The sequence below is a fragment of the Eulemur rufifrons genome, chromosome 7 (assembly GCF_041146395.1).
Source record: "Eulemur rufifrons isolate Redbay chromosome 7, OSU_ERuf_1, whole genome shotgun sequence".
Taxonomy (NCBI): domain Eukaryota; kingdom Metazoa; phylum Chordata; class Mammalia; order Primates; family Lemuridae; genus Eulemur; species Eulemur rufifrons.
In genome coordinates, this window is record NC_090989.1 from 63,974,489 (window position 1) to 64,118,667 (window position 144,179).

The 144,179-nt window shown below is 36.3% G+C and overlaps 2 protein-coding genes and 1 pseudogene across 2 annotated transcripts in view; 1 reads left to right on the top strand and 2 right to left on the bottom strand.

The window, feature by feature from the left end:
• Positions 1-4,825: 4,825 nt before the first annotated feature.
• On the bottom strand, positions 4,826-103,955 carry POLQ (DNA polymerase theta). The gene is made up of 30 exons (XM_069472689.1): positions 103,775-103,955; positions 102,780-102,959; positions 100,815-100,945; positions 99,184-99,340; positions 97,130-97,238; positions 94,246-94,465; positions 91,011-91,158; positions 86,108-86,254; positions 83,363-83,575; positions 77,576-77,718; positions 75,392-75,596; positions 74,906-75,048; positions 65,669-65,862; positions 64,636-64,760; positions 63,151-63,394; positions 53,765-56,877; positions 52,135-52,278; positions 50,618-50,814; positions 48,210-48,450; positions 45,997-46,190; positions 42,762-42,899; positions 41,171-41,345; positions 37,753-37,879; positions 37,027-37,148; positions 22,427-22,611; positions 19,877-19,988; positions 15,117-15,241; positions 8,266-8,419; positions 5,400-5,515; positions 4,826-4,939 (listed from the first exon to the last, which is right to left on the bottom strand). Exons 1-30 carry the CDS (start codon positions 103,953-103,955, stop codon positions 4,826-4,828), a joined length of 7,797 nt encoding a protein of 2,598 aa, XP_069328790.1.
• Positions 103,956-140,856: 36,901 nt separating this feature from the next.
• Positions 140,857-142,968, bottom strand: LOC138385732 (large ribosomal subunit protein eL8-like; annotated as a pseudogene).
• Positions 142,969-143,075: 107 nt separating this feature from the next.
• ARGFX (arginine-fifty homeobox) overlaps positions 143,076-144,179 on the top strand; it is a 3,797-nt gene continuing 2,693 nt past the window's right edge. Inside the window, 1 exon segment of the mRNA XM_069471974.1 lies at positions 143,076-143,079. Coding sequence (XP_069328075.1) covers positions 143,076-143,079 — 4 coding nt within the window.

The following is a 144,179-nucleotide window of genomic DNA, read 5'->3' on the forward strand; positions in this document are numbered from 1 at the left end:
TGGAGGGAAAAGTTCAACAAGAAGACTTAACAATCCTAAACATTTATGCACCCAACACAGGAGCACCCACATACATAAAGCAAATCCTTCTTGAGCTAAACAAAATGATAAACAGCAATGCCATCATAACCATGGACTTCAACACCCCATTGACAAAACTAGACAGGTCCTCCAAACAGAAAACAAGCAAACAAACAATGGACATAAACAGAACTCTAGAATAAATGTGACTAACAGACATCTACAGAACATTCTATGCAAATAACACTGAATATATGTTCTTCTCTTCAGCTCAGGGAACTTTCTCTAAAATTGATCACATCCTAGGACACAAAACAGTACTCAACATATTTTTAAAAAAAACAGAAATTATACCACGTATCTTCTCAGACCAAAGTGGAATAAAATTAGAAACCAATTCCAACAGAAACACTGATCTCTACACAAAGTCATGGAAATTAAACAACCTATTGCTGAATCATTATTGGGTCAAGGAGGACATATAGGTGGAAATCAAAAGATTCTTTGAACTAAATGATAATGGGGACACAAGTTATCAAAATCTATAGGATACAGCAAAAACAGTCCTGAGAGGAAAACTCATAGCCTTAAATGGCAAATCTAAAAGACAGAAAGATGACACGAATCAACAATCTAATGAATCATCTCAAGAAATGGGAAAAGGAAGAGCAAACCAATCCTAAACCCAGCAGAAGAAAAGAAATAAACAAGATCAGAGCAAAACTAAATGAAATTGAGAATAAAAGAATTATACAGAAGATTAATGAAACAAAAAGTTGTTTCTTTGAAAAGATAAGCAAAATTGACAGGGCTCTTGCTAGATTGACCAGAAGCAGAAAGGAAAGGACTTTAATAAGCTCAATTAGAAATGAAAAAGGAGCAGTCACAACTGATATCATGGAAATACAAAACATCATCTTTGAATACTATAAAATCTCTAAGCCCCAAAACTTGAAAATGTGGAAGAAATAGAAAAATTCTTAGAATCACAAAACCTCCCTAGGCTCAATCAGGAAGAAATAGAATTCCTGAACAGACAAATATCAAGCATTGAAATTGAAGCAGCAATAAAAAATTTTCCAACAAAAAAAAGTCCCAGACTAGACGGGTTCACACCCAAATTTTACCAAAGCTATAGAGAAGAACTGGTAAGTATACTGCAGAAATTATTCCACAACATTAAAAAAGATGGAATCCTCCCCAACTCATTTTATGAAGCCAATATCACCTTGACACCAAAGCCAGGAAAATACAACAAAAAAAGAAAACTACAGACAAATATCCCTATGAATATAGACACCAAAATTCTCAATAATATCTTAGTAAACCAAATTCAACTGCACATCAATAAAATAATTCATCACGACCAGGTGGGCTTCATCCCAGAGACACAAGAATGGTTCAACATACACAAATCTATAAGTGTAATTCGTATACATAAAAGCAAAAACTAAGACTATATAATCCTCTCAACAGATGCAGAAAAGGCATTTCACAAAATCTAGCACCCTTTTATGATAAGAACTCTTATAACAAAATAAACATAGATGAGATGTTACCTCAACATTATTAAAGCCATGTATGACAAACCCACAGCCAACATCATACTGAACAGGAAAAAACTGAAATCATTCCCGCTTAGAACTGGAACCAGACAAGGTTGCACACTATCTCCACTTCTATTCAACATAGTACTAGAAGTCCTTACCAGAGCAATCAGACAAGAGAAGGAAAATCAAGGGCATTGAAATGGGGGCAGAAGAGGTCAAACTATTGCTCTCTGCTAACAATATGATCTTATATCTAGAAAACCCCAAACATTAAGCCAAGAAACTCCTGGAATTAATAAATGAATTCAGCAGAGTCTCAGGATATAAAATCAATGCACACAAATCAGTAGCTTTCATATACACCAATAACATTCAAGCTGAGAATCAAATTACAGATGCAATAACTTTCACAATAGTGTTAAAGAAAATAAAATATTTAGGAATATATTTAACTAAGGAGGTGAGAGACCTATATAAGGAGAACTATAAAGCACTGAGAATAGAAATTGCAGAGGATGTAAACAGATGGAAAACCATACCATGTTCATGGATTGGCAGAATCAATATTTTAAAATATCTATACTACCCAAAGTGATCTACAGATTCAATGCAATCCCTACTAAAATACCAACATCATTTTTTGCAGATCTAGAAAAAATAATTCTATGCTTTGTATAGAACCAGAGAAAATCCTGTACAGCCAAAGCAACCTTAAGCAAAAAGACCAAATTGGGAGGCATCAATCTACCAGACTTCAAATTATAGTACAAGGCTATAGTAACAAAAACAGCATGGTTCTGGCACAAGAACAGAGACACAGACCAGTGGAACAGGACTGAAAACCTAGATATAAAACCATCCTCATATTGTCACCTGATCTTTGACAAAACAGACAAGAATATACACTGGGGAAAAGAATCCCATTCAATACATGGTGCTGGGAAAATTGGATAGCCACATGTAGCAGACTGAAACAGGATCTGCAACTCTCACCTCTCTCAAAAAATCAACTCACAATAGCTAACAGACTTAAACCTAAGGCATGAAACTATAAGAATTGTAGAAGAAAATGTTGGAAAAACTCTTATAGACTTCAGCCTAGACAAAGAATTTACGAAGAAGCAAAAGCAATCATAGCAACAATAAAAACAAATAAATGGGACCTGATCAAATTAAAAAGACTTCTGCACAACTAAGGAAACTTTCATTACAGCGAATAGACTACAGAATGGGTGAAAATATTTGCATGTTATACATCCAATAAAGGGTTGATAACAAGTATCTATATAGAACACAGGAAAATCAGCAAGAAAAAAAATCAAATAATCCCATTAAAAAGTGGGCCAAGGACACGAACAGAAACTTCTCAAAAGATGGACTAATGGCCAATAAACATATGAAAAATTGCTCAACATCTCTAATCATCAGGGAAATGCAAATCAAAACTACAATGAGATATCATTTAACTCCAGTGAGATTGGCTTGTTTCAAAAAGTCTCAAAACAGCAAATGTTGGTGTGGATGCAGAGAGATAGGAACACTCATACATTGCAGGTGGGAATACAAATTATAACAACCTCTACAGAAAGTAGTATGGAGATACCTCAAAGAACTAAAAGTAGAACTACCATTTGATCCAGCAATCCCACTACTGGGTATTTACCCAAAGGAAAAAGACATTCTATAAAAAAAGACACCTGCACTTGAATGTTTATAGCAACACAATTCACAATTGCAAAGATGTGGAAACAACCCAAGTGCCATCAATACATGAGTGGATTAATAAAATGTGGTATATGTATACCATGGAGTACTATTCAGCCATAAAAAAATGGTGAATACCTCTTATATTATCCTGAATGGAGCTGGAGCCCATTCCTTGAAGTGAAGTATCATAAGAATGGAAAAACAGTTACCACATGTACTCACTATTAAATTGGTACTAATTAATCAACACTCATGTGCACACATGGAAATAACATTCATCAGTTGTCAGGCAGGAGGGAGAGGGGAGGAGGGATGAGTAAATTCACACCTACTAGTTGTAGTGCACACTGTCTGGGGGATGGGTACACTTGTAGCTTTGACTCATGCAGTGCAAAGGCAATATATGTAACCAAAGCGTTTGTACCTCCGTAATATTCTGAAATAAAAAAAGAAAAAAAAGAATTATAGAGGAGAATCATACCATTGGTATAATATTAAAAGTTATTCCACCAAGGAAAAAAAAAGAATCTAATAAACACTTCCTATGTGCACAGACATTATGAACAAGCTATGGAATAAGTAAATAAGGGACATAGGTTTCTGATAGTTAGACCAAATATAATTTTTTAAAAAACAGAACTGCTGATATAAAGTTTCTCATAAATTCATTTTATTTCAACAGCAAAAATTCAGTTTCACACCACTGACCAGGATTACAAAGTACAATCTTTTCAGCATGAGTATTTGCACCATGCCACAAACAGAAAGGGGCACTAACGGACTGATAAGGGGGTATTTTCTTTTTCTGGCAGTATTATATTTAACTGCAATAAAAACATCTGATCTTACAGAACAAGATACCTCTTAAAGAGGTATAGCTTATTTTATAATACATAAGTATTCCAAATACATTCATTGTATGAATTGGGGAGGGAAAAGGAATAAGAAATAACATTTCCTAGACTCCATCCATACCAAGTCCTTCCACTTTATAGAATTTATAATTTATTAGCTCATGCTATTTTAAAATACCATTTCAGTAGTCTTAAATTAGACAAAAAAAATCACTCATAATACCTAACCCTGGTGATGTATGTGAAACCACATCCTTATCTGCCTGTGGCTCCTGCTGGAGTCTGTGTCCTGAGTGTCTGGATCCTGGACAGGCCTGCAAAAGCCCCTGGGGCAACAGCTCGGTTCTCTTCATGCTCATCCTAGACAGGTAAGGACCCAAAGTGCTAAGTGCATATTTCAAGCATCTGTTCTGAACATGTTTAAAGCCAAGCAAATTATAAAAGCTACTCTTTGAGAGTGAACATAATCATCAAACTTGGTATTTCACTTCCCCCATCCCCCCAAAAAGTTTTTTGACACTACAGAGAACAGACTCTGATGCACATTTTGAAACTCTCACTATAAAATTACTATCCTGAGTCTATCAAAGCTTGAGAGTTTGTTTTCCTGAAGTAGGTGAAAGGGTAATCTCCATTCTTTTCAGGTGACTTTATCTACACCAGGCTTCCCTGGGAGGACTTCATAAGGCACAGTTATACATCAAAGTCCTTCAGCTCCCCCCAGCTGGCACCTATTTTCACTTTCACTTTCAGTTTCACAGAAAGTTTTATGGCATTTTCCATCTCATTCTTGACAATTTGAGCTACCTACAAAAAAAAAAAAAAAAAGAGGTTAACAAACTCTCTGCCCAATCAAAGAATGTTTCCCAACCTACCCACTGAGAAGGTGATAAGCCAGACTAGGGCTCTTCATCCAATGGTACTTAAAATGCTAAATTAGAAAAAATCCAGGTATCTCAAAGTGCTCTTCACTGATGAGCAGGAGCTTCTGACAGTTTTGCTAGAATGCTTGGAGCTTGGATACCTTCAGGCAAGACTCCAAATTCATGTCTAATTTCTCCTGGACAAAAACATCCCTGCATCAAGAATTTCCTTAAGAATGAGTATAAAACAGCACTCTTAGCTCCTGTTCTATCTGTAAGTACTCAACATTTCTGGAGCTAGGATAGGGTACCAAAATCCTCATGCATAGGAGAAAAAAAAGCTGTCAGCCTGACCTACAGCATCTTAGCTTCCCAGAGAGTGAACACAAGCCCTGTAAAGATACCTGAACAACATCCTCTTCTGCCACTTCATATAAGAGTTCATCATGGAGTTGAAGGATGAAGAAACCTCCTCTGATTGGGCAGAACATCCCCTGCAGTTTTCTCTTTGGTAACAATCCTACCCATGAAAAAGTAGCAAAACTGATCAGCATGTCACTGTGCCATAGGAGAATGTTTTTAGAGATTTTGAGAAACTGGGAAATTTTAATTAAGAGATTAAAACACGTAAAGCTTAGAACTATCAGGAAAATAACTATTTGCTGGTTGCTACCTGGCCTACCTATTAGGTAAACTCAAATCCTTATCAACTTCCTCCCAGAAAGGAGTCTAACAGAGAAGTCAGTAAATGGGGTATGAAGAACTCTGCTCCAAACTCTGGTCTAACTTATTTCTCATAACAACCAACATTTCTCTGTCTATGTCTTCCCCTATTACCATCTGAGCAAGAGCACCAGAGTGGCTTGGTGCCTGATTCCTGCCCCAGGAAAGTGAACTAGTATTGTTAGGCAGTGTTTTATATGGGGACACTCCCTGATGTCTTTTTATGGCTAAAAGTGTCACTATGGTAGAACTGGTGTTTCCCCAATTGGACCCGTACACTCTGGACAAGTAATTCTAAACCAAGGGTCCAAATGTGGACCTCAGAGAATGTGTAAATCCCTTGAAGTATATGAAAGAGTCTATGTCTGTGTGTTTTTCTATGGAGATGATCCATACCTTTTAGCAGACTCTCAAAAGAACCCATGACTCCAAAATGTACTAGATTTAGTTACCATTTCCTAACTAGCTGGCCTAGTGGTACAGATTATGTCCCTCTGATCACTAAGATAAGGCGCAGCATGACACCTTTAGAGTAGCTGCCTTTACTTGTTTGTCCCTTCCTCACAGCACTCTTTGCTTTCTGCCATTCAAATTCCCTACTTATCTTTCAGGCCCAGCACAGGTACCATCTCCCTCAATATCTGGTGCTTTCCTCAGAGAGAGGTCTTTAACTGTCACTATCTGCAGCCCACGTCTGCTCAGAGGTGGTCCTCACAGGGTAAGGGAACAAAGGCAGCTGCGGCTGTAGCAAACTGCTTCCGCACTAGACCTCCAAAAGCTGTCCATCTGTCTGCCAGTTCAGCTGAAATCTGATCTGCCCCACTAAAGCCCCACCTTAACTCACATCATCAACTGGACGCTTTAGTTTTTCTGCTTTCCGGTTACCATACTTTGTCCTCTTGGTTTCCCCTGGTTGCCTGGTTCTGACCCAGAATGCTGCGATCCTCTTGCTCCAGGTGGTCTGCATCCTTAGGCTCCCTTGGATCCCACTGACCTACTACCTTTAACCCAGCACGACACCATGAAGTCATGCTCAGTGACATCTCCAGACTGCCTTCTACCCACTCTTGAAGTTGTTATTGTCTATATCCTCATTTTGACACTTACCACTCTGCTTTGAGAAGCTAATGTAAATATTTCAGTCAGGGATATATTTCTCACCTTTCTTAAGTAGATTTTAAATTCAAACATAGGTTAATAACTTTTACTTCTAAATCCCCCAAAGCACACAGCACAGTGTTATTTCCCAAATAAATCTGATTGTACATTCTCTCTATAAATATAAATGTGTGTGTTTGTGTGTCTGTACACACACATATCCCCATATACAAAATGTTGAATGAACAGCCCCAGATATTTTGAGGGAGACTGAAGATAAAAAAATTAATAGTCCTCATTTAATGAGAAAATAAACTTTTGTATCTATGTATTTTTGTATGTAAGTCAACAACTTTGTGTAACTAGCTTTATTATTCTCTAAAATCTACATGTATATCTCTCCTAGGAATAGCAACTCCCATCCTCAACAGCTGATCTCTACCTTTCTGCCCCAACTCCAGGAGCTTGTTCTTCCTGTGTGTGCCCCAAGCTTTCTTAGTTTCTTCCCAGGGAAATTTAAAATATGGCTGTCGTCGTGGTTTGACAATCTCAGCAACAGTGAAATGGTATTTAAAGTAGAAGTATGGACATGTGACAGAAGAGAAGAAGGGAAAGTTCTCTATACTCGTTAGAACAAAAAATAGTTTATCCAAGCAATAAAGAGATAAGGAAAATATTTTAAAAATAAGAAAAAATGGCAATATCAGCAAAGGAACATATGAGATAAGGTGAAATCAGAATATATTCCCAGACCAGAGAACAATGATAGTAATAAATAGGAAAATCAACATGTTCTTAAAGCATAGTCAGAGGATCATCAAATCTGCAAAGTCAAAATTACTTTCACAACAACAGTATGAGGTTATTTGCCTTTTCCAGCCTCATTCTCATAAGTGTACAGCAAGGCATCCAACTGTCTGGTTTTAGAACTGAAATTCCCACATCCTGGGAAACCTATCAGTCTCCTACAAACTGGGACATGTATCATCCTAGACTGTACAAAGGGTTTTCCAGAGCTTACAGGACATGTGGTATTGTAACAGATTGAATGCAGAAGCAGATAAGAGAATCCGGCTGTTTTCTCTTTAAGAGATTTGCAGAAATGTAAAATAAAGTCACCTATCACTAATTTTCTTTTGTCCTGAAAAGACATAGATGTTTTCATAAAAATGTTATTCATGTTAAATATAGTAGGTTTATTGTTATTTTAAATGTTAATAAATGTTGTAAAATTCCCTGTTTTAATTTCTAACATAGTAAATACAGTAGATATAACCCACACAAACAAAAGCTCTTTGGGATCCTTAATAATTTCTAAGAGTATAAAGACATCATGAGACCAAAACATTTGAGAACGGCTGAGAAATAAAATATAAAATACTTTGCCTTTTCTTTTCTGAAACAATTATCCTCACCATGTTATAGTAGGGGCTTCACCTATGAACAAACCTGTTCTGTCACTTTGGAGCATGCCTTCTCGATGACCGTGGGATTTGAAGGTTGAGTGGAGGGCCTCTAATTGGTTCTGAATGTTAACTGTGGCTATTTTGACAATATCAGCCGCCGATCCCTGGACTGTTGTATTGATAGCCTGACGCTCGGCCTATAAAAATCAAGAACAGGAGCTCCATCAGATTTGCGAACGTGGATCAGTGCTCACGTTTGCAGCCAGACTGGAAATCTGGACTGAGATGTGACCCAGGACATCAACTATTAGGCTGCATCCTAAGAATAACAACTATAATGATCCAGGGCTCTAGATTCTAGGCTATTTACACGAGGATAACTAAATATAAGGTCACATTGCTTTAGTTTAGAAGTCTTCAATATTCATTAGGACACAAAAACTGCATTGCACTTAGAGTGTATTTGGTAGCTCAAAACTATTTTATTTTACAAACATACATCATCAGCATTCTAGTTGTTCTAAATATCACTCTAAAGGATGTATTTCTCAAAATACCCTTAATCCTAAACTGATATAAGTAGAATATCATTCATTGTGATGTGGGTTGGAATGTCTTAAGCACATCCTCCATACCAATGGCCTCTTGTTCCTAAGTAGAGTTTGGCCCCAGCAGGTTTGGTGCCCTCTGTATCAGAGCTTGTCATGAGCTGCTGAGGCTAATCATTAGCTGCTAGTGATAGTGAAGGTCTGAGATCCCTGGGTATTAAGGTAGAAATTCCCTGAAACAACTGCTGCCAAGTGCTTCTTGGCCAGCAACCATGCCTGCTAAAGATAATCATCTTGGGAGGGTAGAAGAGGGGGTCTGGGTTAATACTGAGAGGTAATCTATCCATGATATCACTCGTGGCACCTCAAAATGTCTCAGGATGTAGGAAGGGTCTACTCAAGGGAGAGGAGTCGACATAACTTGAGGGCTCTTCTCTGAACTACATCCAAGTTCTTATATATTAATATCTTTTAAAGAGATGGACATTTTTTTAAAAAGTAACTTTTTTGTCAAATGCTGATGAGTCTATTATAAAGACACTAAGTTGTCACCGCTTAAAGAGTGACTGAATTTCAATGACTGAAATTTAGCACTGATTCCTCTTCCTTCTTGACAGTGCACGCCTCTGTGTAGTAGATTGTATAATTGTTGCTATTGCTTGCTGCTTTTTTCTGTAACATTACACAGCCCCACCGACTGCCATGTGATTTGAGGTGTTGCTCCATGTAAAAGGATAGCCTTGACTTGTTTTGGACAATGAAATGTGAGTAAGACTGACATATAGAACATCTAAGAAGTTTTAAGAACTATCCAACACTGCCACAAAAAAAGGGCATATACCAGATAAGAACTTTTCTTTCATTATAAACTCCAGAATGAAGAAAATATGGAGCAGAGCCACAGTCAACCGGAGCCAAACTGTAATATTAATGAGAGATAAAGTTTCTTGTTATAAGCTACTGAAATTTGGGGGCTGATTTTACTGTAACATAAGCAAGCAAATATATGACTAATATATACTTCACTCTCATGATTTTGTACTTCTCTGATGTTCTTCCAAATTAGGAAAACTTGGCAGTCTTGGTTTTGTGTTTCACAAAGCTCAGGTCCTTCTTCACCAGGCCTATTCATCTACATGAAAAATATAGGCTTCTGGTAATGGAAGATTAGGCCTTTAGGAGAAACCCTCCCACTGATAATATCTCAACTGGAAAAGCTGGATGGAAAATGCCTCTTTGAATAAATCAGACAGCTAAAAAGGAAATGAAAAATTATAGAAATTAGAGATCTAGGAAAGAAAGGAGACCAGGAAGTGATCCTGGCATTGAAGGCCACCATTTTGCCCTAGGGAATCAACAGATTCCAGAAGGGACAGCTGAGAGACTAAAAAGCTGAGCAGATCTTCTGAAAGGCTTAAGGGGTTTGGGGAGTAAACATCTGGGTTCAGGGCCCAACAAGTAGATGGGAGCCTGGCAAACCATCAAGTTGCAACCCAAAACTAACACCTTAGGAAAAAAGATAACCTGGAAATAGTCTGGCTCTAATGGTCTTGCTTCAAATCATCTCTACCTCTGAAGTAGGATCAAAGTAATCCTATGATGTTAGTCACTGTAGTTTTCTGCAAGAAGCAAAGGTAAATTCTCTCTGAATAAAAGTAGCATCATCATACAAGCTTCAAATTATTTCCATAATCTTTCATATACAAAGTTTGACACTCAGAAAAAAAATAACCAGAACAAAGAATTGAGACAACATAACCATTTTTATAGAAAACTAAGAAAAACTAAAGGCAAAAAGAACAGACTACAGGGATACAAGAAGGAGACTTATCAGATGATAGACTATCATCGAACCTAGACTTAAATAATCATGCTGCATATAGTTAAGAAAATAGAAGACAAAACTGAATATATTAGCAGAGAACCAGATATCATAAAATAAAACAAAATGGAAACTCTAGAAGTGAAGAATAAGAATAATAGAACTTAAACACTCATGGGTTAAAACAGCAAATTTTGAAAGGCAAATCAATAAATTGGAAAATAAGTCAAAAGAAATATTCAGACTAAAGCATGATGAAACATAAATATGAAAAATATAGAAGATATAAAACATGAGGGATTAAAGAAACACCCTTAAAGTTTACAATAGGAGTTCCAGAAAGAGAGGGAAGAATATGATGAAGCAATAACTAAAGAAGTAACAGCTAAGAATTTTCCAAAATCAACAAAAGATATCAAGCCACAGATTCAGGAAGTTCTAGTATCTTCAAGAAGGATCAATTTAATATACCCTCACACACAGGCACATCAATTAGAAAAACACACACACTTAGACACATCACAGAAAATCTGCTAGAAACCAGACAGAAAGAAAAATATTGTATTAAAAACAACTAGAGAAAAGAGGCAGATTGCAATTAATGAAGCAACAATTAGACCAGAGGTTGGCAAACTACAGCCTGCAGGCCAAATCTGGCCCACTTCCTGTTTCTGTAAAATAAAATTTTATTGTTAAACACCACATTCACTCGTTCATGAATTGTCATGACTGCTTTTGCACTACAACTGTTGAGTGGAATAGTTGTAACAGAGACTCTGTGGCCTACAAGCACTTCCTTTATCTGATATAGACACTATTAAAAACCTAAAGGAAAATTCTACTTATTGATTAAATGTTTAAAATTTTCCTTCTGAGATCTGAAAAGACGCAAAGCTGCCTCTTTTCAACATTGTCCTACTTCTAGTCAGTGTTGTCCTAGCAAATAAATCAAACAAAAGTAATGAAAGAAATAGGTTTAGAAAGGCAGTTATAAAACTATACTTTCATGTAGATAACTGTGTAGGTAGAATACTTAAAAGCATCTAGAGGCTGGGTGTGGTGTCTCACACCTGTAATCCTAGCACTCTGGGAGGCCGAGGTGGAGGATTGCTTGAGGTCAGGCATTCGAGACCAGCCTGAGCAAGAGTGAGACCCCATCTCTACAAAATTGGGAAAAATTTGCTGGCCATGGTGGTGTGCATCTGTAGTCCCAGCTACTCAGGAGGCTGAGGCAGGAGGATTGCTTGAGTCTAGGAGTAAGAGGTTGCAGTGAGCTATGACACCACTGTGCTCTAGCCTAGGCCACAGAACAAGACTCTGTCTCAAAAAAAAAAAAAAAAAAAAAAGAAAGCATCTATAGATCAATTACTGCAATTAGTAAATATTACTTGCAAGGTTTCTAGACAAAAGAACAACAATGAAAACAATTGTATTTCCATGTAACAGCAGCAAATGGTTAGAAAATGTAAAAAAAAAATTTTTAAACACACCATTTACAATAGCATCAAAACTTTTCAAATACATAACTACAAATATATATATAAAAAAAAGCATAAGATCATAGTTTCCCCAGAGCTATTCAAGGTTATTGAGAGAACTTAAGACCTAAAGACCTAACTAAATGGACAAATACATCATGTTCATGGATTAGAAAACTCAAATTTGTAAATATGTCCACTAATCCTATCTTGATCTATAAACTCTAGGTAATTTGAATTAAAAATCCCATCAGAATTTTGTGTTTGTGTAGAAATTGACAAGCTGATTCTACATTTTATATGGAAATGCAAAGAACTAAGAATAGCCAAATATTCAAAACAAAAAGAGAAAGAAAACAACAAGGTAGGAAAACTTACTCTACTATATCAAGACTTCTTACAAAGCTGCCTAACTAAGGCAGTATGGTACTATCATGGATCTAAATTTGAACAAAAAGCCAGACCCAAGAGTACATATGGTATGACTGTATTTAAATAAAATTCAAGTTCATACAAAACTAACCTATAGTTTTGTGTGTGTGCACACAGTGGGGACACTACTGATTTGGGGGGAGCAGAGAGAAGCCCGTGGGGTGCTGGAGAAGTTCTGTATCATCTTAACGGTGGTTATATGGGTACATACACATGTAAAACTTCAAACTTTGTACTTAAGATTTGTACCCTTTACTGCATGTATATTACTGCTCAATAAAAATTTCGAGAATATACAAAATTAATAAATACTCTTTCCTCAAAACCCAGACACAATGTGGGAGAGAATATTTTCCACACAAGTAACCAGTAACAGCCTTCTATAAATCAATAAGAAAAAGGTAGACAACAGAAAAATGAACAAGAAAACTTGAATAGGCATTTTCCAATGCAAAAATAAATGGCTAATACACATTTGTAAGGTTGCTCTACCTCACTAATATTCAAGGAAATGCAAATTAAAACTTCAGGATACTACTTTATACCCACCAACATAGCTAAAATATTAGCTTAATAGCAAGTATTGGCAAGAATACAGAGCAATGAGAACTCATACACCCTTCTAATGGGAGAACAAACTGCTACAACTACAACAAAAAACAATTTGGCTTTATCTACTAAAGTTGAAAATATGCAGCAATCCTACGACTTTGTCTTTACCAAATATAAATGCAAGCACATGTGCAAGAATGGACAAGAATGTTCAACTCAACAAGATGCACAATAGCTTCAAACTGGAAACCCAAATGTCCATCAGTAGAAAAATAGATAAATTATGGCATATTCGTATAATAGAGTACTATATAGCTTGAAGGACTTGCCTACATACTTTTGAATAAAAGAAGCTACATACAAAAGAATATCCATATATGATGTATATAGAGCTCAAACATATGCACAAGAAAACTATAGGGTTAGAAGTCATGACAGTGGTTATTTCTGGGAAGGCAGGGAGTGGTGGTTAGGAGGCTTTTGGGGCACTGACAATATTTCTATTTCTTAACCTGGGTGGCAATTACACAGGTGTAGCTCTATGATAATTTACATGTTTTCTGTGCTTTCTCTAGATGCGTGTTTTTCAATACCACAAAAGTTTAAATGAAAACCAAAAAATAATCTGGCTGCGTTTACTCCCAATTCAGAGGAATAGAATATTTATTTCTCAGCAACATATTTAATCAGACAGAAATTTTATTCCTAAGTATTTGGCATGAAAAAGCCTTACTTTCACAGCTTTAGGTACAAAAATATTAGTTTTCATGAACTTACATGATTCATTTACATTAATAACTCTATGCTCCATTTTTCATCATGTAAATCCCAAGAAACATAATCAATTCCTGTTAGATCAAGTGCAAATTTCTAAGCCTGCCATTAGAAGCCTTCTAGCTTTTACCTGGCTCCATCTATCCAGTAGAAAATTATCTACCCCTAAGTGACAACTCAAACTCTCCATACCTATCAGGTTGGCTTCTAGCACTCCTCACTCAGTTATCCTTCTGTGATTGTCTTTTTTCTCATTCCCAACAATCTATATTTTAAATAGCCTTCAAGAATCTGTTCAAGTCCTACCTCATCCCTAAAGCTTAATAACTGAGTATATAAATGATGTTTTTATATATTTTCTGTTTGTGTTATCTTTTCCAGGACTTAAAACTTATGTTTCCTAGTGCATCAACTGCAGTGCTTAGTTCACTTAGAGATATGGTAAAAGCCTGAGGAATATCTGATGACTGCTTGTTGCTACGTGGGAGGCTAGAGAGTGAAGAAGCCAATTATTCCTCCATGGTCCCTAAAAGCACTAGTGCTCTGAAGGTTTAGAGCTTCAGACAGAAGTTTAGCTGTGTATTTTCACTGAATACAATGTGTAGTGAGCACCAACAAAAAATTATGGGGGAAAGGCAAAATAAAATCAGTTAAAATAGGAATATTTGGACTATAATAGAAGCTTAAATACTCAGATACACAAGAATACCTTTATGAATCCCAATGATTTTAGAAAGAAATTTTAATCATAATTTGAGCAAATATCAATAAATCTTTAAAATGTTAAAAATAGCCTATTTCAATATTTTGGGTATACTAATAACCTCTGCTGAGACAGTGCTTTTAAAATAATTAAGTAGAAGGAAGCAAAAAATATCACAATTTAGTGACTAGATAATTTCTGAGTAGCATTAGCAATCTGGTATGATATGATGAATTAGTATATGGTATCTGAAACAAAGAACAATTAGCAAACATTGGGATTAAGTTTATTTACAACTTATTAGTAAAGCTAATAAATAATTGGCTTACTGAAAACAGAACATCTTTAATTGAAGCATTAAGTGAACCCACGTTTAGATTCGTCTCCCAAAGACTGTGTTCAGCAAATATTGGCATGTGCCATCACTTCTTCCTTAATGAAACTGACAGTTGACCTTGTACATACAGAAGATCCAATTAATATACTAGTGATCCTTAAAAGGGATATTAGTAGTGTTCAGTCTTTGTTGAAAAAGTACATGTCATTAAAATGTTAAGTTAAAAATCCAGAGAAACTTCAACATACATGAGCTTTTTGATAAGGGTTGTTGTCTTTGATTCCCGGCAAATATCTACGCCTTCCCAAAATGGTCTGAACAAACCCATCTCTTTTACAATTCTTCACTGTCTCTTTCATGAAATGATTAATCCCTATAAAGAAAATATAGAAATATTTAATTACAACCAAATTCTATCCTTCATTTCATTCATTGGTTTCAATACAGTGAAATATACCAAAACTCCACCATGATTCTTAACACTAATATATCATCAAAATTATGCATACAAACTTTCATTCACTTTTCTTAGATTCAAAAAGTTACAGACAAAGGGGACTTCAGAAATGACATAATCTAACCCTGTTTTTGAGCAACAACAATAACACCACAACCAAAATATGAAATTAAATTCCAGAACAGAGCAGGTAACAAGCGGTTTTTAATCTAAGACATTAAGATTATTGCATACCACATTTATTTCTGTTCTTTGACTATGTAATTCCTCTTTTACTCCTTGATCTTATTAACATTTCCAAGCTTAAAATATCCCGATAGGTCCTTGTTACCAGTTATGCTATGACCCAAAGCAGGACCTTACTGAAATCAGTGCATGAGTTATAATATAATAAACATTTTAGTAGGAACATATGTGACCCACTTCTTAAAATTCAGGAGACTACGTATAGTGCAGTATTCAAACACATTTCAATTTCCTAGACCAACAGTCCTTTGCAACCTAGAACAGACAGTTATTATGTCTTATGGATCTCCAGGATGAATTTCTTGCTGTTGGTGATATCTGACCCCTAGCATAGGAATTTCAGAAAGCAATCAGGCTCTCATCTTTTTCCCTTTAAAAATTGCTGTGATACTGTTGGGTGAAGAACAAAGAAAAGGATGAAATATAAGAGGCTGCACCTCTACAAATTCTTTTACCTAACTCCTATAGGAGGTCTCCAAATATTGAAATTGTAAGACCTTTAAAAAATAATCAGTTTGAAGGTATAATGTACATACAACAAAAGGCATCCACTTCAAGTGAACAGTCTGATGTACTTTACCAAATGTACATACCTTTACAACTACTGCTGCAAGATACAAAACACTTTCATCTCCGTTTATAGTAAGCCCCTATTATTAGACTCACTCACTGATCTGCTTTATGACAATATATCTTAGTTTTTCATGTTCTTGAATTTCATACTAATTATACTGTGTATTCTCATTTTTGTCAGCCTTCTTTTACTAAGAAAAATATTTAAGAATCAATATAGTACTGAGTATCAATATTTAATTCCTTTTCCTTGATCTATATAGTATTCCATTGTAAAAATATACCAAAATTTATTTATCTATTTTCCTGTTGATAGACATTTGACCTGTTTTCAATACTTGGCTGTTATGAATAAAGCTGCTATAACATTCATGTAAAAGTTTTTCTTTGGATATATGTTTTCACTTTTCTTGGGCAAATATCTCATAGTAGAATTGCAGGGTCAATGTTTAGCTTCATATGAAAGAGCCATATTGTTTTCCAAAGTGGTTTCACCATTCTACAATTCTACCAGCAAAGTAAAACAGATAATGTTTTTAATTTTACTCATTCTGCTGTTTTTGTAAAGGCAGCTCCTTGTAGTTTTAATTTGTGTTTCCTAACAGATAGTAATGACAACATTTAATGTAGTCATTCATATATTTAGTAAAGTATCTGTTTAAGTCATTTGATTTTTATTTTATTGGACTGCTTGCCTTCTGGGCACTGAGTTATAAAGGTTCTTTATATATTCTTGATGCAAGTCCATTGTTAGATAATAACTAATACAAATATTTTCTCCCAGTCTGTTTGCTTTTATATTTTCTTAATGGTATCTTTTAAAAATTCTTTTTATGGTTAATTCAATATTATTATCACCTAAGAAATCTTTGCTAACCTCAATATCACAGAGATTTTTCTCATTTTCTTTTGGAAGATTTACAGTTTTAGCCATATACTTTTTCAAAAAAAAATTCAGAATATTATGTAGGTACAAACACTTAGGTTACATAAATTGCCTTTGCACCGCCCAAGTCAGAGCTACAAGTGTACCCATCCCCCAGACAGTGCAAACCTCATCCATTAGGTGTGAAATTACCCCTCCCCTCCTCTTCCCCCACCTACCCGATACCCTATATTATGTCCCACATGTGCACATAAGTGTTGATCAATTAGTACAAGCTTAATGGTGAGTACATGTGGTGTTTGTTTTTCCATTCTTGTGATATTTCACTTTGAAGAATGGTCTCCAGCTACATCCAGGATAACACAAGAGGTATTCACTATTTTTTTATGCCTCAGTACCATGGTATACATATACCACATTTCATTAATCTACTCATGTATTGATGGGCACCTGAGTTGTTTCCACATTGTTGTAATTGTGAATTGTGCTGCTATGAACATTTGAGTGCAGGTATCCTTTTTATGGAATGTCTTTTTTCCCTTTGGGTAGATGCCCAGTAATGGAATTGCTAGATCAAGTAATATAGTTTTAGCTATTTTAGGTATCTCCATATTACTTTCCACAGAGGATATACTAGTTTGCAGTCCCACAAGCAGTGTATGAGTGTTCCTATCTCTCTCGCATCAACACCAATTATTATTTTGCGACTTTTTGAAACAAGCCATTCTCACTGGAGTTAAACGATATCTCATTGTGGTTTTGATTTGCATTTTCCTGATGATTAGAGATGTTGAGCATTTTTTTCATAGGTTTATCGGCCATTAGTCTATCTTCTTTTCAAAAGTTTCTGTTCATGTCCTTTGCCCACTTTTTAATGGGGTGGTTTGATTTTTTTCTTGCTGATTTTCGTGAGTTTTGTATAGATTCTAGTTATCAACCCTTTATTGGATGTGTAGTGTGCAAATATTTTCTCCCATTCTGTAGGTTGCCTATTCGCTCTAATGATAGTTTCCTTGGCTGTGCAGAAGCTTTTTCATTTGATCAGGTCCCATTTATTTTACTGCTGCTGTGATTGCTTTGGGGATCTTCTTCATAAATTCCTTGCCTAGGCCAATGTCTGTAAGAGTTTTTCCAAGCCCCTCAGGACTTAATCCCCACCAGTGCCTTTCTCCTCTCAGTTCTGCTCCACAACCTCTTCCCATGGAGTCTCCTGTTCAGGCACCCTTCCTTCAGATCCCCATCTGATCTATGTTTCTCTGTCTGTTTGGATTTTCTCTTTCATCTAAAACGTCTCCTTCTTGTAGAGACACTCTGGCTGTCGGTGTCTTTGGTCCTCCATCTTGCTCCTCACCCAGGTGTGGTAATTTTTCTACCTATATATTTTTAAAGTCTATGTTTCACATCATAGGTGTGAGATAAAAGTTGAGGTTCATTTTTTCCCATGCTGGTATCCATTTGTTCTAGCACCAATTTCTGAAAGACCATCCTTGCATCCACTGAATAAGCATGCCAACTTTGGTGAAAATCAATTAACCATAGATGCCTAGGCCTATTTCTGGGCCTTCTATTTGTTCCATTGTTCTCTCTGTCTACCCTTAATCTTGATTATTGTTGTTTTATAATAAGTTTTGAAATCAGGGAGTATAAATCCTCAACATTGCACATTTCCCAAAAACATTATTCTCATTATTCCAGGTCCTTTGGGTTTCCATGTAAATTTAATCAGCTCATCAAATTCTATACAAAAGTCTAATATAATTTTGATTGGAATCACACTGAATCTATAAAATAATTTATAGAGAATTGTCATCATAACAATGTTGTGCCTTCCAATAAATTAACATGGCATATGCCACATTTATTTAAGTATTCATCAATTTCTCTCAGACTGCTTTGGCATTTTCAATATATATAAGTCTTGCACATATTCTTAAATTTATGCCAAGTATTTCATATTTTTTGATGTTATAAATGATATAAAAATATTTATTTTAGACTTCATTTACTAATTATTTGTTGCTAGTACATAGAAATGCAATTGGTTTTTACAGATAGACATTGTATGGTGGAATCTTGCTAAATTTAGTTATTTTTCTAGTTGTTTTTGTAGAATTCATGTGATTTTCTATGTACAAGATCATGCCATGTGTGAATAAAAAGTTTTCTTTTTCCTTCCAAATCTGTATACTTTTTTCCCCTTGCAGTATTGCATTGGTTGCTTTAGGACCAGTGGGCATAAGGGACAGGGTTGATTACAAAAGGTCATGAGAGAACTGTTGGGGGTATTGGAGTACTGGTTCCGTACTTTGTGGTGTAGATTATATGACCAGATGCATCTGTCAAAATTCATGGAACTATACACCTTTTGCAGGGTGAATTTTATTGTTTGTAAATATTACCTCAAAAAACTGCCAAAAGAGGAGATAATTTAAGATGATGATACTCAAACTGCTCTATAACAGCAATTCTTACAGCTGCTGCTGGCACATTTAATTAATGGTTTACTGTTTCAAACTAAAGCTACCTAAACTCAAAGCACAAATCAATTGCCAGATTCTCTGGGATATTCACAATGACACGGTAGCATGTATTAATACATCAACTGCACTTTGTTATTCTGTTTCTACTTTTATGAAAAAAAGTTATTTTTTTTTCAAAAGATATCAAGTAAGATTATACTTTAGTAAATAATCATAGGTAAGGTTAATATTATTTGCCATTAATAACGCCTGATGAAAACTTATCATTAACAGATATTTCAATGGAAAATTCCATAACACAAATTTTTGGAAATTAATGTAATATGGTAAGATGGTTAAAAAGAAAAGTATCTGAAATAGAATTACCTGTGTATCGGGATTTGAAGGAGTCAATATAGCAAGCAGCATCATTTTCGTTAATGCCCATCTGCTCTCCCAAAGCCTTAGCTCCCATTCCATAAATGATTCCATAGCAAATCTGAAAAGGAGTCATCATACTCAGCAAATAAATTAAAGGTCATAACCACATAAAATGCAAATATAAAGACTTCTTTAGGGTTGAAATTTTAGCAAACTTTTTACTTCACAGTAAGTCAGAAATGATTAGATCTGATTTTGGTGGGTTAGATCCCCGGCAAACACCTTTTCTGCCTTTTAGTATTACTTTTTGAGAGAGACAGAGAGAAAGAAGAAGAAAGGGAGGGAGGGAGAGAATATTAATGAATATAACGGTGCATGTGTGTGTTTTAAGAAAATAACCCCAGTGATCTAAAAGGAAACGTTTATTTCTGACTATTGGTCCTTTATCTAGCAGTTGTTAGAGTAGCTTCTTACTTCTTGTAGTACTTCACTAATTTCCACTTAAAGAAGTACCAAGAGTCAGGCAAGAGAAGCATTATAAACATTCCTCTCCTCGCCCTTGTATAGGACTAAAGAGTAGGAAAAGTAGGCTTTGTCATTGAATAATAGGAAAAAAGAGTTCACAGAAAATAAATATCTTCTTCACTGCACAGCCACCTGAAATCCCACATCTGCAGAATTCATTTCACTTAAATACAAACAAAAACTCTGGAAGAAATTCTGGGAACAGCAGAGGGAAATGGTATAAATAGGCTACTAAAGAAACTGATTTAATTATACGTATTCCCTGGGTTCAAAGCTTTGTTCTACCATTCCCAAGATGTCTGACATTATACAAGATACCTAACCTCTTTGTATCTTAATTTCTTCATTCATAAAATGAGGATAGTAGTATCTATGTCATGGGATTATTAGGATTACATGAGTTATTAATTCTTTAGGAAACTTCCTGACATAATGTTGTTAAATAAAATATAAAAAGATATCTTGCATAAGATGATTATCAGAATTACAAAAAACTTTTAATGTGATAAACTAAGTAGAGAGGATCCCTCCCCTTTTTAATACATTAAGAGGGGGATTTCCTCCTTTTTTCTTTCCTTTGGTTTTTTATGTTTTACTTTCTTGTGGCTCCTACTGTTGTTTTTTAAACTCATATTACTTAGTGTTGTCTGAGATCTCAGCAAGACTCAGAGATTAGGTGCTCCCGTGCATGGTGTAACAAGGGACAAACTGGTATAGCATAAACACTATTAAATTATGCAAGAACTTATTAAATAGAGGCAGCTATCACCAGTGGATAAATGTGTAGGTTAGGGAGTCAGAGTGCCCAAGTTCTGGCATTCTGAACTTATCCTAGCTACACTATTTATAGGTGTATGTACAACTTTAAGGAAATTATTAACTTTCTGTGCCACAGTTTCCTCCTCTATAAAATGGGAAAAGTAATAATCATACTTATCTCATGGTTTGTTTATGAGAATTAAACATGAGCATATTATCTATTTTACCTAGGGTCTGATTCTTGCTAAATGCAGGACCCCAGAGAAGATTAAATAAACAGAAAGGACAGAGCTGGCTTGCTTTCTACATACTAGGAGAAACAAGTGTTGGTGCTAAAGAGGCAGTGGTGAGAGGAAATGTTTCACGCTCAGTGAGCCAGTCAAGAATTAGAGCTGTGAGTAACTAGAATGGCAGACTAATAAAGCAAGATCTCAGGGTGGGGTGATGTGCCTTTACCTCAGCCAACAATCCTGCTCTCTTGCAAATGGCATAGATTTCCCACAGGTCATGTGGTAAGGAAGTATCACTGTTAATCCAGGACAGGAAACGGTATAAATGTGGCCTTTGGCCTTCTCTGTGCCTAATACTCATCCAGGAGTAGGAACTAATAACATGGATCCATTTCAAAGGTACAAGGGCAGCATGAAGCTTTCACAGGTTGATTAACTAATCAATAGCCTCAGAAGCTAAAAAGCTATCAGTTATTAACCATAATCCACAGCTCTGCAATATTTTTTCAACAAACATTTAGAGCACACCTTCTATACAAAGTACTGTGGCTTGATGCTGTGGGAAAATATAAAAAGGAAAATATGGAACTTTACCTCAGGACACTTAGAGACTAAAAAGAGACTTTAAATATATATATATATATATATATATATACACACACACACATAATATATATATATACACATATATATATGTACACACACACACACACACAATGACCTCCACTACAACAATGACATCTACCATTTTTAAATAATTATCTACTGAGTACCAGGCACTGTGACTAGTCATATTATGGTTTTAAATGCATATGGCTTTCCTGGCACTAAGTGTCCTCAGATTTCAGTTTTTCTGGTTCTTTCTATTGCCTCCACAAAAGTAAGTATAATGAATACCATGAGGTAGGCTCAGATGAAATGTGGTTTGAAAGATCCAAAGACAAAGAAATTGTTCCTTACCTACAAACAACTGAGATAATTTTTAACTTTTTCTAATCATTCAATTCTTCTCATTTATATTAAGCATGTTCACTAAGATCACCTGCTTTGCTTGTCGCCTCAGATCATCCCCAACAGAATCTGGTTCAATCATCTTCCATTCTGCTGCAATACTCCTAAAAACATCAGCTCCGGTGTTTAATACTTGAATGAGACGACGATCACAGGATAAATGAGCCAAGATCCTCAGTTCAAGCTGAGAGTAATCAGCAGCCAATATTAAACCACCTGAAATAAAAATGATTTTAGAAAAGCTAGTACAAAGTTCTATATAATATAATCCAAGTTCTATATAATTGAGCAGGATGACAGCAATTTAGTTCTAATTTAGATATGTTCAAATGTTAAAACCTTGCTCTTAATATGATGCAATTTAGTTCTGTATCTTAGATCATTTTTTTTTCCATTTAGTTTCTAAGTACATGTAATATGGGTAAAGCCACCCTGACCTCTTCCCCTAACACTGTGGAGTGCTTCCCCTCGGTGTACCCACAGCACCTGGCACATAATCTAAAATGGTTCTTTCAAGCCTCTCCAATGTGGCACTGAGTCCTTTGGGATAGGAGACCATTTTCCTTTTCTTTCCACAGAAAGCCTTACACAATCTTGGTACAAAACAGGCTCTTAACAAATAGTTGTTGAATTAATAAATTAATTAAAGGAGAGACTGGTGTCTAATGTCTGCACATGTTAAATGGGCTGGAGAGAAACATGTGCTTTGCTTCAACAATAATAAAGACATTTAATGAAAAAAATCAAGTGGTAAACAAGTGAGAGTTATTAAGAGAATTAAGATAATTTAGCTATAGATTAGAAATGAGTGGATTAGATATGCATGGCAAAAACAAAATATTTTGAAAATAAAAGTGAGGTCATAGAAAAAGTAAAAAAAAATCTGCAAATGATCAAAAAGGACCAGCAATTAGACACTATAGAAGAAAAGATTAGTGCACATTAAAACAGTCAATAGAAATTATCCATTAAAACACAAAGCAAAAAGTTCTAGGACTTTAACAGAATACTTCCTATAAGATTTCTGGATAAAATGCAGTAACATATAAAAATATATTTTACATATATATATATATATATATACACACACACACACACACACACACAAAACTCCTTCAAAAGGAAATACCTAGGCACCAGAACAAAAGACGGACCTCAAAAACTCAAAATTAGTCCAATATGTGTATGAGATGATATCAAAGACGACCATGGGGCACTGTATTCAGACATAGGTCCTAGTGGCCATAGACTGGTTTTCTTTTTTAATTATTATGGGTACATAATAGTTTTATATCTTCAAAATGTTAGACAAAAAGCCAATTCAAGCGATTTTCTTATTTGAGTACAAAATGGGTCGTAAAGCAGCAGAGACAACTGGCAACATCAACAACAATGCATTTGGCCCGGGAACTGCTAACAAATGTACAGTGCAGGGACAGTTCAAGAAGTTTTGCAAAGGAAAGGGAGAGCCTTGAAGATGAGGAGCACAGTGGCTGGCCATTGGAAGTTGACAACAACCAATTGAGGTAATCATTGAAGCTGATCCTCTTACAACTACATAAGAAGTTGCCAAAGAACTCAACGTTGACCATTCTATGGCATTTGAAGCAAGTTGGAAAGGTGAAAAAGCTCGATAAGTGGGTGCCTCATGAGCTGACCAAAAATCAAAAAAATCGTTTTGAAGTGTCATTTTCTCTTATTGTACACAACAAAAAACGATTTCTCAGATTGTGATGTGCAACGAAAAGTGGATTGTATATGACAACTGGCGATGACCAGCTCAGTGGTTGCACTAGGAAGCTCCAAAGCACTTCCCAAAGCCAAACGCGCACCAAAAAAAGGTCATGGGCACTGTTTGGTGGTCTGCTGCCAGTCTGATGTACTATAGCTTTCTGAATCCCGGCGAAACCATGACATCTGAGAAGTATGCTCAGCAAATTGATGAGATGCACCGAAAACTGCAATGCCTGGTCAACAGAAAGGGCCCAATTCTTATCCAGAACAACACCTGACCACATGTCATACAACCAACACTTCAAAAGTTGAAAGAGTTGGGCTACAAAGTTTTGCCTCATCTGCCATATTCACCTGACTTCTCGCCAACTGACTACCACTTCCTTCAAGCATCTTGACAACTTTTTGCAGGGAAAACATTTCCACAACCCGCAGGATGCAGAAAATGCTTTCCAACAGTTTGGAACTGAAGTTTCCAACTGAAGCACAGTTACGTCACAGGAATAAACAAACTTACTTCTCACTGGCAAAAATGTGTTGATTGTAACGGTTCCTATGTTTGAGCTTAGTTATAATGATTTAAAATTCACAGTCCAAAACCACAATTACTTTTGTACCAGCCTTAACATTTAGCTCCAACATATGAGTGAGAACATGCAAGATTTATCTTTCTGTGCTTGGCTTATTTCACTTAACATAATGTTCTCCAGTTCTATCCATGTTGTTGCAAATGGCAGGATTTCATTCTTTTGTGTGGCTAAATTATATTGCATTGTGTATATGTATCACAATTTCTTTATCCATTCATCTGTTCATAGACACTTACGTTGCTTCCAAATCATGGCTACTGTGAATAGTGCTACAGTAAACATGGGAGTGCAGACATATTTTGCATATATTGATTTCCCCTCCTTTGCATATATGTTCCCAGCAGTGAGACTCCTGGGTCATATGGTTGTTCTATTTTCAGTTTTCTTGAGGAACCTCCATACTGTTCTCCATAGTGGTTGCACTAATTTACATTCCCACCAACTGTGTACAAGAGTTCTCCTTTCTCTGCATCCTTACCAGTATTTGTTATTGCCTGTCTTTTTGATGAAAGCCATTTAACTAAGCCAAGATAGCTCATTGTAGTTTTGATTTGCATTTCTCTAATGACTAATGATGTGCATTTTTTCATATACCTGTTGGCCATTTGTATGTCTTCTTTCAAGAAATGTCTATTCAGATCCTTTGCCCATTTTTTGCTCAAATTATTTTATTTTTTTCCTATAGAGTTTTGGAACTCTTTATATATTCCAGTTATTAATCCCTTGTCAGGAAGTTTGCAAATATTTTCTCCCATCTCTCTCTTCCCTTTGTTGATTATTTCCTTTGCTGTGCAGAAGCTTTTTAGCTTGATGTTACCCCATTTGTTCAATTTGCTTTGGTTCCCTGTGCTTTGGGGTATGACTCAAGAATTCCTTGCCCAGACCAAGGTACTGAAGAGACATTGTTTTCTTTTAGTAGTTTCAGATCTTATATTTAAGCATTTAATGCATTGTGATTTGATTTTTATATATGGTAAGAGAGAAGGGTCTAGTTTCATTCATCTGCATATGGATATCCAGTTTTCCCAGCATCATTTATTGAAGAGACTGTCCTTTCCCCACTGTATGGTCTTGGCACCTTTGTCAAAGTAAGTTTACTGTAGATGTGTGGATTTATTTCTGGATACTCTATTTTGTTCCATTGCTCTATGTGTCTGTTTCTATGCCAGTACCATGCTGATTTTGTAACTACAGCTCTGTAGTATAATTTGAAGTTAGGTAAAATGATTCCTCCAGTTTTGTTCTTTTTGCTCAGGATGGCTTTGGCTCCTCTGGGTCTTTCATGGTTCCATCTAAATTTTAGATTTTTTTTTTTTTTTCTGAAGAACGTCATTGTATTTTAATGGGAATTGCATTAAATCTGTAGATTGTTTTGGGTAATATGGACACTTAACAAAACTGAATCTTCCAATCTACAGGCATGGAATACGTTTCCATTTTTTCGTGTCCTCTTCAATTTCTTTCATCAATGTTTTACAGTTTTCATTACATAGATCTTTCACTTCTTTGGTAAAGTTTATTCCTAGGTATTTTATTTTATTTGTAGCTACTGTATATTGGATTACTTTCTTGGTTTCTTTTTCAGATTGTTTACTCTTGGCATATAGGAATGTTACTAGTTTTTGCATATTGATTTTGTATCCTGCAACTTTACTGAATTTGTTTATCATTTCTAATACTTTTGTTGTTGCTTTTGTTTTTTGGTGAGGTCTTGAGGTTTCTCTAGATATAAGATCATATTGTCTGCAGATAAGGATAATTTGACTTCTTCCTTTCCAATTTGGATGCCCTTTATTTCTTTCTCTTCTGTTCTTTCTAGAACTTCCAGTACTATGTTGATAACAGTAGTGAAAGTGGGCATCCTTGTCTTGTTCCAGAACTTAGAAGAAAGGCTTTCAGTCTTTCCTCATTTGGTATGATACTTGCTGTAAGTCTGTTATATATGGCTTTTGTCAGGTTGAGGAGGTTCCTTCTATACCTAGTTTTTAGAGAGTTTTTATCGTGAAGGGATGTTGATTTTTATCAAATACCTTTTCAGCATTAATTGAAATGGTCATATGGTTTTTGTCCTTTGTTCTATTAATATGATGTATCACATTGATTTGCATATGTTGAACCATCGTTGCATCCCTGGAATGAATCCTGCTTGATCACGATGAATAATTTTTTTAATATGTTGGTGAATTTGGTTTGCTAGCATTTTGTTGAGGATTTTCACATCTATATTTATCAGAGATATTGGTCTGTAGATTTCTTATTTTGTTGTGTCTTTTCTGATTTGGGTATCATGGTTCTACAGGCCTCATATAATGGGTTTGGGAGTATTCCTTCCTCCTTGCTTTTTTGGAATAGTTTAAGTAGGATTGGTATTAATTCTTCTTTGAATTATTGGTAGAATCCAGCAGTGAAGTCACTGTGTCCTGGGCTTTTATCTGATGGGAGGCTTTTTATTACTGTTTCTAGCTCATTAGTTGTTATTGGTTTATTCAGGTTTTGGACTTCTTCCTGGTTCAATCTTGATAAGTTGTATGTGTCAGGAATTTACCCATTTCTTCTAGGTTTTCCAATTTGCTGGCATATAGTTGTTCATAGCAGTATCTATCAATCCTTTGGATTTCTATAGTATCAGTTGTAATGTCCCCTTTTTCATCTCTTATTTTATTTATTTGGGTCTTCTCTCTTATTTCCTTAGTCTGGCTAAAGGTGTGTCGATTTTATCTTTTCAAAAAAACAACTTGTGTTTTGTTGATCTTTTGTATTTTTTCGTTTCAATTTCATTTATTTCTGTACTGATCTTTATTATTTCCTTTCTTCTAATTCTGGATTTGGTTTGCTCTTATTTTTCTAATTCTTTGAGATGCATCATTAGGTTATTTTGAAGGTTTTTCTACTATTTTGATGTAGGCACTTATAGCTATAAACTTTTATTACTGCTTTTCCTATATCCCATAGGTTTTGATATATTGTGCTTTCATTCTTATTTGTTTCACGAAATTTTTCTTTATTTTTATTTTTTTTTATTTTGGCTTATTATGGGGGTACAAAAGTTCAGGCTACATACATTGCCCATGTCCCGCCCATCCCCCCAAGTCAGAGCTTCAAGAGTGTCCATTCCCCAGACAGTGCGCATCACACTCATCATGTAGGTATACTCCATCCCCTCCCCCCACCCCCATCCCTCCAAGACAGAACATTCAAGCGTGTCCATTCCCCAGGCAGTGTGCAACACACTCATCATGTAGGTATACACCTATCCTTTCCCCTCAGCCCCCAACTCAGTCCGAAACCCAATTGGTATTATTCCCAAATGTGCACTTAGGTGATGATCAGGGAAACCAATTTGCTGGTGAGTACATGTGGTGCTTATTTTTCCATTCTTGAGATGCTTCACTTAATAGAATGGGTTCCAACTCTCTCCAGGAGAACAAAAGGGATTCCATATCACCGTTATTTCTCATAGCTGAGTAATACTCCATAGCATACATATACCACATTTTACTAATCCACTCATGAATTGATGGGCATTTGGGTTGTTTCCACATCTTTGCAATTGTGAATTGTGCTGCTATAAACGTTCGGGTACAGGTGTCTTTTTCATAGAATGACTTTTGTTCTTTTGGGTAGAGGCCCAATAATGGGATTGCTGGATCAAATGGTAGGTCTACTTGAATCTGTTTAAGGTATCTCCATAATGCTTTCCACAGCAGTTGCACTAGTTTGCAGTCCCATCAGCAGTGTATGAGTGTTCCTGTCTCTCTGCATCCACGCGAACATGTATTGTTTTGGGACTTTTTGATAAAGGCCATTCTCACTGGAGTGAAGTGATATCTTATTGGGGTTTTGATTTGCATTTCCTGATGATTTGAGATGTTGAGCATTTTTTCATATGTTTGTTAGCCATTCTTATATCTTCTTCTGAAAATTTTCTATTCATGTCCTTTGCCCACTTTTTGATAGGGTTGTTCGATTTTTTCTTACTGATTTTCCTGAGTTCTAAATAGATTCTTATCAGTCCTTTATCTGATGTGTAGTATGCAAAAATTTTTTCTCATTCTGTAGGTTGTTTGTTTATTCTTGAAGCAATTTTAAGCAATAAAAACAAAATGAGAGGTATTAATTTTCCAGACTTCAAACTATACTACAAGGCTGTGGTTACTAAAACTGGTTGGTATTGGCACAAGTGCAGGGACACAGACCAGTGGAACAGAGCAGAAAATCCAAATATAAAACCATCCTCATATAGCCATCTAATCTTTGACAAAGCAGACAAAAACATACTCTGGGGAAAAGAATCCTTATTCAATAAATGGTGCTGAGAAAATTGGATAGCCACATGTAGAAGACTGAAACAGGACCCACAGCTTTCACCTCTCACAAAAATCAAATCACGGTGGATAACAGACTTAAACCTTAGGTGCGAAACTATTAGAATTCTAGAAGAAAATGTAGGAAAGACCCTTACAGACATTGGCCTAGGCAAAGAATTTATGAAGAAGACCTCTAAGGCAACAACAAAAGCAACCTCTAAAGCAACAACAAAAATAAATGAATGGGACCTGATTAAATTAAAAAGCTTCTGAACAGCCAAGAAATTTTTTAATTTGTCTTAATCTTTTCATTGACCCACTGGCCATTCTGGAGCATATTGTTTAATTTCCATGTGTTTTATATTTTTCCAATGCTCTTCTTGCTATTGATTTCTAGTTTTATTCCATTGTGGTCAGAGAAAATACCTGGTATGATTTCAATGCTTTTGAATTTTTAAAGACTTGTTTTGTGTCATAACGTTGGAAATCTATCTTTGAGAATGATCCATGAGCTGAAGAGAAGGAGAAGAAAGTGTATTCTATAACTGTTGGATGCAACATTCTGTAATTATCTATTAGGTACATTTTTTTCTATAGTACAGGTTAAGTCCAATATTTGTTTCTTTGTTGATTTTCTGTCTAGATCATCTGTCTAATGCTGAAGGGGAGTGTTGAGGTCTCCAACCCTTATCGTATTGGGGTCCATTTCTCTCTTTTGCTCTGATGATCTTTACTTTATATACCTGTGTGTTCTGGCATTGGGAGCATATATACTTAGAATTATTATATCCTCTTGCTGATTTGACCCTTGTATCATTATATAATGACCTTCTTTGTCTCTTTTTACAGTTTTTGTCTTGAAATTTATTTTATCTGATATAAACATAGCTATTCCTGCTCTTTTTCAGTTTCCATGTGCATGGAATATTTTTTCCATCCCTTTGTTTTCAGTCTAAGTGTGCCTTCATAGGTGAAGTGTGTTCTCTTGCAAACAACATATGGTGGGCTCATTTTTTTTTTCTTGGTTTTGTTTTATTTTGTTTTTATCCATTCAGCCACTCTGTCTTTTGATTGGAGAGTTTAGTGCATTCACATTCAATATTATTACTGATAGGTAAGTACTTACTACTGCCATATTATTATTTGATTTCTGGTTGTTTTGTGGTCTTCTCTTTTTTCTTTCCTCCTGTCACCCTTAGTTAAAAGTAATTTTCTCTGGTAGTGTGTTTTAATTTCTTGCTTTTTATTTTGTGTGTGTCTATTGTAAGTTTTTTGATTTGAGGTAACCAAGAGGCTTGCTAAAAACATTTTATAAGCAACTATTTTAAGCATATGACACAACTCTGCTTACAAAGAGAAATCTAACAGAAATTCTATCCTTTAACTCCTATCCTCACTTTTTAACTTTTTGTTGTTTCCATCTATATTTTTTAATACTATCTATTTTTCAAAAAGTTGTAGTAATTTTTGATAGGTTTGTCTTTTAGACTTCCCACTGAAGACATAAGTGGTTTATACACTGCAATTATAGGAATGGAGTGTTCTGTTTTTGTGCAGTTACTGTTACCTCTTAGTTGTATACCTTCAAATGATTTATTATTGTTCAGTAATGTCCTGTTCAGTAATGTCCTTTTCTTTCTGAAGAATTTCTTTTAGCATTTCTTATAGGACAGGTCTGGTGTTGATGACATTCCTCAGCTTTTGTTTGTCTGGGAAAGTCTTTATTTCTCCTTCATGTTTGCAGGGTATAATATTCTAGAGTTAAGATTTTGTGCCTTTAGCACTTTCAATATGTCACAGTACTCTCTCCTGACCTGTACAGTTTCCACTGAGAAGTCTGCTGCCAGACGTATCAAAGCTCTTGTGTTTTTTTATTTTATCCTTTCTTTTTTTTTTCTTGCTTCCCTTATGATCTTTTCTTTATCAGTGATCTTTGGGAGCTTGATTATTAAATGCCTTGAGGTAGTCTTGTTTGGGTTAAATCTGCTTGGTACTCTATGATCTTCTTATACCTGAATCCTGATATCTTCTTCTAGGTTTGCAAAGTTCTCTGTATTCTTTTAATAAACTTTCTACCCCAATCTCTTTCGCTACTTCCTCTTTAAGGTCAATAAGATCTGCCCCTTTGAGGTTATTTTCTAGATCTTGTAGGCATGATTCATTCTTTTTTTCCTTTTTTCTCTTCTGACTTCACATTTTCAAACAGCCTGTCTTCAACCCACTAATTCTTTGTTCTGCTTGGTCAGTTCTGCTGTTTAGAGACTCTGATACATTTCTCAGTGTGTCAATTGAATTCTTAAGCTGCAGAATTTCTGCTTGATTTTTTCTATTGTTTCAATCTCATTGTTAAATTTCTATGATAGGCTTCTGAATTGCTTCTCTGTGTTTTCTTGAAGTTCACTGAGCTTCTTCAGGACACCTATTTTGAATTTTTTTGTTTGGTCACATATCTCCATTGCTCCAGGATTAGTCACTGGTACTTTATTTAGTTCACTTGGGAAGGTCATGTTTTCCTGGGTGTTCTTGATGCTTGTGGATGCACATTTGATGTCTGAGCACTGAAGAGTTAAGAGTGACATTAGCACTCCCCTCATGGCCACTAGCACCACATCACCCCTGAAGCCAGCCCAGTCGCACTCAAAGCCAGTGGAAACTGTTGCCTGGCTACCTCTGATGATTATTCAAAGGACTCCTTCGTCAGCAGATGGTGAATCCTGCCAGGAAGCTCCAAGAAAGGGAAAAATTTATTTGTGACCTAGCTAGGCAGGTATGAGAATTTATTTGGAAATGGAAACTTTTCATAAAACAAATCAATAATAATTATCTTACACATTTTTCAAACATGATCAATATGCAGTAGAGTTTAATCGTAATCAATGCGTTATTTAAGCTACAAATGTAAAAAAATTCTGAAGAATGATCTGATATGGATAAACTTAAAGGTGCTTTTAAGTAATAGTCATTTCAATTTGTTATAATACAGGTTGAGTATCCCTAATCTGAAAATTCGAAATTCAAAATGCTCCAAAATCTGAAACTTTTTGAGTGCCAACATGATGCCACAAGTGAAAATTTTCACATCTAACTTCATGTAACAGGTCAAAGTCAAAACTTTGTTTCATACACAAATTAAAAATGTTATATGAAATTACCTTCAGGCTATGTGTATAAGGTATATATAAAACATAAATAAATTTCATGTTCAGACTTGGGTCCCATCCCCAAAATATCTCACTCATGATGTGTATGTAAATATTTCAAAATCTGAAGAAATACAAAATCCAAAATACTTTTGGTCCCAAGGATTTCAGATAAGGGTCACTCTGTAATAATGAGTTAGCATAAGAGTTAGTGAATTTACTTAAATTGGATATAGTTCTGAAATGGATGTTTTTGCTTCTAAATTAAATCAATACTTCTAAAAAAAATGAACTAGTCAGACAAGACCATAGGAGAAAAAATAAATAAATAAACCACCTTTGTCAATGCAGATGTGGATAATTTTTTTTTAATGAGTCTTTGATACTCAGTTTAGTTACTGGAAAATTTCAAAGTATATTTGAAACAATTTTGGCATGTGAACCTACTTTTTCAGCTACAATTTTTTTTTTTTTTTTTTTTTTTGAGACAGAGTCTCACTCTATTGCCCAGGCTAAAGTGCCATGGCATCTACCTGGCTCACAGCAACCTCAAACTCCTGGGCTTAAGCTATCCTCCTGCCTCAGCATCCTGAGTAGCTGGGACTATAGGCATGCACCACCATGCCTGGCTAATTTTTTCTGTTTTTAGTCACTTGGCTAATTTTTTTTTTTTTCCTATTTTCAGTAGGGATGGAGTCTCACTTTTGCTCAGATTAGTCTCAAACTCCTGACCTCAATGAATCCTCCCTCCTCGGCCTCCCAGAGTGCTAGGATTACAGGTGTGAGCCACCGTGCCCGGCCCTCAACTATAAATTTTATAAAATATGGGTATACCTCATTTTATTGTGTATTCTTTTATTGCACTTGGCAGATATTGCATGTGTTTTAACAAACTGAAGATTTGTGGCAACCCTGCATTGAACAAGTCTGTTGGTGCCATTTTTCCAACAGCATGTGCTCACTTTGAGTCTCTGTGTCACATTTTGGTAATTCTTGCATTATTTCAAACTTTTTCATTATTATTATACCCGTTATGGTCATCTGTAATCAGTGATCTTTGATATTACCATTGTCATGGTGTATACTATGAACCACACCCATAGAAGATGGTGAACTCAACAGATCAATGTTTCAACTGTTCCACCAACTGAGCATTTCCCCATCTCTCTCCCTCTCCTCAGGCCTCCCTGTTTCCTGAGACATAATGACATTGAAATTAAGCCAATTAATAATTCTACAATGGCCACTAAGTGTTCAAGTGAAAGTAAGAGTAGCATGTCTCTCACATTAAATCAAAAATTAGAAATGACTAAGCTTAGTGAGGAAGGCATGTGGATAGATAGGTCAGAAGCTAGGCCTCTTGCAAGTTAGCCAAGTTGTGAATGTAAAGGAAAAGTTCTTGAAGGAAATTAAAACTGCTGCTCCAGTGAACACATGAATGATAAGAAAGGGAAACAGCCTTATGGTTGATATGGAGAAAGCTTGAGTGGTCTAGATAGAAGATCGAACCAGCTACACATCATTCCTTTAGGCCAAAGACTAATCCAGACCAAGGCCCTAATTCTCTTCAATTCTATGAAGGCCAAGAGATGTGATGAAGTTGCAGAAAAAAGTTTGCAGGTAGCAGAGGTTGGCTTATTAGGTTTAAGGAAAGAAGCCATCTCCATAAAACAAAAGTATAAGGTGAAGTAGTAAGTGCTAATGGAGAAGCTGCAACAAGTTATCCAGAAGATCTAGCTAAGATCACTGATGAAGGTGGCTACACTAAACAACACATTTTCAGTAGAGATAAAATAGTCTTATATTGAAAGAATATGCCATCTAGGACTTTCATCATAGTTTGAGAGAACTCAATGTCTGGCTTGAAAGCTTCAAAGGATAGGCTGACTCTCATTAAGGGCTAAGGTGACTGGTCACTCTAAGTGGAAGCCAATGCTTATTTACCATTCCTAAAATCCTAGGGCCCTTAAGAATTATGCTAAATTTACTCTGCCTGTGCTCTATAAATGGAACAGCAAAGCCTGGATGAGAGCACATCTGTTTACAACATGGTTTACTGAATATTTTAAGCCCACTGTTGAGACCTACTGCTCAGAAAAAAGATTCTTTTCAAAATATTACTGCTCATTGACAATGCACCTGATCACCCAAGAACTCTGATGGAGATGTCCAGGAAGATAAATGTTATATTCATGCCTGTCTGTGCAACATTCATTCTGTAACCTATGGATCAACGAGTAATTTCAACTTTCAAGTCCTATTTAAGAAATACATTTTGTAAGGCTAACTGCCATAGACAGTGATTCCTCTGATGGGTCTGGGCAAAGTCAATTGAAAATCTTCTGGAAAAGGTTCACCATTCTAGATGCCATTAAGAACATTCATGATTCATGGGAGATCAAAATATCAACATTAACAGGAATTTAGAAGAAGTTGATTCCCACCCTCTAGGATGACTTTGAGGGGTTCAAGATTTCCGTGGAGGAAGTAACTGTAGATGTGGTGGAAAAAGCAAGAGAACCAGAAGTGAAGCCTCAAGATGTGACTGAATTGCTGCAATCTCAAGATCAAACTTGAGCAAATGAAGAGTCACTTATTGTGAATGAGCAAAGAAACTGGTTTCTTGAGATGGAAACTACTTCTGATAAAGATGCTGTGAATATTGCTGAAATGACAAGACAAGACTTAGGATATTACATAAACTTAGTTAATAAAGCAGCAGCAGGGTTTGAGAAGATCGACTCCAATTTTGAAAGAAGTTCTACTGTGGGTAAAATGCTGTCAAATAGTAACACCTGCTACAGAGAAGTCTTTCGTGAAGGAAGAGTCAATGCTGCAAACATCACGGTTGTCTTATTTTAAGAAATTGTCACAGCCACTCCAACCTTCAGCAAGCACCACCACCCTGATCAGTCAGCAGCCAACAATACTGAGGCAAGATTTACCACCAACAAAAAGATTATGACTCACTGAAGGCTCAAATGAACGTTAGCACTTCTTAGCAATAAAGTATTTTTTAATTAAGGTATATACATTTTTTTAGACATAATGCTATACACTTAACAGACTATAGTATAGTGTAAACATAACTTTTATATGCACTGGGAAAACAAAAAATTTGTGTGACTCACTTTATTGAGATATGCACTTTATTGTGATGGTCTGGGACCAAGCCTGTACTATCTCTGAGGTATGCCTATATAAATACAGATCAAATATTTATAATAAAAATTTAGTGCCTAAACTGAGATAACTGTAAAATAGACACCAGATTTAGAAGACTTAAAATTAAAAAGAAGTTAAATGTCTCATGAATAATTCTTATACAAATTACATGGTGAAGTGGTAATATTTTGGATATTTATGGATTAAATTTTAAAAAGTATTACAATTAATTTCAACCTTTCTCCCCCTATTTTAATGTATTTAGAAGATACAGAAGATAGGTGAACTAGAAAAGTTCTATGTACATCTCTAGGGACACCAGGACATCCAGTTTTTGACTCTTGGCCAAAATTAGGGCAGTGGGATTAATGATAAATTAAGATCTGAAATTACCCCTGCTAACCCACAGGTTTAGTTTCTTTACTGATAGTTTGCCACTGACCTAACCAATTAAGTCAGCCTGGCTTGATTATACAGCCAGAGAGGAATAAGAGTCCCACTGGGAACTCCTGCTTTGAGCTCTCTCTCCTTACGCCTAGATTTCTCTTACAGATCTTGGCAGTTCAAGCCAGAGATAAAGTGTGGTCCCTCTGTGTGAATAAAGACCTCTGGGAGCTTGTGTGTGGAATGTCTCTTGGACCCCAATACTTATCTACACTCTCTTTCTTTTGTTGCACCATATCCTTTGCTTCTAAATAAAAGCCCCAAGTGAGTATGCTCTGTGGAAACTGGTGAGACCTTTCAAATATTGAACTGAGGAAATCTTTACAATGTGGCTACTAGAAAATTTAAAATTACAAATGTGCCTCACATTAAATTCCTATTGAATAACATGGCTTTTAAATTCAGCCATGCTTCTTCCCTTACGACACAAAAGGAGAAACCCAGGATTGCATAACCTCCATTAAATTACCATACACCACACAGATCTTCCGGAGACTCCCTTGTATAACTCTGACTGAATTTTGTGTGCTGATAGTTCACACTTATAAAGCAAAACTGAAAATTGTCAAGCAGGTCACGTTATCATAGGCCCAAATTCACCCTTGGAATAGGTTTCCGATGGAACTTAATTCAGATGGTTAATTGCACTCACCTGGACTTACCAGCTGGCCAAAGATAAAGGAGCAAATGTGCATACTAGTAGTAGGGATGATCTGGGATCACGACTTCCAAATGTTTTGATGACAATAAGGTTTATGATTAGAGTACTGAGGAGAGATCAGGCAGAGGATAACCTTAGGTTAGCAAAGGGAAGCAGCAGTGTGGAAAAAGGAAGAAGAAACACAAGAGCAAAGCAAGTCAGAAAGAGAGACAAATCGTGCCCTTAGTGGTCAAGGGAGGAGAGAAACTGAGGAAGGAGAAAGTTGATGAACAGTGACAAATACTGCAGAGAAGTCAAAGAGGATGAGGACTGACAAAATCCATAAGATTTTGCAGAGAGCTTTACAATGACCTCAGAAAACATGGTTTCAGCAAACTGCTGCTGATGAGCACACAGCACAGAAGATCATGAAGACAATGATGGTGGCTGTAGACCTGGCACAGCAAAGGGGAGAGACAGGCTCCACTGCAGAGAAGAAAGACAGAGGGACCACTGCATGTTTCTGGGTCTCACCATACTTCAGACTTTATCAGTGTTTTAAAAAACATTCCCACAGCAATGAGAAATTCAAAAACTATCAGCCACCTTACCTGGGAAAGGCACAAAGGCATGTCGCATGCTAACCGAAAATGGCATTCCTCTATCTGCAGCTCTCTCTTCCATCTGTGCCCGGTGCCCAGGGTTCAGGCTACAACCCTTCTTATTTTGTCTTCTGCGGTGCAAACATCATCAAATGGACATGAAGCAGTTTCAAACATATGAAAAAGATCTGACTTCTGGTAAAGTCAATATTTCCATCTAAGAAACTTAACAACCTCATCTGAAACTCACTTGGAAGCTTAACAAAGATACTAGATGACTTCTCATAGCAAACATTGAATTAAACATCAAGACGTTTCTGTAATAGCCTTTCCCACAAACTGTTTTTGAGATAATTCACAACATTTACCTTAAGTCAACAAATCCCTTTGACCATATCTAATATAAATATCTGTGCTTTTCCTTCCTTTTATGTGTATATGGGAGGGCAGGAGGGGGGATGTCACTGACATTGCTAAAGTCTTCCCTTTAGTATTTCACTTAAATTAAGCATATAGTGCTGTTGATTTAATTAATGGCCCATGTTTTCAGCCTTTCACCATCAATTAGCTTCTTTATAGACAGACTACAGATTTGAAATGAATAATGCCTAGAACAGAAATGGGTATGTCTGGAACACAAAATTAAACTAATTTCATTATTTTGTCTAATAAACTATTTTTGAGCTATTCATACTCACAAAAGTATATTAATACAGATACAGAGAAACAGTCTACCTGCCCATGGGAAGCAGGCCTTTGCCTATGGCTTGGGAAGGTGGGCTTTCCCCTACCAGCGTTGGCATTTTGATCTCAAAATCTCTTGGCACATTCTGAATATTTGGTTCTGTAAAGGTTATTCGTCCTAAAATCAAGCAAAATAAAATATAAAATTAGAAAACAAAGTCTGATATTTATCTTACAGTATTTGTATTTCTGAATTATCTTAAAAATTCATGCTCTATCAATGCCAAAAATAAATATATATAGAAATAAAATATTTTTCATCTTCATATGTGTAACAATGACAAAATAAGTACAAGACCATACCAATGAATAAATATATGAATCAGATACAATGTTTTACATTCACCTAGTGCTCTAGAAAACAATCCCCCAGAAAGTATCCAGCCATGTAATATGGAAAAATTTTAAAAAGAAAACAATCCCATGATGAGAACTAATTTGATAAACTGAACTATTCCTATGCTAAAATGAGTACCAGATGTCAGCACTATAGCAGGTTAGCAGCCATATTAATGAATAAAGCCTAATCAAATAAATCTTAAAGAAATAACCAGTGAAGCCTCTAAAAGCCCATCACTTTCAGATATCACCTGGCCAGTTTTCTTCATCATCATTATCATTTATCAAAATAACCAACAATAATCCTGAGAAGTACTAAATCGGATGGAGATTAGAATCACGTGGTTAATAAATTTTCCAATAAACAGAAAGTTATTTTTAAAAAATGCTTATAAAGGCTTTATTTCCTCCCAAATATTTCACATTTTGCTTTTTTAATTATTGAATTTCTCTGAAACATATAAACATTGTTCAAAAAATGTTTGAGTAATTAATTTTGTTATTGATTTTATAATATACACAGCAACACTAAAACCCTCTGTTTTATGACATGCTCTTCATTGTAACAGGCTGTCTACTAGCTACTATATGTAATTTCATCTTCTTCTGATATTCATCAGGCTATGTAAGTGCCTTGGACATTGTTTTCCTGAATAAAACTCTGATATTATGTCCCTGTTATTTAGCTTTTAGCACAAAATAAGTGTTCAATTAATGATAACTTTTAATATAATTGTTATCACTAAATGGCATGTTCAATGTTACAAAGCTAACAGTTACCAGAGGAAGGTATCCAAGGCTCTTTCTACATCAACACATTGTCTTCTTTTCTATAATAATACTTAATAGCACACTGCCCTGCTCTATTAGTAACACTGGCAGATAAAAAAGAGAGTAAAAATAAATCACAAAGCATGAATATAGCTTAATAGAAATGAATTCTAATCATGAAATGGCTTTGCTATGCTTAGGTAAGTTTGTATTTCTAAAATATTATAAAAATTATAAAATATTAAAATTATACTTCTAAAATCAATCATAAAATAGAATCACTTTCAGCCTTATAAAGAACAAATAAACATGCAATACCTTTGAAAACTCTAGGTCGGTGTTATTTTTTCATCACCCAGGATTTTATTTTACATAAGTTTATAGCATTAGCATATGTTTCAAAGTGAAATTTAAGTTCTAACAGAGCAAGATATGGCTAGGAAGGGCCAAGAGGTTAGCTAAATAGGGATGAAGGAAAAGAGAAAGTTGCTTAGAACAAGGAATAAAGCAGGCAGAGAAAAGCAGCTCCTCAGGCCTCCACCCTCAGTAACAGCAGCAGCTGAGAGTGAGCACTTCCTAAGAGCCACGCACATGCTATTTTAAACCCTCTACATATATTAACCTATTTAAGCCTCAGAGTGACCAGGTGAGGTAGGATTACTATTACCTTGTTTTATACATGAGAAAACTAGGCCCTGAGAAGTTAAATATCTTGTCTAAAGATTCACAGCACCAGGATACAAACCTTGATTTCTGATTTCAAAGCCCACATTCTATATCACCAATCTGAACTTCTTGCTTCCTCTATGAATGAGTTAAAGGTGCCCTTTTCCCACTGCATATCATGGTTAGCATATATTTAGAGTTTTGCACTGCCCAGACAAAGAATCCTTTCTTTCCTCACCAGATTACATGCTTAACTGTCCCAAGAGGCCCATGAGATACCCAAAGGGCTCTACAGCTTTCTTTTCTGCTTGGGTAAAATAAGACACTCACTCATTACAGAGAATGCCCCCAAAGGCCTACTTAGATACAACTTGGAGAAATCTTAAGAGGCTCAGGAAAAGGCTGGGACTGAAATCAGGTAAGATCAATGACTCAAATATCTAATTCCTCTGTATACTTTCTTCCAATGTGCTGTCTCAGACATCTCAGTTACTCTATACAAGCACTTAAAAGCAGGAACTGTCAATCTTATTAAAACTCATCTCTGTAGCCAGATAGTGTATATCTATGCTTTGGATGTAGTATGTGTTTTATAAATGTTGTGGAACTTCATTGAGTCCAACGATCAACATTTGAATTCTTCAGCCACCATAAGCAAATATTATATAGGCAGTCCCCAGGTTACGGACGAGATATATTTCTGATAATGTCTTTAGGCTAGATTTGTATGTAACTAGGATCCCTGGTGAACAGCGCATATATGGTAATAATAACAATAATAATAATACTACAGTGGTTCATATGTAGTAATAATACAGTGTAATACTGTAATAATAATAATAACCCTATACTGTAATAATAAGTTATGGAAACTATTTTGCTCTTTCTTTTAATTCAAACAAACAGAACATAAAAACAAACTCATACAAAAAGTTTAGATAGGAGATAGGAGAAATTTTAAAAAAGAATATTAAAAGTTAACACTCACCCAATGTTACATCAACACTAGGCTAATAGGAATGTTATGTTATTTTGATCTTTTAATCAAATCAATAACTTTTTCATTTCAATAATTAATCCACTACGCTGCTTTCATTGGAGCACTGCCTTTGACGTGTTCCATTATTCTCACTTTATAGTTGTTCAGATAGTCAAGCTACTGAAGCCTAACGCTTTCCCAGTGAATGACTGCTTCTGGCCTTTCTTTGAATGCTTAATTATTTCTACTTTCGTTCCCATCATAATCACCTTTCTCTTTGCCGCAGGCTCACCTAGACTTGCAGTGGATTTTAGGTTTGGAGGCAAGGTCATAAGGGTAAACATAGACTCACAAAATCGAATAAAAAAGATGAAAGTGATGCTGTGCATAAACAACCCTATAAACAATGAGTCTAGCCGCTAGCCAATGAACTGCTTATGCCATGTGGGTCTGTTTACAAGCATGAAAGAAACTAGTTCCCGAATTATTAACTTTATTATTTAATTATAAATTATTCTTATGGGGAGCCTTGGGAGCCCAATTGTAAGTAAGGAATGCTGTAAGTAAGGTTGTCTATAACCCAGGCACTGCCTGTATATGAAAAATTTTTCCTTTCAAAATTGGATATTATTCATATTTAAGATTTATCATTACCTGTAGCAGTGTGTGATTGTGATAGAGGATAGATTCTTTCCATTCCAAGAAAAGGATTCAGACGCTTTTCCCGCTGCAGGGGAAAGACCACTTTGGTAATTGCATTAGTGATTCTTCTCCATTCTAGTATCAAGCCTGGTAAAGGATGTAGTGCCTTTAATTTATTTAAAACATCCTGCCAAAGAAATATAATAAGGTAAGATTGGATTCTTGCCCAAATTTCATAGTAAACTAGAATCTCTTTTAGGTAAATGATACAGTCTCAAAATTAAATTCGATAACTCCTATATCTACAACTCAAAATCACTGTTTGAGTTTTCTTGGAAACCATCATATTGATAAACCTATAACTACACTTTAGAAAATGCAAATGTGATAAGGCTGAGCACCATCAATTTACAGCTACCTTTAAAAAAAAAATCAATTAAGTTTCAGTTTAGCAAAGTAACTACCTTCCCACACCCCACCAAGAGTTTCCATCATCTCTGTTCTTCATGCATTTTCCCCCTCCATTCCTCACATGACTGGAAGTATCCCAGCTGTTTCCCTTCTTTCCTTGATACTTTCCTTGATATGGAAACCAAGACATTTATTTTTAAAACTTTGAATTTTCCATGCTATGGACTTCCAATGAAATATTAAGGAATAGGAACTTGTGGTATAAAAGGGCCAATGAGATCAGGTAAAAAGTTGTATTGCAGCCTGTAGCTGTGGAAACTTCCCAAGAGCAGGGAAATCATAGCTAATGGTATAAGGATCAAAATTCTATAGAATGGCAACCTGGACAGTTCTGACGCTGAATTTTCTATCCTTATTTTTCCATTGGAACTTCAGTAAAAATGTAAAATTAAACCCTTTCTCTCTTCTTTCCTACTAATCCATACAGTTTTCATGATTGTGATTAGCAACTTTACTTTGAAATTAGCAGATTAAATTCTTAAACCTCATGGAAAACTTACTATTTTGTCCTGGAACAGAAAAAAAAAATTGTTATATTTGTTCTGGCTGGGTTTTTCTTTACAAAAATTCTTCCACACTCTTCTCCATGTTCATATAACTCTACGAATTACATTATATTGGAAGTCCCAGGATAGTGGATGGCAATAGTTAAGTAATGTCTATAGGTCTGAGTTTATAAACCTTTATACTGTTTTAACAATAGAAAGAATACAACTGTTAACTCAGATTATGATCCAGATTTTCTTATTTTTTAAATTTTTAAATTTTTTTTTTTTTTTAGAGATAGGGTCTTGGTATGTTGCCCAGGCTGGAGTGCAGTGGCTATTCCCCAGTGTGATCACAGCCCCCTGCAGCCTCAATCTCCTGGGCTCAAGCAATCCTCCCACCTCAGCCTCCTGATTAGCTGGACTACAGGTATGTGCCACTGTGCCTGGCTGTAATCCAGATTTTTCAAACTAGAATGTCTCCACAGATTTTGTGGGCTACCAAACCACAAACCAATTTGTTTGTTTATATCTGGATTAATTCACATGGTGGCCTATGTTGGATCTTGATTTTATCAGCATTCTTTCCAGGTACCAAAATGCTAAAAGTAGTTCAGATTCTGCCCTGTGACTGCCCCAAAAAGCACCTTACTAGTGCTGAACTGTCTTCCCAGCCTTAGCTTGTGTCCGTTGTCATTCCCTCTTCTGGTAGAACCCAAAGTTTTCTTGCTGCCTGGGTTTTTCATCTCTCCATTTGGTGGCAACTTCAATTCCAAAAATAAAACCTGCAAGAAATTAATCCTCCTTTACTCAAGCATCAAAATTTCAAGTACTATCTATCATTAAGAAAATACTTTTCAAAGTCATTTTAGAAAACAATCTCTACAGTTCAACATGGGTTGGAAGAATGTTTCTTTGGGCAATTTGTAATTATCACATTTAAAAAATGATGGCAATGAAAATTTATATGTCAGGTAGGCCATCCATATCCTAATTTAGGCACAATCAAATTAATACTAATACAAGGCTTTTAAACAGTCAGGAACACAAGCATGTATACTCTGTGCTTAGCAACTAGCAAATAAGCTATTAACATTGAGACTTGAGGTTGCTCTGGGCATTGTGAGCTCTCCTAAATGTGGCTACTCAATAATTTAAACTCCATAGAAGGTTAACATGGAAGCCTACATGGGTATTGTGTGATCACAAAATCAGACAACACACAAAGGAAGGGGTCTGAAAAGCCATCCAGTCCCACTACCACAATGCTGGACCCTGAGAGTCCCTACATCCAAAACATTAGGAGAAGATGGGCAATCCAATGTGGCAATACATGAAGGCTAGAGAGTGGCCAGTAAGCACTCATTGAAGAAATCAGGCCTACACAGGGCAGGGATCCAGGCTCTGGGGCAGAGAAAAGATCCCATGTAAACCTAACACTCACTATCTCAAATTAGAAGAGTTAAAGCTCAGGCAATTTAGAACCTTATCTACTATACCTACTCATTCACTTATATACCTTGAGTGGGTTTTAATGAACATTAGATTATTTTCCCAGTAATAATTCTAAAAATTGAAACCATTTGCATAAGTATAAGAATTTTTTCCACAAGTTGGGCCAGGGATAGAGGGGAAGATAATGCCTATACTTCCCTAGAACAGTAGTAATGACAAAAACAACAATCTGGTTCTAGTTAAAAATAGTGCAAATAACTGGAGTCTTGAGAATGAAAGGTACTGAGGCTTACAATACATGTTAGTAACTATTTAGCCCAAGAATTATGTTATATAGATATGAACATATACAAGTACAGGGAGTAGGGTTGCCATATTTAGCAAATAAAATTATAGGATGAACAGTAAAATTTGAATTGCATGGAGTATACTTACACTAAAATGTTATCCATCGTTTATGTGGCATTCGAAAAAAATTTCATTGACAAATGATAGTTGTATGCATTTATGGGGTTCAAGGTGATATTTTGATATATGTATACAATGTGGCAAGATTAAATTAAGCTAATTCACATATCCATCATCTTGCTTACCTATCATTTTTAATGGTGAGATATTTGAAATTTACTCTATTAGTTATTTTGAAATATATATTAAATAATACATCATTATTGGCTACAGTTACTGTTATACAATAAACCTCAGAATGTATTCCTCCTATCTGAAGCTTTGTACTCATTGATTAGCAACTCCCCGTTTCCCTCCCTCTCCACACCACCAGACTCTGATAACTATCATTCCACACTCCCTACTTCTAAGAGTTCTACTTTATTAGATTCCATATATAAGTGAGATCATGCAGTATTTGTCTTTCTGTGCCTAGCTTATTTCACTCAGCATAATGTCCTCCAGTTTCATCCATGTTGTCACAAATGACAATATGTAATTCAAATTTAAAACTAGATATCCTATATTTTATCATGTAAAATATGACCTATCACGATTACGGCAACAAAAAGATCTCAAGTTACATATTTAGAAGTTCCTTATCTTAAGATTCTTTTTTTGGTGAAGCCTTCAGAATTAATTGCGAAAACTTCACATATAAATCACCTCTGTAGGTGACTTCCACTTTAACATGAAGACATAAGAACAAGCCAGTAACATCAAAAGCCTTGTATTCTGGCCCAGAGTCTGGTCTAGGCCTGTGGTTCACATGCTTTAGTTTCTATTTGGATCACAAGGGCACCAATTCCTGCCTTTGCCCCAACACTGCTTGAACTGAAACCCAGAGATTCTGTATTTTTGATAAGTTCTCTATGTAATTGTATGTGCAGTCAGGCTTGGGGACTTTGGGCTACGGAATTCGAAAGAAGATACACACACAAAAAAAATCCAAAAGGCAGCACTGAATTCAATGCAAGTATAGTACATGATTAAGAGAAACTAGGTTTTTTATTTTCTTTAAAATATGTAATATGTAATTCTGTGGCTTTAAAAAGATATTTTTAAGGAGATATAACATTTATTGAGCAATTAACATGTGATGGCCTCTATTAATATAAATGTTTTACACTTATAATTTATGCTTCACTACAACCCTATGAGGTATTTTTATCATAACCCCCTTTTTACTGATGAAGAAATTGAAGCATAAAGAGTTGATGTACCAGCCCAAGGTCATGCAGCTAGTTAATAAATGGAGGAGGTAAGATTCAAATCCAAGAAGTCTGGCTCTAAAGTCTATGATCTTTACCAATATGCTATATTACTGAATGGCAGCTAGAAGACACAAGCTAGTGTCTTACACTAGCAAGTATAAGCACCCACCCCATGCTTGTAACCACTCTAAAACAACCCAGCCACCCTTTATAGGGACAGAGTGTGGTAAGAGAAGAGAGCAGAACACCAACCTGTGAAAATGCAACATGAGTAAACTTTGTCAAAATTTATGTAAGGTGACAAAAAATCTTAATTAAATTTTTAAAAGCAAACAGTCACAAAAATCCCTTTTTCATATATGTCTCAGAAAAATATCCAGTTTCCTGAATATTTATTGGGGCAAAGAAGGGGTAAGGGATCATGAAATAACTAACTTCCTGGAGAAACAGCTACACTGTCATGTAACTACCACTACCAGTCATTTGTTCAATTATATTTAGTCAGTGCTTCCTCTGTTCCTGGCAATTCACCTTCTCGTACAGCTTGCATTCTAGGAGCCTTCTTTACTACCTACTAGCTTCCCATTTCAAAAATACATAAATAAATTAGATGCTAGAATATTCTATTCTTAAAAGCTTTCTGATTAACTGATTGTTTTATTTTACTGAGCTATGGTATTTAGGTGAACACATTTAGAAAATACACACACAAATCATTTTAACTCTAAAAATTACTTTTCTGAATTCACTATTCCCATGATACAACCTGAGCGATGTCCTCTGAACTGGTGAAAGAAAAACTGTGGCCGGCTAGTTGATAGGCCTGGGTCTCAATTGCATCCAGCTTGGCTTGCATTACGTGTTTCTGACTTTCACATTCTGCAGTACTAAAGCCGATTCCATTTAGTTCTAGCAAGGCCAAACAGTACTGAGAGGGCATTTCCACTTTATGGAAAATATCTGGAAGGAAAAACGAAAACTAAAATGTTAATTCATCAATTAAATGCCTAGATCAGCAGCATAACCTAAACTATATCAAATTTGTCTAGAAAAATCCAGAGATGCTACCCAAGCTATCCTTCAGGGTCCAGTCTCCTGAGCAGTGTCCTCAAACCAATAATGAAAAGTGGAAAAGTACAGGCACTTAAGCACTAAACTCCTAACCTTGTCTGTGCAGAGAGTAGAGGAGGTGGCAACCTTGTGAACAGTTTGGATTACAAGAGACTACATTTCTCTCAAGATAATGTTTCTGCTTTTACTCTTAGCAGGAGCAAGGTAACCAACCTTATTTGCTGAGCTGACTATAAAAGGTTAATTCCCCAAAATTATTTCCAATATTCCTGGTCCCATAGTATGTATGTATGCTTGAACAAAGAACTAAACAGAGGCTTTACATTTTCCAGTGCTCTTACAAAATAGCAAAGGAATAAGATTCTTGAAGTAAGAATCACTATCTGCTAACATTTCTTAAAAGACTAGTCACCCTAAATCAGTTTTTCCAGTATGTTCATTAGAATATTAGTCCCAAAGATGCTCTACAAAAAGGATGGAGTTGGTCGGGCATGGTGGCTCATGCCTGTAATTCTAGCACTCTGGGAGGCCAAGGCAAGAGCTCAGGAGTTCGAGACCAGCCTGAGCAAAAGTGAGACCCTGTCTCTACAAAAAACAGAAAAAGTAGCTGAGCATGGTGGCGTGCGCCTGTAGCCCCAGCCACAGGGGGATGGCTTGAGCCCAGGAGTTTAAGGTTGAGCTATGATGACACCACTCCAGGAAACCCAGGCTAGTGGCAGACTAGGCAGAGGGAAAGAGAGCTGTGTTCACCCAGCATTATTGCTCATGAACATAGGAGCAGTCCGTAGCATGTGTGCCACATACTCCCACTCCTTGGCCTGCCTCCATTGGCTTAGAGTAGCCAAATTTGAAATACTACAGTGCCTATACCAGAGCTGCTAAGTAACACCACTTAAGCAGGAAAGGCTTCTCTGAACATACAAGTCAGTCTGGTCCATGTGTCTGTTATTCCACCCTAGTGATGTTGGAAAGAACATTCCTACCAGCACAGAGGGTTTGTAGTAGCGGTAAAGATAATTATAATAATCAACTAACAATAATAAGCACCTACTCTGTGACAAACACTGCACTACATTCACTATTTTATTTAATCCTTATAACAACTTTCTAAGAACCAGACTTAAAGAATGTCAATTGCTTACCCAAAGTCCCTCAGCTAATAAGTGGACAGCCCAGATCCAAACCCAGGTCTGTGTGAACTCATCAGTCTGCTGTTTCTAGTACCTATTAATCAGTCAATAAATTCACAGTGTAATCTCCTCACCATGAAGCCAACTTTGTTCCACTTAGCCATCTCTACTATAAGCATTTGTTACACTCTCCGAAGTCAAAGTACTCAATCTGGGCCAGTAGCCTGCACAATAAATTCATGTTATTTGTCATGAGTGAAAAATAGAATCTCATGAATATCCTTTGCTGAAAAAACAACTGTTAATAATTCTAAAAAGAAAACAGTTCACTTTTTTAAATCCATGAAGGATGTCTTCTAAGTGTGAATAAAAATCATTTGATAAAGTTCAAATATAAAATCAGTAACAACCGAATAAAATGCCACTAATTCTCTTCATTACAATAAGGTCAGAGGTCAGCAAGCTATGGCCAAACTAGAACTGGATGCATGTTTCTGTAAATAAAGTGTTACTGGAAAACAGCCATACCCACTTGTTTTGGTATTGTCTGTGGCTGCTCTCATGTCACAGAGTGTTTAATATTTATAATAGACCATCTGGTCCACAAAGCCAAAAATGTTTACTATCTGGACTTTTACAGAAAAAAGTTTGTTGACATCCTGCACTAGAAAATCCAAAGGTAGATATGAAATGTATAGTTTGCCAACCTATGATAAAGAGTGGCTAAATATATATATCCCCAGTCTGTAACGTAAAAATACCAGAAACTTGGTTTTACCTTGAAGGTTTTCCTCCTGCAATAGTAAGTTGAGTTGATTCATAGAGTTGAAGACAAGAATGGACTCTACAGATGCTCTATATCGCCCAGAATGCTCAGTGCTGACATTCAGCCCCAGGCTTTGAATTCCTTGGCCAGTCTCCATCCCTTCTAGGAGTGGAAGCTCATGAGGAATAAAACTGGTAACTATGCTATGAAGAGTTGGCTCCTTAGAATCTGGATCTAGTAACCAGCATGCCACCTGAATGGGAGAGCAATCAGAATATTCTCTTGATTTTTTTCAAAGACATTTCTGCACCCTTAAATTCCTTAAATTAAAAGAAGAAAAAAAGAAAGTTCTTACCTAATCTCACTCATTTCCATTTAACACTTATACAGTGGTCTTCCCAGGAAAGGAGACAGAAAGAATAATTGTACCAGGACTCGTTATTGGTACTATTAAGAGCAATGGCCTTTAAAGAAAGAAAAGTCCTAACCTTTCTATTACCACAATGCTCCTGGCTGATCCACTTCTGAAGTAGGCTTGAAAACCAAATGTCTCTCAGCAAACTGAAACTGTGCATCTGAAAATGAAGATGGACTCTTCTCCACTTAGGCTAATTTTGGCAATGCTACTATAATAAAGATGGGACTATATGGTTTTAGGTTTATTAGTTCTTTCAACATCAAAAGAAGTGAGGCATAAATGTTTTGCCATTAAAAGTTTATATCCAGAGTTTCAGAAAGTCTCTAGACTTTCCCCCAAGGACGGAGGTCTGTTGCCAGGCCCCTCCACCTGGTCATTTGATTGTTATTTTTGGCTTCCCCAGGAGACTAGGAAACCTGTAGTTTCTAATACTAGATCTAGTAGATCATGAAGTGGATTTGGAATAAGGAAATCTAAGCCCTGTTCATAATTCTGACAATTACTATATGACTCAGTTACTTCTTTTGTACATTAAGAATGACATTTTAAAGGGGAGTATTTAATGAGACAGTCTGACATAAAATTTGACAAATGCTTCTTATAAAAGTAAGATTTTTTTTTAAATAATAGCCTATCTTCTTGCATTAAAAATGTTGTGATTAACAAAACCAATTATGGAATATTTCAAGTCATTTAAGACAAAGGTGTCATATAAATCTGAGGTGCTACTATAGTTTTAATGAGAAGCTCATATTACCCATATATTTTGGACTCCAGAAAAATAAAAATTATGTGACAATCTTTTATATCCAGTAAAGGTCAGTTTAGAAACTATATAGGGCTGGGCACCATGACTCATGCCCGTAATCCTAGCACTTTGGGAGGCTGAGGTCAAAGGATTGCTTAAGACTAGGAGTTCGAGACTAGCCAGAGCAAGAGCGAGACTCCTTTCTACAAAAAAATAGAAAAATTAGCCAGGTGTGGTGGCATGAGCCTGTAGTCCCAGCTACTTGGGAGGCAGACAGGAGGATCGCTTCAGCCCAGGAATTTGAGGTTGCTGTGAGCTATGATGATGCCACTGCACTGTAGCCCAGGCAACCAAGCAAAAACCTGTCTAGAGAAAGAGAAAGGGAAAGGGAAAGGGAAGGGGAAAGGGAAGGGGAAAAGGAGGAAGAAACTATACATAATGTATAACATGTAAACCAAGCCTGGCTTGAAGTATAGAAAAAGGCAGTATCTTTAGTTTACCTGATGCTGCCTTTGAAAATCTTTGCCAAAAAAAAGCTAAAGAAACTAAAAATTATCCTATTATTAATTATATTGATAATAATTACCGAAAATTATCATTTCTCAACCCTAAAACTCTGTATGCCTCACGTAACATGTAGGAAAAATATATCTCTTTGAAGGCTCTAATATTTAAATGTCTTCTTTAAATGCATAATACTAAGTGTGTATTAAAATGACATAATTTACACTTTCCTTAATAACTGAGAGCCATCATGACAATGAGCGTATCACACTTTGCTATTAAGCAGGAAAATTCTCAGGGGCTAGAAAGGTGATTTTCCTCTACACCAATTGGTCCCCATCTACAATCCTTTTAACATCACGCGCTTTTTGGATTTTCTACCTCCACCCTCAGGAATATTTGAAACATCCTGCTATCATATACCTAAATCTAACATTCTCATTTCATTTCTAATTTACTGTTGAACAGAAAATTTAGAAGTTATGACCAAAATTAAAATTTGTTTAAAATCTCTGAGGAAAGATAAACTTCAGGGCTCAGAATTTATGACACCTCTGTTTATATGTACACAAAAGCATTTGTGTGCCTGATATTCTATTCTGGGTGGATAAGGTTATTGAATAAAAAAGTGACTATCCTAAAAGACTTAAGCTGCATTACTGAAGCTAAATAAATACCAAGTCATTTAAGAATTAATCCTAAACTCTGAAATTATTTTTAAGTATATAAAAATTAAATATGACACAGAACCTTAGGATCTTCATAGCCTTGCTTGAGGGAGATGCCACAAGACAGAAGAAGAATTTTATAGGTCTGGATGAAGTCATAGATGACAACGGAACATTCCTTATCAGAGTCCTTTTCCAAGCAGGATTGAAGGTACCACATCCTGTCTTTCACAGTCAGGTTTGGATCCAGAGAAGGTGGAACCAAACTGGCACTAATTTCTTTAAAAAAAAAAAAAAGGTCTTAAGGCAAAAATTACATTCATTCATCTTAAGCAGCAATCTTTAGTAGAAAGACTGAGGAAGACTCAGAAGCTAAGATTGTGGTCCCAAATCCCAGGGCCGCAGACCAGTACTGGTCCACGGCCTGTTAGGGACTGGGTTGCAGAGCTCCACACCCCCACCTCCCACTCCTCACACCTCCTCTCCTGTGGAAAAATTGTCTTCCATGAAACTTAGGAACTGGGGTGGTGGGGCACACAGGAGGAGGTGAGCAAGTGTATTTACAGCCGTTCCCTATCACATCACTGCCTGAGCTATGCCTCCCTCCCCCACCCCCCCATCCCCAGTCCTTGGAAAAATTGTCTTCCATGAAACCAGTCCCTGGTGCCAAAAAACTTTGGGACTGCTGGCCTAAGGGACTGGTTCCATGTTACCACTAATTCAGCATGACCTTATCCAGGTCATATCGGCTATGTAGATAAAGTGCTTCATAATCTAAAAATTATGATCTGGGCTAGAAGATTTATAATGCTTTATTTAATTACTTGGAAAAAATTTCTAAAAATCAAGACTTGCGAAAATAAAATTACATTTCTCAGAAGGAGTTAAAGACAGGAAAGGTATTTTGAAATGAATTTTAAAGGCAGATTTAGTATGAACATATAATGTTATATCAAAAATAAAAGAAGTAGAAGTTCAACTACTCACCCCAAAATATTTTCCTATAAAATGAATACATTTCATGTTTTCTAAGGAACAGACTATATAGCATACTTTAAAATGTTTCCTTATTAATTTTGCTCCTGTTCAATACCAACCAATCAGCTGAGTGTCTAATAACCATAATTAGATCACAAAGTATTTCCAGATCATCTCCTTTCAATTCCAAAGACTTCTCCAAAGGTTGTGTGATTCAACTACTATGGATCTCTCTCAACATTGCCTTTATGTGAGTTTCAGACCCAGTCAATGGGAGGAAAAAAAGACTGAAAAGAAACTGCTATGATCCAGTCTTCAAAAGCAAACCCTGAAGGTAGCAAGGGAGTCCCTGAAGTTCCACTGCCCCCTTAGATTAACAAAAAAAACCATAGCATTAATGGCCTCACGAGACAAGGAGTGGGAAGGGAGGTGCTTCTTAAAACATTCATTCTGTTTAATACATGTAATAATGTACATATTAGCTGCTCTCCAAATAATTTTTTTAATTCTAAAATTAAATCTTAGGTAAATATCAGAAAATAATTCTCAACAAGCAAGATCACTACTCTAATAGATTTTACAATAATTATATGGTGGCTTAGCCAAACACTGATTACTTACCAGAATGCTTTTGTTCTTTTTGCAATGAAAAATAATAGGCATCCCTTCCACCCCAGCATATTGCCAGTCCAACCACCAAGATGTCATCACAGCCTTTAACGGGAAATCCGTCATCTCTAATAGGAGTTTCCTGAGGTGAGCTAGCTAAATAAACCAAAAGTGAAAAAGTTAAAAATCTCTAAAAATAAAGACATTAAATTGTTAAAACAATAGTAAAAACTCTATTTGATAGGCAAAATTTCCAGATCCTAAATTATGCATTATGTGGACAGTCATTTTTAGGTATAAGAGATTACTAGGCTTCTCATCAATTAAAATAACTATCACTATGATAAATCTACCCAGGGCCAGGTACAGTGGAGTGGCTCATGACTGTAATCTCAGTACATTGGGAGGCTGAGGCAGGAGGATCATTTGAGGCCAGGAGTTTAAGATCAGCCTGGGCAACATAGTGGAGACTCCATCTCTACAAAAAAAAAAAAAAAAACTGAGGTGGCACACACCATAGTCCCAGCTACTGAGGAGGCTGAGGTATTAGGACTGCTCAAGCCTCGAATTCCTAGGCTCATATATGTATACTTAATTCATATACATAATTAAGTATAACTTTGTATCTGGAGTCAACTTTTTTCCTAAAATAATCCATCTCCAATTTTACAAAGGCCAAGAGCCAATGTGTCTTATCTGCAGTTATATCCCCAATACCAGGAAGATAACTGGCACATAAGAACTCAATGCATATTTATTAAATTTTAAATGAATGTTTCTATCCTTCTAGCCTCCAGCACAGAGCCTGATACAGAGTATGTGCTCAATTTTATGTTTGTTGGATAAAAAATGGAAAGTGCTTTTCAACACTGAAAGTACATAAATAAAGCTTGTCATTAACACATCTGCTCCCTGAATTGAAGATCAAACATTCAGGCTTTTATGAACAAATTCACTCATAAATACTAATATTTAACAAATCTAATCAAAACTCTGATTACCACAACAGGTTGTCAAACTGACTATAGCTATTCCCCATGATCCAGAACCCAGGGTTCATGCAATAGGATAAGAATATACATGGCATTACTTGACTAAAAGTTCAACTCTCTCAAAATCTGGAAGAGGTCTGCAAGGCTTCAGAAGCAGCATTTCAGCATAGAATTCATGACTATCACTGGAAGTGAAAGTTCTACATGAGAAAAGTCTTAGAAAATATAGCTAATGCATATTGTGAAAATAGTTCCTATTTGCCATGTACTTTTTTTTATTATATAAGCCTGCAAGTATATTACAATTTAATAGGAAATAATTCATGAGCATTGATGATTAATAAAAATCATTGTTACAACATTAAAATACCATAAAGGTCACATCCATATTCAAAATATATATTATCTTTATTTTTATAAATTTATATTCTACTTAATATAGTATATATTGCATGCACCTCTTATAATAGAAGGCAACTACTATTACTCTAGTTGTGCTGAATAAATACGGCTGTTCTACACATAAATACACATAGAAGATACTTACTAAATTTTGAGATTACACTTAATATCCAACACTGACAAATCTAAATCTCATCTCAGCCTACTAACTATAAATAAATGTGAAAAAATTTAAAAAAAAAATTTACCTTGCTTAAATCTACCACCAATAGTAGCAGTTTTAGAAGATGTCAAACTTCTAATCTTTTCACAAGCCAGTGAGATGGAAAATCGCTTTTTGCACTGCCACTCCTTAATGAATGTTTGAAAAAGAGTTTGGTCACTTGCTACATCAATTATGGCCAAACTTTCTGAACTGCATGAGGCTGGAGTTAACTGCAATTCATCCTGTGATGACTGCAGTGGAAAACTTGCGTCTCTAATAGGGTTGTCATCTTTGAAATCATTTTTATTCTCTGGATTTAAATCGTGGTCTTTAATATCTGAAGGTAAGCCAAATGAATAACTTTCACCAGGTTGTAAAGCACTACTAGTTTTCCAAAGTTTCACAGGTGTTCCAAAAATCCCTGGACATGCCAGCTTAGAAGCAGATGTTGGAATGGGTGTGGGAGGAATGAGACCATTATCATCAACTATACAGCTTTCTTTGCAAGGCAAGAGGGATGAGGTTTCACCATGATTGGCATTGTTCTCTAGTGCCTCAATCTTGTTTTTTACTTCATAATTAGGAGAAAATGAAAATCCTTGCACTTGATTTATCTCCAAATTTGAAATCTCCTCCTGTTTCTCATTTAACTCTGTATTTTTTCTTTTCAAACCAGACAAGTTTATAGTTGTTAATTTTAGCTTTTCATTTCCTGGAGGACTGGACACTTTATCTAAAATCTTTTGTAGTCCTGGACTTAGATCAAATGATGCCCCTGACCAGACGAATGAATGATTTTGCCCTGTCCCAGTTAATTTGGACTTTTGAGCCCTTTCATCTTGATCTCCTTCAATTACCTCTTCTTGGGAGTGGTCATTACCTATAATTACTGGATCACTTAGTTCTAATGCTTTAAGAGATACTACAGTATCATGTTTCTCTTGGATAGAAGATATACCTACATTGTCCAAAGCTTCAACCATCTGAACAGAATCCATTTCTGAAAACATAATAGATTCATCACTGAAACAAGTCAATTGCTGCTGGATATCTTCATTCTTATTCATATTTGATTTTTTAATTGGGCCTTCTTGTTGTAAACACAGAGAATCACTGAAATGGTTTGGTGTTATTTCAGAAGGAAGGGGTTCTTTTGCTTGCACATCAGGTGGTTGTTCTTTTACTAGGTAGTCTTCACTGAAACTGTCAAACAGTAAACTATCACTCATATTCAAACTTGTTTCAGGAACTGGCAGACATTCTCCTTCTATACCAGTGGGAGTTCTCTTTTGTGGAACCAGAGGTATGACTGGTTTCACAGTTTCTTGTGTTTGATAATCTTGAAGAAAACTATTTAATTGGGAATCAGTAACAGAAAGTTCATTCCCTTTAAAACAAAGAGCATTTTCCTCCAATAGTATTGGAGAATGAAAAATTGGGTTTTCTGGAGTCAGGATATCAACCCCATGAGACTCAGTGCTTTGTTTCATAGTACCTACAGTCTTAAAGCTCAAATGATCTATATCAGTCCTTCCTGGAGAATGCTGTTCATCAGGAAAAGTAATATGAAACTCATTCTGAAAAGAGCTAATCGAGTTCTGTTTGTCTAAGCTCTTCTGCATTATCCCTGCTGCCAGGTTGGTGTCTTTTGCTCCTTGTTTGGCATTTTCAGTTGCCATCTGTTGTATTATTTTCTCTGACTGAGTATCCAGGTAGAAACTATCTTCAAAATCACAGAGGACTAAACCTAAGTCAGAAACATGATTAGTTTTGTTTGTTGCATAAGTATCTGTTTTTTCTTGTATACTAGAGGTACTTAGAAAATTCTCACGCTGGCCTCCTAATTTACCAAATGTTCCAGTTGATAGAAGTATTCCACTGGGTATCTCAGTTTTGTTTATATTATCTCCTAATGCCTGAAAATGATTTAGTTTATTTTCCTCAGTATTAAACTTTATACTTTCACATTTAATAGTCATAACATTTGAGTCTCTATTCATATAACTACTGACTGCCTCACAGGGCATTTGTCTCTCTACTATGTTTTTCTGTTTGGTATAAGTGTTTGTCTGTTTATTAGGTTGCTTTTCTGGGCAGTGGTTAACTGGATAAGTGTCATGGTGTTTCACATGAACATTCTGGTTTTCTGAATCATTTTGTAGCAGCACTTCATTTATTTTTTCTGTCTCAACAACAGCTAATCCTCTTGCATTTTCACTAACCATCCCACTGGCTTGACAATCCATGTTTTTATTCTGGGATCCTGTGATACAATGTTCCACAAGAGTATCATTAGTTAATGTTCTGTTCCTTGAACAACTTTGCTTTATTTGCAATGGGAATGATGTTTTGTTACATTTTTCCTCAGCACAAAAAGATACATTTTTAGCAAATGGCCCTGGACTTCTAAATTCCATATTCTTCTCATCTAAGGTAAATGGGTCTTCACAAAGAATAGGACTAGGCTGTCCTTGTAAGTCAATTCTATACATTCCAGAGTCTTTCAGAGGGCTACTGTCCCCAGTTTGCTTTGAATGCTTACTATGTTTCCAAGATTGAAAAGATGTGCTCATCTTTTCTGACCCGAAATTCAAAGCTGCCATCTTTGTTTTCTCAAATGAGAAAGTCTGAACAACTTTCTTAGTGCTTGTTTTTCCACCATTCAGAGAGGTTCTTGTCTTGTCTTTATTTATGTCCAAGGAAGCCCGTTTTCTTGTTCTGAAGATGGAACGTCTCTGATGTTCTTGATTCCTATCCTGGAATGTACAATAAAAAGAACTCATATGCTCTCTACTTTTATCTAAATCTTGTACTATATTTGGTGAACACTTAACATAAGAATCACTAACTATCATGTCACTTTTGCTCTTTGATGTTAATCTTTTATGAGATCTCTTAGTTTGGGGTATAAAAGTATGTTCCTTCACTTCTGACTCACTACTGGTCGATGAATGTGTACCAGAACTTAAAAGGGAATATGGATTCCACTGCACTCCCATTTCAACTAAGTCCTGCTGCAGAATCATTTTGGCTTCTTCCACTATAAGGGCTGCTGCCTCCCTTTCAGTTAAACCCTTTTTGCCAGTCAACCAAATAGTTCGCATATTCCGACGTTCTTCAACAGCTTCCTCTTCCTCATCTATTGCCTTTCGGGCACTATAAAAAGGAGATAGGAAAAAAAAGAAATTAATGCATTGATTCACTCATTCATACAACAAATATTTATTAAGCATTCAATCTGAGCTGTTCTAAGAACTGAAGAAACAGCACTGAAGCAGAAAGAGAGAGATATCTGCTCTCAAGGGACTTACATTCTAGTTGGGGAATTCAGAAAATAAACACGTTTTAAATGCATTCTGTGTCAACTGGTGAAAACAGTTGTATAAAAAAATAAAGCACCAAAAAGGGGAGGGTGGTTCTGCAATTTTTAAACAGCATAATAAGGCAAGGCCTCACTAAGACAGATTCTTTAAGGAAAAGCCTAAAAAAAAAGTGAGGGTCATAAAACTTTCACTGAAAACAAATCCTCCTAGACAATACAACTGGACAAAGTATTTGAAGATAACAGAGAATGACCAAAAGAAAGGAGAAATTGGGTAGGGTGGGGGAGGGGTAGTGAGACTTAGAAGAAAAAAATGGCAATGGGTGAATTTTCACACTTTTTACCTGAAGGCAGGCCCCAATCAGTACCATGCAGGTTGGCTAAAAACTTGGATAAAAACCTGAAGTTCATCAATTGACAGAATTCAGAACAGAGGTAAGGGTAAATATATTAGTTAGAAATTGAAGACAGAAAGTCAAGAAATCAAAGAGCTAGAGAAAGAGAACCCCAAATTCTTTATATGAACTTTGCCCAAATATCTGGCTGACCTCTAAATTATGCAACTGTGGGCAGATTCCAAGCAACCAGTTAAAAGTCTAAACAACTGAACAGAGATACTGTCCACCACACAAAGACAAAGTTTGGACTCTGAGTTCAGCCAAACTGACAAAATATCAATTTTCCTCAGGGTAACATAATACAGTCTAGCTAGACCCTAAAAGGTCAAACATATATACAATTGAAGTAGTAGGAGAAAAAGAGAGATGTTCTGGAGCATACAAATTATGGAAGACATAATGGCTGAGAGACTTCTGCTTCCAACCAAGGTGAAGTAAAAGGAACCAATTTAGTAGTCTCTCACCTAAAATAACTAAAACACCAAAGGTAGGTCATAAAAGACATTGCAGCTTCCAGTTTGCTCTCTCTTGAATCACTCACTCTGAAAGAAGCCAACCATTGTCAAGAAGTCTTATGGAGAAGTACACGTGGATAACAATTGAGGCATCAGGCACCAACTTGCCAATATGTGTGTGTAGCATCTTGGAAGCAGACCCAAGTCAAGCCTTCAGAGGACTACAGTCCCAGCCAACAACTTAACTACAATGTCATGAAGATATCCTAAACCAGAGCCACCAGCAAAAGTGCTCCCAAATCCATTACTCATAGAAACTTTAAGATAATATAAACTTGTTGTTCTTAAGCCACTAAATTTTTAAGTAATTTATTACACAACAATAGATAACTATTATGCCTAGTAAAGCTATTAAACTTCAAAGATATGGAGAAAAAATCTCAAGGCCTACAAATAAAAAGATCAAATAACTTACAAGGGCAAAAGAATTAGACTCTCATAAGCCTTCTCAAAAACAACACACAAGGCAAAGGAACAAGGGATGAGTATTTTCAAAAAACTCAATAAAAGAAAGTATAAACCAAGGATTTTATATCTAGCCAAGCTGTGTTTCAAACATTAAGTTTATAGGAAAATGGTTTTAAACATATAAGAAAGTGGGGAATTCTGTATTATAAGCCCTCCTCAAGGAATCTACTAGAGGATGAGCTTCATCCAATTGAAAGATGACTAGGAATACTTCAGCAATAAGACAGATGGTAAGAATTTTAATAAATAAAAATATACATTATATTGAGAGAAAGTAGCAAAAATGCACTTTAAAAATGGATGAAAAAGTGGGGAGGGGAAGTAAAGTAAGCTCAATGATTATTGTTCAGGTAGGTAGGTGTAATAGGATAGCATTAAAATCTTGACAAACCAAATAATGAAAAGTACAAATGTAACTACTAGAAAAAAACTATACATCTTTTTAAATTTACAAATAAAACTGCAGGCCAGGCATGGTGGCTCATGTCTATAATCCTAGCACTTTGGGAGGTGGGGGGAGGAGATCGCTTGAGGCCAGGAGTTCCAGACCAGCCTGAGCAAGAGTGAGACCCTGTCCCTACAAAAAAAAAAAAAAAAAAAGAGAGAGAGAGAGAGAGAGAGAAAAAAAGAAAAATTAGCCAGGCATGATGGTGCAAACCTGTAGTCCCAGCTAGGCAGGAGGCTGAGGCAGGAAAATCGCTTGAGCCCAGGAGTTAGAGGCTGCAGTGAGCTCTGACGATGCTACTGCACTCTAGCCTGGGCAACAACACAAAACCCTGTCTCAAAAAATAATAATAATACTAATAATAAAATTGCAAAATATACCCAACAGTTAGAGAAGGAAATATAGCAAATATCACATAATACACATAATTGTAAAATAAGTTCAGAGAATTAAGCCCAAACATATTGGTGATATCAATAAATTTGAGTATGATTAAATCATCTATTAAAAGAAAAAGCTTTTCAATTTGCTTCCAAAAGGAATGTTCAACTATAACTCAATGTGATGCCCAAAAAGCATATCAAAAAGAAAGTGATTCCAAAAGGCTAAAAATGAAGGGATAGACAAAGAAGGAATCTCCAGGCAAAGGGAAATAAGAAGAAAGAGGTGAGAGATGTTCCAACATCAGATAAAATACAATTCAAGACAAAAAGGATTAAATGTGACAAAGAAGGGTATTATTAATGTTCAAAAACACAATCACAATAAAGAAAACAGCTATGTATAATTACATACCAAATAACCATTTTTCTTTTCTTTTAGAGACAGGGTCTGGCTCTGTTGCCCAGGCTGGCATAGCGTGGCCTGATTCCAGCTCACCACAGCCTCAAACTCCTAGGCTCAAGTGATCCTCCTGCCTCAGTCTCTGGAGGAGCTAGGACTACAGGCGAACGCCACCGTGCCAGGCTAGTTTTTTTTTTTTTTTATTTATTTATTTTGTAGAGACAAGATTTCTCTATGTTGCCCAGGCTGGTCTTGCACTCCTGGCCTCAAGCTATCTTCCCGCCTTAGCCTCTCAAAGTGCTGGGATTACAGGTGTGAGCCACCACATCTAGCCAACAAGTAACCATTTTTATAAAGTAAACACTATAGGAGATAGGAGGAGACAGAGAGAGAAACACACTAACAATAGTAGACTTTAACAAACCACTCTCATTAAAAGACAAATTGAGTGTGTGTGTGTGTGTGTGTGTGTGTGGAGGATAGAGAATAAGGAAAAAAAGAACATAATGAAATAATAAATAAGGTAGAATTTATATTTCAAATGTTGTATCTTTAGAATATATATCTAGTCTGTATTGATCACATAACAGGTCACAAAGAAAACACCAGTGAGTTCCATAAAATAGAAACATTACAAATAACATTTAGATTGCAATGCAATAAACCAGAAATTATTAATCAAATAAAAAAAGCCCTTCACCTGGATATTAACAAAACCTCTTATTGAGTGACCCTTAGTGGAAGAGGGAAAACAAGCTAACTACATAGTTTCTAAAAAATAAAACCCTACATATTAGAACATATGGGTTACATTTAATGCAATGATCACAGAAAATTCATAGCACTAAATTCACAGTATTAAACTGTAAACAAATAGTATATTATTTATCAACAAACATAAAAATGTGAAAGTGCATTAAATATCCATTTTGGGGAAAAAGACTAGAAAAAGCACAACAAAGTAAACAAAAGAAAGTACAGGAAGGAAATAATAAAAGAAGGAATAAATGAGTTAAATTATTTTCAAAAAATGTAGACCTAATTATAATAAAAAAAAAATCCTGGATTTTATTTACAAAATAAATCATTAGCTAACTTGATCAAGAAAATAGGGGAAAGTAGAAATTTACAAAATAAGAAATGACAAGGAGGAAATAGTCAATAAAATAGAAGAAATATATAAAATTCCCAAAAAACTAACTTATAGACCTCTATGAAATATATTTGAAAACCTGAATGAATCATTTCCTAGGGAAATATAGAATACCAAAATTAAAGATAGAAAGCTTAAAGAGAGTTATTCCTGAAAAAATAAAATAGAAATTATAATTAAAGAACTAACCCCATAAGAAGATACCAGTTCACCATGGTTTCATGGGGTAATCATATCAAACCTTCAACCACATAGTCCTAAGATTCTATAAATTATTACAGACTTCCTAAGTCTTTTTTATGAAGGAAGTCTAATATCAAACACTGATACCAAAACCTGAATGAAGACAGTGCCAAAATAAGAAAACTATTGACTAATATTATTTATGAATAACCATGCAAAAGTATACTAAATTAAACATTAACAAACAGAATCTAATATCACGTAAGAAATAATATGACAATGAAATTAATTCTGGGAATGCAAGATTGATTCAATATTAGGAAATCTATTAATATACCATGTTAATAAATGTAAGAGAAAAAAAACAATACAGTCATATATTGCTTAACTACAGGGATAAGGTCTAAGAAATGCATCATTAAGTGATTTTGTGTTTGTGCAAACATCCTAGGATGTACTTACACAAACCTAGGCGGTATAGCCTACTACACACCTAGCCTATATGGTATATCCTATTGCTCCCAGGCTACAAACTTGTACAGCATGTTACTGTATTGAATATTGTAGGCAACTGTAACACAATTATAAGTATTTGTGTATGTAAACGCACATAAACATGAAAGGTAATGCATTGCACTATGGCTACAATGTCACTAGGTAATGGGAGTTTTTCAGCTCCATTATAATCTAATGGGACCATAGTGGTCTATGTAGTACATCATTGAAACATCATTATGCTCTGAGCGACTATAATTATCTCCACAGATGTTAAAAAAAAAAAAAAAAAGTCTTTGACAAAATTCAAACCCATTCTTGATTTTAAAAAATTCTAAAAACTTACAATACTGTACTGGACATTTTCATAAAATGATAAAAATATACACACAGAGTCCTAAAGCCAGAGACATTTCCACTAAAATCACAAACAAAGGAAAAAATGCCCACTATCTTTATTACTATTAGACATTGTATTATAAGCTAATTCAATTAGCTAATTCAATTAGACAAGAGAAATCAATTAGAAGCATAAGAATTGGTAAAGAAGAAGTAAAATATCCCTATTTACAGATGACATGGCAGCATACCTGGAAAACCCTAGAGAATCAATGATAAAAACAATAAACTCAAACAATAAGAGTTCAGGGGCTGGGCACAGTGGCTGACTCCTATAATCCCAGTGCTTCTGGAGGTTGAGGCGGGAGGACCGCTGGAGGCCAGGAGTTTGAGACCAGCCTAGGCAGCACAGTAAAAGGCCATGTTCCCTAAAACACCTGCAAAAACACCCCTTGAGAAAAAAGAACCAGAATTTGCACATAGGCCAGCTCTCAATATCTAACAAAGATACAGATACAAATACCACTAGTGAAGATTTTTTGCCCCTTTACCTCTAATCCCTCCTTCCCACCTCAAACCTTAAGATTACCAAAGAGAAAGAATAAATGAAGACTATACCCTTACCCCTTCCCACACGTTACAGGTTTCAGAGCCTAAGTCAGGCCTAAAATGAGTGGGAGGGAAGAAACATTTTTAATACATGAAAATAAAACTGTTAGTACCTGAAAGTAACTAAATAGCTATAGGATCTGACTGAGATTTCATATTGGAATGAGTTCAAAGAATAGTGGTAGAAAAACAATTAAGCTATTCCTTGATAATATGCTGGGTCCAGCCCATTCTATAAATTAGTTATACATACACACACAAAAAATCAAAGAATCTTCTCACAAATTGTTTTCAGGGACTAGTGTTCCAAAGAACATTTGAGACGAGTGTATTTTAAAATGTTCTTGCCTGAAGAAAGTTTAAGATTAGTCCTAGATATATAATAAAATCAAATCAATATCAAAATTTATTAAATTTAACAAAATTTATTAAAGCAGATCAAAATTCATCAAAGCAAAAGCATTGGTACCACACTTTCAGTCTTTCTAGGAGAGAATTATGACAGTTTTAAAAATGCCTTTTAAGTCATGCAATATTTTAAAAACATACAAAATAAAAAGTAATCCTCAAGGGGGAAAAAGTAGTCACATTTTCTTCCAGTTACACCAAGTATGCAAGAGATTATCTCTGAGGGAAATACTGTAATACATTATCTATTATTTAAAAATTGACAAGATTTTTCACTTAATAACCCTATGTAGATAAAGGGACTTTCTTACCTTTTGAAAGGCACAGCATTTTTGAGAACCACCTCCACCTCAGCAATATTTGCTCTAGCAAGATCTGCCACAGTAAGAAAGCCGGAAACATAGAGAGCCCTGGCTCGCTGTGCATTAAGTAAGGATACCCGGACCAGGTCGCACAGCTCCCTCTGGATGCCAAACGTAAGACGCTTCTGAAATTGGGAAAGTAGCAGTTCCATGTTGTGCCAGCCCAGGCGGTTGGAAAATACTGTAATCATCCCTAGAAAATTCATAGAGTATTTTTTAAATTAAAGTTCCTTACAGACTAATTCTCGATTTCTTTAGATGTACTTTGTTTATTTGTTTTGTTTTTTCCTGCAGAATTACAAAGTTTAACAAGGCCCAAGGTATAAATTAACAAGACAGCAGACATATCAAGTACCTAGCCTTAGTGGATAATAAATATGCTAAACACATTAAATGTCATCTCATTTATTCTTAATCCTCAACTTACCTGAAAACTAAGGCAGAGTACAGTTTAAACACAAAACAAACTGAAAGCTGTCACCCTAGTTCATTCCTCTCTCTCCCTCTCTCTTCCTTATTTTTCTTTTGTAAGGAACAGAGAACTCTTAAAAACAGGTGAGGAAAACAAGAAAGCTTTTTAAATATTCAAGGGCTCAGAAGACTACAAAGAGTGGAGTTCCCTTGTTATTTTCTTCAAAAAAGACTGCCCAGCTCAATAGCTGTACCCTCTTGAAATAAAGAGGTAGAGCAGCTAAGTGCCAAGTCATTAAGAAAGTCACTTCCCTATGAGAGGATTAATCCTAGAGGCAATCATAGATCTTTGATACCATTAAGTTGAAGAGCAAGTTCCTTCCTTTTTACCATCCTCTCCCTCCATCTTCCCCTCAGTGTGACCTCATAAGCACACACCTTCACAATGAAACCTCTTACACATATAAATACACACATTCTCTAGTAGCCCAGAGTTTCCTTCCTAAGGGCTTGTAGGGATTCCTTAGTAAATTCAGACCCAGAATTTCTCCCTTTGCCTAGCTTAGGGTTTAATATATTAAGGCAGACCAGTGGTTTCTTAGAAGAGATAATATTTAGAATAGTTAGACAAGAGTTCAGAAATCCCTTTCCATCTGCCATACTCCTTGTCACAAACATGTATTAATCAGTACCTTGATGAGAAAAGGGAGACCACTGAGAACTTTGTTTCTTCCTGCAACAGGAAAAAAAGAAAAAGAAAACAGAAAGTAGAGGGACAGTCTGCAGGTTGCTAAGGAATGGCAGGGGAATAAGGTCCAGACATTCAGCTAGTTGCCAGTCCTCTGTAAAATGGTACTAAGCGCTGAGGAGCCATAGGTTTAGATTTCCTGATGGCAGAAGCTACACAAAATTATAGCACTTTTAGAGAGGCCTACAATAAAATGGAATTTGAAAAAAGTTAATCTTAACTTGACCTCAAACCACAGAGTCTTAAATAAATTTGAAACCTTTTGTTTAACTGACCTGCATAAACAGCAGCTGACTGTTGCAAAGATTGAATCTGTCCACGATTGCATCCATATTTCTGATTAATTTCCTTTAAGGGAACTTCACTGATTAAATCTAATAGCACAAGACTGGTGAAAAACCTAAGAATAAATCATCAAAAGTATGGTAAGAGATCACTTATTTCTACTACGAAAGTACAATGTGTATTAAAAAACTAAAAACCAAAAAGGCAACAGAGGGTTTACACACTCTGGGAAGATTCCCAACAGAAAATAGGGTTAGTGGACAAAGACCGAGATCAATATTTGCAAAGCAAGTTTTGACATACATTTGTACTATAGCAAAGAACTAATGTCTGTATAACAAAAAAAGGTCACCCATATTTCAACACTGCTAACTAATTTCAAGAAATAACACTTGGTTCAAGAAATGTGCCAGCACAAAAATTTAAAAGAAGACCTGATACACAGTTACATGATCATCTAATCATTATTTTAGTAAAATGACAGAATCTGATTGTAAAATTCAGTTGTGATTTGAAAGGGAACACTGGCACAAATAATCCAAGTATATAAATCCTTATAAAATTTACACTTGACTATTTTGTAAATAGAGACTAATGCTTTAAGAAAAATAATTTCATTATATTTAAAAGAAGCTAAAAGCCTGTACAACTTCCCCACCTTAACTTTTTATTTAGCCCTTCCCTACTGGTAATGAATCACTTCTAAGGGTGACACAAAGCATAGCACCAAATGAAGCCACAGTAAGCTGGCAGTTCTTCTGATTCACACCTTCTTTACTTAAGGGAAGTAATTAAATATTCTACTTTAAAAGATCTTTATATTTAATGGCTGCTAAACTATAAGCTGTAGGATGAAACTAAAATATTGATAAATTCAGTAAATACAGAAAATTGGAAAATTTTACCACAGTCAACCAAAATTTTTATTTTATTGACAATGAAAATGACTACAATAAGCTGGACATCTAAAACTGTGTTAACACTACGTTAAATACTTCAGAGTCCAGGAACCTTAATGTTTACCTTTTATGGATGGCCATTTGTCGGTGCTGTCTCTCAGTTCTGGCAACTACTTTTCCTTTCACACAGCGAGCCAAGAAGCCTTCTTCAACTCCCACTAGCTCTGCCACCCTTTTCATGGAAGTTGGCAACTTCTCCCATAAACAGAAAAATCGATACCAATCAATAGTAGTCCAATCCTCAAACATAGGTGTAACCTACAGGGAAAAAGCATCATTCATTAGTTAAAACTACTCCATTACAAAAGAACAAAACAAAACTATAAATACAAACTACATCTTAGCCAAAAGCCTCAGGATTTAGAAAAATTTCTAACTGTAATAATACCTCATTTATATGGAAACATCATTTATTCACAAACAACTCACTGCCAGGAAAAAAGAAAAAGAAACCATTAAGCATACCAACTGGATTTTATAGAACCCAAGTCTTTAATCATAGACATTTCAAATATCAGCACTCTGACTTTAGGTATACTCTAAGTACTTTATATAATTTACAAGAAAGAATCAGTAAAATAAAAAGAGGAGAGAGAGAAGAATCAATATTCAGAGTTGACATATTATCTAAAATATCCAGGATTCAACAAAAAATGAAACATATAAGAAATAGGAAAGTATATCCCAAACACAGGTGAAAAAGCAGGCAAAATAAACACCTTTGAGAGGGTCCAGATGTTAGAATAAGTGAACACTTGAAAGGATATAAACATGGTCAGAGAACAAAAGAAAACCATGCCTAAAGAAGCAAAAGAAGGCATAATGACAATATCTCCTCAAGTGGAGAATATGAATAAAGACAAGATTACAAAAAAGAGCCAATTGGAAACTCTGCAGTTAAAAAGTACAATAACTAAAATAAACAATTCCCTAGCGAACTCAACTGTATATCTAAGCTGGCATGAGAAAGAATCAGCAAACATGCAGATAGATTGACAAAGACTATGTAATCTGAAAGAGAGCGGAGAAAAAGAAAGAAAACGAACAGAGCCTCAAAGAAATGTGGGAAACATTAAGTATACCAACATATGCATAATGAGGGTACCAGAAGAAGAAAGAAAGGAACAGAAAAAATATCTTAAGAAATAGTGGCTAAAAATGTCCCAAATTTGATGAAAAACATTAATCTACATATCCAAGAAACTCAGTGAAATCTTAGTGGGATAAATGCAAAGAGATCCACACCAAGATGCATCATAGTCAAAATGTTAAAAACTAAAGAAAAAAAGAAAATCTTGAAAGTAGGAAGGGAAAAAAAAAGGCATCATATATAAGGAAAACCCCATAAGATTAAGAGCTAACTTCTCATCAGAAACAATGGAGACCAGACTGCAGTGAGATGACATACTCAAACTGCTGAAAGAAAAAGAAAAAAAAAACTATCAAGTAAGAATCTTATATAAAGGAAAACTATTTTTCTAAAGTAAAAATATAACAGAGACATTCCCAGATAAACAAAAGCTGAGAAAATTTTGCTTGCAAACTTGTCTTTTAAAAAATACTAAAGAAATCTCTTAAGGTTGAAAGAAAGTGACCTATCCAGTTCAAAGTGCTGTTGAAAAGGAAAGGAAGAGAAAAAGAGGGAAGGAGGAAGGAGGAAGGGAAGGAAAGGAAAGGGAGAAGAGAAGAAAAGAGGTGACCCAAAACAGTATTTCAATTCTACACACAAAAAAACAAAGAGGGCCAATAAAGGTAATCATGTGGCATAATTGCACGTCTCCTTTTTTCTCTTGACTGATTATAAACAGCAACTGTATAAAACAATTCTGCATATAATTGTAATGCTGGACCTATAACATATAAAAATTGCAATATATTTATTTGACAATAACAGCCCAAAAGAGGCAGGTGGGAGCAAAGCTGTATTGTACTAAGGACAAAAGATAGCATCCAAAATCCATAGAAATAAATGGGGGGGGGAACACAATGGTAATTAAGAATGTTAGGCCGGGCGCGGTGGCTCACGCCTGTAATCCTAGCACTCTGGGAGGCCGAGGCGGGTGGATCGCTCAAGGTCAGGAGTTCAAGACCAGCCTGAGCAAGAGTGAGACCCCGTCTCTACTAAAAAATAGAAAGAAATTATATGGACAACTAAAAATATATATATAGAAAAATTAGCCGGGCATAGTGGCGCATGCCTGTAGTCCCAGCTACTCAGGAGGCTGAGGCAGGAGGATCACTTGAGCCCAGGAGTTTGAGGTTGCTGTGAGCTAGGCTGACGCCACGGCACTCACTCTAGCCTGGGCAACAAAGTGAGACTCTGTCTCAAAAAAAAAAAAAAAAAAGAATGTTAATATAACAAACTCTATAAATAGATATTTGCTCTCCTCTCAGCTTCTTTAAAAACATAAAATTACATAAAGTAATAATTATAACAATCTGTTAGAGGTTTGTAACAAGTATAACAATAATGGCACAAAAAAGAGAATAGCACTATACAGGAATAATGTTTCTATATCTCACTCGAATTAAGTTAGTATAAATTTTAAGCTGTACATGGTAATGTCTTGAGTAATAACTAAAATTATAACTCCAAAAATTATACAGAAAAATTAAATAAATTAAATGTCATATAGTCATGTGCCACATAATGACATTTTGGTCAACGACGGACTGCATTTATGATGGTGGTCACATAGATTATAATAGACCTGAAAAATTCCTATCGCCTAGTAACATCCTAATGCCATCATACAAAGCATTCTCCTTTCTGTTTAGATATACAAATACTCACCATTGTGTTACAATTGCCTATATAGTATTCAATATAGTATCATGCTGAACAGACTTGCAGCCTAGGAGCAATACACTATACCATAAAGCCTAAGTGTGTAGTAGGGTATACCATCTATGTTTGTGTAAGTACAACCTATGATGTTTTCAAAACAATGAAATCGCCAAATAATGTATTCCTTAGAACTTATCCCCATCGTTAAGTGATGTATGGCTATACTAGAAAATATTCCTTTGATGCAAAAGAAAGCAGTAAAAGAGGTACAGAACAAAATAACATGAGATATATGGAAAAAGACAAATAGAAAATTGAAGATATAAATCCAACCATATCAATGATAACATTAAATGTGAATGGATTAAGTAATCTAATGGTAGGGATTAACAGACTTGACTAAAAAAAAGGCAGAATCCCACCAAAAGACTCCTGGAATTGGTATATAAATTCAGCAAAGTCTCAGGTTACAAAATCAATGTATACAAACCAGTAGCATTTCTATATACCAATAACACTCAAGGAGAGCATCAAATCAAGGATTCAATACCATTCACAATAACTACAAAGAAAATAAAATACCTAGGAATATACTTAACAGAAGAGGTTAAAGACCCCTACAAGGAGAACTACAAAACACTGATGAAAGAAAATAGCATTAACACAAAACTTGATGCAGGTAAAAAAGAAGAAAAGAAATTGCAGATGACACAAACAAATAGAAAAACATCCCCTGCCCAAGGATTGGTAGAATCAACATCATTAAAATGCCCATCCTGCCCAAAGTGATTTTACAGATTCAATGCAATTCCCATCAAAATACTAGTGTCATATTTCACAGATCTAGAAAAAACAATTCTAACCTTCAACTGGAACCAAAAAGAGACTGAATAGACAAAGGAATCTTAAGTAAAAAGAACAAATCTAGAGACATTACATTACTAACTTCAAGTTATACTACAAAGCTATAGTAACCAAAACAGCATGGTACTTGTATTAAAGTAGACACATAGACCAATGGAACAGAATAGAGAAACCAGAAATAAAACCACCTACCTACAATCAACTGATCTTCGACAAAGCAGACAACATACACTGGGGAAAGGAAGCTCTATTCAATAAACGGTGTTGGGAAAATTGGATAGCCACATGCACAGGAATGAAACAGGATCCCTATCTCTCGCAATATACAAAAATTAATTCAAGGTAGAGTAAAGACTTACATATGAGTCATGAAACCATAAACATTCTAGAAGAAAATATAGGAACAACTCTTTTAGACATCGGCTTTTAGGCAAAGAATTTATGACTAAGACCCCAAAGGCAAATACAACAGCAAAAATAAATAAATGGAACTTAATTAAATTAAAAAGCTTTGCACAACCAAGGAAATAATCAACAGAGTAAACAGACAACCTACAGAATGAGAGAAAATATTTGCAAACTATATATCTGACAAAGGACTGATATCCAGAATCTACAAAGAACTCAAACAAATCAGGAAGAAGAAAACAAACAGCTCTATCAAAAAGTGTGCAAAAGACATAAAGAAGTTTTTCAAAAGATAGAGAAATGGCCAACAAACATATGAAAAAACGTTCAACATCACTAATCATCAGGAAAATGCAAATTAAAACTACAATGAGATACCACCTTACCCATATGTGAATGGCCATTATTAAAAAAAAAAAAAAAAAAAAAAGATGCTGACATGGATGCAGATAGAAAGGAATGCTTATATACTGTTTGTGAGACTATCAATTAGTAAAAGCTCTACAGAAAACAGTATGGAGATTCCAAAGAAATAAATGTAGACTTACCACTTGATCCAGCAATCCCACTACTGGGTATCTCAAAGGAAATGAAGTCATTTTATCAAAAAGACACCTGCACTCGAATGTTTATCACAGCACAATTAACAATTGCAAAGTTGTGGAATCAACCTAAGTACCCTTCAATTCATGAGTAAAGAAAATGTGACACAAATACACACACACATACACACACTCACCATGGAGTACCACTGAGCCATAAAAAACAAATGAAATAATGTCATGTGCAGCAACGTGGATGGAAATGAAAATCATTATCCTAAGTGAAGTATCTCAAGAATGGAAAACCAAATACCATAGGTTCTCACTAATAAAGTGAGAGCTAATACATGGGTACACACAGGCACAAAGCAATATAAAGGACATGATAAACCAAGGAGAGAGGGCAGGAGGGTGGGTATGGGATAAAAACTTAGCTGTTAGGTACAATGAACACTATTCTGGTGGTGAGCACACCAAAAGCCCTGAGTTAAGCATTATACAAGATATTCATGTAATAAAAACATTTGTACCCCCTTAAGTAATACTTTAAATAAAAAATAAAATAAAATACAAAAGAATCCAACAATATACTGTCTATTAGAGATAAATTATAGATTTAAAAATACAACAGGCTGAAACTAAAGGAATGAAAAATATTATGCAAACCACAACCATATGAAAGCTGCACTGGTTATACAAATATCATACAAAATAGACTTTTAAAAAATGTCAATAAAGAGGAACATTTTACAACAAAAAAGAATCAATCCATCAGGAAGATATAACAATTAAAAATATATACAGAGCCCCAAAATACATGAAGCAAAAGCTAACAGAAATGAAAATAGAAATGGACAAAATATTCAAATAGTCAAAAATAATACAGTAGAAACAAAAGTCATTCTACAGTAAAGACATCTGCACTCGAATGTTAATGGCAGCACAATTCACTATTGCAAGGAAGTGGAAACAACCCAAGTGCCCGTCAGTCCATGAGTGGATTAATAAAACATGGTATATGTATACAATGGAATACTACTCAATTATAAAAAAGATGGTGATCTAGCACCTCTTATATTTTCCTGGATAGAGCCTGAGCCCATCCTCCGAAATGAGGTATAACAAGAATGGAAGAATAGGCAACACATGTACTCGCCATCAAAATGGCATTAACTGATCAACACTAAGATGCTCACACAGTAGTAATATTCTTTGTGGGTTGGGGGGGTGGGAGTGGGTAAACGCACAACTAATGGACGTGGTTAGCATTGTAGGGGGGAAATGGCACACCTCAAATCGTGGTTTGGGTGTGACAAAGTCATAACATGTAACCAAAATGTTTGTAACCCCGTAATATCCTGAAATAAAAAAAATAAAATAAAATAAAAATAAATAATAATACAGTTGACCCTAGAACACCACAGGTTTGAACTGCATAGGTCCACTTAGACACAGATTTCTTTCAACTAAATTCAGATCAAAAATATAGCATTCATGGGACATGGAATCGCATATATGGAGGGCTGACTTTATGTATACGCAAGTTCTGCAAGGCTCACTTAGTGACTTGAGTATGTACAGATTTTGGTATATTTAGGGATACTGGAATCAATACCCTGTGAATCCCAAGGGACCACTGTAACTGAAAACTGCAATGCTCCACTTTCAACAATGAATAGAACAATAGAGCAAATCAGAAGGAAATAGAAGCCTAAAACAATACCCCAAATCAATTAGACCTCAGAGATATCTGTAGAACTACACCCAATGTATAAAATATGTAGTCGCCCCTCAGAATCTTTGGGGCATTGGTTTCAGGACCTCATGCAGATAACAAAATCCACAGATGCTCAAGTCCCTGATATAAAATAGCATAGTATTTGCATATAACATATGCACATCCTACAGGGTAATCATCCCTAGATTACTTATAACACCTAGTACTATATAAATGCTATGTAAATAGTTATACTGTATCATTTATGGAATAATGACAAGAAAAAGAGTCTGTACATATGTTCAGTAAAGACCTTTTTTTTTTTTTTTTTTTCATATTTTCAATCTTTGGTAGGTTGAATCCATAGACACAGAACCCATGGATACAGAAGGCTAACTGTATCTTCTTCTCAAGCTCACATGATAGAACATTCTCCAGGATAGACCATATGCTAGGCAATAAAACAAGCCTCAATAAATATAAAAGGATTGAAGTCATACACAGTATGTTTTCTGAAAACAATGGAATAAAATTAGAAATAGCAAAAAGAAAAAATTTGAAAATTCACAATGACGAAATTATACAACACATGACTAAATAACAATAGGTCAGAGAAGAAATCACAATGGAAATTACAAAGTACCTTGAAATGAATGAAAATGAAAACATATAACAAAACTTACAGGATATAGTGAAAGTAGTACTTTGAAGGAAATTTATAGCTGTAAATACCTATATTAAAAAAGAAAGAAAGAAAGAGCTCATCAATATCCTAATCTTCCACCTCAAGACATTGCCAATAGAAGTACCAAGTAAACCCAAAACAAGAAGAAAATAAATAACAGAAATTTAAGAAATAGAGAGCAAAAAATTGTAAAGAAAATCAACTAAACCAAAATAGACAAGACTGAATTGGAAATCCTTTAGCTAGACTGATCAAGAAATGAAGAGAGAAGACTCAAATTATTATACTAAAATCAGGAATGGAGGAGCGAACACCACTACCAGAGTTACAGAAATAAAAAGTACTATAAGGGAATACTATGAGCAACTGAATATCAATAACTTAGATAAAGTAGATGAAATGGGCAAATTCCTGAAAACACAAAAACTACCAAAACTGATCCAAGAAAAAATAGATAATCTAAATAGACTTATAACAAGTAAAGAGATTGAATTAGTTCCGAACAAATTTTCTCCAAAGAAAAGCCCAGGCCCAGATGGCTTGACTGGTGAAATCTGCCAAACGTTTAAATAGGAATTAACAACTATATTTCACAAACTCTTCCAAAAAACCAGAAGAGGAGGAAACACATCCTCACTCAGTCTATGAAGTTAATACTACTCCAAAACCAAAAAAAGATATTATGAGAAAAGAGAACTACAGACCAATATATCTTATGAACATAGATGCAACAATTCTCAACAAAATACTAGCAAACCAAATCCAGCAACACATAAAAGGATTACACAATATGACCAAATGAGAATTGTCTAGAATATTCAGGATTTTTATAATATCCAGTAATCAATTAATGTAATATACTATAGTAATAAAACAAAAAACACATGATGGTCTCAACAGATGCAGAAAAAGCACTTGACAAAATCTAGCGAACACACAACAAACTAGAAGTAGACAGAAACTCCCTCAATCTGATAAAGGCAATCTGCAAAAAAGCCAACATCTAACATCATATTTGTTGGTGAAAAACTGAGTGCTTTTTATGGGAGAATTTACTGGAAATAATAGATAATCTTTATTAAATATTTACTAAGATATGAAACACTCATCAAAGACTATCAGCCCTTAGGTGGGTATTGTTATCTCCATTTTACAAATGAGGAAATGGAATCTTAAGAAAAGTTAAGTACTTATTCAAAGTTGTACAGTTATTAAGTGATGAGCCTAAAAGTTGAACTAAGGTAGTCTGACCCTAGAGCCCATAATCTTAGTCACTATAAATAAATGAGACTTATTTTTAAGGTCAGGATAGATGACTGGTGAGACCTACTTCGAAATTCCTCCTGGCCACACTCTAGGGCACAAAATTTTGAGCCCATTTATTACACATGTTGGTGAGAAAAAAAAAAAAAAAATTGGCATTGTCTAGACATTTCTCTTCTGCTCACTATATAGTGTTTTCTATTGAAACACATTTCCTGATAAACTTTCTTCATTCTAACGAGAATTTCGATTTTACCTACCTCCCTTACTTGCTTATCAAAATGCATGCATCTGCTCTTAATGAACAAAATTATTATTTCTGGTCAGATTCTTGCCAGATAATATGGCCTCAAACTCTACTTTATCCAATTCTTACCAACAACTTTGTTATAAAGAATAGTACTCATAGAGAATTGTCCAATTTAAAAAACTTTTAAAATTCCTCATTGCTCTTATTATAGATTTAATCAACCACAGAAGTCCCAAAGTGTCTTTTTAGAAGTAAATTTCTCTTAGTGAAATGCAGTGCTTTTCCTAAACTTGTTTTGCTATTTATATTATGAATATTGAGACTGATCAAGCATCCCTCTTTGCTTTAGTTGTTAGAAAACTCAGAATCAAAGTTGGCAATAGCAACCATACATGACTTAATGACATGCATGTTTATATACCAACCTTTCCTTCAGTTTTACATTATGATCTTATCTTTAATTTCCTATATCCCATTGTCCTTTGCTGTACTTTTCTATATTGTAGAATATATATGTATGTATATATATATTTTTTTTATAAACCACCTGAAATCCTTTTTGAAAGGAGGCTGGAGAAAATAGATTAAAAGGTCATTAGAACATTTAGCTTATTACTTTGAAATAATTCTCTTCTTACCTCTTCTCTATTCCCAACATTACTAAGCTAGTCAAGGAAACCAGACAAGGTGTTCCTTTAGTATGGATATCGTTGATGTTCAGGATTCTATATATATTTTTTCTCCCCATTTTCACAAATATAATTGCTAAGAAAACAGAACTTACCAGATAGACAATATGAAGGTCACTCTCTAAAACAAAGCCCTTCATTGCTCTTTGGAGGTCAGCAAAAATATCTAAAGTATCAGTTGGAGAAAGTGAAGAAGAAAGAGTAGCAGAGCCAAGATTTGTTGGATGATACACCTTTCCTAATTTGAGGGTTGGGTGGGGGAAATAGGGGAACAAATGTTAAAAATAAAATAAAACAAAACATCGTCTTTCTGTATTCCATAATTAGCCCTCTTGGCTGATAAATTTTATAAACAGTACCTTATCCAATGCATGGAAATTTACAAGCAGGCTCTACGCTAATCATATGAGGTTACTGAACACAATGCTGACTTACTAAAAACAAATTGATACACTGCTTGAAAAATAAATTTCCCTTTATACTACTTGAAAAGTCAATTTCCTTTTACTACACAGTCTTACACACTCTAAGTCACTAAAGATGAAAAACGGAGTAAATTATAACTAGGAAACCATACTTACCTTCTGTGCCATCACTGGTTTCTGTAATCTGGATAAATTCATTTTCTAATAGCCACATCACACAGGCTTCAATTGCTCCAAGTTGAACAGAATCTTGATTTCTATGAATGCCTTTCTTCCCTTCTTTCATACTTGCAGCCAAAAATGTACAAGAAGCATAAGTCTGCATATCTTCCGATGTACTTGCCACTCCACCAACTATTATCTGATACAAGATATTTGAAAATTTCTATAAATTTTTAATGAGACATGCAGGCCATCTTGATATAAAAAAAATGAAGTGATTCTATTCTCTTAAAATATTCTCAGAATCTTGATGTAGAGACTCTTTGTGAACTCTCCCATCATCACTCATTGTAATTATAGGTAACACACACCTAATGACAACATGAAAAGTTCTCCTTAAAACTAGTTATACCATTTTTCTTATTAAGAAAAACAAATGAGTCATTATCCATCTGGAATTTTGGAACTAACATATGTAAAGGAGGTAGTGATGGCTCATGTCCATGAATCAAATCAGTTCTTTTCACCTTCCTCCTGAAATACATGGGCTAATGTACGAATGTTAACATTGAATACTTCCTACCCTGAAGAGAGGTGGGAATAAGTGCAGAAAAAGATGAAGTCAGTTGTGCCTTGTAGATACCATTTTCCCATAACTATCCTATTATATATGCTAATTTGCCCCTTGCCTTCTTTCACTTTATATTGGACACATATAAAATCATCATAAACAGAGCTATTTCATTCTTTTTAATGACCACAAAGCATGATTTTACTATAGCCTATTTATTATTAATAGTATTATAGGTTTTTCCAATTTTTTTCTTATTACTAATAGTCCTATAACAAACATTCCTATACACTTAAATTGATGTAATTTCACAAATATATTCCCTAGGTATAATTTCTAGATGTGAAATTACTAGATAAATGGGTAGGTACAGTTTTTATTTTAGGAGGTTATGGCTCAGTTACCCTCCAGAAGAGTTTCAGAAGTGTATGAAAAATGCCTACTTTCTACATCCTCACCTATATTATCAAGTATTTTCTTTTTTATCCAACTAGTAGTTGAAAGGTCAAAAAGAGCATGGTTATAGGTACCAGAAGCACTGCACTAGTACCAAAACCAATACCAAGGCATTCTGGTATATGCACTGAAACTTTTCTGAATGGACATATGAAACACTTAACAGGGGTTACTTTTGAGGGCCAAGCAGAAAAAAGGTTTTATTTTTCACTTTAGATTTTTTTGTACTGTTAGAAGCTTCTAATCATGTATATGTGTACCTTGGTTTTATTTTAATGTCAACAGGTATTATCTGGATGGAGGAACTAAGGACCATTTTTGTCACCTTTTCTTTAAATTCAGAAAATGATAAAAAATAAAAAACAACCATCTGGCATTTGGTTTTTAATCGCTGTTTTGAAATGGATTGCTATAGCACTAGCTGTATGAAACTCAAGTTGTATATTCATATAAATATACAAGAGCTGTCTGGAAAGTATCCAGCCATGTAACTGTTCTCATTATATCAACAATGGCTGGGTACTTTCTGGACAGCCCTCGTATAGCTATACACAGTTGACCCTTGAACAACACAGGTGTTAGGGACACCATTCCCCAGTACAGTTGAAAATCTGCATATAACCTTTGACTTCCCCAAAAACTTAACTGTTAATAACTTATTATTGACAGAAGTCTTACTGATAACATAGTCAATTAAAACATATTTTGTATAATATATGTATTATATACTGTATTTTTACAATAAAGTAAGCTATAGAAAGGAATATATTACTAGGAAAATCATAAGGAAGAGAAAATATATTTACTATTCATTAAATGGAAGTAGATCATCATAAAGTTCTTCATCCTCATCATCTTCATGTTGAGTATGCAGAGAAGGAGAAGGAAAAGAAGTTGGTCTTGCTCACTCAGGGGTGGCAGAGATGGAAGAAAATCCACATATAAGTGGACCTGTACAGTTCAAACCCGTGTTGTCCAAGGGTCAATTGTACATAAATTCACATATATAGAGAAAATAACTATAGATTCAGACTTGGGAAGGCTATAAGTATAATAATCTTATAAAGAAACACAAAGCTGAGATTTTCACATACTTAAGTTTTACTTTAGGTAAAAAAGAGCAAATAGTAATTTAGTGAACTCTCTCTTACCTCCAGAATAGCTCGTATCATGCTAGCAGTTACTTCTTCTCCTTCTCGTCTTTGCAGACAGCTGCGAACAGGTTTTAGAGATCCCTGAAGTAGAGCTATGCCTTTTGATTTCTCAGAATTCTTACAAACTAAGATACTCTCACCTAAAACCAAAAGACATGCATTTGCAAAATCCCAACGCATTTCCATACGATACCTGGCTCGAGACAATTTAAGTTGTCTTACTTGTTTAAAAAGAGATAAGAGATGATAGTTGTTATTATGGTAATAAAATTAGGGCTAATGTCTTTATTTTTTGAACTTTGGACAGAAGGGGATCAGAATATGCTACCCTAAATATCCCAAAATAGGCCACTTTAGCATAAGGATTATTTTTAAGCTGAAAGCCATTGGGAAGCAGCAAACACAGAACTCTTTGTCCTCTCCCTATCTGCCTAAAAGCAAGACTAAATTTCCCTTTATGAAGATGTTTCCCCTCCCCTTTCTCATAGTAGGAGAACAACCTTTATCACTGGAGACAAGATTGGTACCGGCTAGTCCGATGATGGTAGTAGGTTAGCAGAACTCATTAACGTTATTGTCACTAAAGTTCGTATTCAACCCCCCACTGCTAAATTTGACTGGCTTAAAAAAAACAAATGAAAAAAATAAAAAGATCAGTACTGAGCTGGGTCTGCACAAACACACGCTACTAAAATAACCCTTACATTCCATTAGTTCTCCTCATATGTTGACCTTCTCATGATTTACTGCCCCTAGAAGACCAAACACTTTTTCCTTTGTCTTGTCACTTCTCCACAATTTACTGCCCATTGTTAAAATGTTATATAACAACCCCAGGTCTAACAGCTTTTTAGGTCTTCAAGTCTTTTCTATGAAGGCCTCCATGTACATAAAAATTAAAACATTAACATCAAATAAAGTTTATATGCCTTTTCTCCTGTTAATGTATTTTTTTCTTCTGAGCATAGCAGCTGGTCCTGTCAATCTGGAGCACCAACTCCACCTAACCTCAGGGCCTAGCCTGCAATACTGTCCAAGTGCAGATCTCAAATAGGAGTACCACCTGGCCAGGGAATACACCTGGAGCCCAGCCTGATCAGAGGTGATTACAGTGCCCAATCAGCAACTCTGCCTGATTGCAGAGCTCAGACAGTGGTCTCACCTGACAGGAGCCCAGTCAGTACCCCCACCCAAACCCAGAGCAAAGGCAGCAGCCAAACTATCTAGAGAGCCCAAAAGCAAGCTCTGCCTGCCTGGGTTGTTACTATAGCCCATCCAGAATCATTGGCTAAACCAATTATTAATAGTGAAGGTCTATCCCTGTAAAAGCCAGAAGTGGCTGTCTCCTCAAATACATAGATACCAACACAAGGACACAATGATTACAAAGAATCAGGAGATCATGACACTTCCAAAACTAACAAAGCTCCAACAATGGACCCTAAAGAAATGGAGATCTATGAAATGACAAAGAATTCAGAATAATTCTCTTAAAGAAGTTCAGTAAATTACAAGGCTATATGGATAAAAGATTAAATAAAATTTGGAAAACAACACACAGACAAAATGAGAAGTTGAGAAGTTTGACCAAAAAATAGAAACAATTAAAAAAAATAGAAATCCTAGAGATTAAGAATACAATGACCTAGAACCAAACCCACAATAGAAAAAAAATAAAAAAAATACAATTATGAGCTGAAAAATGCAATAGAAAGCTTTGACAGCAGGCTCAATCAAGCAGAAGAAAGAATCAGTGAGCTCAATGACAGAACATTTGAAATTATTCACTCAGAGAAGAAAAAAGAATTAAAAAGAATAAAGTCTACTAGAATTGAGACACCATCGAAAGACCTAACAGAAATTTCTCAAAAGAAGGCATTTAAATGGCCAATAAATGTATGAAAAATGTTCAAAATCTCTAAACATTAGGGAAATGCAAATTAACACCACAATGATATATCACCTTACACCTGACAGAATGGCTATTATCAAAGAGATAGAAGATAACAATTGTTGGCAAGGATGTGGAGAAAAAGGAACCTTTGTATGCTGTCGGTGGGAATGTAAATTAATACAACCATTATGGAAAACACCATAGAGGTTCCTCAAAAACCTAAAAACAGAGTTACCATATGATCCAGCAATCTCACTACTGGGTATATACCCAAAGAATTTGAAATCAGTATGTCAAAGAGATATCTCCCATGTTTATCACAGTCTGATTCACAATAACTAAGTGATGAAATCAACATATATGTATATCAATGGATGAATGGATAAAGAAAATGTGGTATATAAACCTGATGGAATCCTATTCAGCCTTAAAAAGAGGAGAATTATATCATTTACAACAACATGGATGAATGTGGAGGGCATTATGCTATGTGAAATAAGCTAGGCACAAAAAGACAAATATCACATTTTCTCACTCATGTGGAATCTAAAAAAAATCAGATCTATAGAAGCAGAGAGCAAAATGGTGGTTATCAGAGGCTAGGGGGTTGGGGGGATGTGGAGATACTGGTCAAGGAGTACAATGTTTCAGTTAGACAGGAAGAATAAATAAGTATTTAAGATGATAGATATGTTAATTAGCATAATCCAATCATTCCACATTGTATATGTATAGCATCACTTCGTACTCCAAAAACATATATAATTTGTCAATATCCAATTTTTAAAAACCACATGAATAAAATATATCAACTGGCTTTTGCAATGGTTATAAAACAGTACAGCTTAAAAAAAAATTTCCTAGAAAATGGATCAACTATATCAGCAGCAAAACAATGAGCCTCTTTGGGTTGCTTAAAGGTCTACCTGAATTTGATTCTTCAACAAAATGGACTAACAATTTTCAGGATAGGCGAGATGCGTGAAAAAGTCCAGGTTCCTGCTCCCACCTGTTTGGGGAGGTCTCATCCATACCACAAGAGGGAAACTGAAGTCATTTAGAATTAAACCATTTACTACTGACTGTTGAACTTGTAAATCACTATTTTGGCACAAAGCACCATCATCATACACTAGAAGATTCTAGATAATCTACAGAAAGACTAAAATGTCATCTAAAAACACCATGTGCTATCCAGGAAATATTAATATCATTATAAAATGCACAGAAGTTACAAAGATGCTACATAATACAAAAAGCATGACTAAGTATTTAAATCTCCACAGTGGATATAAAATACCATATTCCCAAATTCCCCAATATCTTGAGGTTCTGAGTAAGTCATATGCCACCCTGAAAATGGAACAGTATGCAAGGCCAAAAGCTCTAAACTCTTCAAAACCTCAGAAATGAAGTTATTATAGTATATTTTGGTTCTGTTTGAATGTTATCTGATTTCAGACTTGATAATTATCCCAGAGCACCAACCTTCCAATTTTTCTTCCCTATGATAAATACAAGCTAATATAGCAAGGCAAATAAGATCTCCTTATCTTCCACATTAATGTAAAGACCCTACAGCCCTGAGACAAGAATATCTGTGTGAAATGAACTTATATTCCATTCTCCTGAGTTATGCATCTAATGAGAAATCAGAGTTTGGGGAAGAGCAGGGGAGGCAAATAGGAATGGGAAGGGAGTGTCTTAGTCTCTTCCCCTCACTCTTTTTAAACATATCCATGTAATCTGCATATTTTGTAGGTAAATTAAGAGAGAAACAGAATAAACCTCTCTGATGCCTATGGTAGGAAAAATCCAACAAATTGGAAGTTATTTTTTTAATCATTAAAATTTTTAGGACTTAAAAGAAAGGCCTAAGGTCCTAAAAGAAAGGACCAATGGCCCTTCAGGGATTGTAAATGGTCATTTGTTACTGAAGCTGAGACTGACAGGTATCCCCCTAAATTCTCTCATTTTTCCTTTAATAAAACCCTTAAGTGTTAGCTGGGCACATAACCACTCAGCTAAAGATCATATTTCCTAGCCACCCTTGCAGTCAGGGAATGCAACCATCTGACCAAGTTCTGGCCAATTGTACATGAGGAGAAATACGATGGGCAACTTCTGGGTGGTGGCCTTAAAGGGCAGAGAATGCCCTTTACTTCTCCATCTCCCCTTCCTTTTGGCTGAAATGCAGATATGATGACAGAGACTGTATTAGCCATCTTATACTACAGGGTAGAAACTGTATTGCTAAACAAAGAAGAACAAAATAGAAAACTAGCTCCCTGACACACTGCAGCCACCATATCACACCAAGATTACTCACAATTTTACTGTCATATGAGAAAGAAATTAACTTCTACCTTCTTTGAACACCTATTTGCTGGCTTTTATTCCAGCAGTGAATTTATATTCTAACTCACCAAAAAATTACAGTCAATTCTTATTTGTGGTACTTACATTCGATAAAGTTGCCACAAACACTGAATACTAGTGAATATGGAACCATCGCTCCTGGGGAAAATAGATGATTAGGTTTCTGCAAGCCTCTAGTAACATTTTCATCAATCAATACAAAACTGTGTTTTACATGTATTTCTGCTTAAGGACACTTTATTTAATATATATCATTGATTTGTTAACATTGAGCTCATAGCCAACAGCACTATAATCATGCCTGAATAAAGCTTATCTTATCGCATATTTTCTCTGTAAGACATATCACAGACTTAATGCACTAAGGAACATTAGATAGCACTTCAGCGCTAATGCTCAGGGACCATCTTAAACAACAAAATCACCAAGAAAAAGCGCAAAATTGTGAAAAATACGGCACTAAGTAGACCATGAAAAGAAAGCTTTTTACAGCATGAGAGCTGAAATAAGAAGGCAAAATGTTGCTTTGTACAGCTTCAGCAGAGAAAGTGCACTTGGAAAGACTCAAAATTTTTGCAGATCTGCACATGTCCACGAAAGCCCCAGGGTGTTGATTTTGGGGGTCACTTGCTCAGTATACTGTCCTGCTTTTTGTGCACAAAATATCCCACCTATTTTCCCATTAACACTTTCCCTTTTCTCCCAGATTTCCTCAGTTCTCTTGGATAGTCACAGAACTGCTTGCCTGGTTTTTTAAAAAAATATCTAATACAATATTGGAGTTAATTATGTCCTAGAAAAGAAAAATGAAGTTACCCAGAATGTTTCTTTGAAAGTTCTTTAACATTAGAAGGCCGATAACAATTTATTAAGTTACACACAGTATGGCACATTAGAAATAACCTTTGCTGCTGTTTTGACAGTTAATTCAAACAAGCCTCTTCCTCATTACTTAAGATAACACTTTTGTTTGGATTGTTAGTAATATTACCATAACTTGCTGGCATAAGGTAAGAAAATAAAAAGGTGTTTTCAGAACCAACACCTATTTTGAGAGAAAAAGATAGTATGTGAAGTTCCTACTGCCAAAGTATGAGAGTACTTCCCAGCTCTCAGCACCCCTGTTTGATCTCTGAGACCAGTTACCCAAGCTGAACTAATCCATGAAAATTAATTAGCACAAAAAGTAGACTATACTTGGGAATTAAAATTCATCTTCTAGCTAATGTAAAGAAGTCATCTTGATTTACAGAATATTAAATATCATTGTACACAATACAAAAGAAAATCTTAATTCTATATTTGTAGATAATCAACACTTGATGATATATAAAAATAATAATTTATACTCACTATAAATATTAAGTTAATTCAAAAGGATGACATTAGTGCATTGCATAATAAAGAAGTGTAGCATGATGAAAAACCAGTTGCCAGGCACTAGTCAAATTTCAAGTAGACTGACACTATCTTTCACCAATGCTATTACAATTAACTTCAAACATACTTACCTACTGTGTCTACTCCTTTCCTGCCAGCACGACCAACCATCTGCTTATAAGTAAGAATATCGAGAGGTCGGCCACCAAAAATTGGGGTTCGAATAATCACACGACGTGCAGGTAAGTTCACCCCAGAAGAAAGAGTAGAAGTTGCTGCCAAGGCCCGAATGAGACCTTGACGGAAGGCTCCTTCAATGATATCCCTCTCTTCAAAAGTAAGGCCTAAAAAAAGAGGAGGTTCCTATGACATACATTAATATATAATGGAAATATTATACTTGATCACTTACAAATGCATTTGAGAGTTTGTTACAAGCCCTAAAGATTTTTTTAACTATTGTTATGACTGTAAACAAAAAAATCATCAAGGTCTATCTATTTAAGAATATAATCTGCTACCCCTAGTATCTTCTATCTCATTTTCTAGACCAAGGATTGGCAAACTGTTCCTGTTTCTGTGGAACAACAGATAGTCTCTGTTGTAACTCCTCAACCTTGTCACTGTGACATGAAGGCAGCCACAGAACAAATGGGCATGATTGTGTTGCAATAGAACTTTATTTATAAAAACAGCTGGTAGGCTAGATTTGACCAGCAAACCATAGTTTGCTGGCCCCTGTTCTAGACAATGACTTCCTTGAGAGTAGATACATGCTTCATTCATCACAGCATCTTGAGGGTCTATCACAATGGTCAGGCATATTTTTGACACACATAAACGTTTCATGAATAAATACATGAGTAAATGAAAAACAGCATATAGAACATATACTTACCTGACTTATTTTTATTTACAAATTAAAAGGACTGGGGATCTAGTCTGTAAATTAAATTTAAATAAATTGGTACATACACAGCTTTTCATTTTTTTAGTATGCATCATAAGTTAAATACAATGTAAATATTTCTGTGTGGGTGTATACAGTAGTTCCCTCTTATCCTTATCTGTGGTTTCATTTTCCATGGTTTCAGTTACCCACAGTCAACTGCTATCCAAAAATACTAAATGGAAAATTCTAGAAAAAAACAATTCATATGTTTTAAATTGCACATCATACTGTGCAGGACATGAATCATCCTTTTGTCCAGTATATTCCACATTGTATACACTACCTGCCTTATACAACATGATTGTATAGGAAAAAATATAGAGTATATACAGGGTTCAGTACTAACTGTGATTTCAGACATCCACTGTGGATCGTGGAACATAACCCCTGCAGATAAGGGAAAAATATTAAATGCATATTTAATATGTACATATTACATCCATGCATATATTTTTAAATGGATTTAAAATTATATATAGCATGATAAAATATTTAAATAAATTGGGCCGGGTGCGGTGGCTCACACCTGTAATCCTAGCACTCTAGGAGGCTGAGGCAAGTGGATCATTTGAGCTCAGGAGTTCGAGACCAGCCTGAGCAAGAACGAGATCCCATCTCTACTAAAAAATGGAAAGAAATTAGCTGGACAACTAAAAATATATAGAAAAAATTAGCCGGGCATGGTGGCACATGCCTGTAGTCCCAGCTGCTCGGGAGGCTGAGGCAGGAGGATCACTTGAGCCCAGGAGTTTGAGGTTGCTGTGAGCTGGGCGGATGCCATGGCACTCTAGCCCAGGCAACAGAGTGAGACTCGGTCTCTAAATAAGTAAATAAATAAATTGAAAGGGTTGAATTCCTAATCTTAGAAAGGATATTCTTCATCATATCTATCCTTAGCACATAGGACCATGGACAGACCACTTCCTGAAAATTCTTTAATTCAGTGACTGTCATAATCTTTGTAATTTGCATCACATATTCATTTGATTTTTAAGTACTTCTGGCCCTCTCCAAATGTAGTATGATAATTTCTAAAATTAATTTGATTTTGATATATTTGTGGGAATATTTCAATATCCGTTGACTTAAACGAGATATTCAGAGTGGCATAAACTTAGTGTATAGCAAGTACCGCTCTAACCTAACCTAAATTTTAAGGAAACAAAGTATGAAAAGGCAAGAGTTTTAGAATCCACTTCCCCAATGGTCCAAATAAGCCTTTACCTAGTATTTATATACTACACTTCCCCCCATCTCATGTACAGTTTCACTGTCTTCAGTTTCAGTTACCCATGGTCAACCACAGTCCAAAAATATAAAATGGAAAATTCTAGAAATAATTCATAAATTTTAAATAGCACCCATTCTGAGTAGCATGATGAAATCTCATAGCATCAAACTCTGTCCCACCCACGATGTGAATCATTCCTTGTCCAGTGTATCCATGTTGTATACACTACCTGCCTGTTAGTCACTTAGCAGCCATCTTGGTTATCAGATCTAGTTTCACAGTGCTTGTGTTCAAATAACCCTTATTTTACTTGACAATGGCCCCAAAATACAAGAGTAGTGACGCTGGTCTAGTGTTATAATTGTTATTTTTATTATTAGTTATTGTTATTTCTTATTGTACCTAATTAATAAATTACTCTTTATCCTAGGTATGTATGTATAGAAAAAAACATGGTATATATAGGGGTTGTACTATCTGTGGTTTCAGGCATCCACTGGGGGTCCTGCAACATATCTCCTGAGGATAAGGGGAGACTACTGTATACAGAGAGGTAAACTTAAATATGTTTGTTGTACTCTTGTTTAATCTTAATCACACCACTTCTTAAAATGAAATCTAAGAATATTAAGTATGGTTAACAAGAAATAAATTGTACACAAAGATTTTTGGAGAGGGCTAGATGTGGAATACCTGCATGGTGAAATGCTACTCCCCATGGTACAGTCTTCTGTAATACAGAATCTAGTCCTGAAGGCAAACGTCTTAACTGATCCATCACTTCCAGAAGGTCTTTGTGTTCCAGCACTACTGGTGGGAATTCGGATGGTTTTACCAATCCTGTGACAAAAAAATTACCAACACCGTTCACCTTTGGCTGGACCTTTTTAAGCACTATTGGCCTAAATCATGATCAAGCTAAATACCAGGGCAATTGTTCAGAAACCAATTTATGTTATAATCACCTAGAAATCTTTTAAAAATACTGATGCCCGGCACTTACCAACCATTAGTATCAACATCACCTAGGAGCCTAGTTCTCTGTGAAAATTATTCCAGCCTCTTTGGCACTAATCTGGTAATTAATCACACATCACCCACTTGTTTTTGCCTTTGTGTGTAACCTACTCTTCCAGTAAAACCTTAACTTTCTTACCTGCAAGAACTATGTTTTCTTAAAGAATTTCCCAGACTTTTGGATTTTTAAATTTATAAAATTTTTCTTAAAAAATAAACATATTTTCTACAATTATGTGTCAATTAAAAATAACAAAAACATACTTTCAATATATTATATTCTATATATTTTTAAACTTTTAAGTAAAGTTTTATTAAAATTTTGAAGACCCACAGAGAGTTGCCAATGTTTTATTTCATTAAGGACAATTACAAATTTTTAAGACTTCCACCTATCAATATCTTTATTTCAAAATAAGTCATTTTAACATAAAAAAAATTAGTAGGGATAATTTCAGATTTTAAACTTCAGCTTTATGAAAAATGTGCTGTTTTGTCTTTATTTTTCTGGTGAAAATTTCATCAGACACCAGGCTCCAATCCAAGCACTAGCATTTGGGAAGCACTGCTACAAATCAAGATAGCAAAACTTTAAGAAAATAATAATAGGCCGGGCACAGTGGCTCTCACACCTGTAATCCTAGCACTCTGGGAGGCCGAGGTGGGCGGATTGTTTGAGCTCAGGAGTTCGAGACCAGCCTGACCAAGAGCGAGACCCCATCTCTACTAAAAATAGAAAGAAATTATATGGACAGCTAAAAATATACATACAGAAAAAATTAGCTGGGCATGGTGGTGCATGTCTGTAGTCCCAGCTACTCGGGAGGCTGAGGCAGGAGGATTACTTGAGCCCAGGAGTTTGAGGTTGCTGTGAGCTAGGCTAATGCCACGGCACTCTAGCCCATGCAACAGAGTGAGACTCTGTCTCAAAAAAAAAAATAATAATAATAATAATCATTCTGGTTATTAAAGAATATGTTGTCATGGTACAATGCAAGGAATATAAGTTAATATGGCAGAGAAAGCACCAAATAAGGGTCAAGTGGAAGAGCTAATCCACTGTTGGACCAGAGTCTAGCCAATAAAACTTTAGGCAAAGTTTACTTATTGGAACTAGACTTGAGATATCCATCACCTGCCCTCATGATGCCAATGGCATAATGAATTAACAAATACCCCAATATTCTGTGACTAGAACTAGCCTCTGTCTTCCCTATATTTATCTAGTCAAAAGACCACAGGCTAGTAAAAATGGTGAGGCAACAATGTTCATCCAAGAATCAGTAAAAAAGTATACTAATGGCTAGAGCAATAAGTACATACTAGATCACTATTTGGCAATAAAAAAGGAACACATGGACAAATGTAACATCCTAGATGAACATCAAAAACACCATGCTGAGTGAATGAAGCCAGATACAAAGACACACACATACTGTATGACTTCATTTACTTGAAATTCTTAGAAAAGGAACAAGTAACCTAAAGTGACAAAAAGGAGATCAATGGTTACCAAAGGCTGGAGACAGAGGGAGGAGATGGAAAGCAAAAGAGAACATTTTGGGGTGATGGAAATGTTCTATATGTTGATTATATGATTAAATATATGTATACATTTGTTCAAATTAATCAAAGTATACACTAAAAATGAGTACATTTTCTTACATACAAATTATAACTCAACAAAGCTGATTTAAGAAAACCATAAAGAAAGTATATTTACTATTCATAAAGTGGAAGTGGATCATCATAAAGGTCTTCATCCTCATCATCTTCATGTTGAGTGGGCTTGAGTAGGAGGAGGAAGAGGAGGGGTTGGTCTTGTTTTCTCAGAGGTGGCAGAGGCAGAAGAGGTGGCAGAAGAGGCAGGCACACTGGCGTAACTTTACAGAAATACATAATTTCTGTCTGACTTTTTGTTTCTCATTTCTCTAAAAATGTTTCCATATAATAATAGTCCTTCCACCATCTGCCTTAGTTTCAGTGTCCATATCATAGAAGGGTCTATGTTGTAAAAGAAGTCAAAGGCAGTCTTGAACAATCAAAACCCTTCTGCCAGATTGTCTAATGTCAATTTGTTTTCTGGCACTGCTTCTATTATGTCATCTTCCTCATCATCTGGCACTGGCTTGAAAGCACTCATCTCCATCAAGTCATCTTCTGTTAATTCCTCTGGTGTGGTGTCTACTAGCTCTTGAATTCCCCAAAATCTATATCTTAAAACCCTTCATCTCCACCTTTTTTGCCACATCCACAATCTGTGATAATTTCCTTAATTGGCTCTCTCTCAAATCCTGTGAAGTTATACACAACATGTGCACAATTTTCTCTAGCACAAATTTATTGTTCTGGGATTGATGGCGTTCATGGCTTTTTCTATAACAATGGCGGCATCTTCAATGGTGTGATCCTCCCAAACTTTCATAATGTTCTATTGGGGTTCTCTTCCACAGCATTGACAATTCTTTCTATAGAGTACCATGTACGATGAGACTTAAAGTTCCTTATGACCCCCTGATCTAGAGGCTGAATTAGAGATGTGTTTGGGGGCAAGCAGACCACTTTGATGACTTCAGTGTTGAACTCATGGACTTCTGGGTGGCCAAGGGTATTGTCCAATATCAAAAGTAACTTCAAAGGCAGTCCTTTACTGGCAAGGTACTTCCTGACCACAGGGACAAAACATAGATGTAACCAATCCAGAAAAAGGGTACTCATTGTCCAGGCCTTCTTGTTGTACAACTAAAATACTGGCTGCTGATATTTATCTTTTCCCTTCAAGGCTAGGGGGGGTTAGCAGCTTTACAGATACGGGCAGTCCTAAACATAAACCTGATTGTATTTGCACAAAACAGTAGAGTTAGCCTATCCTTTCCTGCCTTAAATCCTGATGCTTCCTTCTCTTCCTTACTAATAAATGTCCTTTGTGGCATTTTTTTTCCTGAATAGGGCACTTTCATCTGCATGAAAAACCTCTTCAGGAAGATATCCTTTCTCCTCAATGATTTTCTTAATGGCATCTGGGATTTCATCTGCTGCTTCTTGGTTGGCAGAAGGTGCTTCTCCTATTATCTTGACATTTTTCAAACTAAACCTCTTTCTGAAATTAGCAAACCATCATTTGGTAGCATTAAATTCACCATCTTTAGATCCTCCACCTTCCTTTTCCTTTAAGTTGTCATATAATGACTTCACTTTTTATCAAATCATATTAGAGTCTATAGGTATGCCTTTCATATCTTGTACCTACATAAAAGTTGCACTTTCAAATTAAAAAAGAATTTTACTAAAAGTGCAAGGTTTTTGCACCTGCTAGTATAGCTGCAGCAACAGCTTCATGAATTTCCTTCTTTTTTTTTTTATAATAGTCCTTACACTGGACTCATTTATCTTGAAATGGCAAGCAACTGCAGCTGCAGACCTCTATAGCACACACCAAGCAATTGAAATCTTTCTTGTAATATAATAAATTTCTCTGCTTCTTGAGAGCACTTCTAGCATCACCGATGGCACTTCATAGTCATATAGGTCCCATGGTGTTACTCCAGGTTTATAGCATTGCACTAAACATGATGAAAAATATGCAAGAACCACAAGAGATCACTTTTTACTGCAATACCAATTTACTAGAGATGAACTGCTCAAGCGAAGATGATAAGCATTGGCATAACACAGCATTTTAAGCAGATATTCATAACGCTATGCAACAGCAACAGGAGGTGGGTATGAAATTATTACAGTAGTACAATATGTACTACAGTTAATTTTATGTAGTTTTGATTTCATATTGTCTCATTTACATTTGTTTACATTTCTCTCAACTGAGAATGGTGCCATGTCTGTGTTTGTGTACATAAGTTTTGATATATTTTAACTTTTTATAATATATTTGTGTACATTTTATGGTAGTAAATGATAACATAGACTAGTATCTACATATATTTTATGCATTGATGACATACCTTTTTCTTTTTTTTAAGGTCTATTGGACTTAACCTAACTTTTCTTAAATTTTTTTACTATTTCTAGGCTATGTAATTCATCTGTGAGCTTTTCAAACTGTCACAAATTTCCAATTTTTAAATATATTTATTTTAAAAAATCCACACATAAGTGGACCCACACAATGCAAACCTGTGTTGTTCAAAGATCATCCTATAGACATATATTTATATGTACATGTGATTCTTTTTAGAGTCACAGATTCCTTTGGAAGTATAAAGAAAGATATGGCCACTTTTCCCAGAAAAATGTGTATATGTGGAGTTTTATATACCACTTAGGGGCTCCAAAGATCAAACTCTTAAAGTCCATAGATCCTGAACAAAGAACCTTAGTATACACCTGTATGAACCCAGTATTCTACAAGTCTGAAGCTGATTAGCCTGAGTGCATGTGTGTATACATTGTCTATAGTAAGGACAGGATAAGATTAGATTCACAGTTTTATAAAAAGAGTGCCTAGTGGGCAGGCAGTGGCAATGATGACAGAGATATACATTTTGCTAATATAATCACTAACATTACTTTCAAGCCAATATACTAAGTATGGAAGCTTTCATTTCCATCTGTAACTCACCCTCAGCTTGATGGTGTAGATTATAAAACTCTCGGGCAATGGTATCCGCCAGTTTCTCACACCATTTCTTTGATGGACAAAAAAGTAATACTGAATGGTTATCACGAATGGTCTCATAACATAAACTAACAACATGGTCCTCATCTTCCTAAAAAAGAAAGGGAAAAAAATCACTCTAGTGGTACTCTTAAAACATTTTCACATTGTTTTAAAATCACTCATTCTGCTTTATGGGGAAGCTTTTTCTACTCAAAGAATAATGAAAATCAGTTACAAAGTCAGTAATGAAACAAAGAAAGAACAAAACAAGAAGGAAAAAAAAAAACCTCCTTATGATGAAAGGTGAGAAAGAAATATTTTTTACTCATTCAATTAATATTTATTGAGCTCCAACCCTCAGGCAATGGGTAACAATGGTGAGCAAAAGAAAGTCAAGGTCCTAATAGTAAAGGGGTTAGACTCCTTAAGTACAGATGATCCCTGATTTTCAATGATTATGCCTAATATTTTTCAAGTTTATAATGATGTGAAACCAATATGTATTCAGTAGAAACTGTACTTTGAATACCCATACAACCATCCTGTTTTTCACTTTTAGTATTCAATAAATTACATGAGATATTCAACACTAAATTATAAAATAGGCTTTATGTTAGATGATTTTACATAACTGTAGGCTAATGTAAGCATTCTGAGCACATTTAAGATAGGCTAGGCTAAATTATGATGTTTGATTGGTTAGGTATATTAAATGCATTTTTTTACTTACAATATTTTCAACTTACAATGGGTTTACCGGGATATAACACCAGCATAAGTCAAGGAACATCTGTACTAAACAAATACATGTAAAATACAACCATAAGATGTACTATAAAACAGAGTTTTATGATGTTTTGAGGTCTTATATTTGACAAAAATTTGACAGAAAGACCTGAAAGAAAGCTCACCCTGAGAAAATAATTTAGCTGAGATGTGAAGGAGGGGAGGCATTATCTCAATATCTGACAGAAATGTGAATGCCCTGTGGTACCCCTGCAAGTTCTCCATAGTGCAAGTATGTCAATGTGTGTAACTGGATTAATTGATTCCTCCCTTCATTCACTCATTAAATAAATATTTACTATGTGTCAGATACTGTTATAGGCACTGGGGATGGAGCAATAAACAAAACAGGGAAAAAAAAAGCTCTACTCTCATAGTATTTCTACTCCAGTAGGAAGAGATAGATAATAACAAAAACAAGGTAAATAAAACACATGGTATGTTCAATTTTGAAAAGGGCTAAGGAGAAAAATTAAACAGGGAAAAGAAATAGAGACCACATGAGGGAGGATGCTATAATTTAGATAAGGTGAACAGGGAAGGTCTAAGAAAGTGACATTTGAGTAAAAATCCAAAGGTAAAAGGGTAAAACACACTGACGTGTAAGGGAAAAGCATTCCAGACAAAGAGAACCTGAGATGGGAAACTGTCAGTATAGGAAAGAACAGCAAAGAGGCCAGTGTGAAGGAAGTGAGAGGGAAAGTAGGTTGGGCCAGACCACTAAGGAGGTTGGGAGTGCAGATCACGTAGGGCCTTGTAGACTACTATGAAGACATCAGTTTTTATTGTAAATGAAATAGAGGGCCACTGCAAGTCATGATCTGATGTTCATTTTAAATAAATAACTAGATCCTGATTTAAACATAGACTGAAGGGGACAAGGTCAGAAGCAGAAAGAACAATTAGGAAGCTATTTCAATAATCCAGGTAAGAAGTGAAAGCAGTTTAAATAGGATAGAGGCATGGACGTGGAAATAGGAGAAAAAGATCAACAGGAAAGTAAATGAATTCATTTACATATATATTTATTGAAGTAACCAAGGCATAGCCAGGTGAAATATGGAGTACAAAACAAAGCAACTGAATAAGATTCTATACCAAGCATACAGAAGCTACAAATACATACCTATGAAGACGCTGAGACACATAAATTTTGTCCTATTTCTAACTCTAAAATGACCCTTAGCTGTCTCAGTACTCAGAGACACAACCCCACACAAAAATAAAAGATACCTCACTCCACAGATACAGATGTACACAAGGCAGTTTTTTAGCCTTAGGTTTAAAGAATCAGGCTTAGAAAATAAAATAGTGTCAACTAACTCTTAAAGTATATTTAGGAGTATGGGAAGGTATTTATTTATGGAACACTTTTTGATTGCTAAACAATTTTTTAAAAATCATATTTCATTCTTACAGTACTAAAGATAAGTATTATATCCCATTTTATAGCTGAAGATACTAGGTTCAGAGAGGTTTTGTAATTCAACTAATATCAGTCATATCAAGTATCTCTATTAAGTATCAGGGGTAGGTCTGTTAAACTCCAAAAATGATGTTCTTTCCACTCTACTATATATTAATATTATACCTACCATTTAACAAAAGATTAATTTTCCACAATAGTATTTAGTGTAAAATAAAACAAGAAAATATTTCCCTAGTTAAAAAGAAAAATCTATGAAATTAGAGTTTTTTTAAAAAAAATGTTTATGTTACATATCAGGAAATGTATAGTATTAAAAGTGTCCATGAAAAGAAAAAGAAAAAAAAAAAAAAAATATATATATATATATATATACACACACACACATAAATATCAGGAAATGATCACCTAAATCAAAGGTACAACTACATTTCCTCTCTCATCATCACCAATTCAAGAGGAAACCAGTGGGCTTAATATTAATTCTAATGAATATGTAATGTATATTGAACTACTTTGTAACCCCTAATTATATAATTCAAAAATTAATAGCTTGCTTGAAAATGCAAACACAAAGATACTGATAGTAGTCATATAAAAATATTGCTTGGCCGGGCGTGGTGGCTCACACCTGTAATCCTAGCACTCTGGGAGGCCGAGGTGGGAGGATCGTTTGAGCTCAGGAGTTCAAGACCAGCCTGAGCAAGAGCGAGACCCCATCTCTACTAAAAATAGAAAGAAATTATATGGACAGCTAAAAATATATATAGAAAAAATTAGCCAGGCATGGTGGTGCATGCCTGTAGTCCCAGCGACTCGGGAGACTGAGACAGGAGGATCCCTTGAGCTCAGGAGTTTGAGGTTGCTGTGAGCTAGGCTGACGCCACGGCACTCACTCTAGCCTGGGCAACAGAGTGAGACTCTGTCTCAAAAAAAATAAATAAATAAATAAATAAAATAAAATAAAATAAAATATTGCTTTACCTTCACTTGTAGAATGGGTTGAAATTCCCTCACAAGCTTCATTGAAGAGTCATATATGGAATTTCCAATTTTTACTGACTCCAAAAGTGGTACAGGACGAAAGTTAGTATGGTAGAGTTCAGCATTCAACCAAGACGCCACAAGATCCAAATTAGGAAGGGTAGCACTCATGCCAACAATCTGCACAGCATTAGACAGAGGACTGGCTAAATCTGCCTGGCTATAGAAAACAAATGAAAATGACATTAAAAGATACAGTAAATTAACAAGTAGTGCTGCTAGCAATATTCTCAATCATGTCCTTTGGTACACACAAGGATATATTTCTTTAGGCTACATACCTAGGAATAAAATTACAAGGTCACAGCTGAGTCACAGATTATCTTCAATTTTAATAGATAATGCCACACTGTTTTCCAAAATAACACCTCCATAATCTATGTATGTTCTATTGTTCCACTATCTTGTCATCACTTGATATTGTCCATCTCTTTAATGTTAGCCATTATGGAAAGTGTGTGGTAATACCTCTTTGAAAAGGTAACTTACATTTCCCTGATTACTAATGAGATTGAGCATCATTTTATGTTTATGTACCATGTGGACACCCTCTTGAAAAAGCCTGTCCACGTCTCTTGCCCATTGATATATTGGGTTGTGTTTTTCTTATTGATTTGTAGAATTTTTTAATGTTCTGGATAATAACTTTCCTCTTTCATTTATTTTTGCTCTGTTTTTATAATTTCTTTCCTTCTACTTTCTGTGGCATTACTTTACATTCTTTTTCTAAGTTCTTGGGGTGGGTAATTAAATAACTGATTTCCAGTTTCTCTCCCTTAGTAATATACACATTTTATACTATCAATTTCCCTTTAAAAACAACTTTAGCTGCATTTCACAAGTTTTGTTAAAAGGTATTTTTATTATAGTTTCAGTTCAAACTATTAAAGTATTTCCTAATTTCTATTATCATTTCTTTTTGACCCAAAAATGTGTCAAAAATGTATTTAATTTCCAAACATGTAGGCATTTTCTAGTTATGCTTTTATTATACTTATTTCTAGCTTAATTACACTATTGTCCTAGAATATAACTTAAGTTATTGTACTCTTTTAAAATACGTTAAGACTTGCTCTGTAGCCCAGTACATATTAATAAATGTTCTATGTGTAACTGAAAGAATATGTACTCCGCTGTGTTTTGGTAACTGTTATACATACATCCATTAGGTTAAATTTGCTGATTGTATTAGTCATATCTTCTATATGCCTAATGATTTGGGATATAGATGGTTATCTGTTTGTTCTATCACATACTGAGAGAGATGTATTCAAATCTCCATAAAATGGAATGAATCTATTGAATACCCAGCACAATGAATGAAAACAGACCAACACCAAGACACATCAGTATGAAATTTCACAACACTAAGGTAAAAGAGGAGCCTAAAAACTCTCAGAGAGAAAAAAAAAAAATCATAAAAAGAATGAAGGATCAGCATGGTACTGGGTATCTCAATAGCAATGAGAAAATGAAGTAATGCCTTGACAACTCTGAAGAAAAAGTATTTCCAATCTTGACATTTATCCTGGACAATCTATGAAATACTTATAAGGCATTTTCAGACATGCAAGTTCTCAAAAAATTTATACCCTTAGTAGTGTGTTCACTGAAATAAAGTGTAACTTCCTGGAAGATATTCCCCCAAAAATGAGGAAGTAAATCAAGAGAAAGATATGTGACCGAGAAAAAAAGCAGCCTCTGACTCAAGCAAAAAGCAATAGAAATGAATGATAATGATAAAAGGAGAGGCCAAGGTGGGAGGATCGCTTGAGGCCAGGAGTTCAAGACTAGCCTGGGCCACATAGCAAGACCCTGTCTCTACCACAAATAAACAAAATGATCCCAAGATGGCTACAGTGCAGTACACATATAGATTAGCCACCTATTCAGATTGCAACAAGTCAGAAGGCTTTAGGAGAAGCCTTCAGAAGGCTTTAGGAGAAGCCTTCAGAAGGCTTTATCTTCCTCAAGAAGATAACTTTGGTAGAATAGCAAATGTGCTGGAAAACATTGGGTGAAGATTTATATAACTGAGGATGAGGCTAGAGATAAATTAGCAGTAAGTACCTAGAAAACCAAGCCATCAAACAAACAAGATATTTATCAATTTCAGAAAAAAACAAAAAGTTATTTAGAAAAGTAAAAGTCATCATAGAATACTATAGCTCAGTTGATAATTGCATTTATATAGTCATAATATTGTAACACTGACTAACGATCTAAGCAAAATTATAACATAACTAAATTTGGAGAATGGAAGGATGGTGAGAGGATAAGGAGAGACAGTAGAGGATGGGGAGAGGATTGTGTAGTGGTGAGTAAAGACTATAAAAGAGAGCTAGATCTTCATCTTCCTTAGGAGGAAGTCAATATATAATGTCTAAAATTAAAAACTCAAATAGCCACATTTAGAGATACCACTATAAATATTTTTTAAAAAGCTAGAAGAGTTCTAAGTAGTTACCTCTGAGAAGCAGGGGCTCAAGAAATGTTATTTTTCAAAAATTAACTTTGAGTAAAATTATATGTATGTATAGTTGACAAATATAAAAACTATATTTTTAAAAACTTATAAAAATGTGTACACTGAAATAAAGTGGTGAGCAGTCAGAAATTTAAGAATGTTTACAAAGTAATTTAAAATCAATTTCAGTCTGAAGTACTTCTTTTGGAACAAAAACAAACTACTGTACATTAGTTTTTCTCAGTAAAAAAAGTATTGACTCCTTCTCTAATGTATTTAACTCATACTTATTATGCTCTTTTGCAGACACTGCCTCAGCCTTGGAACCTCAGGAACTCAATTATTTCAGGTACTCACCAAGACGCTGATTTCTTAATAACATAGCAAATCTTGGTCAGCAAAAGTTCCAGCAGATATCCTCGGTGAGAGTCTCCCAACATATGTAATTCATCCACAACCACCATTCCTAAAAAGATTTTCCAGATAATAGGTTTTCCAGAATTTTACAATTCCAAGAAGAATTTTAAAAGACTCAATATCTTACATCATACAGTAAGTAGTTGTCATTACAATATATTGAAAGTAATGCAAATTTCAAACCATAAAACAAAAATAAAATTTCACATAAGGGGCAATTCTTTTCTAAGATGTTTCAGGTGTCATAAGTGGTCCCATTACAACGTATCCCAGATCTAAAAATCAATAATTAGCTTATTCCGAGCTAACCAAACCTGTGGAAAACTACCTCTCAATACTCAGGCATTTCTAGATTGGCAACCTTATTGAAATAAACATATGAAGAAATATCTAAGATATCTATGTCAGTCAGTAGTGTATTGATTTTTCTATGAAAAACAACCATATTCATGTTAGAAAGTTGCTTAGGAAAAAACAGAATCAGGTCAAGAAAGAGATGATTTTGAGGAAATTTTTTTATATGGTAGGCTAATGAGTCCCCCTACTGCAAAACATACATATGATCATAATGCCCTTCACTACTTGAAGAATTGAACCAATCGATACAGTAGGAATAATGCTCAAGAATTTCTGAAAATTTAGTATCAACCAATACCTTCTTTAGTTAAACATTTTCATAACATAGTTTCCACATGCACTGGTGTCCCCCCTGACAAACTTTCCCCACAAAAGTCAACACCTGTCAGACAACTTACTAATGACACAATACTCTTTTTCCTGATCAGTAAGCCATCTCCAAATTGTACTGTTTGATGAATGATTTTAACATTTATTCATTCATCCAAAAAAAGATTTATTCTACCTACAGTGTGCCAGGCACTGTGCTTGGTATAATACAATGGATATAACACTTACTAAGAGTCTACTGCAATCTTCAAGATATTTAGAGTCAGCTGGGCATGGTGGCTCATGCCTGTAATCCTAGCACTCTGGGAGGCCAAGGTGGGAGGATCGCTTGAGTTCAGGAGTTCAAGACCAGCCTGATTAAGAGTGAGACCCTGTCCCTACTAAAAATAGAAAAAATTAGCCGAGCGTGGTGGCACGTGCCTATAGTCCCAGCTACTTGGGGGACCAAGGCAGGAGGATCACTTGAGCCCAAGAGTTTGAAGTTGCTGTGAGTTACGCTGACCCCACAGCACTCTAGCCCCAGCAACAGAGTGAGACTCTGTCTCAAAAAAATATTTAAAGTCCATTAGAGTCCCAAGTACTAAGACAATTCTGATACAAATTGTGATTTCTCTCTTCAAGGTTTATAGCACAGAGCCATGTCTTATTAATCTTTGATTCCCACCCTCCACTCCTACCCTACCACTTTACCATGATGTTTTTAAGTTCACCAAGTTCTCAATGAGTAGCAGATATTCCTGCTACTTCTGCTGCTGCTGCAACCCTTCTACTCCTATTGCTACCTCTATGTAGCAGCCTTTCCTTAATGGTAAAAAAAAAAAATGCATTAAGGTAAAAAATCCTCCCAGAGTCCCAAGCTCAAATACAGTATCAGTTTCCACAGCTCCCCACAATTTCCATGTTAGATGATAGTCTCTGCATCCGGCCTAATCCAGACATATAGCACCAGAATATGATAATAAATACACATATATACTAATTGCAGAGATGGCAGATCCAGCCCTAACATGTTTTCTTCTATTCCTGGTAAAGTTTAGACAGGAAATGACTGAGGGCTCAAGGATAGCCTCTATGTTTTGTACAGCACAAAAAATGCAAGGTAGTGGAGTCAATAACAGCAGCGGGACACAAAACTTATACTTTTTTATACACAGAGTTCCCAGCATCACAGATGCCAATTCTCACCTCCAGAAGTAGATGACAAATGATAGAAAAACAACATGGGATATGTAGAAATCACATCAGCTCCACTTAACTCCATCAAAAATAGCAATAGAAAGTATTTGCTTATTTTCTCATTTTCTTACCTAACAAATCCATCTTATTTTCCTCTATGAGGCGATTGATCAGACCATTGGCTCTCTCAATTGTGCAGACTGCAATATCCAAGGAAGAGAAATGCCCTGTTGGAGAGGTACTGCCCATATAACCACCTACTTTGATTCCTACTTCCTGAAACAGACTCTGAATTGAGTAAAAAGGAACAATACAGGTGAAAAATATTGAAATTCATGTGTTATAGACTGGCTATATCCCAGAACATAAACATAAGAATCAAAAGACATCAATCAGATTTGTCAGTTGCTCCTGGCCAGGACAACACCTAGTTCTTTTGGAATCATATACTAAAAATATGAAGTTTAGAACTGACAAAACTCAGTACAGAGATTTCTGTTAAGACTGAGTCAAATAAAATTATGCCATTTTAATGGCAGCATTTAATAATCTAAAAAGTTCTAAAAGTTATTTATAGAAATTAAAATTGGAGAATATCTAATCTAATAAATAACAAGAAACTACCTATATTTTAATATTACTATAACACTTTAAGAAACAAATTTATACTTCATGAGGAAAATAGTTTCATTATCCCACTAATGACCATTTTTTTATGTAATGGAAGAAAAGTTTTTAAAAGTCAAATTCAGTGGGACTTTGAAATTAATTTTTTTTGTGAGTTTAACTCTTAACTAACATACCTTCTCAATAAAAAGGATCCTTTCATCATTTTGTTACTTTGGGTCTAAGTTGAGAGATGTTACCGTGTAGGACCAGCTTTGTTGGCTATTTGGCCTCTGAAATAATTGTTAAAAAGATTTATAGAACCATAGAATTTTAGAGCTGTTCATTCAATAAAATTTCCCTGAGAGTTTATTAAGTTAACCTACAGTGCTAAGGGTTAACATCCTCATTTTACGAATTAAAAAAACTGAAGCCCAGCAGGTCATGTGCCTGGCCTGAAGACACAATGGCAAAACTGGGACTAGCACCCAGATTTTTTGAACTATCAGTACAATGATCTTTCCATTCCATCAGCACAATTTTTTCACTTTTCACAATTTTGCAGAAATCGCAATGGTAAATTTACTCTATTTAATGAAGCACTGTATTTGTGAAAATGCCTTAAAAATTAGTGAGTATCTTATCAACATAAACCACTATTACTCATTTTCACAGGAGAAGAGGAACAGACCACAAACCTGGAGCTTTACATCAGTACCAATGGATCTTGTCCTTCATCTCCTAAATATTCCCAAATGGCCCTCGACTAGCATGGGATGTGCTTCCTTAAACACTCTTTTCTTTCTTTGCTTCAGTCCAGTCCTAGAATTTAGTTAAAATGCTGATTCTTAATTTGCATGTTTATATGCTAATTGAAGTATTCTGATTACTCCCTAAGGAAAAGTTTCCAAAATTTTACACAATTTTTACCAATTACTCTTTTAATTTGATGGCCCTTTCTTCTCCTTTATATAATAATAATTTTTTTAGAAGTTTCCTTCTGTAAATTTTTAACAGTCAACTGTTAAAGCTATGTAGGATGCAATAAAAGAAACTTTGCTTTCTACTTGCTTTCATAATTCTATTTTAAATGAATAAAGCCAAGGCTGCCAATAATGGGCCTTTTACTATTTCAAACTTAGTATGAGAACATTACCTGGAGATAATATTTCTTCTCTTTAGCCACAGAAACAAAGGGAAGAATAAACAAAACTTTCTTCCGCATTTCCAAAACCCGCTTCAAAATAAGTAATTCAGCAACGAGAGTCTTCCCAGCACTTGTAGGAGCTAAAAAATGATTATTCCAAAAGGTTATAATAAAAATAATTAATATTTGGTATACTACATTAATAAATTTTTTAAGCCATATCTAGTACTACAGAGCCTAAGGCTAACCTATCATTAAGGCCCCAACCAGGGTTTGAAACCTTTATACCCTGAAATGCCCCTGACTTTAAACCACCTGTCTAAATAGTCTTGTACTAAAAATAAGAGTAAACAAATCTTTATAACAGTAGTAAATGATGAATATTACTGAGTACCTAGCTTACACCTAAGATCATTTCCTTTAAGTACCGAATGGTTAAAAGTCCTACTTTGAGGAACATGGTGAACAACTTTAATATATTGTGATAGGAGCTACAGTGGAAGCTGAGGGAGAGTAGCTCTACAAGGAAGCTTATGGAAAAGAAATAGAACTTATGAGAAGGGGAGGAAGAAAGGAAGAGGAAAGGAATGCTAAAGCATAAGAAACAGCATGTGCAACGGCCTAGAGGAAAGCCTGGGCTTGTGGAGATGACAGTATGTAATTTAGTAAGCCTGGAGCATAAAGTACTGCAGGAGAATGAAAGAAGAGATCTGAAAGTGCCACATGAAGAAGGGTTTATAATGTCTCCATGTAAGGAGTTTAGACTTTATCCTGAAAGAAATGCAGAGTGACAATGAGTTTTATGAAAGGGAGTGACGGGATCATATTTGTTCTTTATAAAGATCACTTTGGCTGCAGGAGCAGAACAAGACCAGAGAAAAAAGATAAACTAGCTACAAAGCTATCACATAATCTAGAATAAAGATGATAGTGAGCTGTACCAGGTAATGAACCTAACAACAGAAAGAAGTCGTCAGAACCAAGAGATAATTGAGGTAACAGACACAGGACTTGGTAATTAAGTGTGTGAGTGGTGATCAGAGTTATGAATGACACCCAAGTTTTGGTTTTAAGCAATTAAAATGGCTAGGCCATTTCTACTACTACCACTAAATACCACTGTTAGCACTTATGAGTACTTCCTACGTACCAAAAAAAAAAAAAAAACTGTTCCAAGCTCTTATATGTATGAAATAATTTAGTCCTCCCTAAGTGCTACCAAGTCATACACTCTCACAAACACACACTAAGTAATTTGCAAGGTTGCACACCCAGTAAGTGATAACAGTTTTCAAACCTAATCAGTCTAGCTCCACAGCCTGAACTTGTATCTACTGGTTTCTTTAATTCTTTTTTGTGGCCAAATGAAAAATCTAAGTGACTCACGATTTCAGAGAAAACTGACACAAAGGAATTGCATCTTACCAAATAATTAGATTCTAAAGTCAGTGTAGTAAGCACAGGTTAAAAATAGTGTATGTCAAAGTTGCCCTTGAAACCCCATATAAATCTCCTATATTCAGAATCACGGGCAAAAAAAAAAATCTCCTATAAAGTATATTACATATGATTTTGTATATACAACCCTGTACAAGCAGGTCACTTTATAAACATATAATTTTCATACCCTGAAAAGCAACTGAGATCAAATGGAGGAATAGCCAATTTACATCTCCCATCACACACTCACTCGGGGACATGTTAGTTGAGCAGAACAGCAGGCAAAATTGCTCACTCTTTATACTGTAATTTTTCTTGCTTTCCCCCTGCCAGCCATATACTTTCATAATTGAAATACACATATGCTGAAACTCCAATTTTCATACATATTTCAAGACATTCTCTAGTTACAAAGCACTTCCTCATCCACCTTTAAAAAAAAATAACTACCTCAATAGAGTATCATTCATATCATTATTATATTCATAATATCTTAACAATAGTAGAGAAATTAGTTTGCATAAATTTGAATACCTGAATAAACTAAATTCTTCCCTTCCAGGACTTGTCCAAGCAAGAGACAATCTGCCTGCCATTCAAACATCTTTTTTACACCAAAACTGTGATATTTGTCCAGAACTGCTTTAGGAAGTCCCCAATTTGCCAATAGCAGCTTGTCTATTTGGTCGTCAAGAACTTTCTGCTTGCATTCCCCTTTCAGGAAAAAAGAAAAAAAGTAATTAATAGTTTAATTTAGTTCTACTTCTAACATGACTTTAATAGTCCTCCACTGTGTATTGGAATGAAGCTGTTTAAAGCACATTTGACTTCAAGAAGCTTATGAGAAATTGGCCATTTATAGAAAAATAATAGTAAATTGTTATTTATTGGATATAATTTTTTAAAAAGCCCCAAACAAAAAATTGTGCTATACACAATGGATAAGAAGTGCTGGAATTACGGAGCGGGGGGCGGGGGGGGGGGGGCGGTTAAGGAAGGACGCAGGCGATGTGCAAGCATTCCAAAGCTAAGTTAGGGAAGTTTCTATTTAAATTTTAGTACTACCATGACTGCACAACAACCTTAAGTAAAGAAACGGGTCAACAGTCACCAGACACCCAACTAATCTAAGAAAATGTTACAAATTCTGTGTCGTCTTCCCCTAGATTTCCATATCCTGTGCCTATACTCAAGACCTGACAAGCGGTATAAGGATCTGTAAGGAGTACTGGGCACTATGAGGAGCGAGCCCCTCTACAGGTGATGGGGTTTGGCCAAATAGGAAGTTGTTTCCGTAACGGTTGAATAGGCCCAGAGGCACTTGAACATTACTACCAGGTGGTCACTGAAACACGCCTATGTCTGAACAGAAAGTAACCTGCCCCACCAGGCCTGAGTCACAGAGAAAAAGTAGAAGCCCCGTGGGCTGTGCAAACAAGCAAGCTCCACGCGGTGAGGACACCTCCCAACACATGGCCCGGGGGAACTGCCCATCTAGCCTGCAGCCTCCAGGGGATACCTGGGAATACCTGCAGCTGCGGCCGACTGGCCGCCTCGGTCCTTCAGGCAGCGTCCCAGGCCTGGGGGCGGGCTCAGCACGGACCCACAGAGGAACAGGGGGCTGGCACTGCTGTCACCGCCGCTTCCCAAGAATGAGTCCGAGCTTGACGCTGAACGCCGCCGTTTGCCACTCCGACGCGGAAGATTCATTGCGAACCCTTCTCGGCTATTCAGCTCAAGCCACAGTCCCAGTGCCCTACCGCTCCGGAGAATCCTAGCCTGGTGACAGGTGTGGTCACCATCTTCCCGCTGGTCTTCAAACTCAGGCCTCCAGGCCCGCCCCGGAACCATAGAGTTCTCAGTGGCGAGAGTAACCGGAAAAACCATAGAATCGTGAGGAAGGAGCGGCTCTCGCTGGTATCCGAAATTTCTGGCTTCCGATCTCCGTTGCTGGTTAAAGTGAAGGACCAGGGTTGGACCTAGATTAAAGGAGGAAAAATACGGAATCTTCATTTTTAACCTGCGTTTATAATCAGACTGACCTAAAAGTTTTCGTTCTCTTTTTGTCCATTTCTGGTTTGAATAGCCAGGTTATGCTACCTTCATACAATGAGCTGTCCAATAAGTACATCAGGGAAGTAGCTTTTAACATTATTAGTATAATATTATTTTAATTATTCCAGATTTTGTGTGCAAAATATCATACAAGATAACCTAGGGTTTCTAATGGAGCTTAATTTGCCCCTCTCTCTTAGTGTATGATGGTAGGGCAGGGGCTTTTTCTGTACACAATTTCTATTTTAGCCCTCATACACCGCGAGGAATGTATGATAAGGAGTCGGGGGTTGCTGGCCGACAGACTTCTTAAATAGCTATATGCATGCTGCAAGAAAAGGGCTCTGAATGTACCTGAGGGATCATTCTGAGCCAAGAGCTTATTAACGAATAGGTGCTCTACCATTTGGCAAAGTAAAAGCAAATGGGTTCTGGACGTAAAGCGGTGCCCGTCAATTGCACAATTCATTTCGCCAACCAAACCTAATAGGTGACAGGCCTGCCTTGAAGAGGCTGTGCTATTCTAGAGCACTAAAAATCTCAAAAAGCCACTCCAATTAAAAAAAAAAAAAAAAGACTCCACTATAAGTCTGGGAAATAACACTTGAACATCAATTCTCTTGTGAAAACCTAATTTTTTTTTTAAGAAAGTGATTTAAATGACAGTATTATAATGTTCCACAAGATGGAGACATTACTCCATGAAGAAAACATTTTTCTTCACCTTCTATGCATTCATTCGTTCAACTTCTGTTGAGCATCTGTATGCTAGGCACGGGGTATATGGCAGTGAAATGGCATAAAATTGTTCTTGCTCTCAAAGAGAAAGAGTCTAGAGAAGCAGACAGATATTAAACGAATAAATTAATTAATAATTTTAAAGTGTGACTTGTGCTCAGGAAGAAATAAATGGAGTGCTAGCAAAGAAATAAAAGGGATCCTAACTTAGATTGTAGTCATGGAAGAACCTTCTGAAATGCAGTATAACTTAGGAGTTAACAGTGCAACTCCATAGTCAGGTAGTCTAGGTTTGAAGACTGTGTGATCTTGGGCAACTTCCTTAACCCCTCTGTGCCTCCCTTTCCTTGTCTACATGATGGAAGTAATAATAGTAACAACTTATTTGGTTATTAAGAGTACTGAGTAAGCCAATATGTGTAAATGCTTAGAACAGTGCTGGCATATAACTAGTACTATTCAGAAAAAATGACATTTAGATGTTCAAATATAGCTCCCAATATAAATTCAGCATTTTTATGGGAAAAAGAATAAATTAGAAAAATCTCTTACAAAGTTATTAGATAAATTATAATCAAATGAGAAAAAATAATTAGAAAGGAATGATTTATGTCATCCTATTAAAAGACTGGAGAATATTTTAAAATTTATAATTTATTTCAAATGTTGAATATCTCTAATTTTTTTAAAAAACTTTTTGAAAATAGAAAAGGCTACTTCTCAAAAATATTAAATAATTTTTTAGGCTAACAGTTATCATAATAATCAATGTTAAAACACCAGAAACATATCCCATCTGTATTTTAATTGTGTCTAAGCTTGCATTCCCTGGAATTTCATCCATGATAATTCTTCAAGGTCTGAGGAAAGTTCTCCAAATAAAATTTTCACATACCACTGCCAGTTACCTGGAAGACATACCAATTCTGGATCAATTTAAACTTAATCTCTGGCTTAGAATTTTTTTTAAATACAGAAGTAGTAGAATGATGTTAGACACCCAGAGCTAAATTTGGACAGGCTTGCATCTTCACTGTCTTAATCTGCAGAACAGATATGTCTCTGCTTTACTTACTGAGAGCGCTGTCTTTCTTGGGTTTTGCCTTTATGCACAGGGTTTTAGATCTTCTCACTTTGCTAGGAACCCCAGACTCCTATCCCCCAGAACCTATAATCCAGACCCTCAGAGATCAGCAGATTTCACTACGGAAAACTTTGGGTCTAGTGCTTTTCCTACTCCTCTAGGATGTGTTTATGTGACATTTATGTCCTACAAAGAATTCCCTGATTTTACCAGCTTAGTCAGGAATTTTTAAAAATTTTTTAAATATAACATTTAGAATTTTAAGGAAGGTGTGCCATACTAGAAGTGGTTTCTTTTTCAGCCTACTATTGCTGAAAACAGAAGCAATGAAACTCAAATGACAATAATTGATCTACATTCAAACATCTTGTTATTTTAGAAAATTTGCGTAAATAATCGAGTGATTTTTCCATTGAAATTTCAAGAGGTTATATGTAAAAATAAAATTTACACAAACTACATTTCTGAATTGACTAAAACAGAATCATCTAATCTACCCAGACTAAATACTCTGTGCTTCTCACATAGTGCAAGTGATTTGCCAAAGGGCAAAAAAGAAAGAGCTGGAAAATACACAAAAAATAAGAAATGAGAGTGGTGCTGGTTAGGTGTAAAGTGCTCAGAGTAAAGGAGTTGTCAATTAAGGGGAATTTTGTGTTTGAAATCAGTGGTTTTCAACTGGAACAATAAGTCCAGTGACTACACATTAGAATACTCTGGGAAGCTTTTAAATATTGTCCTAGTCCTAGGGATTCTGATTTAATTGGTCTGGAATGGAGTCCAGGCACTGATATGACTTAAAAGTTCCCCATGGCCGGGCGCGGTGGCTCACGCCTGTAATCCTAGCACTCTGGGAGGCCGAGGTGGGTGGATCGCTCGAGGTCAGGAGTTCGAGACCAGCCTGAGCAAGAGTGAGACCCCGTCTCTACTAAAAATAGAAAGAAATTATATGGACAACTAAAATATATATATACAAAAAATTAGCCGGGCATGGTGGCGCATGCCTGTAGTCCCAGCTACTCGGGAGGCTGAGGCAGTAGGATCGCTTGAGCCCAGGAGTTTGAGGTTGCTGTGAGCTAGACTGACGCCACGGCACTCACTCTAGCCCGGGCAACAGAGTGAGACTCTGTCTCAACAAAAAAAAAAAAAAAGTTCCCCAGGTATTCTAATATGCTGCTGTAACTGAGAACCACTGGTGTAACTCAAGGGAAGAAGCCCTTGAACTCAGGTGGCTTCAGTGATAAAGTTTTAATAAGAGGCTTAAATAAATCCTTCATCTCCACAATGACCCAAAGAACTAGTAGAAATAGCTTACTTGTAGATGGAGAGGAAAGCAAAATTGAAATAACTTCAAAGGTTTAGGTTAAAACATATCAGAAAGCTCAGAGCTGTTGGTTAGAAAGTTTAAAAAGGCCAAAAAAAGAATCAGAAAACCAACTTGAAGGTGGTAAAACTAAAAAGTGAATCCCTGAAAGAGACTAAATCAATTGAATATACGTGAACACAAACCTGTAACTTTCAAATGCATATATAGGCTTATCTTAGTTTGAGCTGCTGTAGGAAAATACTTTAGACTGTGTAATTTATAAACAAGAGCAATTTATTGTTCACAGTTCTGTAGGCTGGGAAGTCCAAGATCAAGACTCCAGCCGATTCGATTTGGTATCTAGTGAGGGCTCATTCTTCATAGATGGCATCCTCACATGGTAGAAGGGACTCACAAGTTCCCTCAGGCCTCTTTTTTAAAGGCATTCATTAGAGTGGAGCCCTCATGACATAATCCCCCCCAAAGGCCCCACCTCTTAATACCATTGCATTGGTAATTAGGTTTCAACATCTAAATTAGGGAAGTGGGGACACAAACATTCAGACCATAGCAAGGCTGTTCTCCCATTTCTCTCACATGGTAATACTGCTGACTACTTGTATAGTAAACACTGTAGCAGACACTTTGAGGAGGAAGGGCAAACAGTAAGGCTGGAAATCCTAAGGGTGTGGTTTTTAGAATAAAAATAGCTTTTGATTAGCTGGGGACAGGAGTGAGCACTTTGCCTTGCCTTTCCTGCCCATAGCAGCCCATATTTATAGGCCCTCCTGGCAGCAGAGAATTCAGACACATGCTGGATTATGCTCAACAATAACCCTGATAGACAAGGATATGCAGATTCTTCTCTTCTATGTAGTCTCACCTGCAAGAGCAAAGCAAGAGAGTTTCTGTTGGTTCAACAATGCCATCAGTATCTCATTATCTGCCATGCTCAGAACCAGCAGGAAAATCTCTGGAAGGTATGACCAGGATTGGACCACTTTCTAAGGCCAGAAGACACATAGTAGACATATATTATAGGTAAAATATTACTTAGTCAACATGAAAATCATGTGATTCAGCTCAAACTAGCCCATGAGGCAGCTAAGCCACCCAGACCTCCAGTTCACCAAAATAGAGGCACTATAGATAGCTCTGGGGTCAAAAGCAAAGAGTATACCCAGATGGCAGACTTAGATTTGAATCCCAGAGCCACTGTTTCCTAGCATTTTGACCTTAGGAAACATTACTTAACATTTTTTAACCCCAGTTTTTTTTTTTTTATAAAATTGAATTGTTAAAAATGCCTATATCACAGCTTGTGGTAAGAATTAAAATATATTGCATATAAAGTACTCACCATCAAGATTGGCTTGTAGTAAGCACTCAGTAATTGGTAGATACCATTAATCTTCCTCTGGGGTATATTTAACATAGAAAACCTTAGAGTCAATGGGAAAGATATCTGTTTGAGGCAAAGACAAGTTGCAATATTCAAATTCACTATTATATTTGATGACAAAGTTTTCTCTTATATTAGATACCTGAATACAATTCCTTCTCGCTACAGCACTCTTATCCATTTATTTACCTGGAGAGTTTCTGCTTATTCTTCAGAACTCAGCTTATTACTCCACTTAGCCCTACTTGACCATTGCTATTTAATTATGTCTTTCCCCCTAGTATAAACTCCATAAAGTCAAAGAGTATGTCTACTATGGTTGACTTTGTAGTCACTAGTCATTTCCTGCTGATAACTATTAAAATCTTCAGGCATTCATTCTCTGAGTCTTTATTATAATGCTTTAAGGTAGTTAATCTAAAAGAATGGCTACAGAAAGTTCTTTCAACAGAAAGGAAATAATAGAAGAAATCTTATAACATCAAGAAGAAAGAAGACTACAAAAAGAGAAAAATAGGGTAAATACAGTAGACTTTCCTTCTCCTCTTGAGTTTTCTAAATTGTTTGATGTTTGAAGTAAAAAATTACACCTTCATTGTGGCTCTCCATGAATATAGAGAAAATATTTAAGACAATTATATTGTAAATGGGGGAGGTAATAAAGGGAGGTAAGTTTTCTACAATTCACTCTAAATGCCAAGACCATTGGCATTTTATATACATATAAATAAATATATATAATTGCTGATTATTAAATATACATACACAATCAGAAATCACTTTAAAAAGCTGTACAGTGATGTGCTCAAAAACACTATTGATAAATCAAAATGGAATTTTGAAAAATGTTCAAGCAATCCACAGGAAGGTAAGGAAAAAAAAAAAACCTCACAAAAATACATAAAACAAAAACTAAAATAACAGACTGTTCAGCTCAATCTAGCCCGTGAGGCAGCTAAGCCACCCTGACCTCCCGTTCACCAAAACAGAGGCACTAGAGGTGCCATCAATAATAATATTACATGTAAATGATCTAAATATGCTAATTAAAAGGCAGATATTGGCAGAGTGGGTGGGGGGACATGATTCAACTATATGCCATCTACAATAAACTAACTTCACACATAATTATGTAAGTAGGTTGACAAACTCTGTTAGTTTTCATTTATTTGAGAATGTTTTGAATTCCCCTTCATTCTTGAAGGATATTTTTATTGAATATTTACTGATATTTTACTGAATTCTGGGTTGACAGTTCTTTCAGCACTTGGAAAATGTTTCCTCACTTCCTTCTGGCCTTCATGGTTTCTGATGAGAAATACACTGTCATTTGAATTATTTTTTCATTATAGGTAATGTGTTATTTCTCTGTTTTCAAGACGTTTCTCTTTATTTTCCAGAAGTTTGACTATGATGTATCTTAACATGAATTTGTTTAGGTTTATTCCCACTTGAAACTTGCTCTACTTTTTCAATCTGTAGGTTTAAGATGTTTGCCAAATTTTGGAAATTTTTAGTAATTTATGTCTTCAAATACTGTTCAGCCCATCCTCTTTCTCTCTGCTTCTGGTAATCTGATAACAAATATGTTAGGTTTTTTTTTTTTTATGGTCCCACAGATCCCTACTGTCTTGTTCATTTTTATCCAGGCTAATTTTCCCCTGTTGTTGAGACTGGGTAGTTGCTATTGTTCCGTACCAAGTTTACTGATTCTTTCCTCTGTCCTCTCCATTTTGCTGTTGAACCTATGTGTCAAATTTTAAAAGTTTGGTTATTGTATTTTTTAGTTCTAAAATTTTCATTTGGTTTTTTATCTTTATTTCTTTTTTGAGACTTCTTATTTCTTTGCTGACACTATTTTTTTCATTTGTTTCAAGAGTACTTGTAATAGCTTGTTGAAGAATTTTTATGATGGCTACTTTAAAATTCTTGTCAGAAAATTTGACATCTGTGTCATCTCCATGTTGGCATTTGTTTATTATCTCACTTAGTTTGAGATCCTCCTGGTCCTTGGTATGACAAATGATTTTAATTGATGTTTTGTATAAGACTCAGGGCCTTATTTATTTATTTTTATTTCAGGATATTATGAGGGTACAAACATTTTGGTTACATTTTATGTCTTTGCCTCACCCAAGCAAGGATTAGAGGCATGCCCTTTCCCTCTACAATGCTCACAGCATCCATTAGTTGTGAGTTTACCCCCCCAACCCCCTAATTCGTGGAGAATATTACTACCATGTGAGTACCATACTGTTGATCAATCAGTGCCAATTTAATGGCAAGTACATGTGGAGCCTATTCTTCCACTCTTGTGATACCTCACTTCAGATAATGGGCCTAGGCTCCATCCAGGAAAATAGAAGAGGTGCCAGATCACTGTCATTTCTTATAATTGAGTAATAGTCCATTGTATACATATACCAAATTTTAATAATCCACTCATGAATTGACAGGCACTTGGGTTGTTTCCACATCCTTGAAATAGTGAATTGTGCTGCCATAAACATTTGGGTGCAGATGTCTTTATTATAAAATGTCTTTTGCTCTTTTGGGTAGATGCCTAATAGTGCTATTGCTAGATTGAATGATATTTCTATTTTTAGCTCTTTGAGGTATCTCCAAATTCTTTTCCACAGAGTTGCACTAATTTACAGTCCCACCAGCAGTGTAAGAGTGTTCCTGTCTTTTCACATCCTCGCCAGCATTTGTTGTTTTAGGATTTTTTGATAGAGGCCAATCTCACTGGGGTTAGGTGATATCTCATTGTGGTTTCGATTTGCGTTTCTCTGATGATCAGAGATGTTGAGCATGTTTTTATGTTTGTTGGCTGTTATTCTGTCTTCTTTTGAAAAGTTTCTGTTCATTTCCTTTGCCCATTTATTGATGGGGTTGTTTGATTTTTTTCTTGTTGATCTTCTTAAGTTCTAGATAGAGTCTTGTTATCAGCCCTTTATCGGATGTGTAGCGAGCAAATATTTTCTCCCATTTTGTAGGCTATTTGCTCTACTGATAGTTTCCTTGGCTGTGCAAAAGCTTTTTACTTTGATCAGATCCCATTTGTTTATTTTTGTTGCTGCTGTGATTGTTTTGGGGGTCTTGTTCATAAATTCTTTGCCTAGGCCAATGTCTATGAGAGTTTTTCCAACATTTTCTTATAGAATTGTTATAGTTTCACACCTTAGATTTAAGGCTGTTATCCACAGTCATTCGTTATCCACCCCTTGAAAGGCGAGGTTCGACCTGCCAGTGCGAAAAGGCCAGCGGCTGGGTTGGGAGAGAAAGCAGCATCTCTTGTTACTCCCCTCCTCCAAGGGCGGGACCTGGTCTGCCACGCAGGGGCAGGGGCGTTGCCTGAGTCCGTTGCCTGGGCAACACACCACAGCATTTTTAGGCTGTGGACACCGAAAATGGCAGCTGCCCACCCACAGAGAGTCAGCGCTGGAGGAGACTGCTGGGCAGGTAGCAGGTGCTGGGTTTGGCAGGCTGTCTCTAAGAGCCGCCTGCTGAGCCCACTGCTTCCCTAACACACTGACTCACGACTGTTCAGTAGGAGGAATCTGTACTCTGTTCCACTCTGCGCCAACCAAATCTTCCACGGTTTCCAAGGGCAGAGCCTCCTTTTCGGTGTTCACTTCCCTTGTTCTGGTCCTGGTGGCCTCCAGAAGTGAGAAGCCTGTATCCAAGCTCCCTCCTGCGGAACCGGGAAGTGTCCACTCGGACCAGTCCGTCCCCGCCCAAAGCAGACCCTGCACTGGAGAATTGAAAATGTCTACCGCTCTTGTCTCTACACCACACAGCCTGTCAGCCCATGCTACAACTTCGCACTGACTTCAGGCACTTCCCTGCCTGCAAGGATGTGGAGGTCACTGGTGGAGGTCACTGGTGGAGGAAGAGTCGTCCTCCTGTGGGTCAGACACATTGCCCCGGCCAGCCAACGGGCACAGCCATCCCATGCTCTATTCCCTATTGTATATCTCGCACTCTCCAGACTTTGTGGTCCATTCTCCGATTCACCTTTTTTTTTCCCCAGCGCTGCTCATCCTGTGCTGCTTTTCTGCAGATTTCACGATGCTGATCCTGTGGGAGAGCGATCCACTCGCCTGTAGCTGTCCGCGTTCTTCACGTCCTACTCTGGTAGCAGAGAGCCGGGAGGTCACCCCTAGTCTGCCATTTCGGGCTTCTCTACTGTTCAGTTAGGGATATATAAAGCAAAAAACAAAAAGAAAATCCAAGAAATTTGCAATAGTGTAGTTTTTTGGGTCCCCGGGTCCTTAGCTAGCCTGCTTTCCTTCTACCTTTCATAATCTTCTTATGTTTGTTTGCATATAACGTTCAGGGTTTTTAGTTGTACTTAGCAGGAAGAATAGAAAAAAGCATATCTACATCTTCTCAGAAGCAAAAGTCTCACTTTTTACTCTTTTAACAATCTTTTTTACAAGCAGACATTTATAGTATATAATGTTGCTCTTCCAAGATCCCTTTCACCTGAGTGAGTGACCAATTCCCAACTGCTATAAGTGTTGGCTAATAACTCACAGCTGCCCATCCCAGGGGTGGGGCACCTGTGGCCTTAAAATGAAATGTGGCCTTCTCAGTCCTTAAGTGTGGCCTTTTGACTGAATCCAAATTTTGCAGAATAAATCTTTTTATTAAAAGAGGTGCAGCAGAGAAAAATGAAGCTTTTCTTGCCTCCTTTGGTGTTTAAAAAAGAAGAATCTTGAAATCAGAAGGCTGCAGTTTCCCCACCCCTCTGGCCTATGTGCTGCCATCCACCCTTCCTGCAGGGGTCAGACTGCTATCAATGCTGCAAATTTGTGCTCCAGAGCTTCCCCCTGAAATATAATAAAATGGAAGCTAGTCTAAAGCTGAGACCAGTCTCTTGACGTTTATGTTGCTGAATTTATTCATCTTTTCTTTTATGGTTAATGCTGTTTGTGCATTTGTTATCTCCTAACCATCCTCTTAATCTTCCCACTACCTTTTTCTCTTTGACCATTTCTGATTCTCATCTTTTACTCCTTCAATTTTTCTAAATTTGTTTCTGTGATGTCAAGGTAGACAAAGCTAATCTCAATTCACTTCAGCTCTCTAAGTTTCAATGATCTCATTAGCTAAGTGGGGGTAATTTACCTACCTCATACATTAGTAAGGGTTCCATAAGAACATGCATTTACAGGCACTGGGCCAGGGTTTGGAACATGATGAGAAATAATAGGGGGCATTTTTATCTATAATTCTTTTGTCCCTGGCTATTCAATGTTATTCTCTCTCTCTCTATTTTATGCTCTAACTTTTAAAATTATGTATTGTTTTCTTTGTGTAAAGACTACCCAGAGCACAGGCAGGCACTGTCTGCTCTCCTTTGGTACCTTGGCCCCTCCATCTTACCTTGCTCCTCTCCTCTTGTTCTGTCTAAGGCCAGAATACAATTCACTATCTTCTGTCTCTCATATTTCTCTGCCACACCGTGTGGTCCCTTTTGTCAGCAGCATCTCTGCCCGTGTCCTGGGCTCCTGTGGAAAAATTCTCAAATCCTCTTGACCAGAGAACTCTCACAGACCAAATATGAATTAGAGAAAAACTGGAGAGAGAGTTGAGGGGGATATGAAAAGAAACAATGCAAGCCCCTCTTATGGAATATCTTGACCCGTAAATGGACTAGGAGCTTTATGATTTCACCAAAGTCTCATAAATCTATGAAGATTATATTTGTCCATTTTACAGATGAATAAACTGAGATTCAAGGAGGTGAACTGACTTACCCAAGGTCATACAGCCAGTAACTGGGGGAGCTAGCATTCACAACTGATTCGGCCTGGATCCAGAACTCAGGCACTTAACTTATGGGTAATATTGGTTTATATATTGAGAGGAAAGAAAGAGGGGAGAAAAAAATTCAGGGGGGAAGAGACAGTCTCCTCACATTTCCAAACCTTTTGAGAGCTTTTCTGTAAAAATTCTGGCTGAGTAGTGCCTATGGAGATTTCTGGATCTTCAGATGATTCATGGTATGCTAGAGTGATTTTGACTATGGTGCCATTTTCAGACTCATGATCTCAGCAATATGATACCACAGCAAAAAAAAAAAAAAAAAAAGCACTATGCCTACTTTCCATAATATAAACAATTTTCATGCTTAATTCTGTTTGTTCTGGAGGTTCTGTGGTAAAGATGGCAATGATGTGTACAGAAATGTCTTTGCCTTGAAAGACTTAGAAGGTAAAGAGAAAGTTGGAGCTAAGCTGATAAGCAATTAATTTCAAAAAGCAAAGTTGTTCATATCGATATTTAAGCGAACAAAGTGGCTTGCAAAATTTAATGAGAAGCATGATACAAATTTCGTAGAAAAACACAAACACAGACATACTCCACAGAAATAAGTACATGAAAAAATGAGGTCGGGCACAGTTGTTCGCATCAGTAATCCAAGCACTCTAGGAAGCCGAGACAAAAGGATTGCTTGAGGTCAGGAGTTCAAGACCAGCCTGAGAAAGAGCAAGACCCCATCTCTACCAAAAATAGAAAAATTAGCTGGGTGCAATGGCAAGCACCTGTAGTCCTAGCTACTTGAGAGGCTGAGGAAGGAGGATCACTTGAGCCCAGGAGGTTGAGGTTGGAGTGAGCTATGATGATGCCACTGCACTCTAGCCAAAAAAAAGGAAAGAAAGAAAGAAAGAAAGAAAAGAAAAAAATGTGCAAACTATGTATTAGAAAAAAAGTATAAATCCATAGACATACATAAAACAATTGTCCATTGTGTACTAAGAAAGAAAAGTTTAGGGTCATGTATATGAGTGCACATAACTGAGGAACCTATCAATAAAGGCTTCTATGATGAAGTATTTAAAGTGAAACCTGAAGGATTAGTATAAATTAATCAGAGGAGATTGGAGAAGAAAAAGCATTCCCAGCAGATGCCCAGTGTGGGCAAAGGCCCTGAGTTTAGAAGGACCTTGGAGAATTCTAGAGACTTAAATGAGGCCAACATACTGGAGTACGGTGGGAGACATTGCCAAAAGATGACATAAGAGGAAGGAAGGACCCGATTATGCACAGCATCACCAGCCATGGTGTTTGGCCTTTATTGGAAAAACTCTGAAGAGTGGGGGAAAAACATTTTTCAATCTATGTTTTAAAAATATGACCTTGATCTTATGTGGGGGAAAAAAAGGAATGCAAAAAAGCAGAAGGAAGAAAATGAGTTATAACACTATGGCCACCCTTACTTTAAAAAATATTGGTGGCTTTTTGGTAACAGTGGAAATGGTGATAATTATTCAGATTGTGCATCTATATCAAAAGTAGATTCTATAGGACTTGTTTATTGATTAGTTTACTTTTTAAAAATTAATTAATTTTTTTTGAGAGATGGAGTCTTCCTCCATCCCCCAGGCTAGAGTGCAGTGACAAGCATAGCTCACTGCAGGCTTAAACTCCTGCGCTCAAGCAATCCTCCCTCCTAAGCCTCCCAAGAAGGTGGAACTACAGGCTCACATCACCACACCAGGTTAATTTTGTATTACTTTTTTAGAGATGGAGTCTTGCTATGTTACCCAGGCTGATCTCTCAAATTGCCGGCCTCAAGCAATCCTCCCACCTCAGTCTCTCAAGTAGCTGAGATTATAGGTGTGAGCCACCACACCCAGCCTATTTATTGATTAGATATAGAATGAAAGAGAAAGAGTCAGGGATGACAAAAAAAAAAAAAAAAAAAGCTGGAAGACCCTTGCCATAATTCAACTGACCATAGCATTTCAATCTTACTATTAATACATCTGCATAGCTATTATGTTTTACATTAATATGTTCATATTTTAAAATTCCTAGGCCTACAAGGACCAGAAAAGTAACAAATGAATAAAGTGGAATGAGTGAAGACTATGAAAATCTCTTTATACTTTTCTTCCTTAGAAACTTCACAAGGCAAAGACCACTAAGAGTTGACCCATAAGACCTATTCACCTTTTCTTGTACAGTAACAAAACAATTTAGGAGCTCTGGACCAGGAAACAGGGAGGAAGACCAAATATATATATTAATACATATATTTATCTTATTCAATATCACAATATCACAGGTAGCCACTGTTCTAATTACTTTAGTGATATTAATTGCTTTAACCTTGTGAAAGTTATCAGAATCAAAATGGAGTCACTAATGTTAAAAAAACAAAATAAAACAAAAACGCTTACTGGTAAATCCAGAATAGGTCATGAAGAGAGAGTTCTCATGCTTATATGCCTGATAACATCTGACTGGTGTTACGCTTGTTATTGATCTTGGTAGCTAAGGATAATTATTTCAAAACAATTATGTAATACTCCTCATTTTCCCTTTAATCGTCTTTGTCTTCCTTTACCTCCCTGAATATGCACATAGTTTACTATGGCATGCGTATTCCCATTGCAATGCTCTATTCCCAAATAAATATCTTTTGCTTTTAGAGAGCCTGTCTCTGTTTGTTATTTAGGTTGACGTATGTGTTGTTAGAAACAGGACCTAAAAGGGATCACTATTGGAACCAGCAATTCTTAGAACCAGTGCGCAACACTCACTTGAGTCCTTTGAGCCTCTTGTTTCCCATCTTGCCTTTTCTGCCCTGGTGAGTCTTCTCTTAGGCTTAGCCTCCCTCTTTCTGGTAGAGGCTTTTTGATATTATTTGGGATCTGGTTTGGATAAGGTCACCTTAATAAAGAACCGTACATCCTACCTGGGATCATAAAAGCCATTTTGTCTTTTCTAGTAAGTCCCTTCTGCTATGAAGACATGTCTTTTTGGGTTGAGTATTCTGATCTCTACAGACTTTACATTCTGTCTATAAGGCATATCTTTTTTTTTTTAATTTTTATTTTTTTATTTCAGCTTATTATGGGGGTACAAAAGTTCAGGTTGTATATATTGCCCATGTCCTGCCCATCCCCCCTATAAGGCATATCTTTCCTAGTAAATTTACTTTCAGTGTGGTCTGAGCAGCCAGTGTAGTATTTTTTTGAGCGGCATGCCTGAGAACACTCTTACCTTGGTTTCTTTTGATGTGGTTTGACTCTTTTCCCTTGTTTCTGAAAATCTTCCAAGAGCAAAAATAAACATTCTACATGGTAGGTGCAAATAGCTAATTAAAACCTACTAGGTTGGTCACAACCATCTAAAACATCTAAACTCTTGATATTCCCGGACAGGATTTCTAGAATTTTCTTTGCTCTTGAGAGATTAATAAGAAATGGAATGGGAATCTCAAACATTAAGGCATAACAGGTTTTCTGGGACTACTGCTAGCTACATATTATGTCCTGTTCTTGTGCACATTTCTAAACTGATGGGCAAAATTATATCAAAGAAAATTCAGGCCGGGCGCGGTGGCTCAGGCCTGTAATCCTAGCACTCTGGGAGGCCGAGGTGGGCGGATCGTTTGAGCTCAGGAGTTCGAGACCAGCCTGAGCAAGAGTGAGACCCCATCTCTACTAAAAATAGAAAGAAATTATATGGACAGCTAAAAATATATATATAGAAAAAATTAGCCGGGCATGGTGGCGCATGCCTGTAGTCCCAGCTACTCGGGAGGCTGAGACAGGAGGATCGCTTGAGCTCAGGAGTTTGAGGTTGCTGTGAGCTAGGCTGACGCCACGGCACTCACTCTAGCCTGGGCAACAGAGTGAGACTCTGTCTCAAAAAAAAAAAAAAAAAGAAAATTCAGAGCTTAAATAGTCATTATTTGAAAACCTGCAACTATAGAATTAACACGTGGAGTCTTTTAAGCTCTTTGTCTATCTCTCCACGCTTTTCTGTCCGCTTTGAATCTGCTGACTTTTCTATTGGTGCTGAGATAAAACTCATTGACTGCTATGGCACTCCAGCCAAGATTATAAAATTTAAAACAAAAAAAATTTTAAAAGGCTTTCAGATTAATGGCTTTACAAATTACAACACCTCCAATAGTAACCAACAACCTATACATATTTTAGAAATATAAATTTAGCTTTGCCTAACCAATAATTGCATACAGGGATGGAATACTTAATTGAAAAATTAATCTAAAAGAAAAAAACTAGAGAAACATTTATAAAAGTTAGGCTCTAAGATCAAACAGGTCAAAATCTTGAGCTCAGAGCAATAATATAAGGTATCAATGTCCAGCATAAAAAGTTGCTTTTTCTGCCATGCAAAAGCCAAAAAGAAAAAGCTAGGAAAGAAAAACCTGCTAAGTTCTTCCCTACCTCCATTTGCTAACCAAGCAAACCAGACCATCAAACAAAAGATAAATTTGTTACTAGTTCAAGGCTACTTGGAGATTTTGTTTTTCTTATATAATTCAGCCATTCCTAGCTAAAAGATAAACATCAAAAATTTAACCCTAAACTCACTTGAAATTGAAAAAAAGGAAATAAAATGGTTGAAAAAGGTTTTGTTTTGTGTTTTTATATCAAACTGCCATGGAAACTGCTTCACCCAAAATTTCAATCCATTGCCTTCATTAGATTACCTAGGGGGATCACATAAGTTTTCAGAAGTAATCTAGGTAAACTGTTAATAAATAAACAAATTAGGAAAATGTAAATGAGATAAAGGTGAGCCACATAAACAGATCACAATTTTGTCAGAAATATAATTTGGATCTAACTGTCCTTTATAAACCAATGAGTCTGTATTTCTATCTCATGATTAAAATTCTAAAATGAAAGCTATAAAATCTTTATTTGTGTATGTATATATGTGTTTATATTCAAATATGCGTATATATGCATTGTACATGTACTATGTTGTTTGTTGTGTCTACATAGTAAAATCTGGCATACTTGACTAAAAATCCCTTAAGGAATTCTATTTAGAGAAATGGGCGCACATATAAAATATAAACCATAAAGTAATGAACCAAAATGCTTTTTAGTTCACATGACTTAAGTATATCTTTAATAAATAAGCTAGTTTTAAAATTATTGGTAAAATAAAAGTGTTTTCAAAATTGTTTGTATACATTTTTGCCTGAGTTTACTGGTCAGACATAATTATATTTGTTTCTGCTAGATGTTTTAAGGTGTCAGGGTTTGACACAAAAGCTACAAAACTATAAACCAGCCTAAAACAGAATGATCTTTGTTTTTGTAATTTTTTGATAAGTAAGACCAATTTAATATTGTTAATTTAACAAAAACAGCTATATCTCTTATCAGCAAAATACCCATATACTTAATTTTAAGGTTCCTACTGAGGTGAACACCTGACATTCACAAGCTATAAAAATGGTTAATAGGTAAATAATTTGAAATGATGACTACCTTTGTCTAATATCTGTTTTCATAAGTAATCTAGGTAAACTGTTAATAAACAAATTAGGAAAATGTAAATGGAATAAATGTCTATAAATAGAATTTTCATGTAATTTGAAATCTTAAAGTTATGTTAAATTAAATAATAGATACTCACTAAATGTCTAGGTCATTTCAAAATAAGATTAACAACCTGAAACAAATTACTGAACATAGATATGTTTGTTCTTGGCCTCTTAAATTTTATAGAAAGACTAAATATATTTGGGTCTATTAATATACATAAAAATTATGTTATGGGGAAACATGTTTCTAAAATTATAAAATTGTTCTAATCTCTAAAATACTCATATGTGACAGATAGTCAAAATTGCTTTCTAAAAATTCAAGTTACTGAGAGTTCAAATTTTAGTTAATATATATAATTCTGTATATAAAGTATGCTCCAAATAGGTAAGATGTGTTTTTAATAAGAAAAAAATTATTAAAAAGGCATAAAAATGTGTTTTAAGAAAAGAGAATAATTTTGTCTAATTTGGAGGTTATTTAAAGGGTGTTTCAAATATGGATTTAGGAAGGAAATAGAAACAAGATAGAAAGGTATGAGTAAGAGAGATATGTGAAGAGAATTATGGATATGAAAATATATTTTTGATAAGAAAGATTAAAAAGAAAAGAGAATAATTTTGTATGAGAAAGAATCTTTTATGGTAAATTTTTATCCTAAAGCAAAATTACTGGTTATTTAAGAAAGAGGAAGAATAGGACAAAGCAGAAAGTCCAAGCATGTTGTCAATAGTCTGAGTAAGTTGTGATAAGGTTCATGAAAGAGGATTTATGAAAGAAATTTTGTGTGTGATCAAGTTGGCTATAATTAGAAGAGAAGTATTTGTAAATCTTTCTAAAGATTGAGATTTTTATATTAAAAATACACTAACAAAACAAAAATCTTTGGTGCCCTATGTAAGAACAACAAGGTTTTCTTTTTTTCTTTTTTTTCTTTTTTTTTTTTTTTTTTTTGAGACAGAGTCTCACTCTGTTGCCCAGGCTAGAGTGAGTGCCGTGGCATCAGCCTAGCTCACAGCAACCTCAAACTCCTGAGCTCAAGCGATCCTCCTGTCTCAGCCTCCCGAGTAGCTGGGACTACAGGCATGCGCCACCATGCCCGGCTAATTTTTTCTATATATATTTTTAGCTGTCCATATAATTTCTTTCTATTTTTAGTAGAGGTGGGGTCTCGCTCTTGCTCAGACTGGTCTCGAACTCCTGAGCTCAAACGATCCGCCCACCTCGGCCTCCCAGAGTGCTAGGATTACAGGCGTGAGCCACCGCGCCCGGCCAACAAGGTTTTCTTAAAATATTTATTTGCTCTTAGTAAAACTGCAAGAGGTTTTGATTTTTAATTCTGAAATCTGTTTCTTTAACAGCCATCTCCTACACTATAGTTTTTATACATGCCACATTTCTTCTTGAGATCTACTTAATTTCCCTAGTTTCAGGTTGGAAATTTTGTCTGTTTCATTCAGAGTGGTACTTTCATTCTTGAAGTAAAATTTTTCTTTTTGAAGCTTCTCAGATTTATATCTCAGAAGTTCAACTTTTGGAGAGGCTCTTGGTGCCTGCAGTGTGGCGCCTTTTCCCGAGCTCTCGGCCGCTTAGGTCTCTGAGGGAAGGGAAGACGAGAGGAAGGAAACGAATCCACGGCGTTGCGTTCTGGGCACTTAGGCCAGGGGCTGAAGAGATTGAGGAGAGAACGCCATGTGTCGCAAGAATTGCGGTGGGGTCGGGTGACTAGGTGACGCCATCACAAGGCAGAGGCTTGTGAGAATTTCCTCCTTACGTGAAGCAGAGCCCCGTGTGGGAATTTTCTGTGCCTTTCCTCTCATGAACTGTGAAGCTGTGTGCACAATCTCTTCCAAACTCTGACACACAACTGCGTTCTACACATAAAACCGAGACCTGGAAGACCCCCTGGTGCGCCAACGGGAAGCCTCTGGGCCGTCTCACTCTAAAAGAACAGCGAATCTTCATTTTCAACTTCAAGTATGAGATGATGTGGAGGGAGCCCCAGTGCAAATTTATCTAGGCTTGTGAAGTATCCTTGCTTTATAAAAATGGGCCCAATCGAAAGGCAACAGTGCAAGATCTGCTTTTCCTGTGGGGATGGGTGGTAAGTCAGATCAGAGAGCTCCAAATGAGATCATTCTTGCGGCTTTCATGGCTGCTTCTTGGCTACTTGTTTGGTGGCCTGAAAGGCCCTAAGGGTTGTCTATTTCTTAGCAGTGGGACACTACCCGCAGTAGTAGTTTTGAGTAGGCTGGTAAGTAGGAGAGCCCAAGTTTCAGGCATGGGGTTATTTTGGGTGAGATCAAGAGTTCACAGTTTTTTTTACTTTGAGCCGAGTCAGTACTTGGGCTATCTCAGATGGTCCAGGAGCAACCTTTGTCAGTAATTTCATTTTTAGTCACTGTTAATTTTACCTATATATCATATACCATGAAATGTGATTCCATGAATTGGACTCACCCATTTTCGGTTACCATGTCTAGATTCATGGTGTAATTTTAACTGTTCCCTTCTTAAGAGGATGATAATGAAGACAGATTTAGGCATTATCTCTGATCTCCTACAAGTTTATCATCCCAGTGTTAGTCAAAGTACATTAGAAATCCAGTGTGTTTTATTGGATTCCCAGTTATAAGTAACTGATTCTTGTAAATCCTGTGTGATAAACTTCAAATCCTGTGAAATAAGACTCATCCAAATGAATAGTAATCTGTTGAAATTGTCCATCTACTCTTCTTAAGTGAACTTTTTATTTTAGAAAAGTTTTAGATTTACAGAAAAATCCCAGCCAGGCGCGGTGGCTCATGCCTGTAATCCTAGCACTCTGGGAGGCCAAAGCTTGAGGTCAGGAGTTCAAGACCAGCCTGAGCAAGAGCGAGACCCCTGTCTCTACTAAAAAAAAAAATAGAAAGAAATTATCTGAACAACTAAAAATATATAGAAAAACTTAGCTAGGCATGGGGGTGCATGCCAGTAGTCCCAGCAACTCAGGAGGCTGAGGCAGGAGGATCGCTTAAGCCCAGGAGTTTGAGCTGCTGTGAGCTAGGCTGATGCCACGGCACTCTAGCCAGGGCAAAAGAGCAAGACTCTGTTTCAAGAAAACAAAAAAAAAAAAAGGAAAAATCTCAAACACTACACAGAGAATTCTCATTTACCACCCCTGCCCAGATTTCCCTATTATTGTCATCTTACATTGGGATGGTACACTTCTTGCAATTAATGAATCAGGATTGATACATTACTATTAACAAAAGTATATATTTTGTTCAGATTTCCTTAGTTTTTATGTAATGTCCTTTTTCTGCTCCAGGATCCCATCTGGTATCCCACATTATATTCACTTGTCATGTCTCCTTAGAGTCCTTTTGGTTGTATCAGTTTTTCAGGCTTTTCTTGTTTTTGATGACCTTGAGCTGGCCTCAATTGGTCAGGTATTTTGTAGAATGACTCTCTACTGGAATTTGTTGTGTTTTCTCATTATTTGACTATGGTTAAGGGTTTTTGAGAGAAAGACCACAGAGGTAAAGTGGCATTCTCATCACATTATATCAAGGGTACATACTATCAACCTGCTTTATCACCATTAACAATAACCTTGGTCATCTGGCTGAGGTAATGTGTTTGCCAGGCTTCTCCACTGTAAACTTACTCGACCCTTCCTTCATATTGTACTCTTTGGAAGTCACTATGTGCAGCCCACACTTAAAGAGTGAAGATTTATGCTCCACCTCCTCGAGGGTAGAGTAGCTACATAAATTATTTTACCCATCTACTTTTTATCCCCTTAGTTATCGCTCTCTGGAGTCTGCAATACTCAGTATTGAACTATGTACAAACTAGCAACATGTTCCACTGTTAAGCATAAAGAACACTGTAATAGAAGATAATAAATGTTCTTTGTAACTTTTTAATAACCAAAAAAAAGAAGTTCAACTTCTGCTGCCCCTTGTTGCACATGATTTTCAGGTCATATGTTGTTGCCTTCTGTTCTTTCTTCTCTTAAAAAGATATATCTTTTTGCTTGGCTAACTCTCTTTCAACCTTTTGGTCAACTCCTATAACATTTTTTAATTTTTATTTTTGGCCACCAACACCACCCATATCTGTAACTTTTTTCCCTCTGGTTCTAACTCTGTTTTTATGGTCTGACACTAAAATATCCAGTATAACTTAATTGTGTACTCTTGGTTTTTCTTGATGTGTCTTCATGTTTGAACAAGGACTCTAGCAGGTAGGTATTAGGGAGGAGTCTTAGACCCCTGCCAAGACCAGGAGGAGGGAGACCTGGATGAGAGGCAAACTGAGAGTAAGGAAGAATGAGCCAATCAGACTTTAAGACACAGAACTGGCTCCTGGGATAGGAGTTCTTTCTTTGGAGCACCAGCCTTCTAGAACGAACAAGTAGATTAGCTAGAATGAAGGCACAATATACCCAACAACCATAGTCTGTGCCATGTAACTTGTGTAGGATCTTCTCTTGGTGAGAGTGGAGATCAACACAGCCCCTACACCCCTTATTGCTCCTTCAAGACAATTTCCCTCCCTCTCAACAGAAGCCATGGGCTTATACTCCTGCTGACAGTTTTCTCCTTGCTCATTTCTGAAGCTGGGAATCTTTGCTATCATCCAGGAAGCCCTCTTCCAGTACATTTTCTTCCCCTCAATGCTACAGGGCAATCCTATGGCCCTGCCTCTTCATAAACTGGCCTCTATATACAAGGGAGGAATCTGCATTTCCTACCCAGTTAAGAAAGCAGGTAGGCAGAGAAAAAGAAGATGGAGCTGCCTGAGGACAAAGCTGGGATGACCTTTGCTCTGGGTCCACTCAAGGTAAAACTCAGCACACAACCAGGCAGATTGAAAATGGGGCAGACATGGAGAAAGGATTCAACAAATCTGATTATTTTGGCTAGGCACGGTGGTTCACGCCTGTAATCCTAGCACTTTCGGAGGCTGAGGTAGGAGGATCCTTTGAGGCCAGGAGTTCGAGGCCAGCCTGAGCATGACCAAGACCTTGTCTCTACTACAGTTAAAAAAATTAGCTGGGTGTGGTGGCACATGCCTATAGTCCCAGCTACTCAGGAGGCTGTGGCAGGAGAATCGCTTGAGCCCAAGAGTTTGAGGTTGCTGTGAGCTGTGATGATGCCACAGCACTCTAGCCCAGGTGACAGAGTAAGACTCTGTCTCCAAAAATAAATAAATAAATAAATCTGATTTTTTTTTTTTCATTTTTTTCCTCATTCTTGTGAAAACTAAAAGTAATGGACAAAGTGAATGTTCAGTGGCATCCCAATCCCTGTTAATAGTTTGCATCCTCTCTTTCAGTTTTTTCCTTTATTAGCCTTTTTGCTTACAAGTATAATACATTTTCTTGTTAAAAAAAAAAAAATCTTCCCATGTTAGTGCCTGTTAACTCATCCATCTATCATCTATCCATGTATCCATCCACGAAACAACTGTTTTTTAATTTTGTTCTAAACCGATTGCTTGGCTCTAGGGATGTAGCAATAAACAATTACTACATACAAGGTTCCTGACCTCAAGGAATTTGCATTCACTTGAAGGAGATTAGGAAACATAAATATATTAATTTATTATATTTTAAAATATGTTTTCCAAGTCCATTTTTATTGTTGTAGAGTAATTCATATAATGAATGTATTTAGTACATATTTGCCTAGTCTACTATTTGTAGACATTTAGTTTTACTCCAAATTTTTTTCTTTTTTTAATTTAATTTAATTTGTGCATACTTTTTTTACCTTAGAATGTGACCTTAACTCCAAAATTTTGACAATAAAACAAATACTATAATGAATATTATTGCATAGTTATCCTTTAAAGCATATTTTACATCATTTTGTAAATTCCTTTGAATACAAATAATGGGTCAAAAGTTTCTATAAACCTATAAAATGTTAATGATGGTCACCTAAAATAAGTGAATGAATGTGCCAACAATACCTACCCTTGCATCATATTTTAGACAAGAGAAACAGGCCGGGCGCCGTGGCTCACGCCTGTAATCCTAGCATTCTGGGAGGCCGAGGCGGGTGGATCGCTCGAGGTCAGGAGTTCGAGACCAGCCTGAGCAAGAGTGAGACCCCGTCTCTACTAAAAATAGAAAGAAATTATATGGACAACTAAAATATATATATACAAAAAATTAGCCGGGCATGGTGGCGCATGTCTGTAGTTCCAGCTACTCGGGAGGCTGAGGCAGTAGGATCGCTTAAGCCCAGGAGTTTGAGGTTGCTGTGAGCTAGACTGACGCCACGGCACTCACTCTAGCCCGGGCAACAGAGTGAGACTCTGTCTCAAAAAAAAAAAAAAAAAAGAGAAACAAAAGAAAGAAAGGTGATTTAATTATTGGATTAAATGGGATTTTCTTTTGAATACCTTTCCATGTGCCTATTGGCCAAATTGCTAGATTCCAAGTTCTATGTGGTCAGAGACATTTTCATTCTTATTTATCATTGTGTCACCAGCATTCAGCACACTCTATGCAACAAATAGTGTATAGAAAGCAAATGTTAACTGACTTGTAATTTGCTTGAATTTTTAGATACTGAATGGATCCATTTCTGGGAGACTAGACTCAAATGAACCAAACTTGAAAGACTGAAATGTAAATGACACGTCAATCTATTAAATTCATCGTTTAATGGCAAGCTCTGGGGAAAGGAAGTGGGTGTATGTTTGTGGTTAGGAGATGGGCTGGTCAGGGATGGCTAAGAACAGAGGCAGTGAGACCAGTGAGGAAGCCATTATAGTCACCGGGGAAAGACATGATGGCTTGGATCAGTCTGTTGTTTGTTTTCAACTTCATTTATGGTGACTTTTATACTACAGACATTATGGTTTTGAGCTTCTTTATTAACATATCAACATTTACCTTCATACTTTTTATTATTTTTTTAACTTTTATGCTTTTTAAACTTTTGTATTTTTGTGAAAGAGAAAAAAGGAGAGTTTGAATAAGAGTTCAAGGGAGCTATTTTGACAAAAATATTTTGGAGAAAAATTGAGAAAGATTGAGGGATCGACAAAATTGAGATCTCAAGAGAAAAATCCCAAAAGAAATATAGAAATACCAAGAAATGCAATGGAACGATCTCTACCGGGAAAAAAAAGAAAAAGAAATACCAAGAAAAAGAGGGAGCATGTATATGACAGAAGAAATTGTATAGGTGAAATAGGTAAAAGAGATCATGAAAGAGCAAGATTAAGACTGACAGAAATAAACAGAAATCTATATTGATTTTGAGGAAAATGTTGAGAAATAGATATTGGTGGGAGACATTATTGTTACAGTCTGAATTTCGTGCCGAAAAAATCATTAATCTGCCATTCTGCTTCTGTAAAACCTGCTTGCTCTTGCTTGCTACCCCAAACACAGAAATTCCTGTGACTACAATACCGATGTTCTGCATAAAATGATTACAGCCCCCACGTTTTGCATGAAGCGCTTACAACACTCATGTTTTGGGTGAACAAGATATGGCCCAGAGCCCAAACTACCCAGATCCTGTTACTCCAAAGATAAGAAAATGATATAATGCTTACTCAAGGCTTTTTGTATACATGTTTCCTCAATCTTAATAATTTTCTGCCCACAAACTTACAATATAAAAACTTTCCTTTTCAAAGCCTTGCTGCTGCACTCTGTGCCGCCTCTGGGGTAGTTGCTGGCCAGCTAATAAAGACTCCTGATTTGGCTCAATTCGGTCTTTAGGTGGTCATTTCTCGAATCTCAGACCATAACAATTGTCAGAGATTTGGAGAGAGTGAATGAGAGAATTAGAGTGAGAGAGAAACTGAGAAAATATTGAGTCAATATGAGAGAGATAAATTGAGTTCTGAAAGAGATTCAGAGAGAGGAAGGGGGAAAAAGAATAAATAGAAGAGAAAGGGAGGAAAGGAGGAAGGAGGAGACAGGTAAAGAGGAGTGCAACAGACAGGAGTAACAGAAATCAGTAGGCATAGATAGCTAAGGGACATTTAAAAAGACTGAGATACTGAGGGAGAATAAAAGAGATTTTGAGAGAGATGGTGGGCTAAATTGTGAGGTTTCTCTGTATGTGCTGTGTTCTTTTTCTGGAATACTTGTCAATTGTTATCCCATTTCCTGGATTGATCCTTTAATGCTGAAATCTTTTCTATTGTCTGTAGCTTTATATTTTTTTTACTTTGGGTACATTTCTCACTCTTGTCACTCTTCTTTCTTTGGTAGGATGCAGAGCATGAGCTCTTTTCTTTTTTTTTTTTTAATTTTTCTTCTGGTATTTTGTTTCTAGATTTTATACCTTAGTCTAAGACTTGTGCCCTCTGGGCTAGCTGGCAGAGAAGCAGATAGGGCTAGTAGTCAGAGACCCCTCCCTAGTCCAGAGAAGCCCAGGCCAGCAAGCTGATGGTGCTACCATAGCATGAAGCAGGAGTCAAGTCTATGATGGCCAAAATTGATCCCTCCTCAGTCCCAGAGTAGTGCTTGCCAACAGTATGCACTCAATAAATAAGTGATGAATAAATGAATGAATGAATACAACAAATGAACAGATGGGTGAATGAGAAAGACTTCAGTCAGTTTGAGGAAGATGATAGCAGGGGCGAGTGGGCAAGGCATTACAGAGAAAATAAAATTAAAGGTCAAGAAAAAACACGAGCCAGATGCTTAGATACTCCATTTAATATTTTTGGAAGGCAGTTGACTGGGGGTAACTGAAACCTCAGAAAGCAAAACCATGGATAAGGGACTCCTGTATATCACTAATCATTATCCTCTCAAACATGAATGGATTAAATCACCCATATTAAAATTTTCAGATTAGATTACTATTTTGAAGACAACACACCTAAAACTTTAAACAAGTGTAAAAGTGAAGAAGTGGTTGCATCAAAAGGACACAAGAGCTAGCTTGAAGGGTTGTCAAAAGTAGGAAGTTTGAGAACAAAAAGAATAATGACTCTGTTTCCAGCAACAGTTGTACTAAGCTGTCAGCGCACTTTTACTGACTGAACGAATGAATGAATGAATGAAGGGCGGGACATCAGGGTGTGTCTGGGTGGTACAGGGAGGGTCTGATTGAATCAAAACTTAATTTAAATGCACGGTCTTTCTCCATGAGGCCACACTAAAGAGACTGCATGTTCAGAGAGACACACCAAGCAGGACTGAATATGGGTACTCCAAGGGAATTCATGAGAGGTAAGCAGCGGGAGATGGGGAAGCAGGGGAGAGGTAGGAGGAGGCAGGATGTGGGGTTTTAACTGGTCAAAGAGGATTCAAAAGATCAAAAGAGCAAGATCGAAGGACTCAAATCACTCACAGGTTCACACTGGAGGGAGATAATAGAGAAAGGGCTGTAGGTTGAGGACAGAAGGAAGGTCAGAAGGTCTCATTGCCTCGTGAAAATCAGGGAGTGAACGTGAGACTCCTGTTACTGAGGGCGGGTGTCGGTTCTGCAGGGCTCCCAAACTTTCCCAGTCTGTGCTAGCCTTGCCTTTGCAAATCCTCATTAGAATATAAGCTCCATCACAGCAACTATTTGCGTGCTTCGTTCACTGCAGAATCAACAGACCTACCTAAGTACCCACTTGTGGCAGGCAAACAATAAATATTTGCTGAGTAAATGCAGTGCTCCTGCTAGGAATTGTGTCTTACCTCTCCATAGCCCTGATTAGGAAAAACACTAGTCCAGTTGAATCCTTTGCTTCTTTGTTTAATGTGCTAATTTAAGCTGCAGACTCTCAACACCCTTCTTGGGAAAGCGGGCTGAGGTTTAGATATGTGTACAAGAGTCAGTAAGCCCTGATTCACTCCCAGCTATGCTTTTCCTCTAGCTGCCCAAATGTTAAGACCTTTCCTCTCTTCCTTTTTAAAAGGTTGATAATAATTATACTTTACCCCATGTGTTTTTCAAGGATCAAATGAATCATGTATATGAAGCACTTGGATATCTGACACATGGAAAGCATCTCCAAATGTTATTTCATTTAATTTTTTTTGTTTTTTGTGGCACTTGATTTGGGAACCAAATGTTATTAATATTTTATATACTGTATTAATACATCATGCAATATTGTAATGTTGCTATTGTATGTTATTGCATCATTTTGTTACATTTACTCTGCAGATTGTATTGAAGAACAGATGCTTTGTTAAGTTTAATTTCCTTTTCTTCTTCTTTTTCTTTCTTTCTTTTTTTTTTTTTTTCTTCTTTTTTGAGACAGGGTCTCACTCTGTTGCCTGGGATAAGAGTGCAGTGGTATCTTCATAGCTCACTGCAACCTCAAACTCCTGGGCTCCAGTGATCCTCCTGCCTCACCTGGGACTATAGGTGTGTGCCACCATGCCCGGCTAATTCTTTTTTCTATTTTTTATACAGATAGTGTCTTGCTATGTTGCCCAGGCTTGTCTCAAACTCCTGGCCTCAAGCAATCTTCCAGACTTGGCCTCCCAAAGTGCTAGGATTACAGGCATGAGCCACAGTGCCCAGCTGAATTTCTTTTCAATCAAATATTAAGCTCTGGCCCATCCCTTGTTATTTCAAACTTTCTGATCTCAGAACCTCTTTACATTCTCAAATTATTGAGGCACAAAGAACTTTTGTTTGTGTAGGTTACATCTATAGATATTTACTGCATTCAAAATGAAAATTGAAAAATTAAAATATATTAATTCATTTCAAAATAAAATGATAAATGTATTACATATTAACTATATTTTCCACAAAAATATAATGAGGCCAATGGCATTGTTTTACATTATAGTAAATTTGGCTTAATAAAGACAGAATTCTCTTCTGCTTTTGCATTCATCTTTTATGATATGTATATATTTTTTTGAAGTAGAAGAAGGAAATCTGACCATATGTAGATATATGATGTTAGAAAAGCAAGGAGTGTTCTAATAGCTTTTGTGATAATTGTGGATAGCCTTTGAAACTACAACACAAAATCAACAAGTGGTAGTTTCTTAAAGATTCCTTGCAATGTGGAATTTGAAATTGTATCAATGGACCTTTCATACTCTGTCACATTAAAATCCATTGGTCTACATTGAACTTTGAGTAAACCTTGTACCCATGCATGATATTGTAACATTACACACTGGTCCTTTGCAAGATATTGATCTATGAGTTATGAAGCTCTTCTAAATGTATTCCACTGTAAAATGGTGAAATAAAATGAGAGTGAAACAGTAACAATATTATTATGAAAATAACTTTGACCCTGAAGAACTAAAAAAACCTCAGGGACCCCCAAGGGTCTCCAAAGCACACTTTGAGAATTTCAGCCCTAGGTCATCTTAACTTTCATAGTAATTGCCTCTCCCTCTTCCTCTCCCACTTCCCTTCTCCCCACGCAAGCTCTCTCTCCCTCTCTCCCCACCTCTTCTGTAAATTCTTTCCAAGCAGAAACAAAAATAATCTATGTTCCCCTTCCACTGACACATTACCTCCTCATAGCTAATTGTTTCCAAAGGTGAAATAAAGGTACAATGAAGCAGGAGCCAAAATATAAATGGCTAAAAAAAAAATCGTAATTGCTTTTAGAAGGAAAAGCACATAATGCTAAGAAAGAGCTAAGGGGACATTGTGAAGTGATAGCTTCTACAAGTTAGTGCTGTTTAAACTGAGAAACTACAGGTGAGTGTTGACTTGGTATTAAGTGGGAGACAGTAGTGGGGAAGAACATCTGCAATTACCTGGAAACAGGAGAATCGTGATGTTTCAAAGATTGAAGAGGAGTCCAGTGCAGCCAGAACAACCAAGGAAAAGAGGGGAGAGCTCAGCCAGTGTCTAACATTTGCAGGGCCAAGACAGAATACAACTGGAGGCCCACATACCATGTATCTATTTAAAAGTTATAAATCAAGGTAGCAAACTTTTAAGTAAAATATGTTCTCCCTTCCTACCTTGACAAACATATCTTCCTGGAAGTCACGATTGAAATTTTGAATTCTTTGGGTTCCTTGAAGTTCTACACAGAACATGACAATAGAGGAAGAGCTGGCCGCAGCCCCAGCCCCTTCACCCTCATCCTCACCTCTGTATGTCCAAGATGCAGGCTCTGTTTATACCACTTGACCAACAGTCGCCCCGTGAGCCAGGGGAGTGCACGCTGATGGCATATTCCCCCCCAGGAGGATGAATTCAGGAAAGATACTGTGCAGTCCGCTGCAAAAAATCCTGTGGGCCATGATACGCGGAGTGTGATTAAGAAGCAGGCAAGTATTCCAGGTCATACTACTTTTGTCCTGCAGACTTCATACCCACACAGAAAGAGGGAGGCCCTTTTAAAGCTACTCTAAGTCTTGTTTGAAGACCAGTAATATTGGCATCACCTGGGAGCTTGTTAAAATGCAGGCTCTCAAGCTCCACCGGAGACCTATCAAATCAGAATCTATTTTAACAAGATTCCTAGGTGGTTTGTATACCTATCAACGTCTGAGAGATACAGAATTCAATGAAGGGATTCAAGTCAAGGACTGTTTTGCCCAGGTCAAAGGGTAGCACTGCTGTTCCTATAAGGCTCCCTAGGCCAGGATCAGAGAGGATGCGGGATATATCCCACCTGCATTGGGGAGCCAATAAAGACTCTGAAGAGTACAGTTACGTGGTCTGATTTACTTTTCTAAATAACAATAGATCCCATCCCTTGAGCATTACATTGCATCAGACCTTGTGACTTACAGATAGACTCTTTTTTTTTTTTTTTTTTTTTTGAGACAGCGTCTCACTCTGTTGCCCGGGCTAGAGTGCCATGGCATCAGCCTCACTCACAGCAACCTCAAACTCATGGGCTCAAGAGATCCTTCTCCCTCAGCCTCCCGAGTAGCTGGAACTACAGGCATGCACCACCATGCCCGGCTAATTTTTTCTGTATATATATTTTTAGTTGTCCATATAATTTCTTTCTATTTTTAGTAGAGACGGGGTCTCGCTCTTGCTCAGGCTGGTCTTGAACTCCTGACCTCGAGCGATCCACCCGCCTCGGCCTCCCAGAGTGCTAGGATTACAGGCGTGAGCCACCTCGCCCAGCCTACAGATAGACTCTTAGTGATTCTTCATTTTCCTGGTTTTGATAGTGTGCTACATTTACCCAAGATGTCACCACTGGGAGTGGCTGTGTGAAGGGTACACAGCATCTCCCTGTACATTTTTTTGTTTTTGTTTTTGCAATTTCCTGTGAGTCTGCAATTAGTTTAAAATTAAAAGAAAACAAGACAAAACCACTAGGTAATTTTGCTTTCAATATTCATATATATTTAAAATAACTTAAAGAGAAACTTATCCTATTATATTTAATGAGATATTTGCCATATGTGTGGCTTTTTCTTCATTCCTGAAGTTCTAATTTTCCCTCTTATAAAATTTCTCTCCAGCCTGAAGAACTTCCTTTAACAGATTACTGGCCATGGATTCTCATAGTTCTGAGAAGGACTTCATTTCATCTTCATTCTTGAAAGATATTTTCCCTGGATATAGAATTCTGAGTTGGCCATTCTTTTCTTTCAGCACTACAAAGATTTTGTTCCACTGTCTGTCTGTCTTTGTTTCTGATGGGAACTCTGTGGTCACCTGATCTCTAATTTATCTTTTCATGTGTAGATTGTAACAATCTCAAAGAAATATCCCCTACTCTGAGTCACAAAGATATTCACACACAATTTCTTTTAATATTTCCAAAGTTTAATTTTTTGACAAATACATCTGGAGTATTTCTCTATGATATAAAAATGAATTATTTTCCAGCTGAGGCAGAAGCTTTGGGGGTTAACCCCTCTTGCCTGAGGTCATAGAGCAAACCCAGGCGCCTTGAGAACATTGCTGTCCAGTTAATGAATTTGCTCATCAACATTCCTTATGTCATATAGGCCTCCCATCTCAGATTTCAGAAACCCCAATGAACAGAACAACCCCTGAGAATCCCCAGCCAGGCCCTTCTATCAACACAAATGATTCCAGCATGAACTTGATGTCACCACAGGATCCAGCTAGGCCCAGTGAGTATAATTTTCTTTTTCCTCCCTCTCCTCCTATTGCCTTCTTCTCATGGGGCCCTGTAATTGCATTTTGCATTTGTTTTAAAGCAGCTATTGTCTGTTGTATTTTATTTTTAAAAATCCACTTAAAAAATCTTCCCATCACAAAAGGGGAAGCTGTACATTTCAAATCAAATGAGCTTTTGGCCCATGGTTGATTGAAATTATGATAGATAAGAACACATGATACAGAGTAAGTGAGAATTTTTTTGCAGGAAAGAAAGTCTGAAGCATATGCAGATAGAAATAAAGAAAGCTCCTTTTTCAAAGCAGAAATATTGTGGCCCAATATTGTGGGAAACTGAGAAAAAAGAAGCTCATTATGTAGAGTAGTGGTATATAAATGTATACAGAAATTTATTTACAATTGGATCTTATTAAGAGTTATTCTGAAACATGTATCCTGGAGACTTTCCTGTACTTGCACATATTGTCTATTTTTTAAAAAATATATGACTATATAAAAATTAGGTGTGTTTCTATTCATTAATAATAAACAAAAAAATGAAATTGTAGAAACAGTTCTATTTACAATAGCATCAAAAATAATAACATGCTAAGAAACAAACTTAACCAAGAATGTAAAAGACTTAAACATTAAAAACTACAAAATATTGCCAAAAAAATTAAAGAAGGAACAAATAAATGAAATGATATCCCATGTACATGGGAAGACTTCTTATTATGAAAATTTCAATACTACCCAAGTGATATACAGATTTAGTGCAATCCCTATAAAAATCTAAATGGTGATTTTTACAGAAATAAAAAAAATCCATCCAAAATTTCACACTAAATCTCAAGGGATCCCAAATTGCCAAAACTATCTTGTAAATGATGAGCAAAGTTAGGAGTCTCCTACTTCCTAATTTCAAAACTTCTTACAAATTATAGTAATCAAACACAGTGTGGTGCTAACATAAAGACAGACATATGACCAATGAAAAAGAACAGGGTTCAGAAATACATTCTTTTTTTAAAAAAAGAAGGTCATGGGAAAATCCCAAGTACTTATGCTTATCTTATCTATTTAATTAATTGATTGATTTGAAATGAGGGTCTTGCTATGCTGCCCAGGCTAGTCTTGAACTCCTGGCCTGAAGTGATCATCCCACCTCAGCCTCCTGAGTAGCTGGGATTATAGGCATGTGTCACTGTTCCCAGCCAGAAATACATTCTTGAACATATATGGTCAAATGATTTTTGACAAGGGTGCCAAGATCATTCAATGGGGAAAGGACAGTCTCTTTAACAAATGGTGCTGGGAAAACTGATATACAAATGCAAATAAATGGAGTTGCATGCTTACCATATACAAAAATTAACTCAAAGCGGATCAAAGACCTAAATGGAAAAGCTAAAACTATAAAAGTCTTAGAAAAAACATAGGGAAAAAGCTTTATGACACTGGATTTGGCAATGATTTCTTGAATATGACACCAAAAGCACAGGCAACAAAATAAAAATTGATAAATTGGGCTACATTAAAATTTAAAAACTGCATCAAAGGATAAAATCAATAGAGTGAAATGGCAACCCGTGGAATAGGAGAAAATTTTTGTGAACCTTATGTCTGATAAGGGGTTAATATCCACAACATATAAACTCATAACTCAACAACAAAAACCAATTAAAAGATGGGCAAAGATCTTGAACAGATATTTGTCCAAAGAATATATACAAATGGATAATAAGCCCATTACCACTTCACACCCATTGGGATGACAACTGTCAAAGAAACAAAATAACAAGTGTTGGCAAGAATATGGAGAAATTGTAACCCTTGTGGGAATGTAAAATGGTGTAGCCACTATGAAAAACAGTAGGGTAGTACCCCAAAAATTAAAACTAGAATTATCATATGACCCATCAATTCCACTTCTGGGTATATACCCAAAAGAATTTGAACCAGTGTCTCAAGGAGATATCTGCACACCCATGTTCATAGAAGCATTATTCACAATAGACAAGAGGTAGAAGCAACCCAAATATCCATCAGTGGATGAATGTATAAGCAAAAGATGGTATATACATACAATGGAATATTACCTTAAAAAGGAAGGAAATCCCATCATACACTACAACATGGATGAGCCTTGAGGAAATTATGCCAAATGAAATAAGCTAGTCACAAAAGGGCAAATACTATATGGTTGCATTTATGAGGTACCTAGAGTAGTCAATTTGACAGACAGAAAGTAGAATGATGGTTTTCAGAAACTGGGGGAAGAAGGGAGTGGAGAGTTTAATGGGTATAGAGTTTTCAGTTTTCCAAGATGAAGAGTTCTGGAGATTGATTGGACAATAATGTGAATGTACTTAACACTACTGAACTATATACAAAAATATGGTCAGGATGGTAAGTTTTGTTATGTATACTTTACTGCATTTGAAAAATATATAAGTAACAACGGAAATGAATGACTAAGGCAATGATCTCAATCAATCATTAAGCCCACTTTAAGGCACACAAGCCACAAATCCTCCTGGGGCTATTTTTCCAAAGAGGTTTTCAGGAGGTTTAGTATTTATGCATTTCATTAAAGGGAGGGAAAGGTATACAGGAAGAGAGACAGGTAGGCAATAAGGTAAATGGCTACATTCTTGTGAGATTTTAGTTAGTGCCCAAGAAATCTACATTTTACATAAGATAAGGTGAATGAAGAGAAAAAGAAAATGAAAGAAGAATCAATTATGCAGACATCTCTGGGTAAGTGGAGGAACCACTGATCTTGTCTCTGTACTGTACCTGGAAGATAAGCTTGTAATCAACATTTTCAGTGTGGAATTGAAAAGACTTTAGTTTTAAGAGCTAGACTAAACACTGCAGACCTAAAGTTACAAATAACATGTCCTTGTTTATGGGAGGCCAGCAAAGAATTTACCTATGAGTAGGAGGCCTTTCACTTTTCTGTGGGAATGTGGCGAATGCACAATGTTAGTAACAGCTATTTATTTGGAAGAGGTTGTTACATAACTCACCCTTTAGGCTTGACCTTCTCTTTTGCATAAGGAGTTGGGCGGGGCGGGGCGGCGGGGTGGCGGGGCGGGGGTGTCCTGAGATTTTAAATTCTCCTTAACATGAATATATATATGACTATGTACTATTCCAAGCTATGGATGTATGAAAGGTTATTTTACCTATTGATAAATGTTGTAACTTCCTAAAAGTAAATATTCTCAGTTAAATGGTATAAAGTATATTAAAATAAAAGATATTAAATTCTTCTTGAATCTTGTATCAGGTTATATACTCACTAATAATAAATGAGGATATACGTCAGCCACGTTATTAAAAAGTCTTGATTTATAACTAATACTAATAAACACTTTTGTGTTTATTTTGGTCAGTCTGATGACTGTGTGTCATGGTGTTTGCCTCTTGTGATGAATCTCCCAGGAGTCCTTTGAGTTTCTTGTACCTGGATATCTAGATTTCTAGCAAGGCCAGAGAAATTTTCCTCCATTATATCCTCAAATAGTTTATCCAACCCTCGTGTATTTTGTTCTTCACTCTCAGGGATGACTATGATTCTTATGTTAGGCCTCTTCACATAATCCCACATTTCTTGTAGGCTTTGCTCTTTTCTCATTTCTCTGCTCTATTTCTGCAACTGACTTGTTGAATTGAAAGGTGTAATCTTCAATCCCTGAGATTTTCTTCTGCTTGATCTACACTATTCTTGAGGCTTTCCCACTGTGTTTTGTAATTCCTTGAATAAATTCTTCATTTCTAGAAGTTCTGTTTGATTTTTCTTTAATGTTTCAATTTCTTTAGCAAATTTTTCATTCATTTCCTGGATTTTTTTGGTGTTTTCTTTGTGTTGGGTATACATTTTTTTTTCTTGCATTTCATTGAGTTTTCTTACAATCCACGTTTGAAATTCTTCATCTGTCATTTCAGTGTTCTGATTTTGGTTGGTATCCATTGCTAGAGAGCTGGTGCTCCCTTTTGAGAGTGTCCTTTCACTTTGATTCTTCATACATCTAGAGTTCTTTCACTGATTCCTTCCCATTTGGAGCAGCTATTGCTTCTTACCTTTGGATTTTTGTTTAGATAATGACCAGCCCAGTTTAGTCTCTGAGCCAGTAGGTGGTGCTTGTTGGTGGGAATTGACCACACCCTATGTGATGAGTCAGCAAATGCAGTAAAAGCATATGCAGATTGATCTCCTTGTCAGTAGATGGCGCTTGGCCAGGAGGAGCAAGCTTCAATGTTTTTGGGTCCTGGGACCAGCTCTAGTTCCTTTGGAGGAGCACTCTAGTGCCCCAGATGGTGGGTGGTACTCTGGGACTTCCAGATGTGTCCTTATTCTCCACCTTAGCAGGGGCAGGTGGGTGAGTGAGACTGGGCGGGGCTGGGTTGGGTGAGCCTGCCTTCAAACTCCACAAATGCCTTTAGCAAGGGTTAAAGGTCTGTTCCCCATCTCTGGACAAAGCTGCCAGGGAGGAGCTGAAGTGGCCCCATTGAGGCAAAAATTCTGCACGTGGAGGTGGGGTTGTCTGAGACCCGAAATCTGGCAGTCTGGAGCAGGCCTTGTTCCTTTCTACCCTGCCCTATTCCGTGGTTTCTCCTGGACTTCTGTTGGTAGGCAGGACCTCAAGCCAGCTGAGCTCCCCTATGACTATGAGGTAGGCTGGGAAGTTCCCTGCTCAGGATCCCGGCCTGAGCTGGGAGTGTGGCCTTCTGGTGGGAGAGGAACCCCTCCAGGACACTGCAGCTAGGCCCCACTCTGATCTGTCCCTGAAGGCACACACACCTCAGCAGACTAATTCACATATATCCACTCTGTGCCTCCAGGCAATGTGATCAAGACATGGGTGTGCGGGATCTGGCCTGCAGGCCTGTCCCCCAGGCCCAAGAGATCAATCCCTGACCATGCCAGGGAGAAGAATGCTGGTCTCAAGTCACCCATAGGGTGCTCAAGCTGGATCAATGTCCTTCTGCCTTGGGGTTTGCCCTGCTCTGCAGGAGTCACTAGACAAGTAGCACCAGGAAGGGCTGGCGGGTAGGGAGTTCATAGTCTGAGCACCCCTCAGTCCACTGCAGGGCCGCAAAAGGAAAGGTCCAAACCCTGTTCCCTGTGGATGCGTCTGGGTGGTGGCTAAATTGCCTCTCTTGGCAGCCATGGGTAGGAGAGGGAAGAGGATAATGAAGGACTAGGTGGCGGAAGGATTGCACACTGGTAGTTACCAACCCTCTCTCAGGGAGGTAGTCCTCTCAGAATGACCAGGCTCTAAAGTCCCATAGATCTCCCAGGACCCATTGGACCCTGTGGCTCCTGCAATCTGGGCTAGAGTTGGGAAATGTCTGTATGGAGATGAGCAAGATGGATCCTGAGGAGTTGAGGCCCGCAGGAAGGGCAAAGGTGCCCAGGGGGTAGAGAAGCAATATGGCGCCTGCCAACTGGCCAGTGTCTGTGGGGCGAGAGGCACCCGGAGGGAGCTGGGAGCCTGGTGCTCCATCTGCAAGATGCTCTCCGCTCACTGGCAACAGTAGTCTGTTGGCTGGTGTCAATAGCAGCTTGGGAGCCCACCAGCCATCCAAGATGCAAGGGAGGGGAATTTTAACCACTCCACCTACCCTTCTCACTGATCTCCAAGCCTCTCAGTTTGATCCCTGCTGTTGCCTTTCTTCTTACAGTTCCTCTACACACACAACCTCTTCCTGTGGAGTCTCTGGTAGGTTGAGGCACCCTTCCTTCCAACCCTCATCTGACCTATGTTTGGCTGTCTGATTTTTTCTCGTTCATCTCTTTTCATTCTTGCAGAGATGCTCTGGCTGAAGGTGTTTCTCGTCTGCCATCTTGCCTCTCCTCCCCTATAAATACATTTTTTCTAGCAGCTCCTTCCAACTTCATGCTCTCTAACTAAATAGCATATAACTTAGTCTCATTTACTAAAAACTAAAGTCAGATAATGGAGATGAAGCTTAAGTACTGAATGACCATTCGTATTAGTTCTATTCCACTTCTTCTCTGAGGTAGTCACTAAAAACAGGGTTTTGTATAATTTTGTGGTGTACTCCCTATATATTATATTAATATATTCATAAACTATAATTTTGTAAGTTACAAGGAAAAGTGTATGTCTATATAATTATATCAGAAAAGAATAAAAATTAATATGTTTTTTAAATTACATGTATTAATTGGTAATACTTTCCTAACCTCCAGTTGATATGCAGAGCTTAATTATTATAAGATCAGTAGGGTCATACGCAGCGAGTTAAAGTTAATTATCAGAAATGCGATAGGTTATTACAAAACTAATGTTCAATATAGGGTATAACTTTAAAAAGACTTCATTTTCAGTGACAATACTCTAAAATAATAAAATTAATAAAAGAAACCATTTATATTGTGCATACAATGTGCCCCACATTATTCTAGTGATTTGCATTAATGCCCTTACATTAATACTCAGGTAATACAAATGTATTACTCATATAATACAAACAAATACTCTTATAATACAAACACTATCATAAAGTAGATACTCTTAGCCTTCCCTTTTTATGCTTGATGGGACTGAGGTAAAGAATTTATGTAATGTGTTCGTGACATTCTTGCAAAAGTATGGTTTAATTTTATTTCAAAGGAGAATTTTTATTATTTTTATATACAGAAAACTCAACAGTGTACCTTTAACCCAGTTTAGTGGCAAGTTCTTTAGCCTTTACCTTTTACAGCACGGCAATGCGAGCCACAGATTTGGGATCCAGGATGTGGCCTCCCCAGTGCCAGCAGATCCCTTCGTATCTCTTATTATAATTGGTTCTGACAATTTCCACTAGCTTAGCCAGAGCTCCTTTGTCTTCAGTAAAAGACCCCCATCTTGCAACACAGGGCAGGCAGAAAGACAACCAGCTCGACAAATCCATGTCACGTGCAGTCACCACCAGCTGAGCCTTCTTGTTCTCCACCTAGGTGGTGACAGTATTAATCCCTGCTCAAAGGACATATAGTCCCTTAGTGGGGACATTCTCTTTGTTGGCAGCTTTCTTCTCAGCCTGGGACAACAGTCTTTGCTTCTTCTCTTGCTTTGTCTCTGGCCTGTACTTGTGGACCAGCTTAAGCAGTTGAGCAGCTGTTTGGCGGTCCAAGGCCTGGGTGAATTGGTTGAACGCAGGAGGCACTTTCAGCTGCTTATAGAGAATAGCTCTTTGTCACTGCAGCTGAGGTAGTGGGGCCACTTGACAAAGCAGGTGAGATCACTTGGGGCTGGATGGCATGGCCAGTGCTAAAATTCTTAGGCCTTTTCTCTAACAAGGGATTCACCGCCTTCTTGGCCTCCTGTTTCTTCCTGATAGCAGAGGTCAAAGCTACCTTTTTCCCCTTAACCTTTCCTTTTGGCACCTTGGAGGAGAGCAGAAAAATGTAGTTTAAAATCAAAATTTCTACTATTAAACATATATGATTCAGAGATTACTGGTTAAAAATTTTTCCATAGTGCAACTTGCATACCATAGATTCCTTGAGCTTATTGAATGGAAAATAGGTTTAGGTTTACAGAAGACACAGCATGTATACATTTAAATCTCAGGAAGAAATTTGCCCATGTGGACATGAGTTTTCCTGGGGTATAATTGGGAGTTGTCCATATGTGATCATTCTGTAACCTAATTTTCCCTTTCACAGTGCCCTGAAAAACAACGTCCCTTGTGAGTTTTCAGCCTCACACTTTAATCAACATGGGTGATTTCCAGCATGTACTTGATACCACAGGCTCAAGTCAGTTCCAGAAATTACAGTTTCTCTGTGCCCTCCCTCTAGTCTGTCCTTTGTCTCTTGGGAGCCCCCTTGTCTTTTCCCTCACGGGGGGTAGTTACAAGGTTCAAATAAAAATAGACCACCTATAAGGGATTAAATACATTGTATGTTTATCATATTTGATTTTTTTTTTTTTTTTTTTGAGACAGGGTCTCACTCTGTCACCTGGGGTAGAATGCAATGGCATCATTATAGCTCACTGCAACCTCAAACTCCTGGGCTCAACTGATCCTCCTGCCTCAGCCTCCTAAGTAGCTGTGTAGCTACCATGCCTGGCTAATTTTTTCTATTTTTGGTAGAGACAGGGTCTCACTCTCGCTCAGGCTGGTCTTGAACTCCTGAGCTCAAGTAATCCTCCTGCCTCAGCCTCCCAAACTGCTAGGATTACACGCCTGAGCCAGCACGCCTGGACTATCATATTTGAGATGGTGTACTCTCCATTCTTGGCAGTTCAATGTCTCACTTGTCTGTTGCTGCAGTATAGTTACTACTACTACTGTGATCCTTTCTTTTGTGCATTTTCTTTGTGAAATGAGTTTTCCTGTGCTTTCAAAAGTGATGAGTGGGTTAGGAAGATTTTCAGCTCTATTTTTTTTATTTATTTATTTATTTTCTATCTTTAGTCGTTTGCAACCTGAAAGTCAGTATATATTTTCAGCTCTAGAGTTTCCTTTTTTGTTGCTTTTTGAAGTTATCAGAAATCTGCCTCTTATCTGAACCATTCCTTCCTTTTGTCTGTATTGTTTATTTTGTGTTCAGCAGTCCCTCCCAGCAGAATACAAATGCAGTTTTTCCCTTATTTCTACTAGTTTTGTACCTAGGTTCTTTGCACTCACTTACAAATTAGAGGCTGCAGAAGTGCTCTCAGTTTCAGATGCCTTTCTCAGAATGGTCTGTCTGCTGATCTTTCCAGTGTGTACCTGTTGACGTTTGGGGGTTCTCCTCCTCTGCCGCCTTGCTGATGTCTTGCCGACTTCCTTCTGCATCTTCGTGGGCAGAGAAGCGGGAAGTGACAACCAGCCAACAGCTCCCAGATCCATCTGAAAAAGCCAAAAAAGGAGTTGTCAGAAAAGACTAGTTAGTACATCAAGATATGGGTATATAAAGCTTAGTGTAAAATTGTTAGTTTTACTTAAAGGGATGATATTTTAAATAAACACAGAAGCAAGCTAATAATGATTCAAGAGAATGTAAAAAGCTAAAAACACACACAAAAATTAATTTTTTTCCTTTATCATTTATAAGCTTTTTGTTATAAACTTACTTTTATATGTTATGTTTGGATATACACCAATAGGTAAGTTTAAAGCTTTAACCTTTACTTTTAATACATAATTAGACAATGCATATGTAATTGAATATAACATACTAACAAACTGTAAACACTTTTTGTTAAACAGACAAAATATAGTCCAATGAGATAGTTCACATTATTTTGTCCAGATCGAGACTTTGGAATTCAGTGATCATTACACTTAAGAGCCTATCTCAATCTTGGTGCTAAATTTCATCAGAAATATTTGATCTGCATTTGGATTTCATAAAATTTACAGTTGAAAAAGGAGTTTCACATACCCAAGTTGTTGAAAGCATACTAAAACATTTCCCCCAAACTGGATTAAGTATCAGTTTATTAAATTTAAATTAATTAAAATTTAATAAAATAGTGGAACCAGCCACATTTCTCATGCTTAATAGTCATTTGGAAAGACTATATATACTTTCAGGGATCATTCCTATAGTTCGTTACTAGAGAAGTTTCCCTGAACGTGTAAAAAAAAAATATATATATATATATATATATGAACAGTCATTTGGAGTAGTGGCTACTGTATTGAATAGAACAGCTCTAGAGAGTAGTTGGGTAGCTGAGGAATGGAGATGGTGTCAACTTTGTACTGTTTGCATACGTTGTTTATCCAAAGAAATGAATAAATCAATTTGTTGTTTTAAAACAGATTACAGTAAATAATTAGGCTGTGGAAATCACAAACGTACCCCTATAGGATGAATGTAAGGGAAAAACAGTTATCTTCATATTCTATAAATAAGTTTCTTGTGGCTTAGAATAAAATTCCCAGTAATAGCATTTCATAAACACATTCCAGAAGTACTTATTTTGTATCACAAACTACTTATCTGAAAGTAAAGATTATGTGCTTGGTAAAACCATGTTATTTATTAATAGTTAAAAGAA

Excerpts from the sequence above, each read along its gene's own strand:
- POLQ (XM_069472689.1), bottom strand. The coding sequence starts at position 103,955 with ATGAATCTTCCGCGTCGGAGTGGCAAACGGCGGCGTTCAGCGTCAAGC. Across the intron at positions 99,341-100,814 it reads AGAAGAAATATTATCTCCAG|AGTCTGTTTCAGGAAGTAGG; the intron begins GTAATGTTCTCA and ends TACTCAATTCAG. Across the intron at positions 75,597-77,575 it reads TGATACGAGCTATTCTGGAG|ATAATAGTTGGTGGAGTGGC; the intron begins GTAAGAGAGAGT and ends ATCTTGTATCAG.